Consider the following 125631-nt stretch of genomic DNA (forward strand, 5'->3'; position numbering starts at 1 on the left):
TCGCTAGGTTGGTTGGTGGGTGGGTGGGGAGGGTTCGCTAGGTTGGTGGGTGGGGAGGGTTCGCTAGGTTGGTGGGTGGGTGGGTGGGTGGGGAGGGTTCGCTAGGTTGGTGGGTGGGTGGGTGGGTGGGGAGGGTTCGCTAGGTTGGTGGGTGGGTGGGTGGGGAGGGTTCGCTAGGTTGGTGGGTGGGTGGGTGGGGAGGGTTCGCTAGGTTGGTGGGTGGGTGGGTGGGTGGGGAGGGTTCGTTAGGTTGGTGGGTGGGTGGGGAGGGTTCGCTAGGTTGGTGGGTGGGTGGGGAGGGTTCGCTAGGTGGGTGGGTGGGTAAGCTTCGCTAGGTGGGTGGGTAGGGTTTGGTGTGGGTAGGGTTCACTACAGGGTTCGCTAGGTTGGTAGGGTTTGGTGTGGGTAGGGTGCACTACAGGGTTCACTAGGTTGGCATGTAATGCTCAGTTTTTCGGGGTAGGGTTCGCTAGGTTGGTGGGTGGGTAGGGTTCGGTGGGTGGGGAGGGTTCGGTAGGGTTCGGTGGGTGGGGAGGGTTCGCTAGGTTGGTGGGTGGGGAGGGTTCGCTAGGTTGGTGGGTGGGGAGGGTTCGCTAGGTTGGTGGGTGGGGAGGGTTCGCTAGGTTGGTGGGTGGGGAGGGTTCGCTAGGTTGGTGGGTGGGGAGGGTTCGCTAGGTGGGTGGGTGGGGAGGGTTCGCTAGGTGGGTGGGTGGGGAGGGTTCGCTAGGTGGGTGGGTGGGTGGGGAGGGTTCGCTAGGTGGGTGGGTGGGTGGGGAGGGTTCGCTAGGTGGGTGGGTGGGTGGGGAGGGTTCGCTAGGTGGGTGGGTGGGTGGGGAGGGTTCGCTAGGTTGGGTGGGTAAGGTTCGCTAGGTGGGTGGGTAAGGTTCGCTAGGTGGGTGGGTGGGTGGGTAAGCTTCGCTAGGTGGGTGGGTAGGGTTTGGTGTGGGTAGGGTTCACTACAGGGTTCGCTAGGTTGGTAGGGTTTGGTGTGGGTAGGGTGCACTACAGGGTTCACTAGGTTGGCATGTAATGCTCAGTTTTTAGGGGTAGGGTTCGCTAGGTTGGTGGGTGGGTAGGGTTCACTAGGTTGGTGGGTGGGGAGGGTTCGCTAGGTTGGTTGGTGGGTGGGGAGGGTTCGCTAGGTTGGTTGGTGGGTGGGGAGGGTTCGCTAGGTTGGTTGGTGGGTGGGGAGGGTTTGCTAGGTTGGTTGGTGGGTGGGGAGGGTTCGCTAGGTTGGTTGGTGGGTGGGGAGGGTTCGCTAGGTGGGTGGGTAAGGTTCGCTAGGTGGGTGGGTAAGGTTCGCTAGGTGGGTGGGTAAGGTTCGCTGGGTGGGTGGGTAAGGTTCGCTGGGTGGGTGGGTAAGGTTCGCTAGGTGGGTGGGTGGGTAAGGTTCGCTAGGTGGGTGGGTGGGTAAGGTTCGCTAGGTGGGTGGGTGGGTAAGGTTCGCTAGGTGGGTGGGTGGGTAAGGTTCGCTAGGTGGGTGGGTGGGTAAGGTTCGCTAGGTGGGTGGGTAAGGTTCGCTAGGTGGGTGGGTGGGTAAGCTTCGCTAGGTGGGTGGGTTTGGTGTGGGTAGGGTTCACTACAGGGTTCACTAGGTTGGCATGTAATGCTCAGTTTTTCGGGGTAGGGTTCGCTAGGTTGGTGGGTGGGTAGGGTTCGCTAAGTTGGTGGGTGGGGAGGGTTCGCTAGGTTGGTTGGTGGGTGGGGAGGGTTCGCTAGGTTGGTTGGTGGGTGGGGAGGGTTCGCTAGGTTGGTTGGTGGGTGGGGAGGGTTCGCTAGGTTGGTTGGTGGGTGGGGAGGGTTCGCTAGGTTGGTTGGTGGGTGGGGAGGGTTCGCTAGGTTGGTTGGTGGGTGGGGAGGGTTCGCTAGGTTGGTTGGTGGGTGGGGAGGGTTCGCTAGGTTGGTTGGTGGGTGGGGAGGGTTCGCTAGGTTGGTTGGTGGGTGGGGAGGGTTCGCTAGGTTGGTTGGTGGGTGGGGAGGGTTCGCTAGGTTGGTTGGTGGGTGGGGAGGGTTCGCTAGGTTGGTTGGTGGGTGGGGAGGGTTCGCTAGGTTGGTTGGTGGGTGGGGAGGGTTCGCTAGGTTGGTTGGTGGGTGGGGAGGGTTCGCTAGGTTGGTTGGTGGGTGGGGAGGGTTCGCTAGGTTGGTTGGTGGGTGGGTAGGGTTCGCTAGGTTGGTTGGTGGGTGGGTAGGGTTCGCTAGGTTGGTTGGTGGGTGGGTAGGGTTCGCTAGGTTGGTTGGTGGGTGGGGAGGGTTCGCTAGGTTGGTTGGTGGGTGGGGAGGGTTCGCTAGGTTGGTTGGTGGGTGGGGAGGGTTCGCTAGGTTGGTTGGTGGGTGGGGAGGGTTCGCTAGGTTGGTTGGTGGGTGGGGAGGGTTCGCTAGGTTGGTTGGTGGGTGGGGAGGGTTCGCTAGGTTGGTTGGTGGGTGGGGAGGGTTCGCTAGGTTGGTTGGTGGGTGGGTAGGGTTCGCTAGGTTGGTTGGTGGGTGGGTGGGTAGGGTTCGCTAGGTTGGTTGGTGGGTGGGTGGGGAGGGTTCGCTAGGTTGGTGGGTGGGGAGGGTTCGCTAGGTTGGTGGGTGGGTGGGTGGGTGGGGAGGGTTCGCTAGGTTGGTGGGTGGGTGGGGAGGGTTCGCTAGGTTGGTGGGTGGGTGGGTGGGTGGGGAGGGTTCGCTAGGTTGGTGGGTGGGTGGGTGGGGAGGGTTCGCTAGGTTGGTGGGTGGGTGGGTGGGTGGGGAGGGTTCGTTAGGTTGGTGGGTGGGTGGGGAGGGTTCGCTAGGTTGGTGGGTGGGTGGGGAGGGTTCGCTAGGTGGGTGGGTGGGTAAGCTTCGCTAGGTGGGTGGGTAGGGTTTGGTGTGGGTAGGGTTCACTACAGGGTTCGCTAGGTTGGTAGGGTTTGGTGTGGGTAGGGTGCACTACAGGGTTCACTAGGTTGGCATGTAATGCTCAGTTTTTCGGGGTAGGGTTCGCTAGGTTGGTGGGTGGGTAGGGTTCGCTAGGTTGGTGGGTGGGGAGGGTTCGCTAGGTTGGTTGGTGGGTGGGGAGGGTTTGCTAGGTTGGTTGGTGGGTGGGGAGGGTTCGCTAGGTTGGTTGGTGGGTGGGGAGGGTTCGCTAGGTTGGTTGGTGGGTGGGGAGGGTTCGCTAGGTTGGTTGGTGGGTGGGTAGGGTTCGCTAGGTTGGTTGGTGGGGGGGTAGGGTTCGCTAGGTTGGTTGGTGGGTGGGTAGGGTTCGCTAGGTTGGTTGGTGGGTGGGTAGGGTTCGCTAGGTTGGTTGGTGGGTGGGGAGGGTTCGCTAGGTTGGTTGGTGGGTGGGGAGGGTTCGCTAGGTTGGTTGGTGGGTGGGGAGGGTTCGCTAGGTTGGTTGGTGGGTGGGGAGGGTTCGCTAGGTTGGTTGGTGGGTGGGGAGGGTTCGCTAGGTTGGTTGGTGGGTGGGGAGGGTTCGCTAGGTTGGTTGGTGGGTGGGGAGGGTTCGCTAGGTTGGTTGGTGGGTGGGGAGGGTTCGCTAGGTTGGTTGGCGGGTGGGGAGGGTTCGCTAGGTTGGATGGCGGGTGGGGAGGGTTCGCTAGGTTGGTTGGCGGGTGGGGAGGGTTCTCTAGGTTGGTTGGCGGGTGGGGAGGGTTCGCTAGGTTGGTTGGCGGGTGGGGAGGGTTCGCTAGGTTGGTTGGCGGGTGGGGAGGGTTCGCTAGGTTGGTTGGCGGGTGGGGAGGGTTCGCTAGGTTGGTTGGCGGGTGGGGAGGGTTCGCTAGGTTGGTTGGCGGGTGGGTAGGGTTCGCTAGGTTGGTTGGCGGGTGGGGAGGGTTCGCTAGGTTGGTTGGCGGGTGGGGAGGGTTCGCTAGGTTGGTTGGCGGGTGGGGAGGGTTCGCTAGGTTGGTTGGCGGGTGGGGAGGGTTCGCTAGGTTGGTTGGCGGGTGGGGAGGGTTCGCTAGGTTGGTTGGCGGGTGGGGAGGGTTCGCTAGGTTGGTTGGCGGGTGGGGAGGGTTCGCTAGGTTGGTTGGCGGGTGGGGAGGGTTCGCTAGGTTGGTTGGCGGGTGGGGAGGGTTCGCTAGGTTGGTTGGCGGGTGGGGAGGGTTCGCTAGGTTGGTTGGCGGGTGGGGAGGGTTCGCTAGGTTGGTTGGCGGGTGGGGAGGGTTCGCTAGGTTGGTTGGCGGGTGGGGAGGGTTCGCTAGGTTGGTAGGGTTTGGTGTGGGTAGGGTGCACTACAGGGTTCACTAGGTTGGCATGTAATGCTCAGTTTTTCTTAAGTCGCATGCTCAGGAAAACCCTATAGGTTACAGGAATACACACGTGATGTGGAAAATGCTGATTGTAGCTGTGCTCTACACTAACCCTAGATACTAGCAAATATCACCAAGGACAGGCTTGTTAGTTGTCATTGCGCAATGTGTTCTTTATTGTACTCTCATGCTATCCTGTGTTAGATGTCTTTTCAGCACATGTGGCATGTTTCAAGTGTTTGGTAAAAGGTAGTGTGATGGCCAGATCAAAGGGACCTGATTTTTTTTTTTTTTTGAAAAGACCAATGCATTTTGAAATTGTGAGGACCAGTTTGTTCCTAGAGGTAGCTGTTTTAAAGAGCAGTGTATTACCCAAACCCCCCAGACAATCTGATCACATGACGTCAGCAGACTAGTTGAGCTGCATGTGGCGTGGTTGATCCAGAACGAATCCTTTCCAAGATCGACAACTCTGGTCTGTCAAATCGGAACTGTTCAAGTCCTATGCTCTAGTCCAGTCCTCTTTTTTGCACTAGACCTTCAGACTGTGGACTGTATTGAACACACACATGACATTGGCTGCAGTGCTGTGATTATTACAATTGTACGTGAGCTTTTCAGTGTCTTGAAACGTTTTGATGTTTTTGAGCACTGCCAGTTAATGGCTAAATGCATGAGGTCTGTTTTAAGAGCTTAGTAGTTCTTACTACTTTTACAATATTTTCAGAATTGATGCAACATGATAGGTTGTAATAGAAATTCTATAACCAACAAGAACTCATGACCTCATACCAGTGTTCCAAACCCATGATCTAACCTTGTCTCCAGGCTATTGTGCACATAATAAGCCTGGTACGTCAACTATTCAAAGTTGGTCTGTGGGAATGACCATTTAGAATTCTATGGGAGTGACCTTAATGAGTGAAATATTTTTAATTTTAGCGAAACACACTACTGAGGCGTGGCTCTGCTTGTGGTGTGCTATTGTACGGGAGGGTTAGGGGGAAGGTGTTGTGGGGAAATTATTGGTTGGTAAAATAAGCTGATGTCTCTGCGCCCGGGAGTTTCTCCCGGGCTTTCTGCTAACGAAGGTCAAGTTTGCCGCGTTTGTCCACCAGACTCTTCGTGCAAGTGTTTTGGAAAGAGATTACCCATGACCTGACCTGTGTTCATGCTTATTACAAATGTCCTGGGCAGTTTTTATATCTTTTTTTCTCTCCAGTAATTAAAAATGTTGTCAAATTATTGAAGTTGGTCAAGTGAGATGGATAGCGTTAGTTTTTTCTTTTCTTTTTTCTTGCAGGTTTGTGTTATTCCTGCTGTCCCAGTTTCTGTGTCTGTAAAGCACACTCATTGGTTTCACAAATCTTAGGAATGCATTCAGTGGGGTGAGTGGACGGGTCATCTTGGTCAACCACAGTGCGCACACAGCCCTCAGGAGACGCAGCAATTTATCGCCATCTCGCACTATTACACAACGCCTGTAGTGCTGTATCACAGTCTCAGATGTGCATCTCAATGTCATTGGGAAATCAGCACATCTAACCTGCGGTTGTCTGTGGAGTAGCACAGTGTTGTAGTACTAGGCTAAGGGGGAGGGAGAAACTGGGTGAAAGGTTGTTTAACAAAACCCAGTTTACGCAAGGAAAGGCTTACAAGGAAATGAGAGGTATTTTTTGGATGGATGAGTGCAGTGCACACTGCAGTTCTGTATTTGTGGGGTCATTTCAATTTCGTGTTAAATCAATAAGCCAGTGTTTCTTGCATTGTTGTAGTTTGTGAGCGGACAACCCGGTCTCTAACTGTGTACTATATGTAGAAATGGGAAGTTGTTTATGTAATAATACCTCAAACTAATAGTTCAATGCCACCAGGAGTAGCACGTCAGTCGTCACTTGCTGTCATAAACCACGCCTATTATTACAATTTCTCATCTTAAAATAACATTTTAAACAACCTTAACCACACAGCTAACCTTATGCCTAACCTTAAATTTAAAACCAAAAAGACACCTTTTTTTTTAACAATCTAGCCAATTGACTTTTTGCTTGCAGTAACTAGTGGAAATCCAGATCACCCCATTGCCTGCTAGGATGTGTTGGGTCTTTCAGAGGAGTAATTCATTAGTTTAGTCACGTAGCAGCAGCCTGTGAAGACTGGCCTCTTTGTTCACATGTTAGCATCTTGTATAATGTTTCTGGTTCAGCCTCTCACCAAGCTTACTCTATGGTGATGACACTATCTGGGATTTACATCATTTCACACTGATTGAATGTTGCTCTGTTTGACAAATTCATTCTACTTTTTGCAAGTGTTTAATTCCTGCTGCATTTGAAACAGGAAGGTTTTGTTTACTGGGTCCTGTGCTGATTGCTACAGTGTGGCTCTGTTAGACCTGATAGAGTAGGGAACTCCCTGATGAGGTGGTGTCGTGGTAATTTCCTGTATTACTCAATAAAGAGAGAGAGAGCCAACCACACAAGTCAGAGTTATATTATAATGTACATCTTTAATATATATATATGCTTCACCAAAGCCCTTTTTTGACTCTCAGATCAATTCAGTGTCTATAAATGAATTCTCTGAGTGCTTACAAAACAATTCTTAGTTTCATTTATAGCCAAGATACACCCCTCTCAACTTACAAAAAATCCTTTACCCGAAAGAGGAGTATCCTATCGCTAGACAGCATCAGATATAAATCATCGTTCAGTTTGATTTCCCAAGACAAGGTTTAAATCTCATGCTTGATACTTCACTGTCTACAAAACATTACCTCATCCAATGGCATATATCAATTGTCATTTCCTAGATACTCCCAAACCTGGACAAACTCACTGAAGACAGTGAGCCTCTTGGGTCATATACAAAATCAAGATAAGGGCAACCTCAGAGGGGACATACAATGGTTCCAAACACGGCCAAACTCCTTCCCCCTATGAGAAAAGTAGGGAGTGACTGGCGTACAGACATTGTATGAGAACTAACTGGTTCCCCATTTAATAACGCCATCCCGTCACATGGTTTAGGAATAGTTACAGACACATTCATAAGAAAACAACGTTCCACTCTGTCCTCCTCCCCTTCTGATATTCTACATAGCACCACATGGTTTAACAGATACATTGACTTATGAAGACAAGCCTGACCTCTCCCCTCTCTGGCCCCAAGTGACTAAGTCCTATCACAGTAGGGGAAAATGCACTGCCAACCCTATAGTCCAAAGGGCCCTATTCTAATGACAAGTATCTCACAAGCATATGATGACAATAACATTTTATCTATGTTACCTAGCTAAATCTGATTCTGCCACGACAGTGGTTCAGTCATCAGAGGTAGGCTTTGCATCAGGAATCCCCACTGACTTCATTATAGAAGGCTAAATGACATCAAACAAAAACACACAGTAAATGTATTAAACTTTATTCTGATAGAAACATATTAACTTTAATTGGTTTCACAGGCCCACATACTTTTCATAGCATTTGTCCTCCCATGAACCCTAAAGGTAACAATTATCCTCCTCCCTGCTGCTCATCTGCCCTTCCCTCAGCTACGACCTGGGCATGGAGAACCGCGATGCCACGGACGACAAGGTGACGGTTGAGGCGGCGGAGGCGACGCGGCGCTACAACGTGGGCATTAAGTGTGCCACCATCACGCCGGATGAAAACCGGGTGGAGGAGTTCCAGCTAAAACAGATGTGGCGCTCGCCCAACGGGACCATCCGTAACATCCTGGGAGGCACCGTGTTCAGGGAGGCCATCATCTGTAAGAACATCCCCCGCCTGGTGCCCGGCTGGGTCAAACCCATCATCATCGGCAGGCACGCCCACGGAGACCAGGTAACCTTTTACCACCCCTTCAGCAGTAGAACCCTTACTAACCATTCATCAAAATGTCTTTATACCATGCCCCCCCCCCTAATGATTGGCTCTCTAGGTTTCTCTCTAGGCCCTTCCTCACTTCCTTGAATCTGATTTACCTCGAGAGACAGAGGATGGATGCTATGCCCTAGGTAAATGAAGCAATGTGTTAGTGGTACCCCGTCTCTGTTAACACGTTTTTATTTAAGGGAGATATTGTACAGTCTCCAGGTGACAATATGTTAACTTCATGCCGACTAGAGGTGTGGTGGTCAGGCCCGCTCACAGAGAGACAAATGGACTGGTGTTGTCACTGAACGCTCAGTTAGTCACTGATTAAATGGCTTTGTTGCCCTTTAGACCATGATGTTGCCACACTGGCTCCACGTCTCAAAGTGCTACATCATTCATACTGTACTGCAGCTAGAGAATAATCTAACCTCTACATGGCACCATGCCGTAGTCAATACGCTTCAACTCCATTGAGAAATGAGGTGGGAACTTGACCTTTTGGTTGGTTACTGTATTTGAGAATCACGTCACGGTATGGGCTGGATTTTTTTATATTGCAATACAGTGCTATTTCAAATTGCTCTTTCGGTTGCATCCACACTACTGATTGGTTAAAGCCAACCATAACAATGTTTCATTTTGGCCAGACACATCTGTTTTTTCAGCTCTCCAACAGCAATGTAACCTGTCATCTATTCTGAGATTACAGGTTACTGTCATCTACCCAGTGAACAGTAGTCCAGTGCCTGGTTGCCCCAGACAGGGGTTGCACTTCTATTTTTCTCCACTAGATGGCGCCCTTGTCTGTTACATCTATGACCTCTCCTTGCTCTCTCTCCCCCTTTGCAGTATAAGGCCACAGACTTTGTGGTACCTGGACCTGGGAGACTGGAGATGAAATTCACACCCAAGATTGGGGAGCCAATGAACTTTGTCGTCCATGACTTTGAAGGTAAAACCACAAGTTTACTTGTCAATGAAAATCCATCTTAAAATGTAACCTTTGCTTGTAAGCGAAAATAATGTCCAGAATAGATTTTGTCCGTTATTTAATATTGTGTTAGCCTATGGTGCCAGCCTGTCTATGTCAATATGACAATCTTTACATATGTTTGCAGTGTAAATATTACAATATGAGAACGGCATTATCTGATTTAACTCTGAATGAGAAATCATCTGTGTACCTCCCTCTCCTGCACATACTGTAGACAAACATTGAATTTTGATTAACTAGAGGGTGTGATTAAGTTTGGCTCCATTGCTCTGTTTACAAAAGGGGGGGCGCTGTCTTAGTGTGTGTGTCGTGTATTCATGTGAGTGTACAGTATCTTCATGAAACTGATGTGTCTCTGTCCTCCAGGTTCAGGTGGCGTGGCTCTGGGGATGTACAACACAGACAGCTCCATCAGGGACTTTGCCCACAGCTCCTTCCAGATGGGGCTGCAAAAAGCCTGGCCTCTGTACCTCAGCACCAAGAACACCATCCTCAAGAAGTACGACGGACGCTTCAAAGACATCTTCCAGGAGATCTATGAAAAGTAAGTCTGCCTGGCCTCAGACATTTAATTGTCGAGTAAATCTTTATTTTCCCTATTGACAATATATATATATTTTCAGCATGTAGACGATACCCATGAGTCACATACAATGTATGGTTGACGATAAAGGGTAATTGGCCGACAACCCCCCCCACCTACTATGCATATTTTCAAAGGACACTACGAGGTTTAGGTGTGTAAACCCTGTTCTCAGACCTGTTCCTGTGTGTCCCAGGCAGTACCGCTCTAAGTTTGAGCAGAAGGGGATCTGGTATGAGCATCGTCTGATTGATGACATGGTGGCTCAGGCTATGAAGTCTGATGGAGGATTCATCTGGGCCTGCAAGAACTACGACGGAGACGTCCAGTCTGACTCTGTAGCCCAAGGTAAGACCAGCTAGTTAAGTCCAGTCCAGTCTAGTGTACTATGATGTAGTCCAGACGCTAGTCCATTTTTGAATTTGTCACCTTTAAATTAGTGTTTTTCAAGGAATATTCTAAGACACTGTCTCAATAGAATGACTTTTAGTTCTAGAACACTGAGGAGAATGCTGATGTATATAGTTTGTTGTCTTGGCACTACTGTCCCTGAGCGTTTATATCCAGTTAGCTGTTAAGTACTTTGTGACAGATGTATTTAATATCTCTGTGTGTACCCCAGGTTATGGGTCCCTTGGTATGATGACCAGTGTGCTCATCTGTCCTGACGGTCGTACGGTCGAGTCAGAGGCGGCCCACGGCACGGTAACACGCCACTACAGACAGCACCAGCAGGGCAAGGAGACATCCACCAACCCCATCGGTAAATTAGACACGGATACAATGTATGTTTGATTTCATTCAGTCTCCGATTGATAATGCCTGCTCTAAAAACCATTCAGCCCAGCTCATTCCCCTTCTGGATGTAGATCTGCATGTAGCAGGGGTGTATTCGTTACGCTGATTATGTTGCAAAATGTTTCTTAAACTAAACCAAACTGGGAGTGACCTACCTGAATTACAGCACAGAGAAACACAGGCAACACGAGGACCTAGGAAAAGAGCTCAACGTTTTGAAATGTCCCTAACGTGTTGTGGTTGTGTGTGGGAGTGTAGCGTCCATCTTTGCTTGGTCGCGGGGGCTGCTGCACCGGGCGAAGCTGGATGACAATGCAGAGCTGCGTGTGTTTGCTGAGGCACTGGAGGTCGTCTGCGTGGAGACCATCGAGGCTGGCTTCATGACCAAGGATCTGGCTATCTGTATCAAAGGCATGGCAGAGTGAGTAGCATGCATACATACGCACAGTAAACCTGACTATGACACTAGACTGACTCCAACGGTCTTTCTTTCATCTTCTCTTCCTTCTTAGTATCAAACGCTCAGACTACCTGAACACCTTTGAGTTCCTGGATAAACTGTCAGAGAACCTGAAGACCAAGATGTCCAACCAACCCAAACTGTGATCACCTCATCTCCCAACTTTAAACACACACACTATTGACAGCAGGGACTATGGGTCCCGGCCAACACTGAACCAATGACAGGGGAATGTCTGCCCAGAACCCAACCAGAGCTTCTAGAAGACCTAGGACCCTCGACTTAATCATTCCCTCCACCAACAGTCTGTCTGCTTCAAGGAGGTGTCTTGTCCAGGGGGATGTCCCCCCAAAGCTAATGAATCATTCCTATCTGAACTACTTGCCATTTCTGTCCCACTCTCCCCATGCTTGCTGAATATTCATGTGGAGTCATTAAACTCAACTTGCCTCTGATTTCATTGCTTTTCTGGACTGTTTCAATGTTACCCAACAATACAGACCATCTCCTTCTGCATCATAAAAGCTGTTGACCCCCTCCAACTCTCTAATTCCATCTGCTCTGCCCCTTGACCACACCCCCAACTCACCTGATGAACTAGCTGCCCAAGTCAACACCGCTCTGTCTCCCTCAATTCTCTGCCCCCCCCCCCTCCAAACTAAACCTGTGTCCTTCTCCCCCTGGTTGACCCCTGAGGTCCATGCCCTGAAGCAAGCTGCCTGGAGCGCCTGAGCAGGAAGTCTGGTCTCACTGTCCACACTGAGGCCTACAAACTCCACCTACAGAGATGGCCTCAGTGCTGCCATGTTCACCAACAGCTCCAATAAGAACTCCTGGACTCTGTTCTCCACTGTCAGCAAACTACTTCAGCCTCGTGACGACGCCTTCTCTACTCCCTCCACTGAACTCTGCAACTCCTTCCTTCAGCTATTTTCCAGGATAAGCTCACCAAAATACACTTCACTGACTGATCAATCTCTCTTAGCCGCCCCTCCCCCCGTCAACCTCCAAACCGTCACCCCTGAAACCCGGCTCTATGAATTTGCACTCATTATTGACTCTCCCTATATCTCAAAATTCATGTCATCAACACCACAACTTACTCATCAAAGCCTGCCTGCTCTCTGTCCATCCCTGGATCCTCTCCCTACTGTTCTCATCAAAGCCTGCCTGCTCTCTGTCCATCCCTGGATCCTCTCCCTACTGTTCTCATCAAAGCCTGCCTGCTCTCTGTCCATCCCTGGATCCTCTTCCTACTGTTCTCATCAAAGCCTGCCTGCTCTCTGTCCATCCCTGGATCCTCTCCCTACTGTTCTCATCAAAGCCTGCCTGCTCTCTGTCCATCCCTGGATCCTCTCCCTACTGTTCTCATCAAAGCCTGCCTGCTCTCTGTCCATCCCTGGATCCTCTCCCTACTGTTCTCATCAAAGCCTGCCTGCTCTCTGTCCATCCCTGGATCCTTTCCCTACTTTTCTCATCAAAGCCTGCCTGCTCTCTGTCCATCCCTGGATCCTTTCCCTACTGTTCTCATCAAAGCCTGCCTGCTCTCTGTCCATCCCTGGATCCTCTCCCTACTGTTCTCATCAAAGCCTGCCTGCTCTCTGTCCATCCCTGGATCCTCTCCCTACTGTTCTCATCAAAGCCTGCCTGCTCTCTGTCCATCCCTGGATCCTTTCCCTACTGTTCTCATCAAAGCCTGCCTGCTCTCTGTCCATATCACACACCATCAACCTCTCCCTTGCCCATGGATCTCACCTCTCCAACTACAGAACCATACAAATGCCAGGAACGGACACCAACATCTTTCTGCCCAATTTTAAACCTTCCTTTCCAAGACTCTTGAACAGACTGTTGCCTCCCAATTACAAACCCACCTGCTGGTCTAATTCAAGCCCCTCCAGTCTGGTTTCCACCACAGTACTGAAACCGCACTCAAAGTTGTGAATGACCTCACCTCTGCTGATTCTGGTGCCCTTAACATCCTGATTCTCCTTGACCAGAGTGCAGCTTTTAACACTGAGCCATCAGATTGAGGGTACAGCACTCTCCTGGCTACAATCATACCTCATAAACCAGACCCACTACATCTCCCTCAATGGCCATACCTCAGACACGCCACTGCAGTTACACAGGGTGTCCCCCAAGGTACTGTGCTGGGCCCCTTGGTTAGGTGACACCCAGATCACCTCGGCACCAAATCCCTATTCGACCCACATTGAATTTCCTTTCTCGGCAAAAAAGACATGGCTGCAACAACACTTCCTCAAGCTAAACATTTATAAAACGGAACTCCTACTCATAGGCACGAAATCCACCTTCACCAAAGCTGGCAATCTTGCGATTGACACCACTGTCTCCCCCCACGCACGCAACCTTGGCGTTACCCTCTCCTTTGACCACCACAAGACAGACGGACTGGCAAATTGTCATTCCTCCACCTCCGCTACATTGCCAAAGTCAGGTCCTCCCTCTCCTGTCCTGCCGTTGAAACACATTAATCTCCTCCTGTCTTGACTACTGCAACTCACTACTCTCCAGTGTCAACTCAGCTCCCTCCATAAGCTCCAAATGGTTCATAACTCTGCAGCCCGACCCCCTCACCCACACTAAGTACTGGCAGCACATCACCCCTGTCCTCTGATCTTCACTAGCTCCTTGTCTCCCAACGCATTGATTACAAGCTCTTCTTTCTGGCCTACAAAGCCCTTCACCACCTTGCCCCCCCCCCCCCCCCCCCCACCTCTGACATTCTTGTCCCCTGTCAACCCACATGCCCCTTACCCTAAGCCAGATTCGTATCCTAACCCCAACCCTCCCCATACACTGATACATCTCTCTTATTTCAGCCCACCCCGCTCTTTATTCATGTTTTTGTCAACTTTCTTCTTCCTTTTAACTTTTTTTTTTACAATTGTGAAGAGACTTTGGTCCTTAAAGCGCTATATTAATCCCATGTTGTATTACTATATGTAGGGTTCAGATGTAGGTGGAGTTTATTTGTATTTTTACAGGGACAGTGCACATTAATCAACGTTTCAGTAAAAGTGCTGGTTTTAGCCAGCCGGCTAATTTTCAACCGCAGTCCCTGGGCAGGTTGTTGATGTGAGGCCCTCTTCTCCATTGATCACTTACCACTATAGTCTAGCCATATCTTTTGGTAACACTCAGCCAATCTAAGTGGCCTGAAGCCTAATTTGTGATCCACGGGCATAACTTTTGATTTTAAGCAATCGCCGAGTGAAGTATGTGTTTAGGATTCTGCCAAGTATGACCATTTTTAATGAATGATGGACACCGAAATAACCAATGTTCTTTATGCTAATTGCACTAAGGTCCCCCTATGGCTGTGTTTTTGTGTGTGTTGTCGGTCAGTGAGCAGTGATCGCCAGTCCTGCCTGAGGGTGATCTTACCCTTCTGTTGCCTTGTCTTATGTAAAGGGACTTCAGTCTGTCACACCATATATATATATATATATATATATATATATATATATATATATATATATATATATATATATATATATATATAGCCATGGCAACTACTGTAGCCTGTTTAGATTTGGACTCTTGACTTGATGATGTCATTGATTCACAAAGCTATACTAGCATCACTCACTCCTTGTTTGTGGTTATGGAAGAGGTTGTAAGATATTAAAAACACACTTAACACCTTACCCCCTCAGAATATCAACTCAATAAATGGGTTTTGGAGAAAATTGTCTAGTGCTTTCAGTATTTATTTTCTATTACCACGTAAAACTGTTTATCTAGCACCATGGTCTTACAAAAAACACTTTGGAAGATTTTAAAGTCTCTTAGTTTACCACCAGATGGTACCATTGTAATTCGAGTGACATTGTTCATCCGGTGTAATAGCTTCTTCCATTTCATGCAGAGAAGTTGTATGACAATGGACTGTATCCAACATTACATTTACATTTAAGTCATTTAGCAGACGCTCTTATCCAGAGCGACTTACAAATTGGTGCATTCACCTTATGACAACATATTATCAGTTACAGCACAACATCCCTCAAATCATTCTAAAGCACTGTATGACTATGGTATGTCCACATGGAGTATAGGCCTACTGCGATGCACCTTCCACATGTACACAGTCAGGAGCACGCTTGGTATGATTAGTTTTTTGCACCAGATGGAATCCACACGGTTAATCCTGGCGCAAGCGGCGATGGGTGGATAGACCCAGAGGAAAAGAAACGGAGGCACTCGGACTTCCGATGGCGAGAACCAAGGCTTCCAAAAAGGTATCAAAGCCTGTAGGGCTGCTACTATTGTCCCAACGTAATTGGATTTTGTCTGGGAGAAGGAAGTCTCATTTACCAGTCTGAGGCGCCACATGGATGGCTTTGCCAGTGAAAGAGCAGGATTGTTAGCTGCGAATGGGAACAGTGGTTATTATTTTTAAAACCTGGCTGGATGGATGGGACAACATAGCTTATGTGGGGTTTCTTGATCTCTCAACTCTGAGGTAGTAAACACATTAGCTGGTATTGAACCAAAACTAATTTGGCAGTCTTAAAGAAAGCTTCCAGCAAAACCTATCTAAAAAGGTCAATATATTCACAAGGCCCACACGAGGAAGAGACTACCATAGATGGCCATCTCTGCGCTGTAGAGAGGCTGATGTTCTGAGACATTCGGCATCACTACGTCAAAGTAAATATACACTGCTCAAAAAAATAAAGGGAACACTTAAACACAATGTAACTCCAAGTCAATCACACTTCTGTGAAATCAAACTGTCCACTTAGGAAGCAACACTGACAATAAATTTCACATGCTGTTGTGCAAATGGAATAGACAAAAGGTGGAAATTATTGGCAATTAGCAAGACACCCCCAATAAAGGAATGGTTCTGCAGGTGGTGACCACAGTCCACTTCTCAGTTCCTATGCTTCCTGGCTGATGTTTTGGTCACTTTTGAATGCTGGCGGTGCTTTCACTCTAGTGGTAGCATGAGACGGAGTCTACAACCCACACAAGTGGCTCAGGTAGTGCAGTTCATCCAGGATGGCACATCAATGCGAGCTGTGGCAAAAAGGTTTGCTGTGTCTGTCAGCGTAGTGTCCAGAGCATGGAGGTGCTATCAGGAGACAGGCCAGTACATCAGGAGACGTGGAGGAGGCCGTAGGAGGGCAACAACCCAGCAGCAGGACCGCTACCTCCGCCTTTGTGCAAGGAGGTGCACTGCCAGAGCCCTGCAAAATGACCTCCAGCAGCCACAAATGTGTATGTGTCAGCATATGGTCTCACAAGGGGTCTGAGGATCTCATCTCGGTACCTAATGGCAGTCAGGCTACCTCTGGCGAGCACATGGAGGGCTGTGCGGCCCCACAAAGAAATGCCACCCCACACCATGACTGACCCACTGCCAAACCGGTCATGCTGGAGGATGTTGCAGACAGCAGAACGTTCTCCACGGCGTCTCCAGACTCTGTCACATGTGCTCCGTGTGAACCTGCTTTCATCTGTGAAGAGCACAGGGCGCCAGTGGCGAATTTGCCAATCTTGGTGTTCTCTGGCAAATGCCAAACGTCCTGCGCGGTGTTGGGCTGTAAGCACAACCCCCACCTGTGGACGTCAGGCCCTCATACCACCCTCATGGAGTCTGTTTTCTGACCGTTTGAGCAGACACATGCACATTTGTGGCCTGCTGGAGGTCATTTTGCAGGGCGCTGGCAGTGCACCTCCTTGCACAAAGGCAGAGGTAGCGGTCCTGCTGCTGGGTTGTTGCCCTCCTACGGCCTCCTCCACGTCTCCTGATGTACTGGCCTGTCTCCTGATAGCGCCTCCATGCTCTGGACACTACGCTGACAGACACAGCAAACCTTTTTGCCACAGCTCGCATTGATGTGCCATCCTGGATGAACTGCACTACCTGAGCCACTTGTGTGGGTTGTAGACTCCGTCTCATGCTACCACTAGAGTGAAAGCACCGCCAGCATTCAAAAGTGACCAAAACATCAGCCAGGAAGCATAGGAACTGAGAAGTGGTCTGTGGTCACCACCTGCAGAACCATTCCTTTATTGGGGGTGTCTTGCTAATTGCCAATAATTTCCACCTTTTGTCTATTCCATTTGCACAACAGCATGTGAAATTTGTCAATCAGTGTTGCTTCCTAAGAGGACAGTTTGATTTCACAGAAGTGTGATTGACTTGGAGTTACATTGTGTTTAAGTGTTCCCTTTATTTTTTTGAGCAGTGTAGTATGCTTTCTAACAAATATATCTACATGTATTTCAGGATGTGTATCCCTGGAAACAATCATAATTCATGTACACAAGTTTTGAAAACAATGCTTGTTCAAAAAAAAGTGGCCTCTTGGCACAACTTATGTAAATTGAGGTAAGTGGGTGCTGGTAGGTCAAAGTTTAATTCATGGAAAAGGGGTGTGGTATACTGTATCTTAAATGTATGCCTACATTCAGATAAAGATCTCTCAGTTCAATATCACTTACCCTTCCATTTGTTGACCAGCTGTCTGGGTTGTTTCGATGTTCCAATTTGTAGGCAAGTTCTCTGCATTTGAGGTTACAGCCCATGAAACTGGTCTGAAGATTCTTGATATGTTTAGCTAACTTTTTTTTGTCAATGAACCCCTTCAATGTCATTGTCTGTTTTCATCACTTGTTGCTGCTCGAATGGATATCTTCCCTTCATGGGGAATGATGATGATGATGTCTGCTTTGAAACAATAAAAATGCACTATCTGGAGTTCATATGCATGACACGTTGCAAAAATACTGCATAAAACGGACTAAATTATAGTAATTTGTATGGGGGTATGGTGGCCATTGGCTCAACTTACCCCAAGGCAAACAAGTTGACTATATCACCCACACAGAAATAGTTTATCAAGATTGGTGTGGAATAATTTGACTGGCCTGCACAGAGCACTGACCTCAACCTCATCGAACTCCTTTGGGATGAATTGGAACGCCAACTGCGAGCTGGGCCTAATCGCCCAACATCAGTGCCCGACCTTACTAATGCTCTTGTGACTGAATGGAAGCAAGTTCCCACAGCAATGTTCCAACATCTAGTGGAAAGCCTTCCCAGAAGAGTGGAGGCTGTTATAGCAGCAAAGGGGGGACCAACCCCATATTAATGCCCATGAGTTTGTAATGAGATGTTTGATGAGCAGGTGTCCACATACTTTTGGTCATGTAGTGTATGTTGACACCGTGTTGGTTTAGTCTGTGCTTTGGACACATTCAGGATCTCTAGTTTTGTGGTCCTAAATGTTTATTGCTACACATTGGGCTGCCTTTCAATGCAGTCTTTGGCAATCCTCACTATGATATCCTATATGAATGATATTTAAGAAATAAGGCACAAGGGTGTGTGGTATATGGCCAATATAGCACTGCTAAGGGCTGTTCTTAATCACGACGCCTAAGAACAGTGGTGGTTCGAGCCCTGAATGCTGATTAGCTGACAGCCGTGGTATATCAGACTGAATACCACGGGTATGACAAAACATGTCTTGTTACTGCTCTAATTATGTTGGTAATCAGTTTATAATAGAAATAAGGCACCTTGAGGGTTTGTGGTATATGGCCAATATACCACTGCTAAGGGCTGTATCCAGGCACTCCGCATTGCGTTGTGCATAAGAACAGCCCTTAGGCATGGTATATTGGCCATATACCACACTCCCACATGCCTTATTGCTTAATTATAACATACTATGCCCTTTACAGGCGCTATAGTACAGCACCTATAATGGCAACATAATGGTACATGATTGTTCTGTTTGACCTTTTTACCTAGGATTGAAATGTACTGGATGTCTAAGGGACTTAGCATTACCTATCAAAAAGACATTCTGGCCAAAAAAATGCCATTCCAGCATAAAGAAAACTGATCATAATACAAAGACAAATTGTACCTATTTCTCTTGAAATCACTTCCTTTCCAAAGATTTAGAAGATAAGAGCTGTGTTTTTCTTTGTCTGTCTGTCTGTCTGTGTTTAAACTTTGTCTCTGTTCTGATATGAGAACACCTTGCTCCGGTAGGTAGGACATAAGAGGCCTCCTCGCTGCAGTTTCCATGGGGACCCAACAGCCACTCTACTCTTCAAAAGCGGGCGAGCAGAGCAGAGGTAGCGGGCCCTTTGTGTTGGAGAGGGAGAGAGCAGAACAACACTGGCCAGATGAAAGCATTGCCATCCTTAAACCCAATCATAATTTAGTCATCAGTACAGGAGGATATAGTCAAAATAAAGAGGTAGATGGATGGGAGAGATAGACAGAGAGAAAGGAGAAATAGAGGGAGGGAGAGTGGAGTTCGTAGGTCAAGGAACGAGAGAGGGAGAGAGTGCTGTTAGATGCAAAAAAATTGAGGGGATATGGATAGACATGGTCTTGTTCTTAACGTTGACAGTACCTTATTTGCAATGTCAATCTCGTATCCACTTAGATTGAAAGGTTTGTTGTGTCTTTCCTGGAGGAAGATGACAAATAATATTACAACGTCACTAACCAGGACATTGTACTCCACAAATATATGTAATCAATATGGGACAAATTAGCATTTCTACTTTATTTGGAAAATTAACATGTATTTTGAGTATCCGATTGAAGCAACAAATACCATTCAATGTTAGTAGTGTTCGTGCTACATGTTATATAATTGTGTTAAATGCCATGGTGTCCTTGAGGTTATCATACTATATTTATCTATTTGTATATCCCATTTGAGAAGGCATTTATACATTATGGTATTACAGCTATAAAACGTGTCCAACTATAAGTCCCTCTCTGCTTCCTCCTGCATCTCTACCAAAGGCAGCTAGGCCCAATTGCTGACTGCCATAATTGACTCTCCTCTCAGAACAAAATAAAAGAGAGGAGAGTTTGCTGGGACAAATAGCATTTAGCAAGAGTTCACATGCAGCTCTATGTAGGTCATACACAATATGGCGTCTGCAAGTTTACAGCTGGGGCTCATAGAGCCATTATCCCACAACAATGCTCCGGAGAGGAACATATTTTAGCCCATTAGCCCGGGCAGGGCCCCCTCCTCCTTCATTAGAGAAGGATTTTTTAAAAACAAGCCTAGACAATAAGCACATAGAAAGGGTACAGGGGGGCTCTGAGTGACCGAGGGAGGGGAGGTTGCATGTTTAGGCGAGAGAGCCCACGATAATTACTGTGTTTCTCTCTCTGGCCTGAAAGAGACTAATGTTTCTCTTTCTGTAGGGTCAGCACAATGGACGCTGGGTAGCTTCAAGCACCGCTAGCTTTGCCCCATTAGGGAAAAAAATATGCTCCGTTCTCTCCCTGCTCATCCCCCTTTCCCCCACCCCTCCACTCAGATTTGTCATTAGAGAAATGTCTTTATGACCTTTGTTGGAGGATTTTCAGTTTGATATGTGACCCCTGCTGCTGTCACCTGCCTTCGTCATTAAATTAGTATTATATTGGTTTTGCCGCAACTGTAGGTTAATTTGTGTGATGTTGGGGAATGGGTATGAAACAGGGTTGGAGTAATTTAAAAGGACTTTAAATGTTCAGTTACAAAAAAGCTATGTTATTTTCATGCAAAACACAGTGGGACAATGAGACATAGGGATGCAGAATAAATTAGGCACAGATGTAGTAACTGAAAGGTTTGTCAACTCACCAAAAGTTTCTCAATAATTATTACTACACACACTTGTGTAATATCATGTTGTTTCCATCCATGTTGAGATTATAATTACACCAGAATTATCATGTTGGTAGTATCATACTATTGTATTATTACTTATAGAATCAATTATAAATCCCATGTTATTGCAAAATTGACAACTCTCTACAGTAATTTCTCTGAACTGATCTGGGGGAAATGAATGGTTGAGAATCAGGACACCCTTTCTCCAGAATGCATGGCCAACTCACACAAGTTGGAAGAAACGGAACATTTAATGAAGGAACTATCAGTTCTATCCGGTGAACGTTTTCTCTGACGGACCAGAAAATTATATATTTGTGAACAGAATCAGGTGAGTCAAGACTTATTAATTATTCTTTCGACACCGAGTTTGTGGGTATTTATCTTCTTTTTTTTCCGAACAATGATATTAACAAATATAGATAAATATTTGCGCGTGTAGCTAGATGGTTTTACCGCTAGAATCGAAATTACATTGTTCAAGGATGGGAGGCTAGTTGACGTTGTTAGCTAGCTTGCTAACTAGATGATGGACATTCACAACTGCTAGCCGTTTATCTCGCTAGTTTGGTAGGAAAGCTTTACTAAGTATTATGTCAAAGACTAATGTTAGAAGTGAACCAATATTCGGTGTTAGCTTGGAACTAGCTAGCTAACTATGTTAGTGAATCACTGAACCAGGATGTAGCTGGTCTGGATGTATATGTAAAACGATAACTAACTAAGCAGCTTGCTAGGATAGCTGCATTGCATGCTGCACTGTTGTCAGAAGTTATAAGCAAGGCACCTGTCTTGACAGCGCTGTCCCCTTGTATTGATCAAGGAATTGTTAATTACACCAGAGCCACTCCTTCAGTTAGTTACCTCATTCATGTCAAATGAATAGATAATATACAAATGTGTAGACTACATGCACACACACACACACCTGTCCTAGCTACTGCAATGAGGGAAGTTATGATGCCTGCTGTGTGAGAGGGCTATAAATAGACAGTCAGTGAGGAGGGACAGTGTGCTTCTGTGTCACACCTGCTAGTCTGCTGAGTAAGGTGAGGACACACAGTCGTGACTGCTGCTCCTTGCTGCTGGTGGTGCTGCTTGACTCAGACAGTCATGCACTAGGTCACTCAGACATTCATGCACTAGGTGGCTGCCCTCCTTGATCCATCCACCTCATCCCTCCCTCCACCTCCACCTCATCCCCTCTTCACCACACCCCCTCACATAGGGCTGGGTGACATGGCCTAAAAAGAATATCTAGATTTTTTCCCCCAGACTTATGGGGGATTCCGGATAGTATACACTACCTGACCATATGTCCGATTCTCTTCGACCAAGCCTCAAATGCAAATAGCGAGTTGAAACCGCTTGTCAGAGAGGAAGAAGTGATCTCTCATCTTTGTTGTGAGTGGCAGGAGGCGTGGCTTGGTGTGTGTGTGTGTGTGTGTGTGTGTGTGTGTGTGTGTGTGTGTGTGTGTGTGTGTGTGTGTGTAAATGGGAAGCTGCACAGCACAGAAGGCGCGAAGTAGACAAGACCAAAAAGATATGAAAACAAGCAGACAATCACATTTTTTAAATTAAACTTGATTGTTGCGCTACAGGCATTTGGAATATCGTGCTAAAACATTAATTTTATATATGGCCCGGCACTTATCTCACCCCCTTACCTCACCCCCACCTCAGCCCCTCACCTCCCTCCAACTCACCCCTCTCCTCTCCTAACCGCCTCTCCTCACATCACCCCCCTTTCCCAGTGAAGTGCTGCCTGTATGCCATCCAGGGATAGGCTAGTGGTGATGTTCTCTAAATAATTCATGTCTGGAAGAAAGTGAAAGACCCAGAGCTGGGAGGGAGCAATGGGCCTGTCAGTGACAAAGAGAGAGAGATAGCGAGGGATGAGGAAGAGAACAATTGCAACAAACCCTGGAAGTGAGAGGCTAAACTGTCTGGCCAGAAGGAAGGGAACCCCGCCCCAACCAGGTTAGTCCAAGCCTGAGGCACAGGTTAGCTGTCTGTGTGTTAGACTAGGCTATTCCATTTACTCCCTCTACCCGGGTTGATCCGAACAGCCGAGGGTCTGTGTGTTAGACTAGGCTATTCCATTTACTCCCTCTACCCGGGTTGATCCAAACAGCCGAGGGTCTATGTGTTAGACTAGGCTATTCCATTTACTCCCTCTACCCGGGTTGATCCGAACAGCCGAGGGGGCATCCGGTGGTTGAGAGTAGCTGATTGATTGTAGGTAATTGTCTTTGATTTACAAAAGGTTTATGAGCTAAGATTGTTGGAAGTGTTTGTAAACTGTTATCTGTCAACTGGATAATGGCTATGTTGTTTGATGAGATCAGGAAATGTTAAGCTTGCTAAGCCTTGTTCATTGCTAAACATATCTGATCTTCACCCTGTTCAGTGTTTTCTTACGTTCTAGTAATCAACCCTGACATGCTTCCTTTTTCTGTTCCCTTTTCTGTCCCATGACACAGTGAAACCTCACATTGTGCCCTTTTGATGGCATCATCATCATCCAATGTGGAGGAGGAGCATTCTTCTTTGTTACACACATCCTCATGTGGATTCATGTGAGAGCTGACTCACACAGACACAGAGAGAGAGCCATCAGCCTGTGTAAGAAAAGCAGTGCCACCCCAAAACTCTGTCATAAACTCAATAAGAGTTTCTCTAGCTAGTGGATTAACAGAGCTGTGTTAACGAGGAATTGTTTTCCTGGAAGAAGCCTACTGCCCTCGAGGAACACGGCTTCCCTCTGGGGCTCAGACTGCAGATGCTTCAGCTGCGAGGTCCAGAGCCGCTTGGATCGTCCCCTGCCCAGAGAACCACCCAGCCCCATAGAGAACCACCCAGCCCCATAGAGAACCACCCAGCCCCATAGAGAACCACCCAGCCCCATAGAGAACCACCACCCCGCCTGCCCTAACAGCCTCCACACGGGGCCAAGCCGAGGAGCACCATGGAGGAGGTGGAGGACATTAGCCCTGCCCTGGAGGCCACCGAGGACTTTCTACACTGCCTGGACGGAGGTAGAGGCCAGGGAGGGGAGGGGGTCCGGCAGCCCAGGCAGCACCACCCCAAGCTGCAGGAGATGTCTGTAGCCCTGGGGAAGCTGAGCTCTAGCGGGGTGTGGGGCCTGCTGGCTGGGGAGCAGGGGACCGAGGTGTCCCCGCGTAACGTGGCCTGGGCTGACCAGCCCTCAGCCTTCAGCGTGCTGGCTCTGAGGCAGGGGAAAAGGAGCCGTGCTCGTTCCACTAATGACCTGGCCGCCCACACCAAAGACACCAACAACACCTCCTCTAACGCCGCCTTTAAGAAAGGCCACAACCGCTCGCGGTCTGATGTTAATTACCGGCCGTCCTACACGGACAACGCTAACGGCCTGCCTGCTGTGGACAAGAACACGCTGAAGAACATGGCTCTCAACGACCAGAGAGAAGAAGGTAAGGCAGGAAGGAGACAGTGTGTCCTTCTTTGGTTAGCTGATAAGGACATACTGCCTATTTATTATTGGTTGATACTCAAATCAATGTCAGTGTCTATGAGCTTCAAACAAATCTTCAAAATGTTTGCTAAATAGGCTATCATGACATGTACTTAGTAGAGCTGGGACGATAAACCGGAAATTATGGACGCCGACCATGCCGATAATTTATCGCATTTTACTGATAATGTTTATTACGATAAGTAGCCTAGACTAGAGAAAGGTGAAGTTTTAAATGGAATAAGTGTGCTAATACGGGTGATTGTTAAAGAGACAATTGATGGCTACAACCCTCAAACTAGTAGGAGTAGTTTAAAGGATAATTAAACACAAACTGTAGTTCACATTGTTGAGTTTGAGTTTATTTTTACAGGGACAGTGCACATTAATCAACGTTTCAGTAAAAGTGCCGGTTTTAGCCAGCCGGCTAATTTTCAACCGCAGTCCCTGGGCAGGTTATTAAAAACAATTACAATATAGACATAAGCAACATAGAACAAGACATAGCATACTGACATAGCAACATAGGACAAGCAAGACGTAGCATACAGACAGAGCAACATAGAACAAAAAGCAGTAAGACAAAATTCATAAAAGCAACGAAGTGTTTCCACACCTCACAAGTTACAGACAACAGACATGGAAAGCGGCAACACACAGCTAGGGATTATGTTCACAAATCTGATTGACCTTTAGCCATGTCTTCAAGCATTTTGTGAAAGTGTGATATGTGGTGCAGTTATGTGTGTCTGATGGCAGTGTATTCCAGACATGGGAAGCTCTCACAGAGAAAGCGGATTTACTAAAGGTGCTTTTCCTTAGGGGAACTATACAGTCACCTCTCATGGCAGACCTTGTAGATCTGCTGCCATATGTTTGGGTTTTCTGTTTAACAAAAATACTGAGTGGAGGGGGAGCCAGGCCATTTGGGATCTTGAATACAAGACATGCGTCGGTGTATTGCACAAGATTTTCCCAACTCAGGAGCTCATGCTTTCTGAGGATGTGACAGTGATGATGGCTATTGGGCTTCCTATCAAGCACTTTGAGAGCCTGTTTGTAGACAGACTGAATAGGTCTTACTGTTGTACAGCAAGCTTGGGCCCAACTAGTCAAGCAGTATGTTAAGTGGAGGAGCATCATAGATTTGAAGTACAGTTTTGCTACCTCTGTAGTCAAACAATTTCGTATAAATCGGAAATTAGCTAGGTTGAATTTGGTTATTTGAATTACCCTTTTCACATGCTTTTTAAAAGAGAGGTTGGAATCAAGTATGATGCCAAGGTACTTAAAATCAGATACCACCTGGAGCTTCTCCCCTGACACATAGACATCTGGCTCAGTAGCATCTGTTGCCCTCTTTGTGAAGAACATGCAAACAGTTTTTTTCACATTGAGATGCAAACACGAGTCACTGAGCCACTTTGTAACCTGGACCATTACAGTAGTGAGTTCTTGTGCAGCTTGTTGTTTGCTCTTTGCATGCACATATATCACTGTATCATCTGCATACATTTGAACTTCAGACCCAGTACAGACAGAAGGCAGATCATTAATGTACAGGCTGAACAGGAGGGGCCCCAGTATTGACCCTTGGGGCACACCCACATCATAGCTAAGAGTGGGCGACAGCTCATTGCTCACTCTGACACACTGAGTTCTGCCTTCAAGGTATGATTTCATCCATCTCAAGGCATCGGGGGAAAAGTTGAACTTGGACAATTTTGTGATGAGAATCTCATGGTTAACAGTATCAAAAGCCTTCCTTAGGTCCAGAAACACAGCCCCAACAACGCCCCCTTTGTCCATCTTGGACTTCACATTTTCCAGAAGAAAGCAGTTGGCCGTTTCTGTGGAGTGTTTCGCTCTGAAGCCAAACTGCATGGAATGTAATGTGAAGGGGCTGTTGTTGAGGTGGGCAATCAGTTGTTCTGCTACACACTTTTCAACAACCTTTGACACCACAGGTAGTATACTAATGGGCCTGTAGTTACTCACGTCAGCAGGGTCGCCTGATTTAAAGATGGCCGTTATTATGGCCGACTTCCATACCCTTGGAAACACCCCGAGACCAATAGATGTGTTGGTGACCTTAGTAATGGGGCCAATGAGTGACTCTTTGTAGTTTTTAAGAAAGGTAGAGTCCATCCCAAACACATCTTTGGCTTTAGAGTTCTTTAGTGAGCTAATCACCTTGTCCACCTTTGACTCAGAAACCTCCCTTATGATGAAGACAGGTTGAGCATCATTTACTAGCACTGAGCCCAAGAAACCAGTGGAAGGGTTCTGTGTCAGTACCCTGACAGAGTCAATAAAGTAGGAATTGAAGGCTATTGCTATTTCGACTGCATCCTGTGTTAGATTGTTATTCACCATGATTTCTAGTCTTTTTGCAGTGTTACTATGGTCTTTCCCTGTTAACTTTTTTAGATTCTCCCAGATCAGTTTAGAATTTCCCTTTGCTTCACCAATTATGTTAATAAAAAAGTTTGCCTTGGCCTGTCTGATTTCTTTCATCACCTTATTTCTCAACATGGTAAACCTACGTCTGTCATGCTCTAATTTGGATCTTAGGGCTATTTTTAGATTATAATCTCGTTCCTTCATCAATTTCCAGATTTCTCCATTTAGCCAAGGAAGAGTGCTCTTTTGGCCAGGTTTGGATTTGATTTTCTTTAGGAAACCATTTAATGTAGTCTGGATTGTGGATAGAAAAACTTGACTATCAGCTTCCACGTCTGCATAGGACAAGAGATCATTCCAGTTAATTCCCTTAATTGCGTTTTCAAAATAGCTTAATTCACTCTTAGGTATTCTTAGTTGATCAGGCTTTCTAACAGTAGAGAGGTTAAACCTGCTCTTAGACAGCTTTCTGGCTATGAGTGTCAGATTATGATCAGATAGCCCAGTAACCATATTGAATGATTTAGTCACTCTCTCTGGTTTATTACTGAACACCAAATCAATCTGTGTTTTAGAGCAACAAGTCACCCTGGTTGGCCCTTTAACTAGCTGTGTAAGGTCAAAGGTATTAGTGATCCGTTTGAGGGTTTTCCTACAACACTTGTCTTCATAATTAATGTTAAAATCTCCCATTAAGATGACCTCTTTCCCAAAATCACATTCCCTAAGCATGTTATTAAACTGATCAAAAAACACACTTTTGTGGAAGGTGGCCTATACATTCCAATGAGGGTAAAAGACATTTGGGGAGACAGTGTAATGTTTAGGCCAATACATTCTAGTTCATTATCACATGACCACTCAATTTGTTTACATCGGATATGTTCTTTAATGTAAATCATCACACCCCCTCCTCTTCCTTCAGTCCTGTCTCTCCTGAAAACATTGTAGCCAGGCACAATCAAAGCAGCAGATGGAGAGTTTTTATGGAGCCATGTCTCTGAGAGGCAGAGAAAGTCAAGGTTGGAGTCTGTGAGTAGATGTTGAATTTGATCACTTTTTGGAATGACACTACGAATGTTCAAGTGCCCCCCTAGTAGTCCCTTGGGCTTAGCTCGTGGGTCCCAGATGACTCGAGAGTGATTGACACATTGAAAAAAGTTAAATTTTCTGTGTTTTCTGACGGCTGGGTTTAGGCCGTTTTGTTTCGTTTTGATTAGGGACAGTTCGGTAGCGCAATTAACAACCCCTCCCGCCTGCACTGGAAGCGGGGAACTAATTAAAACAGCTTGCGTACCAGAAGCAGAGTCAGGGATCGCATATAGCGACTTTGGTATGTTTGAAGAGTCAAAATCTATCCTGGAGCCGGGTGAGTCGAGAGAAACCATAGGACCATAGCACTCACCCACTTCCACAGCGGCGACGATCAGTGGACGAGGCCATCCACCGCTTTCCACTCCGGTGCGTATCGCTGGCTCGGTGATGTTGGGCCCAGGATTGAGTTGCACATCCCCGGAGAGCAGGAGGGTAGTGAACAGGTAGTTTAACAGTTTCCGATAAATGTTGGACTTGTGTTTGTTGCGCCAAAGCGGTTCAGTAGAATAAGGAGCGAGGTAGACTTGGCCATTATTCAGAACATTATGGTATGCTGTGTACTGTCCGCTCCCGTGGAACGGTGAACCAATGTGTTTGGTGTTAATATTCTCCGGTAGTAGACTGATTGTGTCATCCCAGCAAGGACACACTGAGATTATCAGTAGAGCAGCTACATAACTGACAGTCATGGCAACGTACTGGAGATAAAACACATAATTGCGCTTTAACTCTTTGCATGAGTTACTTAGCTGGGGTCGGTGTACACCTGATGGTTTAGATAAAATTACAGCATTCGAATGAGAAGTTATAAACATATAGTTCTATTCATAGTTTTCACATCAACTCAGGTAATTTATCGCCCAGTTTTAGTACTTAGGTTATCATGACACTTAGATTAAGCCTGGGACTAGCTTCCACTTCCACGTTATGAAGATGATTTCAGTGTCCTACAGAAAACAATTGTGCCTAGGCTGTACTGCCGCGGCCAGCATTTTATTCTGATGGAACTGAGCTTCCACTGCAGTGGCCAGTCAGGATGTGGTGAATAATACCAACCTCCCTGACGCATTGTTTAGTCTGCCTGTTTGTGTTTGTTTAGGGATGTGAATGTGAAAGATCTTCACCAAAGACCATAATAGGATGTCATTCTGTCACCAAACAGACCCAAATAAGGAGAAAGAGAGTGTCCCAATTATCCCTCATATTAGGAAGGATTAGCATTTGACTGAAAAGGCCTTAGTTGGCTCTGGGCAGGGAGGAGGGATGGATAGTTATGCTACACAAGAGGACAGTAAAAGCATGGGCTGCATTCAACAGCACTTTGCATCAGAATACATACTGCTCTTTGCCAGTCGTTATGGTTGGCAATGCTTTTATACACTGTAGCCTAGTTGAATCCTCTCATGCCCTGTAACATATTTCCATGACATTTGATGACGTGTGTAGGTAGGCCTAGGCTAGGGCCCATCTCTTCTTAGGACAAACCTCAGCATATCTGTTTAATTGCTAAGAGAGTGAACCATGACATCCCCACTACCTTGAATAACATGGGGGTCCACTGCAGTTAATGTTTTCACATTGGATGCAACAGGGAAAGGAGGCTTTGGAGCTACTGGCATGCAAGAATGCTTTCACTCTGTCTCACTGGTAGCTGTTCCCCCATAACGAGCCCAGCCCACACACTGCTGCTGAGTCCCGGTGGGGTGACATATACTGATTTCCTCAGCAACACACATGCTAATGTTGATGGATCAGTTGATTTCGGCATGCGAGAGCGAGCGGGCGTCACTGAGCCTTCAGCTGTCAGTGTTCTAGTGCTGTAGAGGTTTTACTTCATTTACCACTCTACTCAGTAAGGTTTTATATTGTCCTCTTAAGACATTTGACCAGACATGTACCTCAGGGATTTGAATGTATAGCCTAGCTTTATTAGCTGTTAATTGGTCTTTCCATTGGTTCATTCATCTAATGAATCTCTGTTATTTTGGCTTTTGATTTAATTAGGGACGCCACAGAATTAAATACAACACTTAATATATGTATCTTTAAAATATATATATATATATATATATATATATTTCACCTTTATTTAACCAGGTAAGCTAGTTGAGAACAAGTTCTCCTTCACAACTGCGTCCTGGCCCAAGATGAAGCAAAGCAGTGCGACAAAAAAACAACACAGAGTTACACATGAGATAAACAAAAGTACAGTCAATAACACAATAGAAAAGTCTATATACAGTGTGTGCAAATTGAGTAAGGAGGTAAGGCAATAAATAGGCCATAGTAGCGAGGTAATTACAATTGAGCAAATTAACATTGAAGTGATAGATGTGCAGATGATGGTGTGCAAGTAGAAATACTGTGTTAACATAGTTAGTTAACTAACTCTATGTTAGGGATGTTTACTTTATTCCTGACCTCTTTGGGTCTGTCTGTCATGGTGTCCAGGAATCACCAGGGGGTCCAACATCTGCTTCTTTAAAGGCCAAAGTTATAAAATGGCACTTGTTGTTATGATTGGCTGTCCCAGTCGTTGGTCTGTCTGGGTGTGGCAGTCAGTCAGTACAGTAAGATAATTGCTAGAGCAGTCCCTATCTGCCCTTTATGTCTTTGGCAGGTTTAGCTAAGTGAGCTGACCTAACCAGTTCTCCCTATTCCCGGTACAAACCTCCCCCCAAATTACACCCTGGCCCCTGCTACAGTGTTTATCGTCACATCCCTGTTTAAGCCCTACACTGAACTGTTTAAGCCTTTCACGTGCATACATTTATTTTGTCCCCCTACACCAAACACGATCACGACACACAGGTTAAAATATCAAAACAAACTCTGAACCAATTACATTAATTTGGGGACAGGAAGGAAAAGCATTAAACATGTATGGCAATTTAGCTAGTTGCTAGCTAATTTGTCCTATTTAGCTAGCTTGCTGTTGCTAGTTAATTTGTCCTGGGATATAAATCATAATATTCCATCCCTAACTATAACATTTTCCGACAAGATAAAACGGCCAAAGGGGGGCGGTGTTGCAATCTACTGCAGAGATAGCCTGCAGAGTTCTGTCTTACTATCCAGGTCTGTACCCAAACAATTCGAGCTTCTACTTTTAAAAATCCACCTTTCCAGAAACAAGTCTCTCACTGTTGCCGCTTGCTATAGACCACCCTCTGCCCCCAGCTGTGCTCTGAACACCATATGTGAACTGATTGCCCCCCCATCTATCTTCAGAGCTCGTGCTGCTAGGTGACCTAAACTGGGACATGCTTAACACCCCGGCCATCCTACAATCTAAGCTTGATGCCCTCAATCTCACACAAATTATCAATGAACCTACCAGGTACAGCCCCAAAGCCGTAAACACTGGCACCCTCATAGATATCATCCTAACCAACTTGCCCTCCAAATACACCTCTGCTATTTTCAACCAAGATCTCAGCAATCACTGCCTCATTGCCTGCATCCGTAATGGGTCTGCGGTCAAACGACCACCCCTCATCACTGTCAAACGCTCCCTAAAACACTTCAGTGAGCAGGCCTTTCTAATCAACCTGGCCCGGGTATCCTGGAAGGATATTGACCTCATTCCGTCAGTAGAGGATGCCTGGTTATTCTTCAAAAGTGCCTTCCTCACCATCTTAAATAAGCATGCCCCATTCAAAAAATGTAGCTCTTGGTTCTCTCCAGACCTGACTGCCCTAGACCAGCACAAAAACATCCTGTGACGTTCTGCATTATCATCGAATAGCCCTCGTGATATGCAACTTTTCAGGGAAGTTAGGAACCAATATACACAGGCAGTTAGGAAAGCTAAGGCTAGCTTTTTCAAGCAGAAATTTGCATCCTGTAGCACAAACTCAAAAAAGTTCTGGGACACTGTGAAGTCCAAGGAGAGTGAGAGCACCACCTCCCAGTTGCCCATGGCACTGAGGCTAGGAAATACTGTCACCACCGATAAATCCACTATAATTCAGAATTTCAATAAGCATTTTTCTACGGCTGGCCATGCTTTCCACCTGGCTACCCCTACCCCGATCAACAGCCCTGTACCCCACACAGCAACTCGCCCAAGCCTCCCCCATTTCTCCTTCTCCCAAATCCAGATAGCTGATGTTCTGAAAGAGCGGCAAAATCTGGACCCCTACAAATCAGCCAGGCTAGACAATCTGGACCCTCTCTTTCTAAAATGATCTGCCGAAATTGTTACAACCCCTATTACTAGCCTGTTCAACCTCTCTTTCGTGTCGTCTGAGATTCCCAAAGATTGGAAAGCTGCCGCGGTCATCCCCCTCTTCAAAGGGGGAGACACTCTAGACCCAAACTGCTACAGACCTATATCTATTCTACCCTGCCTTTCTAAGGTCTTCGAAAGCCAAGTTAACAAACAGATTACCGACCATTTCGAATCCAACCGCACCTTCTCCGCTATGCAATCTGGTTTCAGAGCTGGTCATGGGTACACCCCAGCCATGCTCAAGGTCCTAAACGATATCATAACTGCCATCGATAAGAGACAGTACTGTGCAGCCGTATTCATCGTCCTGGCCAATGCTTTCGACTCTGTCAATCACCATATTCTTATCGGCAGACTCAACAGGCTTGGTTTCTCAAATGATTGCCTCGCCTGGTTCACCAACTACTTCTCTGATAGAGTTCAGTGTGTCAAATCGGAGGGCCTGTTGTCTGGACTTCTGGCAGTCTCTATGGGGGTGCCACAGGGTTCAATTCTCGGGCTGACTCTCTTCTCTGTGTACATCAATGATGTCGCTCTTGCTAGTGATGATTCTCTGATCCACCTCTACGCAGACGACACCATTCTGTATACTTCTGGCCCTTCTTTGGACACTGTGTTAACAACCCTCCAGATGAGCTTCGATGCCATACAACTCTCCTTCCGTGGCCTCCAACTGCTCTTAAATGCAAGTAAAACTAAATGCATGCTCTTCAACCGATCGCTGCCCGCACCTGCTCGCCCGTCCAGCATCACTACTCTGGACGGTTCTGACTTAGAATATGTGGACAACTACAAATACCTAGGTGTCTGGTTAGACTGTAAACTCCTTCCAGACTCACGTTAACCTCTACCGAGTACCTAACCCGGATTCGGGAGCACCCCCCCCCCCCCCCCCCCCCACACACTGATTAGCATCGCTAGCATAGCGTCACAATTAAATAGTAGCATCTAAATATCATTAAATCACAAGTCCAAGACACCCAATGAAAGACACAGATCTTGTGAATAAAGCCACCATTTCAGATTTTTAAAATGTTTTACAGGGAAGACACAATATGTAAATCTATAGCTAAACACGTTAGCAAAAGACACCATTTTTTTACTCCAACAGTTTTTTCCTGCGTCAGTAGCTATCACTAATTCGACTAAATGAAAATATATATAGCCACTAACCAACAAACAAATTCATAAGATGACAGTCTGATAACATATTTATGGTATAGCATAGTTTTTTTTTTTAAATGTGCATTTTTCAGGTATAAATCACAGTTCTACATTGCAGCTGCAATCTGATATAGTGCTGATGCAGCCAGAACAATTACAGAGACCAACTTCATATAACTAATTACTTGTCTTAAAACATTTCAGAAAAAATACACAGCGTACAGATATTGAAAGCCCAACATCTGGTGAATCCAAACAATATTTCAGATTTATTAAATGTTTTATAGCGAAAACAAAATGTAGCGCTAAATTAGCATAGCCACGCCAGCCAGAACCAGCTGTGCGCGCCCGACCAGTTCACATGCACGACAGATATATGAAATAACATCGTAAATTGGGTCTTACTATTGCTGATCTTTCATCAGAATGTTGATAAAGGTGTCCTTAGTCCTGATGAGTCGTTCAATCCATTCACAATGGCAACTTTCCCTCTTCATTTAGCATAGGTACTGGTCGACTAGCACGGTTCTGTCCAAAGTTAAAAAACTCACAGAACGGAACACGGCAAAACTCCCGAAAAAATTCAAATAATCTGATTAAACTATATTGAAAAAACATACATTAAGATGATATGGTCACATGTATCAAACAAACTTCGAGACGGAGATAGTTTTCATCCGTAACGGCAGCATAACAAAAGACAATTGCACCTCTAAAACGCGCGTTTCAGAAAACCGGAAGTTGTCGGTCACGCTAAAGAAATAGGTCTTATTTCACGTCAGTACAAGATAAACAAAAAATTTCTCCTCTGACGTCTTCCTGACACCCAGAGGAAGACGAATGAAGTGTGTTTCGGGTCATAGGTGGCGTGACCATATATAGGCAGAGCGTTGAAGCGAGCATACACATCTTGCAATCTTCTTCTTGCTCAGGGAAAGTGCTGTCAAATGACTTGTGTTTCACTCAGAGACAAAATTGAAACGGTTTTAGAAACCATAGCTTGTTTTCTATCCAATGGTATATGGTTATATGCATATAGTAACAGCAATAATTGAATAAGAGGCAGTTTAATCTGTAGAGGAAATTATGCTAATGCGAAAACAGCACCCCCTGTATTCTCAAGAAGTTAAGCATCTCCAATAGAGGTCGACCGATTATGATTTTTCAACACGATACCAATTATTGGAGGACAAAAAAAGCCAAAACCGATTAATCGGCCGATTTTAAAATAAAAGTATTTGTAATAATGACAATTACAACAATACTGAATGGACACTTATTTTAACTTAATCAATGTAGCCTCAAATAAATAATGAAACATGTTCAATTTGGTTTAAATAATAAGGCATAAACAAAGTGTTGGAGAAGAAAGTAAAAGTGCAATATGTGCCATGTAAGAAAGCTAATGTTTAAGTTCCTTGCTCGAACATGAGAACATATGAAAGCTGGTGGTTCCTTTTAACATGAGTCTTCAATATTCCCAGGTAAGAAGTTTTAGGTTGTAGTTATTACAGGAATTATAGGACTATTTCTCTCTATACCATTTGTATTTCATATACCTTTGACTATTGGATGTTCTTATAGGCACTTTAGTATTGCCAGTGTAACAGTATAGCTTCCGTACCTCTCCTCGCCCCTACCTGGGCTCGAACAAGGAACACATCGACAACAGCCACCCTCGAAGCAGCGTTACCCATGCAGAGCAAGGGGAACAACTACTCCAAGTCTCAGAGCGAGTGAAGTTTGAAATGCTATTAGCGCGCACCCCGCTAACTAGCTAGCCATTTCACATCGTTACACCAGCCTAATCTCGGGAGTTGATAGGCTTGAAGTCATTCAAACAGCAGAGCTGCTGGCAAAACGCAAGAAAGTGCTGTTTGAATGAATGCTTATGAGCCTGCTGGTGCCTACCATCGCTCAGTCAGACTGCTCTATCAAATCATAGACTTATTTATAACATAATAACACACAGAAATGTGAGCCTTAGGTCATTAATATGGTCGAATCCGGAAACTATCATCTCGAAAACAAGATGTTTATCCTTTCAGTATTTTATCTAACGGGTGGCATCCATCAGTCTAAATATTTCTGTTACATTGCACAACCTTCAATGTTATGTCATGATTACGTAAAATTCTGGCAAATTGGTTCGCAACGAGCCAGGCGGCCCAAACTGACTCTGCGTGCAATGAACGCAAGAGAAGTGAAACAATTTCACCTGGTTAATATTTCCTGCTAACCTGGATTTCTTTTAGCTAAGTTTAATGCTAGCTAGCAACTTACCTTGGCTTCGTACTGCATTCGCGTAACAGGCAGGCTCCTCGTGAGGCAGGTGGTTAGAGCGTTGGACTAGTTAATCGTAAGGTTGCAAGATTGAATCCCTGAGCTGACAAGGTAAAAATCTGTCGTTCTGTCCCTGAACAAGGCAGTTAACCCACCTTTCCTAGGCCGTCATTGAAAATAGGAATGTGTTCTTAACTGACTTGCCTAGTTAAATAAAGATTAAATAAAGTTGTAAAAAATATATATATATATATTATAATTATAATCGGCAAAATCGGCTTCCAAAATTACCAATTTCCGATTGTTATGAAAACTTGAAATCGGCCCTAATTAATCGTCCATTCCGATTAATCGGTCGACCTCTAATCTCCAATCCAAAATTTAAATCTAGAATCGGCTTCCTATTTCGCAACAAAGCATCCTTCACTCATGCTGCCAAACATACCCTGGTAAAACTGACCATCCTACCAATCCTCGACTTCGGCGATGTCATTTACAAAATAGCCTCCAACACTCTACTCAACAAATTGGATGCAGTCTATCACAGTGCCATCCGTTTTGTCACCAAAGCCTCATATACTACCCACCACTACGACTGTATGCTCTCGTTGGCTGGCCCTCGCTTCATACTCGTCGCTAAACCCACTGGCTCCAGGTCATCTACAAGTCTTTGCTAGGTAAAGCCCCGCCTTATCTCAGCTCACTGGTCACCATAGCAGCACCCACCCATAGTACACGCTCCAGCAGGTATATCTCACTGGTCACCCCCAAAGCCAATTCCTACTTTGGCTGCCTTCCAGTCTTCTGCTGCCATGGAACGACTGGAACGAACTGCAAAAATCACTGAAGCTGGAGACGCATATCTCCCTCACTAGCTTTAAGCACCAGCTGTCAGAGCAGCTCACAGATCACTGCACCTGTACATAGCCCATCTGTAAATAGCCCATCCAACTACCTCATCCCCATACTGTGTTAATTTATTTATCTTGCTCCTTTAAACCCCAGTATCTCTACTTGCACATTCATCTTCTGCTCATCTACCATTCCAGTGTTTAATTGCTATATTGTAATTACTTCGCCACCATGGCCTATTTATTGCCTTACCTCCCTTTTTACCTCATTTGCACACACTGTATATAGACTTTTTCTACTGTATTATTGACTGTATGTTTGTTTTATTCCATGTGTAACTCTGTGTTGTTGTATGTGTCGAACTGCTTTGCTTTATCTTGGTCGGGTCGCAGTTGTAAAGAAGAACTTGTTCTCAACTAGCCTACCTGGTTAAATAAAGGTGAAATTAAAAAATGTATAAAAATAAAACATTGAGTTGTTATTTTACATGAAATGCACAAGGTCTTCTACTCCGCCAATTAATCCACACATAAAACGGTCAACCGAATCATTTCTAGTCATCTCTCCTCCTTCCAGGCTTTTTCATCTTTGAACTTATATGGTGATTGGCATCTTAACTTTCATAGTATTACCATGATGACCGGCAACACAGTTCGTCTTTCAATCACCCATTGGTATAACCAATGAAGAGAAGGCACGTTCGCGAGAAGTGTTTGTGCAATAATTGAATAACATGGATTTCTACACGCGAGCGGTGTAGTCAGGGTATTGCGCGCGAGCGTTGCAAAATAAATTTAGAAATCCATGTTATTCAATTATTGCACCCACACTGCGCGCGAGCGTCTGTGATGCCAAGGGCTAAAATAGAAGTCCTTTCTATATCTGACGCAGATCGCGCTGCAAGTCCTGCCTCTCCCATCTCCCCATCTCCTCAAGGTCAGTGGCGGTAAAAGGTAGCTGCTTCCCGGCTGAAACAGTTCGGAAGAGTTCGTGCATATATTATGATGACATTGTGTGACGTTTTTGTGCCTTTTGGACTTCGATGAGGGTTGTTCGGGCACACAATGTGAGGCAATTTCGGAGGCAATTTCGGAGCCAAACTCTACTCCCCTTCGTCGGTGATTGGGCAACAGTAGGGATTCTTCCATCGTCTTTTTTTGTCATTCAACGAGAGACAACTCGTTTTAATGCACATTTTTCATTGAGAAATACTGCACCAAACATCTTACTTAGATGTAAAATTCCACGACTAAGATCTCTGCAAAAATGTCTGAATTTTGAGGAAGCTTATAATAGCTACGGCGTCTCAAAATGGACAAACAGTACTATTAGTGCTTTTTTCTTCTTGTTTTTCATGCAAAGGTCTTTTAAGGGAGTATGCGAGCACACTCGTTCGGTTCACCTAGCCGAGTTGGGCTAGCCGCCAGCTGAACTGAAGCATGCTGACGCCTTTAGTGGGATTACATCTCTGGGTGGACTGATATCCTAGTTCTGCGTTTTGACAGCAGGGTTGAGGCAATTGGGGCTGAGGCTGTGTGGCGTAACGTTAGCTTGTTTATGTCTCACAGCGTTACCGGAGCATGATGTCACGACACACGGCGGAGGTGTAATTGAACAGAGCCGCATACACACACACACACACACACACACACACACACACACACACACACACACACACACACACACACACGCTGACACACTAATTCTGCTCCAAACTCCCCTGAGCGCGTTGACTGCCGATCGGAGGCTGAATACCAATTGAGTTTCCACTGCATCTACATATTTATTAGTCCCTAAAGAGAGTTTAGTTTAGCATGCAAGTGTAAAACTCAGTGACACCTTGTCTGTCAATGATTTTGTGCAGTAAGATGGATGGGACTCATGGTTCTCCCCAGGATTTTTTTTAACAAGGTGGTTCTGCTGAGTACGCTGGAGGGGGGAGTCCTGGAGGGGGGGTTTGACACCTCTAACAGCCTTATATGATACCAAATTAATAAAAGAAAATGATTTGGGGAGAACCCTGGAACACCCCACCACCCTTATTTACCTCCGTTATTAAAAAAGCAGGAAGGAAAAGGAACTAGGGGGGGCAGGGGACCGTTGTCCATTTAACCACATTTAGCCTTGTTTTTACAAGCGTTTTAAAAAGTATATTAGGCTAGGTCATTTGGTGAAGCTATTAAGCTATCACTAGGGGACAAGGCACCATTGTAAGTTGAGTATAATATGAAGTGACGGCTCAGACACCAACAACAATTTCATAAGATGTCCTCTCCTCACCTGCATCTGGGCCAGACCATTCACATCACGTTAATGTTAAGACCCTGTAACGTTTCAGCAATGCTATCGCATCAGGTGGCCAGGACAGGCCAGGACAGCCAGTTCAATTCAGTGGAAGTGTAGGACATTGTAGGGCTAGACCGCTTCTGGTTGACCAAGCCCAGCAAAGCAGAGCAAAGCGCAGACTGCTAATTGAGTCATGTCCGTGTGCCTTGCTTCCTCTGTAGCGTGAAATGAACAGTGACCTGCTCTGCACCCACATGCTCACGGGAGCCTTTGAAGCCCAGGGGGACAGGCGAGCCCCCTAGCACCCGCCACCGTCGCCTGAGTGGCTCCTGAAAGCCAAAGCACAGCGGTCCGGCCGTCTGGTCGTCTGCCCTGGGCTTTGCTCTTGGCATCTGCTCCTCTCACCCTGACAAACTTAGACAAATTAGCCCACAACCTCAATTGCCATCGGCCTCGATTGATGGCGTTGAAGGGAGGAGGTTGGGTCAGACAGACAGCCCGCTGAAGGGGAGTAACAGTGGTTAGTAACAGTAAATGCTGCTACACGCTTCATGTAAACAGAGCGACAGAGCGTCGTATAAAGTCCCATTCCAAAATTTGAGCCACACAAAAGTACGTAGAACTATGTGTGAAAACGACTTTCCTTCGCTGCGTTTGTGTGAAGTGTGTAGCGGACTTAACACTAAAGCTTAGCATAGGGATGCACTGAAATTAACTGTCTTAATCCCTGCCAATTGATTATCAGTTATTATCATTGATTGGTCAAGGACTCCCCCCACCTGTTAACCCGGGTGTACAGTGGGTCAAAAAAGTATTTAGTCAGCCACCAATTGTGCAAGTTCTCCCACTTAAAAAGATGAGGGAGGCCTGTAATTTTCATCATAGGTACACTTCAACTATGACAGACAAAATGAGGGGAAAAAATCCAGAAAATCACATTGTAGGATTTTTATTGAATTTATTTGCAAATTATGGTGGAAAATAAGTTTTTGGTCAATAACAAAAGTTTATCTCAATACTTTGTTATATACCCTGTGTGGGCACAGCGTTCTGAGTAACAATGCTGTTTCTTTCTGCTGACCACCGAGGAAGCACTTTTACAGCTAGCCCTGCTGACCTGGACATTCTGACCTGAACTTTCTGCCCTGGACATTCTGCCTTGGACATTCTGCCCTGGACATAATGACCTGGACATTCGGATCTGGACATGCTCTGGTAGATGGCACTTTTGACACGTTATTTACCAGAGCATGTCCAGGTCCGAATGTCCAGGTCTGAATGTCTAGGTTAGCGTCACTACAGACCCGGGTTCGATCCCAGGCTGTGTCACAACCGTCCATGACCTGGAGTTCCATAGGGCGGTGCACAATTGGCCCAGCGTCATCCAGGTTAGGGGAGAGTTTGGCCAGCGTGGACTTTACTTGGCTCATCGTTCTGTAGCAATTCCTTGTGGCGGGTCGGGTGCCTGCAGGCTGACTACTGTCGTCAGTTGAACGGCGTTTCCTCCGACACATTGTTGCAGCTGGCATCCGGGTTAAGTGGGCAGGTGTTAAGAAGAGCAGTTTGGCGGGTCATGTTTCAGAGGAAGCATGACTCGACCTTCTCCTCTCCCGAGCCCGTTGGGGAGTTGCAGCGATGAGACAAGATCGCATTTGAAATTGGGAGAAAAGGGTAAAAATACCCCAAAAAGTATATATATATATATATATATATATATATATATATATATATATATATATATATATATATATATATATGTACGTACGTACGTACGTACGTACGTACGTACGTACGTACGTATGTATGTATGTACATACATACATACATACATACATACATACATACATACATACAGTACCAGTCAAAAGTTTGGACACACCTCATTCCACTTTATTCTACTTTGTAGAATAGTAGTGAAGACATCAAAACTATGAAATACCACTTATGGAATCATGTATTAACCAAAAAAAGTGTTAAACAAATTTGAGATTCTTCAAAGTAGCCACCCTTTGCCTTGATGACATCTTTGCACACTCTTGGCATTCTCTCAACCAGCTTCAACTGGATTGCTTTTCCAACAGTCTTATGTGTTATTTCATAGTTTTGATGTATTCACTATTATTCTACAATGTAGAAAACAGTAAAAATAAAGAAAAATGAGTAGGTACAGTTGAAGTCGGAAGTTTACATACACCTTAGCCAAATACATTTAAACTCAGTTTTTCACAATTCCTGACATTTAATCCTAGTAAAAATTCCCTGTCTTAGGTCAGTTAGGATCAACATTTTATTTTAAGAATGTGAAATTTTTTATTTTTATTTATTTTTTATTTCACCTTTATTTAACCAGGTAGGCTAGTTGAGAACAAGTTCTCATTTGCAACTGCGACCTGGCCAAGATATAGCATAGCAGTGTGAACAGACAACAACACAGAGTTACACATGGAGTAAACAATAGACAAGTCAATAACATGGTAGAAAAAAGAGAATCTATATACAATGTGTGCAAAAGGCATGAGGTAGGCAATAAATCGAATAATTACAATTTAGCAGATTAACACTGGAGTGATAAATCATCAGATGATCATGTGCAAGAAGAGATACTGGTGTGCAAAAGAGCAGAAAAGTAAATAAATAAAAGCAGTATGGGGGTGAGGTAGGTAAATTGGGTGGGTAGTTTACAGATGGACTATGTACAGCTGCAGCGATCGGTTAGCTGCTCGGATAGCAGATTTTTAAAGTTGTTGAGGGAGATAAAAGTCTCCAACTTCAGAGATTTTTGCAATTCGTTCCAGTCGCAGGCAGCAGAGAACTGGAAGGAAAGGCGTCCAAATGAGGTTTTGGCTTTAGGGATGATCAGTGAGATACACCTGCTGGAGCGCGTGCTGCGGGTGGGTGTAGCCATCGTGACCAGTGAACTGAGATAAGGCGGGACTTTGCCTAGCATAGCCTTGTAGATGACCTGGAGCCAGTGGGTCTGACGACGAACATGTAGCGAGGGCCAGCCGACTAGGGCATACAGGTCGCAGTGGTGGGTCGTATAAGGTGCTTTAGTAACAAAACGGATGGCACTGTGATAAACTGCATCCAGTTTGCTGAGTAGAGTATTGGAAGCTATTTTGTAGATGACATCGCCGAAGTCGAGGATCGGTAGGATAGTCAGTTTTACTAGGGTAAGTTTGGCGGCGTGAGTGAAGGAGGCTTTGTTCCGGAATAGAAAGCCGACTCTAGATTTGATTTTGGATTGGAGATGTTTGATATGAGTCTGGAAGGAGAGTTTGCAGTCTAGCCAGACACCTAAGTACTTATAGATGTCCACATATTCTAGGTCGGAACCGTCCAGGGTGGTGATGCTAGTCGGGCGTGCGGGTGCAGGCAGCGAACGGTTGAAAGCATGCATTTGGTTTTACTAGCGTTTAAGAGCAGTTGGAGGCCACGGAAGGAGTGTTGTATGGCATTGAAGCTCGTTTGGAGGTTAGATAGCACAGTGTCCAGGGAAGGGCCGGAAGTATACAGAATGGTGTCATCTGCGTAGAGGTGGATCAGGGAATCGCCCGCAGCAAGAGCAACATCATTGATATATACAGAGAAAAGAGTCGGCCCGAGAATTGAACCCTGTGGTACCCCCATAGAGACTGCCAGAGGACCGGACAACATGCCCTCCGATTTGACACACTGAACTCTGTCTGCAAAGTAGTTGGTGAACCAGGCAAGGCAGTCATTAGAAAAACCGAGGCTATTGAGTCTGCCGATAAGAATATGGTGATTGACAGAGTCGAAAGCCTTGACCAGGTCGATGAAGACGGCTGCACAGTAATGTCTTTTATCGATGGCGGTTATGATATCGTTTAGTACCTTGAGCGTGGCTGAGGTGCACCCGTGACCGGCTCGGAAACCGGATTGCACAGCGGAGAAGGTACGGTGGGATTCGAGATGGTCAGTGATCTGTTTGTTGACTTGGCTTTCGAAGACCTTAGCTAGGCAGGGCAGGATGGATATAGGTCTGTAACAGTTTGGGTCCAGGGTGTCTCCCCCTTTGAAGAGGGGGATGACAGCGGCAGCTTTCCAATCCTTGCTTTCCAATCCATCTCAGATGATACGAAGGAGAGGTTGAACAGGCTGGTAATAGGGGGTGCGACAATGGCGGCGGACAGTTTCAGAAATAGGGGGCCCAGATTGTCAAGCCCAGCTGATTTGTATGGGTCCAGGTTTTCCAGCTCTTTCAGAACATCTGCTATCTGGATATGGGTAAAGGAGAAGCTGGGGAGGCTTGGGCGAGTAGCAGCGGGGGGGGGGCGGGGCTGTTGGCCAAGGTTGGAGTCGCCAGGTGGGAGGCATGGCCAGCCATTGAGAAATGTTTGTTGAAGTTTTCGATTATCACGGACTTATCAGTGGTGACCGTGTTATCTAGCCTCAGTGCAGTGGGCAGCTGGGAGGAGGTGCTCTTGTTTTCCATGGACTTTACAGTATCCCAGAACTTTTTGGAGTTAGAGCTACAGGATGCAAATTTCTGCTTGAAAAAGCTGGCCTTTGCTTTCCTGACTGACTGCGTGTATTGGTTCCTGACTTCCCTGAACAGTTGCATATCACGGGGGCTCTTCGATGCTATTGCAGTTCACCACAGGATGTTTTTGTGCTGGTCGAGGGCAGTCAGGTCTGGAGTGAACCAAGGGCTATATCTGTTCTTGGTTCTGCATTTTTTGAACGGAGCATGCTTGTCTAATATGGTGAGGAAGTAACTTTTAAAGAATGACCAGGCATCCTCAACTGACGGGATGAGGTCAATATCCTTCCAGGGTACCCGGGCCAGGTCGATTAGAAAGGTCTGCTCGCAGAAGTGTTTCAGGGAGCGTTTGACAGTGATGAGGGGTGGTCGTTTGACCGTGGACCCGTGGCGGATACAGGCAATGAGGCAGTGATCGCTGAGATCTTGATTGAAGACAGCAGAGGTGTATTTGGAGGGCAAGTTGGTCAGGATAATGTCTATTAGGGTGCCCATGTTTACGGATTTAGGGTTGTACCTGGTGGGTTCCTTGATGATTTGTGTGAGATTGAGGGCATCAAGCTTAGATTGTAGGACTGCCGGGGTGTTAAGCATATCCCAGTTTAGGTCACCTAACAGAACAAACTCTGAAGCTAGATGGGGAGCGATCAATTCACAGATGGTGTCCAGGGCACAGCTTGGAGCTGAGGGGGGTCGGTAGCAGGCGGCAACAGTGAGAGACTTATTTCTGGAGAGATTAATTTTTAAAATTAGAAGTTCGAACTGTTTGGGCATAGACTTGGAAAGTATGACAGAACTTTGCAGGCTATCTCTGCAGTAGATTGCAACTCCTCCCCCTTTGGCGGTTCTATCTTGACGGAAAGTGTTATAGTTGGGTATGGAAATCTCAGAGTTTTTGGTGGCCTTCCTAAGCCAGGATTCAGACACGGCAAGGACATCAGGGTTGGCAGAGTGTGCTAAAGCGGTGAGTAAGGCAAACTTAGGGAGGAGGCTTCTGATGTTGACATGCATGAGGCCAAGGCTTTTTCGATCACAGAAGTCAACAAATGAGGGTGACTGGGGACATGCAGGGCCTGGGTTTACCTCCACATCACCCGAGGAACAGAGGAGTAGTAGGATGAGGGTGCGGCTAAAGGCTATCAAAACTGGTCGCCTAGAGCGTTGGGGACAAGGAATAAAAGGAGCAGATTTATGGGCGTGGTAGAATAGATTCTGGGCATAATGTGCAGACCAGGGTATGGTGGGGCACGGGTACAGCGGAGGCAAGCCCAGGCACTGGGTGATGATAAGAGAGGTTGTATCTCTGGACATGCTGGTCTCAATGGGTGAGGTCACCGCATGTGTGGGGGGTGGGACAAAGGAGGTATCAGAGGTACGGAGAGTGGAACTACGGGGTCCATTGCAAACCAAAACAATGATAACTAGCCTGAACAACAGTATGCAAGGCATATTGATATTTGAGAGAGACATACAATAAGGCATAAAGTGATTGCAGGTCATGATTGGGAGAGCTAGCTAAAACAGCAGGTGAGATAACAGCACCTAGTCAGCTAACACAGCAACAGAAGGTAAAAATGGCGACGACTGGGCAGAGAGGGTCGGATTAACTACACACAGATCCTGAGTTAAGGCACAGAGCCGACAGATAAAACACAAATAAACAGAATGGAGTACCGTGAATTAATGGACAGTCAAGCAGGCATCAGCTATGTAGCCAAGTGATCATAGTGTCCAGGGGGCAGCCGTAGATGGAGTAGTGAGGCCTCCACTAAGCTAGCACGCGTTTAAAGTTAGTAGCCCGGGGGGGTGGTCTGCTCAGACGGAGGGGGTCTGCTCAGACGGAGGCCGGTTGAGGGCACCGGTTGAGGGCACGTCTGCAAACCAGACGTGGTCGTGTCGACAGAGAATCCAAGCCGGATAGCGATGGCGAAAGAGAGGTTGTGAATTGTAGAATTGTGTTTGCTAACTGGTGCTAGCTTCCTGGCTGCACTAGCTGCAAGATAAGCTAGCAGTTAGCAGACCGGGGCAGGCAAGTTAGCCTTTGGGGGACGTCGCAATGGGGGGGGAAGTCTGTTTTTGCCTCTTCGTGCGGTGACGTCGATAGACCAGTCGTGGAATTAGTAGGGTTCCAGGTAGCTCTAGGTAGCTAACAGGCCTAGTAGGTTAGCAGAATGGGCCTTCAGCGGGCGTCACGCCTGAGGGGCCTGTTGGAGTCCCCGGGCAGATTATGTCGGTATTCCAGTCGTAGAGGATAGGCGGGGTTCCGTGCTCCATACCGGCAGTAAATGGGTCCGGGTCTTGTAGCCCAGGAGTGGGCTTCAGTGGTAGCACAGGAGCCCTAGCCGATTAGCTTCAGGCTAATTGGTGCCTGCTCCGGTGCCTGCTCCGGGATGGAAACGCTAGCCAGGAGTGGTCACCCGGGATTGTGGTTAGCTAGTTGCGAAGATCCAGATGAAAATGTTCAGAGTTTGCGGTAGGAATCCGGAGATATGGAGAGAAATAGGTCCGTTATGCTCTGGTTTTAGTCACTTTGTTCGAACTAGCGAGAGCTTTCCGAGCTAAAGGTTAGCTGATGACCGCTAGCAATGGTTTGCTAACTGATAGCTGGTAGGCAGTTAGCTGGCTATCTTCAGTAGATGGATTCCAGATCAGAAGTAAATAGAAATACTTTAGAAAAAAGCAGATCCACGCCACATTGGGTGAGGCGGGTTGCAGGAGAGTATTTAGAAGTTGAGGTTTAAGAAAGTATTTTTAAAAGATATGCGAAGAAAAAGATGTAAAAAGATATATACAAGGGACACGGGACACGACAGGACAAAGACGTCTACACTGCTACGCCGTCTTGGAAGAATGTCAGAATAATAGTAGAGAAGGATTTATTTTACCTTTTATTTCTTTCATCACATTCCCAGTGGGTCAGAAGTTTACATACACTCAATTAGTATTTGGTAGCTTTGTCTTTAAATTGTTTAACTTGGGTCAAATGTTTCAGATAGCCTTCCACAAGCTTCCCACAATAAATTGGGTGAATTTTGGCCCATTCCTCCTGACAGTTGGTGTAACTGAGTCAGGTTTGTAGGCCTCCTTGCTCACACACCCTTTTTCAGTTTTGCCCATACATTTTCTATAGGATTGAGGTCCGGGCTTTGTGATGGCCACTCCAATACCTTGACTTTGTTGTCCTTAAGCCATTTTTCCACAACTTTGGAAGTATGCTTGGGGTCATTGTCCATTTGGAACACTCATTTGCGACCAAGCTTTAACTTCCTGACTGATGTCTTGAGATGCTGCTTCAATATATCCACATAATTTTCCTGCCTCATGATGCCATCTATTTTGTGAAGTGCACCAGTCCCTCCTGCCGCAAAGCACAACATGATGCTGCCACCCTCGTGCTTCACAGTTGTGATGGTGTTCTTCGGCTTGCAAGCCTCCGTCTTTTCCCTCCGAACATAACGATGGTCATTATGGCCAAACAGTTCTATTTTTGCTTCATCAGACCCAAGGACATTTCTCAAAATTATGATCTTTGTCCTCATGTGCAGTTGCAAACCATAGTCTGGCTTTTTTTATGGCGGTTTTGGAGCAGTGGCTTCTTCCTTGCTGAGCGGCCTTTCAGGTTATGTCGATATAGGACTCGTTTTACTGTGGATATAGATACTTTTGTACATGTTTCCTCCAGCATCTTCACAAGGTCCTTCTGTTCTGGAAGGGATTTGCACTTTTCGCACTTTTACGTTCCATTCTAGGAGACAGAATGCGTCTCCTTCCTGAGCGGTATGACGGCTGCGTGGTCCCATGGTGTTTATACTTGCGTACTAATGTTTTTACAGATGAACGTGGTACCTTCAGGCATTTGGAAATTGCTCCCAAGGATGAACCAGACTTGTGGAGGTCTACAATTTTTTTCCTGCGGTCTTGATTTCTTTTGATTTTCCCATGATGTCAAGCAAAGAGGCACTGAGTTTGAAGGTAGGCCTTGAAATACATCCACAGGTACATCTCCACTTGACTCAAATTATGTCAATTAGCCTATCAGAAGCTTCTGAAGCCATGACATAATTTTCTGGAATTTTCCAAGATGTTTAAAGGCACAGTCAACTTAGTGTATGTAAACTTCTGACTAGAGGTCGACCGATTAATCGGAATGGCTGATTAATTAGGGCCGATTTCATGTCAATCGGAAATCGGTATTTTTGGACGCCGATTTTGCCGAATGTTTTTATTTTTTTTACAACTTTATTTAACGAGGCAAATCAGTTAAGAACACTTTCTTATTTTCAATGACGGCCTAGGAACGGTGGGTTAACTGCCTTGTTCAGGGGCAGAACGACAGATTTTTATCTTGTCAGCTCAGGGATTCAATCTTGCAACCTTACGGTTAACTAGTCCAACGGTCTAACCACCTGCCTCTCCTTGCACTCCACGAGGAGTTACGTAAATGCAGTAAGAAGTCAAGGTAAGTTGCTAGCGAGCATTAAACTTATCTTATAAAAAACAATCAATCAATCATAATCACTAGTTAACTACACATGGTTGATGATATTACTAGTTTATCTAGCGTGTCCTGCATTGCATATAATCGATGCAGTGCGCATTCGCGAAAAAGGACTGTCCTTGCTCCAATGTGTACCTAACCATAAACATCAATGCCTTTCTTAAAATCAATACACAGAAGTATATATTTTTCACTTGCATATTTAGCTAAAAGAAAGGTTAGCAGGAAATATTAACCAGGTGAAATTGTGTCACTTCTCTTGTGTTCATTGCACGCAGAGTCAGGGTATATGCAACAGTTTGGGCTGCCTGGCTCGTTGCGAACTAATTTGCCAGAATTTTACGACATAACATTGAAGGTTGTGCAATGTAACAGAAATATTTAGACTTAGGGATGCCATCCGTTAGATAAAATACCGAACAGTTCCGTATTTCACTGAAATAATAAACGTTTCGTTTTCGAGGTTATAGTTTCCGGATTCAACCATATTAATGACCTAAGGCTCGTATTTCTGTGTGTTATTATGTTATAATTAAGTCTATGATTTGATAGAGCAGTCTGACTGAGCGATGATAGGCACCAGCTGGCTCGTAAGCATTCATTCAAACAGCACTTTCGTGCGTTTTGCCAGCAGCTCTTCGCAATGCTTCAAGCATTGAGCTGTTTATGACTTCAAGCCTATCAACTCCCGAGATTAGGCTGGTGTAACCGATGTGAAATAGCTAGCTAGTTAGCGGGGTGCGCACTAATAGCGTTTCAAACGTCACTCGCTCTGAGACTTGGAGTAGTTGTTCCCCTTGCTCTGCATGGGTAACGATGCTTCGAGGGTGGCTGTTGTCGATGTGTTCCTGGTTCGAGCCCAGGTAGGGGCGAGGAGGTGTACGGAAGCTATACTGTTACACTGGCAATACTAAAGTGCCTATAAGAACATCCAATAGTCAAAGGTATATGAAATCCAAATGGTATAGAGAGAATTAGTCCTATAATAACTACAACCTTAAACTTCTCACCTGGGAATATTGAAGACTCATGTTAAAAGGAACCACCAGCTTTCATATGTTCTCATGTTCTGAGCAAGGAACTTAAACGTTAGCTTTCTTACATGGCACATATTGCACTTTTACTTTCTTCTCCAACACTTTGTTTTTGCATTATTTAAACCAAATTGAACATGTTTCATTATTTATTTGAGGCTACATTGATTTTATTGATTTATTGTATTAAGTTAAAATAAGTGTTCATTCAGTATTGTTGTAATTGTCATTATTACAAATAAAGCTAAAAAAATTGGCCGACTAATCGGTATCGGCTTTTTTGGTCCTCCAATAATCGGTATCGGCGTTGAAAAATCGTAATCGGTCGTCCTCTACTTCTGACCCAATGGAATTGTGATACAGTGATACAGATAAGTGAAATAATCTGTGTGTAAACAATTGTTGGAAAAATGACTTGTGTCATGCACAAAGTAGATGTCTTAACCGACTTGCCAAAACTATAGTTTGTTAACAAGAAATTTGTGGAGTGGTTGAAAAACGAGTTTTAATGACCCCAACCTAAGTGTATGTAAACTTCCGACTTCAACTTTATGTCCAAACTTTTGGCTGGTACTGTATATAAAAGTGCTATCAGATTTGTGGCTGGCTAAGCAAGCTGAACCTGAATAGGCTAGACAGCTCCAAGTTTGCCCCTGCTCTTAGTGATGTGTTGCATTTGATTTGTGTTTTTTAATAAGCTGTGACTTTATGTGACTTTATTGAGTGGAGAATGAATGTCCTATGTGGTATATTAGCTAACAGAACACTGCTGAGTGCTTACTGACAAATGGAGGCCAAGGTTATTGATCCAATGAGCAGATAATAAGATTAAATTGTTGCAGAGACATTCTGTGAGTGGTAGTAGTGTGTGGGGCCATTTGAATGGACTGCCGCCCCCCATCAGATAATCTCTGTTATTTTATCCTCCCTCTGAATCTGGCTTCTACTTGTAACCTGTTCCAGTAGGCTATATGGTAGTAAATAAAAGTTAGGCCGAATAAATTTAGTCCTATAGACGATGTGTTTAGTTAGTATATTAAATAGTGTCATCCGCAGATGATCCTTTTGCTGAATATACTGTGTTTTTTGCAGGCCGTAAGGGCAGCAGCAGCAACGGTAGTGTGGTGAAACAGGGTACCCTGGAGCATCGTGAGGGTCAGAAGGGTCGTTGGAGCGTCTGTCACGTAGAGCTTACCCCATGTGAGCTGCGCGTCTACAGCCGCGGTAACCGGCAGCTCTGCACTGCCTACTCCCTGTCCCACTGCCACAGGGTCAGCCAGCCCCAGCCGCCCCAGGACGGGCGAGTCCTCCAGGCCCTCTTCTTCAACAGGTAAAGGAAGAAAACCATGGTTCTCAACTCTTATCCTCTTGCTAGGTCTCCCTTGTAAAATGAGTCTCCTGACCTCAACAGGACTTCCTGGATAAATATAAATTTAATGTTTATGTCAATCCCATAAACATAAAAAAAATGGCCTGCACTCACTTGAAAATAAGTTGTAATTGAAGCTTTGTTGCAATGTTATTTATCTCATAGCAACTTGTTAAAAGATCACTCACTGACCCTCTTCTTCAACAGCTCCACCTGCCTGCAGTTACGTGCCGCCTGCCAGTGGGAGGTGCTAGACTGGAGGAGGCTGATCTGGGAGAGAGTACTGGCTGCCCAGCCCGCCCACAACAATGCAGAGTGTCTTTCAGCCTTATCCCCGTCGGCATCCGTTACCTCTGGAGGTCTCGACACCAGACCAGATCCCCGTGGTCCTGCTGAGGCTGCCCTGGCACCTGGTTGCTCACATCTCCTCCCAGCCCGGCCCACGGCCCTGCCCCTGTTCACCCAGTGCTGTACGGATGTCCTCAAGGCTGGGCTCCTCCACCAGCTGACTGACCAGAACAACTGGAGGGCTTTCACCTTCGTACTGAGTCACTCCACGCTGCAGGCCTTTCCCACCGAGGGCCGGGGGCCCGTGTCCGAGCCTGTCCTCCACTACCCGCTGGCCTCCTGCCTGGCCGTGCAGAGGTACGAGGCCAAGGGGGTGAGCGCTGGCTGCTTCCAAGGCGTCTTCCCCAGCGGGGTGCTCCGTCTGCGGGCTGAGAGCCAACTCAAGGCCCAGGACTGGGTGGAGGCCCTGCGGACGGCCGTGGCAGCCCAGAGGCCCCAGGGTGAGGAGGGACAGGGTTCCGGCCAGGCCCAGCTGGGTGCAGTGTCGACGGGGATTCTGCTGAGGAGCAAGCCCTCCAGGGAGAGGAGGCAGAGGGACACCCAGAGGGCCAAGAGACAGTCAGTCACAACCAGCTTCCTCAGTATTCTCACCTGCCTGGCTGTGGAGAAGGGCCTGACCACCCAGAGCTTCCGGTGTGCAGGTAGAGACCTCCACCTCTTACCAACCACACACACACACACACTGATAAAGTGACACATTCTTCACTAGAAGAATATCCTGTCACTTCACACCCCACACACTGGTTCACATACATATCTCTGTTTATGGAAAGATGCATGCCAAATGGCTACCCGGACTATTTGCATTGTGTGTGTGTGTGTATTTGTGTCCCCCAACCCCTCTTTTACGCTGCTGTTACTCAATGTTTATCATCTATGCATAGTCACTTTAACTATACCTCCATCTACATATTACCTCAATTAGCCCAACTAACCGGTGCCTGTATATAGCCTCGCTACTGTTATAGCCTCTCTACTGAATATAGCCTCGCTACTGTATATAGCCTCGCTACTGTTATAGCCTCTCTACTGAATATAGCCTCTCTACTGAATATAGCCTCTCTACTGTATATAGCCTCGCTACTGTTATAGCCTCTACTGTATATAGCCTCTCTACTGTATATAGCCTCTCTACTGTATACAGCCTCTCTACTGTATACAGCCTCTCTACTGAATATAGCCTCGCTACTGTATATAGCCTCGCTACTGTATATAGCCTCTCTACTGTATATAGCCTCTCTACTGTTTATAGCCTCTCTACTGTAAATAGCCTCGCTACTGTATATAGCCTCGCTACTGTATATAGCCTCGCTACTGTATATAGCCTCGCTACTGTATATAGCCTCGCTACTGTTATAACCTCTCGACTGAATATAGTCTCGCTACTGTTATAGCCTCTCTACTGTATATAGCCTCGCTACTGTTATAGCCTCTCTACTGTATATAGCCTCTCTACTGTATATAGCCTCGCTACTGTATATAGCCTCGCTACTGTATATAGCCTCGCTACTGTATATAGCCTCTCTACTGTATATAGCCTCGCTACTGTTATAGCCTCGCTACTGTTATAGCCTCTCTACTGTATATAGCCTCGCTACTCTATATAGCCTCGTTACTGTATATAGCCTCGCTACTGTATATAGCCTCGCCTCTGTTATAGCCTCTGTTATAGCCTCGCTACTGTATATAGCCTCTCTACTGTTAATAGCCTCTCTACTGTTAATAGCCTCTCTACTGTTAATAGCCTCTCTACTGTATATAGCCTCTCTACTGTTAATAGCCTCTCTACTGTATATAGCCTCTCTACTGTATATAGCCTCTCTACTGTATATAGCCTCTCTACTGTTAATAGCCTCTCTACTGTATATAGCCTCTCTACTGTATATAGCCTCTCTACTGTATATAGCCTCGCTACTCTATATAGCCTCGTTACTGTATATAGCCTCTCTACTGTTAATAGCCTCTCTACTGTTAATAGCCTCTCTACTGTATATAGCCTCGCTACTGTATATAGCCTCGCTACTGTATATAGCCTCGCCTCTGTTATAGCCTTGCTACTGTATATAGCCTCGCTACTGTTATTTTCACTGTCTTTTCTTTACTCATCCATTGTTCACCTACTACGTATTCTTTACTTAAAAATTGCACTGTTGGTTAAGGCCTGTAAGTAAGCATTTCACTGCGCACGTGACAAATAAACTTTGATTTGATTTTTACAACATAATCCATCAAAACCATGGCTAAATATTGACCCAAGGGGTAACCACTGTCATTAGTCAAAAATCTACTGATATACACTATATATACAAAAGTTTGTGAACACCCCTTCAAATTAGTGGTTTCGGCTACATCCGTTTCTGACAGGTGTATAAAATCGAGCACACAGCCATGCAATCTCTATAGACAAATATTGGCAGTAGAATGGCCTTTCTGAAGAGCTCAGTGACTTTCAACGTGGCACTGTCATAGGATTCCTTTCCAACAAGTCATTTTGTCAAATTTCTTCCCTGCCAGAGCTGCCCCGGTTAACTGTAAGTGCTGTTATAGAGAAGTGGAAACATCTAGGATCAACAACTGCTCAGCTGCAAAGTGGTAGGCCACACAAGCTCACAGAATGGGACCACTGAGTGTTGTAGCACGTAAAAATCATCTGTCCTCGTTTGCAACACTCACTACCGAGTTCCAAACTGCCTCTGGAAGCAACGTCAGCACAAGAACGGTTCGTCAGGAGCTTCATGAAATGGGTTTCCATGGCCGAGCAGCCGCACACAAGCCTAAGATCACCATGCGCAATGCCACGCGTCGGGTGGAGTGGTGTAAAGCGTGAAGAGGAGGTGGAGAAAAAGGGGCCAGGGGGCAGGCTGCCTTCTGAGAATTCGTAGGCGATCGAATAAATCCCCACTTCCTTCTATTCTGCTAGCAAACGTGAAAACTTTGAACAATAAAATAGATGACCTACGCGGAAGATTAAACTACCAACGGGACATTCAAAACTGTAATATCTTATGCTTCACGGAGTCGTGGCTAAACGACGACACTATCAACATACAGCTGGCTGGTTATACGCTGCACTGGCAGGATAGAATAGTGGCGTCTGGTAAGATAAGGGGCGGCGGACTATTTATTTTTGTAAATAACAGCTGGTGCACGATATCTAAGGAAGTCTCGAGCTATTGCTCGCCTGAGGTAGAGTATCTCATGATAAACTGTAGACCACACTACCTACCTAGTTTTCATCTGTATTTTTCGTGGCTGTTTACTACATACCACCACAGTCAGAGGCTGGCACTAAGACGGCATTGAATGAGCTGTATTCCGCCATAAGAAAACGCTCACCCAGAGGCGGCGCTCATAGTAGCCAGGGATTTTAATGCAGGGAAACTTAAGTCCGTTTTACCAAATTTCTATCAGCATGTTAAATGTGCAACCAGAGGAGAAACAAAACTCTGGACCACCTTTATTTACTCCACACACAGAGATGCATACAAAGCTCTCCCTCGCCCTCCATTTGGCAAATCTGACCATAATTATACCCTCCTGATTCCTGCTTACAAGCAAAAATGAAGCAGGAAGCACCAGTAACTAGATCAATAAAAAAGTGGTCAGATGAACCAGATGCTAAGCTACAGGACAGTTTTGCTAGCACAGACTGGAATATGTTCTGGGATTCCTCCGATGGCATTGAGGAGTACACCACATCAGTCATTGGCTTCATAAATAAGTGCATCAATGACGTCGTCCCCACAGTGACTGTATGTACATACCCCAACCAGAAGCCATGGATTACAGGCAACACTGAGCTAAAGGCTAGACCTGCCGTTTCAAGGAGCGGGACTCTAACCTGGAAGCTTATAAGAAAACGTCAATACAGGACTAAGATCGAATCGTACTTCACCAGCTCTAACGCTCATCTGATGTGGCAGTGCTAGCAAACCATTACAGACTACAAAGGGAAGTACAGCCGAGAGCTGCCCAGTGACATGAGCCTACCAGACAAGCTGAACTACTTCTATGCTCGCTTCGAGGCAAATACCACTGAAACATGCATGAGAGCACCAGCTGTTCTGGAAGACTGTGTGATCACGCTCTCTGCAGCCGATGTGAGTAAGACCTTTAAACAAGTCAACATTCACAAGGTGGCAGGGCCAGACTGATTACCAGGACGTGTACTGCGAGCATGCGCTGACCAACTGGCAAGTGTCTCCACTGACATTTTCAACCTCTCCCAGTCCGAGTCTGTAATACCAACTTGTTTTAAGCAGACCACCATAGTGCCTGTGCCCAAAAAACACTAAGGTAACCTGCCTAAATGACTACCGACCCGTAGCACTCACGCCTGTAGCCATGAAGTGCTTTAAAAGGCTGGTCATGGCTCACATCAACACCATTATCCCAGAAACCCTACACCCACTCCAATTTGCATACCGCCCCAAAAGATCCACAGATGATGCAATCTCTATTGCACTCCACACTTCCCTTTCCCACCTGGACAAAAGGAACACCTACGAGAGAATGCTATTCATTGACTACAGCTCAGCGTTCAACACCATAGTGCCCTCAAAGCCCATCAATAAGCTAAGGACCCTGGGACTAAACACCTCCCTCTGCAACTGGATCCTGGACTTCCTGATGGGCGGTGATAAGGGTAGGTAACAACACCAGGTGATAAGGGTAGGTAACAACACATCCACAACGCTGATCCTCAACACTGGGGCCCCTCAGGGGTGCATGCTCAGTCCCCTCCTGTACTCCCTGTTCACTCATGACTGCATGACTCCAACACCATCATTACGTTTGCCGATGACACAACGATGGTAGGCCTGATTACCGACAACGACGAGACAGCCTATAGGGAGGAAGTCAGAGACCTGGCCATGTGGTGTCAGGACAACAACCTCTCCCTCAACGTGATCAAGACAAAGGAGATGATTGTGGACTACAGGAAAAAGAGGACCGAGCACGCCCCCATTCTCATCAACAGGGCTGTAGTGGAGCAGGTTGAGAGCTTCAAGTTCCTTGGTGTCCACATCACCAACAAACTAAAATGGTCCAAGCACACCAAGACAGTCGTGAAGAGGGCACAACAAAACCTATTCCCCCTCAGGAAACTAAAAAGATTTGGCATGGGTCCTCAGATCTTCAAAAGGTTCTACAGCTGCACCAATCATCCCCAGCTTACAATTGGCTCATTCATCCCCCCTCCTCTCCCCTGTAACTATTCGCCAGGTTGTTGCTGTAAATGAGAATGTGTTCTCAGTCAACTTACCTGGTAAAATAAGGGTTAAATAAAATAAATAAACGCTACAGCATACAATGACATTCCAGATGATTCTGTGCTTCCGACTTTTTGGCAACAGTTTGTGGAAGGCCCTTTCCTGTTTCAGCTCCCGTGCACAAAGCGAAGGTCCATACAGAAATGGTTTGTGGAGATTGTTATGGAAGAACTTTACTGGCCTGCACAAAGCCCTGACCTCAACCCCATCGAACACCTTTGGGATGAATTGGAACGCCGACTACAAGCCAGGTCTAATTGCCCAACATCAGTGCCCGAACTCACTAACGCTCCTGTGGCTGAATGGAAGCAAGTCCCTGCAGCAATGTTCCAACATCTATTGGAACGCCTTCCTAGAAGAGTGAATGGAGGCTGTTATAGCAGCAAAGGGGGGTCCCATTATTAATGCCCATGAATGAGATGTTCGATGAGCATGTGTCCACATACTTATGTTCACTACCGGAGGGTTAGTAGTGGTCTGGAAACATGTCCTGAGGTTTGTATACGTTTTTCTTTATTTATTTAACTAGGCAAGTCAGTTAAGAACAAATTCTTATTTACAATGACGGCCGAACCTGGACTACGCTGGGCCAAATGTGCGCTGCCCTATGGTACTCCCAATCACGTCCGGTTGTGATACAGCCTGGAATCGAACCAGGGTCTGTAGTGACGCCTCTTGAACAAAGATGCAGTACCATAGAACGCTGTACTGTGTTCAGTAGGCATTTTTGTCATCTCTGTCTATAATTCAGTGGAGGTTAGGAGGTCAGCTATCTAAGGACTGTCAGATGGTGCAATGCAGGTCTTGTGTCTCTCAGTCCAATGTAAGTAGAACACACAAACAGAGATAAGCATAGGCCCTGTTGAAGAAGTCCAGTGTGACATTAGCCAATGGGGGCATAATATCCTAAACCCTATCAGAAGGACTCGCCCCTTATCCTCTTCGTCAACCTTGACCTTTGACCTCTTAACCCCTTTGAGGTTACACAAGGAAGTGTGCGGGTGGGTGCGGCTTATCTATTCGTCAACCCACATTTCACCACGTTTAATGACGCCAACTTGAACAGCATGTCCAGACCTAAGACCAGTGTCCTTGAATCCTTCGCCGTTCCTCTTTCCCTCCAAACAAACAATCAAACAAACACAGACAAGCGGACAGCAGCTCTTCAAAGTAACACATGATAGAACGTCAGATTTTTTTTTAGTCTGTAATTTATATGAACCTCAAACCAAACACAGCCCCTTTTTAGTTTGTCTTCATTTTCCATGTTAGTCCTGTACGGTGACAAAGCAGCTTTGTTGTGGTTCGCTTCAAAACGGCGGCTGGGGGGTCATGGTTTCTGGGTCTCTCACCCACCACCATCAGTCCTTTTGAGCTCAGACCAGTCATCTGTTACACTACTGGGGGTCACAGACCCCTCCCCAAAATTAACACTTTACATACATACATACATACATACATACATACATACATACATACATACATACATACATACATACATATTGGGCATTGTCTGGTGGTAGATGTTTTAGTATTCACTATGGCCTATCTGTAATATATGAGTTCCATTATTATGCAATTGAAATGCAATTACTCAAGTACTATCTATGTAACAACATGTTATTACAATGGTGATAGTAGTGTAAATAGTACCCAGTTAGAAGAGCAACTTAATGTAAATTGTAACCTAGAGAAAAAGCTACAGTTCATAATTCCCCCTAGAGATGTCCTACTCCCCACTATGTCTGTTTGCGTCGTCAGCCTCTGGACCCTAACTGATATCTCACTACCAGATAGAGAGCGACTTCACAAGCTGACTGACAGACAGCTCAGTAAATGGAGCCATGGCGGCGCTGCGTTTGGTCTCTCTGGGTGTGAAATGTGTGCCCACTAAAAGGGGATGAATGAGGTGCTTTCCTCCTTCTCTTCTGTAACCACTCCTCTATTAATACATGCCATCTGAAAGGTCCTCTGAACAAGGAGAGCGGGCACCTGACAATAATTGGCCGGCATAAAGCGGAGGGGGAAAAAATCCCTTTTTAGAATCAAAGACAGGCACCCGGGCGGCCGGGATGCTGTGGTCAATGCGGAAGCTAATTGTTTGATTCAGGGGCTCTGTTCTGTTCGCTTTGGCTGCAGAGGTGTTTGAATGAGGCGTGTCGAGACCCAAGCTTAGAATAACAGCTGGATACAGCTTTTTCCGTGCTCTGTTCACAAACCTCTTTTATTACGCTCTCTTTCTCTCCCCATTTATCCTTTTTCCTTTCTCTCTCGTTCATTCAGACTCGCTCGTCTCTCATGCTCTCACTGTGTTCACTGAACTCTATCTCTCTCTCTGTCCCGCTCTGTCTCTCGCTCTCTCTGTCTTTCTCTCGCTCTCTTTCTCTGTTCCCTCTTTCTGTCCAACTCTCTCTCTCTGTCCCGCTCTGTCTCTCGCTCTCTCTGTCTTTCTCTCGCTCTCTTTCTCTGTTCCCTCTTTCTGTCCAACTCTCTCTCTGTCCCGCTCTGTCTCTCGCTCTCTCTGTCTTTCTCTCTCTCTCTTTCTCTGTTCCCTTTTTCTGTCCAACTCTCTCTCTGTCCCTGCCTGGCTCCTTGGTAGAGTGCCAGTTTCCTTTTGACTGCTTGGTCTTGTCAGTCACTTATCTTAGGACAGAGAGTCAGGGGCCAGTCTGTTGTATTACACTTTAATCACTTTTCCCTAAACAAATATCCCTGGCCACCAGGGCTCTGTTAGGGGGATTAGGGGGCGTGAGGACAGCAGGCAAAGGCAGGGAGAGAGTACGAGAGAGCTAGTGGAAGAGAGAGATAATGGAAGTTAGAGAGAGGGGGGGGGGGGGGCAGAGAGGTGAAGTTACCCTTGTGGGGTCTGCCGGAGGGGGGAAGTTACCCTTGTGGGGTCTGCCGGAGGGGGGAAGTTACCATTGTGGGGTCTGCCGGAGGGGGGAAGTTACCATTGTGGGGTCTGACGGAGGGGGGAAGTTACCATTGTGGGGTCTGACGGAGGGGGGAAGTTACCATTGTGGGGTCTGACAGAGAGCACAATGTCCAGGGAGTGTAGGAGGGGGTTCAGGGGTCCCCATTACAGTAGCTTTTGCCCCTCGCGTCTCTGTCTATTTGGGGTCTGTGATTGAGCACCCTGTGCCTCTTCTATCCCCCCCAACGCCCCACCGCCCAACACCCCCCATGTCCCAATTTGTTTCCCCCCCCACAAAGGATGGATGGTGGATTGGCCCCCCTCCTGTGCCTGTGTGAGGGGCTCTGGGGGGGGAGCATGTGCACCCTCCTTTCAGCTGGGCTCTGATGTCTCCTAATTACCCATCAGGCCTCAGCAACTTAGTGGACTAGGAATTTGTAGAAGAGGCCAGAGCACAATGGATAGAAAAATGTAACAACAAAATTAACCAAAAACAATCGTTGTGTTGAATCTTCCTGTCTGCCTTCCCCCCTGCCTTGTCCTGTCCTTTTCCCTAATAGCTTCCCCCCTGCCTTGCCCTGTCCTTTTTCCCTGATAGCTTCCCCCCTGCCTTGCCCTGTCCTTTTCCCTGATAGCTTCCCCCCTGCCTTGCCCTGTCCTTTTCCCTGATAGCTTCCCCCCTGCCTTGCCCTGTCCTTTTAACAGAAAGAAGTCAGAATATACATTGTTAGAGCAGCGGTTTGTCATGAGGAATTTTGGCCTGGCGTCTCAAAGCTACTTACTCACATGAACCACAAACAACGTTCTCAAAAATGTTCTGGGCCTGGCTGAACACATTCAATGTATCAGTTCTTGATGAATATTGAACTTAAGACCTGTATGCATCTGTTATATTAACTTACCAGATGAGTACTACTATTTGAATGCACCACAGTGAATTCGGGAAAGTATTCAGACCCCTTGACTTTTCTCCTAATTTTCTTACGTTACAGCCTTATTCTAAAATAGATTAAATTGTTTTATTCCCCTCATCAATCTACACACAATACCCCATAATGACAAAGCAAAAAACTGTTTCTTAGACATTTTTGCAAATGTATTAAAAATAAAATATCACATTTACATAAGTATTCAGACCCTTTACTCAGTACTTTTTTGAAGCACCTTTGGCAGAGATTAGAGCCTAGAGCCTGTATTTGGGAGTTTCTTCCATTCTTCTCTGCAGATTCTCTCAAGCTCTGTCAGGTTGGATGGGGAGCGTCACTGCACAGCTATTTTCAGGTGTCTCGAGATGTTCAAGTCCGGTCTCTGGCTGGGCCACTCAAGGACATTCATAAACGTTTCCCGAAGCCACTCCTGTGTGCTCTTGGCTGTGTGCTTAGGGTCGTTGTCCTGTTGGAAGGTGAACCTTCGCCCCAGTCTGAGGTCCTGAGCACTCTGGAACAGGTTTTCATCGAGGATCTCTCTGTACTTTGCTCGATTCATCTTTCCCTTGATCCTGACTGGTCTCCCAGTCCCTGCCGCTGAAAAACATCCCCACAGCATGATGCTGTCACCACCGTGCTTCACCGTAGGGATGGTGCCAGGTTTCCTCCAGACGTGACACTTGGCTTTCAGGCCAAAGAGTTCAATTTTGGTTTCATCAGACCAAATAATATTTTTTCTTATGTTCTGAGAGTCCTTTACTTGCCTTTGTGGCAAAGTCCAAGCGGGCTGTCATGTGCCTTTTACCAGGGAGTGGCTTCCGTCTGGCCACTTTTGACTTCCGACAGAGATGGCCGCCTTGCTTCACGTTCTTAGGAAACTATGCAGTATTTTGTTTTTTTACATGTTATTTCTTACATTGGTACCCCAGGTAATTTTAGGTTTCATTACATACAGTCGGGAGGAACTACTGAATATAAGAGCAACGTCAACTCACCATCATTACAACCAGGAATATGACTCTCCCGAAGCAGATCCTGTGTTTTGCCTTCCACCCAGGACAATGGATCGGATCCCAGCTGGCGACCCTAATCAACGACGCCGTAAAAGGGGCAAACAAAGCGGTCTTCTGGTCAGGCTCCGGAGACGGGCACATCGCGCACCACTCCCTAGCATACTACTCACCAATGTCCAGTCTCTTGACAACAAGGTTGATGAAATCCGAGTAAGGGTTACCTTCCAGAGAGACGTCAGAGACTGTGTAATGTTCTTTGCTTCACGGAAACATGGCTCACTCGAGAGACGCTAACGGAGTCGGTGCAGCAAGCTGGTTTCTTCATGCATCGCTCCGACAGAAACAAGCATCTTTCTGGTAAGAAGAGGGTTGGGGGGGGGGGGGTATGCCTTATGATTAACGAGACGTGGTGTGATCATAACAACATACAGGAACTCAAGTCCTTCTGTTCCCCTGACTTATAATTCCTCACAATCAAATGTCGACCGCATTATCTACGAAGGGAATTCTCTTCGATTATAATCACAGCCGAGCAGACGCATCGATGGCCCTGAACAAACTTTATTTGACTCTATGTAAACTGGAAACCACATATCTTGAGGCTGCATTCATTGTAGCTGGGGATTTTAACAAGGCTAATCTGAAAACAAGACTCCCTAAATTCTATCAGCATATCGATTGTTTTACCAGGGCTGGTAAAACCCTGGATCATTGTTATTCTAACGTCCGCGACGCAAATAAGGCCCTCCCCTGCCCTCCTTTCGGAAAAGCTGACCACGACTCCATTTTGTTGCTTCCAGCCTACAGACAGAAACTAAAACAAGAAGCTCCCGCGCTCAGGTCTGTTCAACGCTGGTCCGACCAATCTGATTCCATGCTTCAAGACTGCTTCGATCACGTGGATTGGGATATGTTCCGCATTGCGTCCAACAACAACATTGACGAATACGCTGATTCGGTGAGCGAGTTCATTAGAAAGTGCATCGGCGACGTTATACACACAGCAATGATTAAAACATTCCCAAACCAGAAACCGTAGATTGATGGCAGCATTCGCGCGAAACTGAAAGTGCGAACCACTGCTTTTAACCAGGGCAAGGTGACCGGAAACATTACCGAATACAAACAGTGTAGCTATTCCCTCCGTAAGGCAATCAAACAAGCTAAGTGTCAGTATAGAGACAAAGTAGAGTCGCAATTCAACGGCTCAGACACGAGGTATGTGGCAGGGTCTACAGTCAATCACGGATTACAAAAAGAAAACCAGCCCCGTCGCGGACCAGGATGTCTTGCTCCCAGACAGACTAAATAACTTCTTTGCTCGCTTTGAGGACAATACAGTGCCACTGACACGGCCCGCTACCAAAACCTGCGGGCTCTCCTTCACTGCAGCCGAGGTGAGTAAAACATTTAAACGTGTTAACCCTCGCAAGGCTGCAGGCCCAGACGGCATTCCCAGCCGAGTCCTCAGAGCATGCGCAGACCAGCTGGCTGGTGTGTTTACGGACATATTTTTTGCTTTGAGAGACTAGTCAAGGACCATATCACCTCCACCCTACCTGACACCCTAGATCCACTGCAATTTGCTTACCGCCCCAATAGGTCCACAGACGACGCAATCACAACCACACTGCACACTGCCCTAACCCATCTGGACAAGAGGATTACCTATGTCAGAATGCTGTTCATCAACTACAGCTCAGCATTTAACACCATAGTACCCTCAAAACTCGTCATCAACCTCGAGACCCTGGGTCTCGACCCCGCCCTGTGCAACTGGGTACTGGACTTCCTGACGGGCCGCCCCCCAGGTGGTGAGGGTAGGTAACAACATCTTCACCCCGCTGATCCTCAACACTGGGGCCCCACAAGGGTGCGTTCTGAGCCCTCCTGTACTCCGTGTTCACCCACGACTGCGGGGCCATGCTTGATTACCAACAACGACGAGACGGCCTACAGGGAGGAGGTGAGGGCCCTCGGAGTGTGGTGTCAGGAAGATAACCTCACACTCAACGTCAACAAAACAAAGGAGATGATTGTGGACTTCAGGAAACAGCAGAGGGAGCACCCCCCTATCCACATTGACAGGACAGTAGTGGAGTGGGTAGTAAGTTTTAAGTTCCTTGGCGTACACATCACGGACAAACTGAATTGGTCCACCCACACAGACAGTGTTGTGAAGAATTCGGCTTGTCACCAAAAGCACTCACAAACTTCTACAGATGCACAATCGAGAGCATCCTTTCGGGCTGTATCACCGCCTGGTACGGCAACTGCTCCGCCCACAACCGTAAGACTCTCCAGAGGGTAGTGAGGTCTGCACAATGCATCACCGGGGGCAAACTACCTGCACTCCAGGACAAACGGCCTCGTACTCAATTCTTGCTCGTACAATATGCATATTATTATTACTATTGGATAGAAAACACTCTCTAGTTTCTAAAACCGTTTGAATTATATCTGTGAGTAAAACAGAACTCCTTTTGCAGCAAACTTCCTGACAGGAAGTGGAAAATCTGAAATCGATGAACTCTTCTAGGGGCTGCCTATTAAAGTCCTTGTTATTTATTAGTTTAGATGCACTTCATACGTCTTCCACTAGATGTCGACAAGCAGTGAGAGAAGAAATTGAGTGTGTAACTTGATCTGGACTCGAATTATAGCTCTTGGCATGATGTGTCACCAGTTTCCTGTTTTCTGGAGAGCGCGAGGAGGGACCTGGATTTGCCTTCTGATAAGCTGCCGTTATGGACGATGTTAGTAAAACGTTTACTGTTGACAGGAGAACAAGAGGAGACAATAGGACGAGGTGGATAATTTTATAATAAGGCCGTTTAATCACATGTAAAGATATCTTAGTAAAATCTTGCAGCAAGGCTCTTTCTGTCTGATTCTTATTGAACCGTCTGGAAAAGAGGTAGTTTCAACAATTGTACAGTATTATATAGACAACAAGCAAAGTAGGTAGATCTGCGAGTCTGGCCTTCCGATTGGTCGATCTGGGTCTTGGGTAGTCCTGAACAGGCCTGGTGTCCACGTTCCATTGGTTCCTGAGATAGTTCTTTGTCTTGAGCTCCAACCATGTGTTGGGTGTGTTCTGTGGTTATTATGGGGGAGGGGAATTATGTGTGTCTGTAGTTGGTGTCTTAATAAGTCCAGCATATGTCCAAGAGAAATGAGGAGTATGTGTATTTTTGTATAAAATATGGCTTATGTTGAAATGTAGTTATTACTAGTTTCCAGTCTCTATTACAATTTCTTACAACGACTAATATCTCCGGCTTTTATTTTATTTGATACATGTGACAATATCATCGTAAAGTATGTTTTTTTCAATATAGTTTAATCAGATTACTGAAATTTTTTCGGGAGTTTTGCCGTGTTCCGTTCTCTTCCGTTTGTTGACATGGAGAGATTCGGGCCACTTGGCAAGTGTGCTTGCTAAATCGAGAGGGAAAAAGGCCGTTCTAAATCCAAACAACGATTGTTTCCGACAAAGGACCCCTTGTACAACATTCTGATGAAAGATCAGCAAAAGTAGGACCCATTTTATGATGCAATTTCATATATCTGTCAAACATGTTGTGCTAGTCGTTTGCGCCCAGCTTTTGGGTACTCTCTCGCTACACCTAAGCTGGATGTCGTAATGAAGTTATTTTTAGAATTCTAACACGCCGATTGCATTAAGAACTAGTGTATCATTTCCTATACAACATGTATTTTTTAGTTATGTTTATGAAGAGTCATTTGGTCAGAATATGTGTGTCAGAAGAAGTGTCAGAAAAATACCCGGACGTTGTGGGAAAAAGATGCTACGTTAGCACAATGTATAACCACTGATTTCAGCTCTAAATATGCACATTTTCAAACAAAACATAAATGTATGTATAACCTGATGTTATAGGACTGTCATCTGATGCAGCTTATCAAGGTTAGTCAAAAATTATATATCTTTTGCTGGTTTGTTACGATCGCTAACATTTGCTACTGGGTAATGGCTTGTGTTTCTGGCTATTGTGGTAAGCAAATATAACGCTATATTGTGTTTTCGCTGTAAAACACTTAAGAAATCGGAAATATTGGCTGGAATCACAAGATGCCTGTCTTTCATTTGCTGTACACCATGTATTTTTCAGAAATGTTTTATGATGAGTATTTAGGTATTTGACGTTGGTGTCTGTAATTATTATGGCTGCTTTCGGTGCAATTTCTGATTGTAGCTGCAATGTAAACTATGATTTATACCTGAAATATGCACATTTTTCGAACAAAACATAGATTTATTGAATAACATGTTATAAGACTGTCATCTGATGAAGTTGTTTGTTGGTTAGTTTGGTTGGTTCTTGGTTAGTTAGGTTGGCTTTGTGCATGTTACCTGTGCTGTGAAAAATGTCTGTCCTTTTTTGTATTTGGTGGTGAGCTAACATAAATATACGTGCTGTTTTTGCTGTAAAACATTTAAAAAATCGGACATGTTGGCTGGATTCACAAGATGTGTACCTTTCATTTGCTGTATTGGACTTGTTAATGTGTGAAAGTTAAATATTTCAAAAAAATATATTTTGAATTTCGCGTTCTGCCTTTTCAGTGGAATGTGGGAGGAGTTCCGCTAGCGGAACGCCAGAGTCAAACAGGTTAATAATGGAAATTGATGGAAAAATGTATCACTAGCCACTTTAAACAATGCCTCTTAATATAATGTTTACATACCCTACATTACTCATCTCATATGTATATGTATATACTGTACTCTATCATCTACTGCATCTTGCCATCTTTATGTAATACATGTATCACTAGCCACTTTAAACTATGCCACTTTATGTTTATATACCCTACATTACTCATCTCATATGTATATACTGTACTCTATACCATCTACTGCATCTTGCCAATGCCGTTCTGTACCATCACTCATTCATATATCTTTATGTATATATTCTTTATCCCTTTACACTTGTGTGTGTGTGTGTGTATAAGGTAGTAGTTGTGGAAGTGTCTTAGTGACATAAGGTTGACCAAGGCCCTTCTCCCCTGATTGCTCAGTTTGGCCGGGCGACCAGCTCTAGGAAGAGTCTTAGTGGTTCCAAACTTCTTCCATTTAAGAATGATGGAGGTCGCTGTGTTCTTGGGGACCTTCAGGGCTGCAGAACTGGTTTTGTACCCTTCCCCAGATCTGTGCCTCAACACAATCCTGTCTCGGAGCTCTACGGACAATTGCTTTGACCTCATGACTTGGTTTTTGCTCTGACGTGCACTGTCAACTGCGGGACCTTTTCTATAGACAATTGCCTTTCCAATTCATGTGCAATCAATTGAATTTAACACAGGTGGACTCCAATCAAGTTGTAGAAACATCTCAAGGATGATCAGTGGAAACAGGAAGCACCTGAGCTCAATTTCGAGTCTAATGGCAAAGGGTTTGAATACTTATGTAAGTAACGTATTTCTGTTTTTAAGTTTGTAAACATTTCTGTAGATTTCTGTGGAAAATGTCTCATTTAATCCTTTTAGAATAAGGTTATAACGTAACAGTATGCTTTCAGAATGCGCTGTATATTAGCCAATCTATACAATCATCTACACTGGTCTATATCTTGTTGGCCAGTCATGTTGACCAGTGCCCTTCCACCCATGTGTTGTCTTCGTCAATTTGTTTCAACTCAATAGAATTGCACCGCATATGCATATGCGAGCCCCACCCCCGTCCACGGCAAGTGATTGTTCACATCAAACCCATACTGAACCAGTCATCAAAAAGAAAGGAGGACCAAGGCACTCTTCATATAATTAATTAAAATGCCTTTATTAGTATGGCATGTTCAATAGAAACAAAGTTTTTTTTAAACCGACGCATTTCGGCTGCATGGCCTTCGTCAGAGAGTACCAGTATTTAATTAGCAAGATTTATTCAGCTAATTACACATGGAGGAACACAGGGTTGTTCTTTTGTGGCCGGTGTTCGTTTGAAGCCTGAGACCCCCCAATACCACCATTAGCCATCTTAGGGGGGTTGAATGTACCCCAGGTTCCTCTCAAAGTTTGCTTGACCCTGGTCATTCAGCTTGTGTGGATTCACAGGGTCTGCAGAGGAGAGGGCTTTGTAGGGACAAGGAGGAGAGGAGAACTGAGGAGAGAACTGCACTGTCCATGCTCTCACTGTGTTCACTGCATTCTCTACTCTTCTGCTCTTTCTCTCTCAGTGTTTCTGTCTCTCTGTCTCTGTGTTTCTGTCTCTCTCTCTTTCTGTCTCTCTGTGTTTCTGTCTCTCTCTCTCTCTCTGTCTCTCTCTGTCTTTGTGTTTCTGTCTCTCTTTCTCTCTCTCTCTCTCTCTCTCTCTCTCTCTCTCTCTCTCTCTCTCTCTGTCTCTCTCTGTGTTTCTGTCTCTCTCTCTTTCTCTCTCTCTCTCTCTCTCTCTCTCTCTGTGTTTCTGTCTCTCTCTCTTTCTCTCTCTGTCTCTCTTTGCACACATTTTAATTTGAGTGTTGAATGAGACACATCAAAGAAGAGGCCTCTTGTCTTTGCCCCCTGTGCGCACACACACACACACACACACACACACACACACACACACACACACACACACACACACACACACACACACACACACACACACACACACACACACACACACACACACACACACAGAGGTGTAAACCGTCAGACAGTTGAAAGCGTGGCTGAGTGGGAGCCCCTTTCTGTGGACGACAGAGCAGAAAGACCCTCTCTAGCTATGGGACTGGGGCACAGGGGGGGGGTCATGGTTTGATACCTCTTCTTCTTTCCCACTTCCCACACTGGTGGACACAGGATTTCCAAGAGGGCATGTTGTTCCCATGAGCACCACTGCTCTGTCCCTCTGCCTTCTACACTCTACCTTAGAAGGCTTCTAGAATGCACCCAGCTGTGTTAGTGAGCTGTGGTTCTTTGGGGAGGACATGTACCCATGAAGTAGCTCCACATGCGTTTGTGATTATAATTTTTTTGTGCAAGGGTTTTTCTTGTTTGTTTTCTTTACTGACCGTATCAGCAGTGCTGTCCACAAGACCCAGCAGCTAGCTGGGTCACAGCGTTTGGCCACTGGCACTAACCATCCTCTCCTCTCCGCTGGCTGGACATTCTCCCTGGAGGCCTTGGCATCCATCTCACTCTCACTAAGGGAATCCACATCATTAGTATAGGAGCCGCACCATCCAACACAAGTTACGGTCTAGATTTAGAGATGCTGGTCTATTTCAGAGAATATAGACCATACAGAAGCCAAGGTGTAGTTGTGTAAACGACGATGTTAGCGATTTGGTAACTTAACAATCATCAATAATTTCTGAGGAACCATTTTGAGAAAAACCCCATCCATCCGCTGTGAGTTGAGTGGATGGGTAGCAGAGCAAGCTGCTTTCTGGGGGAGTGGATGTATTTATGGAGCAGGGGTGGTTAGTGTGGGTTTGTGCTGCGCTCCTACGCTGATGACAGGGCAGCCTCGACACACAACACCCCGCTGCGTGGTCTGTGGTACGCTCTGGAGGACCTGTGTGTGTGTCTGTGTGTGTGTGTGTGTGTGTGTGTGTGTGTGTGTGTGTGTGTGTGTGTGTGTGTGTGGGGGGGGGGGGGGGTTGGATGGTAGAGAGGGGACTAGAGTTGAGGGGGGAAGACACCAACTCTGTCTTTTTATAGCTTGGGGTCCCTGCCCCAAAAACCTCAAGTTGACATTAGCTCCAGTGTGCCTGATGGTGGCTGGCTGGTGCGTGGTTAGCTCCTAACCTTAGCCAGTGGCAGGGCAGCCCCTGTATTTATGCCATATTGGTTTGGGTTTAGGAAGGCATAAGGAGGAGATGGTCTCTCTCTCCAAGAGAAACAGGGCCACAGCACATCAGTCCCTGCTTAGTCATTTATCATACTCATTTATAATGGGGCCTCTGTTATATTGCGTTGGGTTGAGTTCTAAGTTTTTCCTTCTGACCGAATAATAAAGTAGAAACTAATGGCCTCAAAGTTTGTCCCCAGAGTCTGAGGGGACCTTAAGGAAGACATTACTCTAATTAAGATGTCGGCTGGGGAGCTTTTGTGGTTTATGTATTCTTTGAGGTCTGTAAGGTTTTTTACATTGACTTCTCTTTTGTCCACAGTGGGGAATGGAAAACCAACTCCCAGATTCATTTTACACTTAGCCCTCCATTAAAAGTGCAAGGCTTCATCTGGGTCCAGGAATACTCTTGAACCGGCCCTGTATGTGTTTTAGATGAGACCTATTAACCTTTGTTTTCTCTCTGTATCCCTAGAGCAGTAGAGCCAGTCTCACTTCCTCTAGGTCTTCATTGACAGAGCTTCAACAACAGATAGCCTCCGCAGATAAATAGCAGAAAACAGAGACTTGTAATGTAGTTCACAAAAGTTCAATCAGGAAGGCTGATCTGAATGTTCAATCAGGGAAGGCTGATCTGAATGTTCAATCGGGGAAGGCTGATCTGAATGTTCAATCGGGGAAGGCTGATCTGAATGTTCAACCGGGGAAGGCTGATCTGAATGTTCAACCGGGGAAGGCTGATCTGAATGTTCAACCGGGGAAGGCTGATCTGAATGTTCCATCGGGGAAGGCTGATCTGAATGTTCCATCGGGGAAGGCTGATCTGAATGTTCCATCGGGGAAGGCTGATCTGAATGTTCCATCGGGGAAGGCTGATCTGAATGTTCCATCGGGGAAGGCTGATCTGAATGTTCCATCGGGGAAGGCTGATCTGAATGTTCCATCGGGGAAGGCTGATCTGAATGTTCCATCGGGGAAGGCTGATCTGAATGCTTGTTTAACTTCATCAAGCAGTATTACCTAATTCACTCTGTTTCCTGTTCTACGGTCGTAGTCAACTTGCCCATGTTCTCTCACTTCCTGTTTTTCAGCAACAGTCTTGGACAACGCTCCACCTCCCCACCACCACCAGCCATAATAACCTTAAGGCCCGGCACTGGAACTCCTTTCCCCCAGCGGGGGGGTTTCCATGCCAGCTGCCCAGCAAAGGGCTACCTGTCATCAGCATCTGGCTCCAAGGAGACGAGGCCATACCCCAAACTATTTAATAAAATTCCACATTGCGTTCTCTCTCTGTTGTCCATTCAGTTAATTAAGCCTGTACTCGATTGAATAAGGTTCGTTCTGAACCTCCCCCCGGTCCAGATCGGCTGTTCTGATAGCCGCTGTTGGTGTGGTATCCTCTGTTTTTTCTCTCCTCCGTCTCTTTCCTTCTTTCTCTCTATCCACGTCTGATCTTTTCCTCCTCTCGTCTCTGTGAAGTACAGAGGCAGGCGCTACGCTCCACCGAAAAAGACAAAGAGCGTGCAAGTCCGTATCCGTCTGCGCTCCTTCCCCCTCTTCCTCCATTACCTTCTCCATCTCCTTCTTCCCTTGTTCCTTTCTTCCTCTGTGGCGTCCTGGGCCCCGTCCCTCCCAGATCGTCCTGGGGATAAGGGACACCTGCCGTTGCCGCGGTCACCTGTTTGGGTTCTGAGCGTGGCCCATGGCGTGGGCCCAGAGTGTTTGGGAGAGCGCAGACAGAAACAACAAAGGGACCAAGACAAAGCAGATAGTTTTCAGAGGATAGCAGCACTACTGAAGTACATCAATAGAAGCCTAGGATCTTTCCTTTCTACTGAATTCCCCTCTTATTGTGTCTACAGGGAGGAGTGGGGAAACCTTCTTCTAATCTGTGCCTCAGCTTCAACTGGGTTGGAGGGATTCACTGAACGGGATGTTTTGGAAGTCCTTGTAGTTCTAGATGTTGGTTTACTTGGTTGCAAGTGGTTAGTGTGGCATTGAGAGAGAGGTACATATCAAGTCTTTCAGACTGGGACTCTAATCATTAACCATGGCAAATCTGTTTTTCTGTCTCGACCTTTGACCTGTAGAGGTCAGCAGACCCTCAATCGTTGACCTGCATGGCTGTTGCAACGTGTAATAACAGCTAATAAATTAGGGATTTCATCACTCACCTTTTTAAATTCTAGATACAGAGAGTGTTTGGTGGTTTAGTTTATCTGTAGACCCATACACTCATTCAGATATGGGCACACACACACACACACACTCCCTCACCCAGTATCTCCCCTCTCTCTGTGCAGGGTGTCAGAAGCAAGTAGGGTTGTCGCGGGGCAAGGCCAAGGTGTGTTGCTACAGTGGCTGGTACTACTGCCAGAGCTGTCATCAAGACAACCTGTTCCTCATCCCTGCCCGCCTGCTGCACAACTGGGACACCAACAGACACAAGGTGAGAATGGTGACGTTCTCCACACGTCTGAGTAATTTACCAGAGCGACTTATATGTGCTCATATCCACTCACACGCAACCTATTCAGAAAACTACAGACAAATTCTGAAACACCCACTGAGTGGGAAAGGATTTGACCTTACACACACACACAGCCCACCCCTCCTCTCCCTATTCTGTCCAGGTGTCCAAGCAGGCCAAGGAGTTCCTGGAGTTTGTTTATGAGGAGCCCCTGCTGGATGTGCATCAGTTGAACCCGTGTCTGTATGAACACTGTGAAGGCCTGGCTGCAGTCCTACGCCTGAGACAGCAGCTCCAGTCACTCAGAGCATACCTGTTCAGCTGCCGCGCTGCCGTGGCCGAGGACCTCCGGAGAAGGTGAGAGGGGAAGGGAAGTGTGAGGGGAGTGTAGGGTAGAAGAGGCTATATGGGTATGGAGTGTGAGGGGAGTGTAGAGTAGAAGAGGCTGTATGGGTATGGAGTGTGAGGGGAGTGTAGGGTAGAAGAGGCTGTATGGATAGGAAGTGTGAGGGGAGTGTAGAGTAGAAGAGGCTGTATGGGTATGGAGTGTGAGGGGAGTGTAGAATAGAAGAGGCTGTATGGGTATGAAGTGTGAGGGGAGTGTAGAGTAGAAGAGGCTGTATGGGTATGGAGTGTGAGGGGAGTGTAGAGTAGAAGAGGCTGTATGGGTATGAAGTGTGAGGGGAGTGTAGAGTAGAAGAGGCTGTATGAAGTGTGAGGGGAGTGTAGAGTAGAAGAGGCTGTATGAAGTGTGAGGGGAGTGTAGAGTAGAAGAGGCTGTATGGGTATGGAGTGTGAGGGGAGTGTAGAGTAGAAGAGGCTGTATGGGTATGGAGTGTGAGGGGAGTGTAGAGTAGAAGAGGCTGTATGAAGTGTGAGGGGAGTGTAGAGTAGAAGAGGCTGTATGGGTATGAAGTGTGAGGGGAGTGTAGAGTAGAAGAGGCTGTATGAAGTGTGAGGGGAGTGTAGGGTAGAAGAGGCTGTATGGGTATGGAGTGTGAGGGGAGTGTAGAGTAGAAGAGGCTGTATGGGTATGAAGTGTGAGGGGAGTGTAGAGTAGAAGAGGCTGTATGGAGTGTGAGGGGAGTGTAGGGTAGAAGAGGCTGTATGGTATGGAGTGTGAGGGGAGTGTAGAGTAGAAGAGGCTGTATGGGTATGGAGTGTGAGGGGAGTGTAGGGTAGAAGAGGCTGTATGGGTATGGAGTGTGAGGGGAGTGTAGGGTAGAAGAGGCTGTATGAAGTGTGAGGGGAGTGTAGGGTAGAAGAGGCTGTATGGGTATGAAGTGTGAGGGGAGTGTAGGGTAGAAGAGGCTGTATGGGTATGAAGTGTGAGGGGAGTGTAGGGTAGAAGAGGCTGTATGAAGTGTGAGGGGAGTGTAGGGTAGAAGAGGCTGTATGGGTATGAAGTGTGAGGGGAGTGTAGAGTAGAAGAGGCTGTATGGGTATGGAGTGTGAGGGGAGTGTAGAGTAGAAGAGGCTGTATGGTATGGAGTGTGAGGGGAGTGTAGAGTAGAAGAGGCTGTATGGGTATGAAGTGTGAGGGGAGTGTAGGGTAGAAGAGGCTGTATGAAGTGTGAGGGGAGTGTAGAGTAGAAGAGGCTGTATGGGTATGAAGTGTGAGGGGAGTGTAGGGTAGAAGAGGCTGTATGGGTATGGAGTGTGAGGGGAGTGTAGGGTAGAAGAGGCTGTATGGGTATGGAGTGTGAGGGGAGTGTAGGGTAGAAGAGGCTGTATGAAGTGTGAGGGGAGTGTAGAGTAGAAGAGGCTGTATGGGTATGAAGTGTGAGGGGAGTGTAGGGTAGAAGAGGCTGTATGGGTATGAAGTGTGAGGGGAGTGTAGGGTAGAAGAGGCTGTATGGGTATGGAGTGTGAGGGGAGTGTAGAATAGAAGAGGCTGTATGAAGTGTGAGGGGAGTGTAGAGTAGAAGAGGCTGTATGGTATGGAGTGTGAGGGGAGTGTAGGGTAGAAGAGGCTGTATGAAGTGTGAGGGGAGTGTAGAGTAGAAGAGGCTGTATGGGTATGAAGTGTGAGGGGAGTGTAGAGTAGAAGAGGCTGTATGGGTATGGAGTGTGAGGGGAGTGTAGAATAGAAGAGGCTGTATGGAGTGTGAGGGGAGTGTAGGGTAGAAGAGGCTGTATGGGTATGGAGTGTGAGGGGAGTGTAGAATAGAAGAGGCTGTATGGAGTGTGAGGGGAGTGTAGGGTAGAAGAGGCTGTATGGGTATGGAGTGTGAGGGGAGTGTAGAATAGAAGAGGCTGTATGGAGTGTGAGGGGAGTGTAGAGTAGAAGAGGCTGTATGGGTATGGAGTGTGAGGGGAGTGTAGAGTAGAAGAGGCTGTATGGTATGGAGTGTGAGGGGAGTGTAGAGTAGAAGAGGCTGTATGGGTATGGAGTGTGAGGGGAGTGTAGGGTAGAAGAGGCTGTATGGTATGGAGTGTGAGGGGAGTGTAGGGTAGAAGAGGCTGTATGGATAGGAAGTGTGAGGGGAGTGTAGAGTAGAAGAGGCTGTATGGGTATGAAGTGTGAGGGGAGTGTAGGGTAGAAGAGGCTGTATGGGTATGGAGTGTGAGGGGAGTGTAGGGTAGAAGAGGCTGTATGGGTATGGAGTGTGAGGGGAGTGTAGGGTAGAAGAGGCTGTATGGGGGGGTAGACGCTCCAGTCCTTCAGAGCATACTTGTTCAGCAGCCTCGCTGATATCACGGAGGACCTCTGTAGAAGGGGAGGGCTGGACAGGGGAGGGTTAAGGACGAGGGCTGGACAGGGGAGGGGTAAGGACGAGGGCTGGACAGGGGGAGGGGTAAGGATGAGGGCTGGACAGGGGAAGGGTAAGGACGAGGGCTGGACAGGGAAGGGGTAAGGACGAGGGCTGGACAGGGGAAGGGTAAGGACGAGGGCTGGACAGGGGGAGGGGTAAGGATGAGGGCTGGACAGGGGAGGGTTAAGAACGAGGGCTGGACAGGGGAGGGGTAAGGGAGAGGGATGGACAGGGGGAGGGGTAAGGACGAGGGCTGGACAGGGGGAGGGGTAAGGACGCGGGCTGGACAGGGGGAGGGGTAAGGACGAGGGCTGGACAGGGGAAGGTTAAGGACGAGGGCTGGACAGGGGAGGGGTAAGGATGAGGGCTGGACAGGGGGAGGGGTAAGGATGAGGGCTGGACAGGGGGAGGGTTAAGGACGAGGGCTGGACAGGGGAAGGGTAAGGACGAGGGCTGGACAGGGGGAGGGGTAAGGACGAGGGCTGGACAGGGGAGGGTTAAAGACGAGGCCTGGACAGGGGGAGGGTTAAGGACGAGGGCTGGACAGGGGGAGGGTTAAGGACGAGGGCTGGACAGGGGGAGGGTTAAGGACGAGGGCTGGACAGGGGGAGGGTTAAGGACGAGGGCTGGACAGGGGGAGGGTTAAGGACGAGGGCTGGACAGGGGGAGGGTTAAGGACGAGGGCTGGACAGGGGGAGGGTTAAGGACGAGGGCTGGACAGGGGGAGGGTTAAGGACGAGGGCTGGACAGGGGGAGGGTTAAGGACGAGGGCTGGACAGGGGGAGGGTTAAGGACGAGGGCTGGACAGGGGGAGGGGTAAGGACGACGGCTGGACAGGGGGAGGGGTAAGGAGAGGGCTGGACAGGGGAAGGTTAAGAACGAGGGCTGGACAGGGGAGGGCTGGACAGTGGGAGAGGTAAGGACGAGGGCTGGACAATGGGAGAGGTAAGGACGAGGGCTGGACAGGGGGAGGGGTAAGGACGAGGGCTGGACAGGGGGAGGGGTAAGGGGGAGGGCTGAACAGGGGGAGGGGTAAGGACAAGTGCTGGACAGGGGAAGGGTAAGGATGAGGGTTGGACAGGGGAGGGGTAAGGACGGGGGCTGGACAGGGGAGGGTTAAGGGCGAGGGCTGGACAGGGGAGGGGTAAGGACGAGGGCTGGACAGGGGAGGGGTAAGGACGAGGGCTGGACAGGGGAGGGGTAAGGATGAGGGAGGGATGGGCAGGGGAGGGGGAGGGATGGACGAGAGGGGGATGAGGTATGATTCATTGATTGTCTTGATTGTTAATTAAATACATTTTGACTAGATATGTAAATGGTTGGCAATGGGCAAGATTGTTGGGGGATGAGACAGTGAAAGGATGACGCAGGACCACAGTAGGAAGATGAAGGAGGAACAGAGAGAATGGATTTATGAGACTGGAAACATCAAAGTAGGCTTTCATAAAGCACAGGAACATAATGAAGAAGTATGGAATGGTAATTGTATGTCTGATGTCCATTGAAAGCCCCTTTGTTGACTTGATTCCTAGTCCATGTTAAGCATGAATATGTGAAGTGTAGCCTGAAGGCTCCTCTGAGGCCAGTATGTGAGTGTATGATGGGAATGTGTTTATGTGAGGGTGTCCAGACTAAAAGGCCTGTCTCTGGGGTGATGGACGCTCTCTGACACTCCCTAACCCCCTCCTCAACCTCCACACACACTAGCTCTGTTTGATACATCACTGCTCAACATGTCTGTGAAAACAGTGTTCTCTGGTCAGTCAATTTGTAATTGAGAAGCTAATTTTCCCCAATTCCTGGCATTCAAAAAGATATATACCGTTGTAGTCAGAAGTTTACATACATCTTAGCCAAATACATTTAAACTCAGTTTTTCACAATTTCTGACATTTAATCCTAGTAAAAATTCCCTATCTTAGGTCAGTTAGGATCACCACTTTATTTTAAGAATGTGAAATGTCAGAATAATAATAGAGAGAATTATCTTTTTTCAGCGTTTATTTCTTTCATCACATTCCCAGTGGGTCAGAAGTTTACATACACTCAATTAGTATTTGGTAGCATTGTTTAACTTGGGTCAAACATTTCAGGTGGCCTTCCACAAGCTTCCCACAATAAGTTGGGTGAATTTTGGCCCATTCCTCCTGACAGAGCTGGTGTAACTGAGTCAGGTTTGTAGGCCTCCTTGCTCGCACAGGCTTTTTCAGTTCTGCCCACAAATGTTCTATAGGATTGAGGTCAGGGCTTTGTGATGGCCACTTCAATACCTTGACTTTGTTGTTCTTAAGCCATTTTGCCACAACTTTGGAAGTATGCTTGGGGTCATTGTCCATTTGGAAGACCCATTTGCGACCAAGCTTTAACTTCCTGACTGTTGTCTTGAGATGTTGCTTCCATATATCCACATAATTTTCCTGCCTCATGATGCCATCTATTTTGTGCAGTGCACCAGTCCCTCCTGCAGCAAAGCACCCCCACAATATGATGCTGCCACCCCCGTGCTTCACAGTTGGGATGGTGTTCTTCGGCTTGCAAGCCTCCCCCATTTTCCTCCAATTATAACGGTGGTCATTATGGCCAAACAGTTCTATTTTTGTTTCATCAGACCAGAGGACATTTCTCCAAAAAGTATGATCTTTGTTCCCATGTGCAGTTGCAAACCGTAGTCTGGCTTTTTTTATGGCGGTTTTGGAGCAGTGGCTTCTTCCTTGCTGAGCGGCCTTTCAGGTTATGTCGATAAAAGACTCGTTTTACTGTGGATATAGATACTTTTGTACCTGTTCCCTCCAGCATCTTCACAAGGTCCTTTGCTGTTGTTCTGTGATTGATTTGCACTTTTCGCACCAAAGTATGTTCATCTCTAGGAGACAGAATGCGTCTCCTTCCTGAGTGGTATGACAGCTGCGTGGTGTTTATACTTGTGTACTATTGTTTGCACAGATGAACGTGTTACGTTCAGGCGTTTGGATTTCTTTTTTGCTGATGTCTTGGCTGATTTCTTTTGATTTTCCAATGATGTCAAGCAAAGAGGCACTGAGTTTGAAGGTAGGCCTTGAAATACATCCACAGGTACACATCCAATTGACTCAAATGATGTCAATTAGCCTGTCAATTAGCCTATCAAATCATTTTCTGGAATATTCAACTTAGTGTATGTAAACTTCCAACCTACTGGAATTGTGATACAGTGAATTATAAGTGGAAGAATCTGTCTGTAAACAATTGTTGGAAAAATGTTGGAAAAATGAATCATGTTGGAATGTTGGAAAATGTTGGAAAAATGAAATGTTGGAAAAATGAAATGTTGGAAAAATGAATCATGCACAAAGTAGATGTCCGAACCAACTTGCTAAAACTATTTATGGAGTGGTTGAAAAACCGGTTTTAATGACTCCAACCTAAGTGTATGTAAACTTCAACTGTATTTTCAACCAGATGACTTGTATTGAGCTAAAATGTTTTTGTTTTTTAAGTGAGGCATGGTCCATGTGTGGGGTCTTTATGCATTTAAGGAGTCCTGTCCATCCTGGAATGGCAGGCTTATATCGTGTGTGTGTACTGTAGTCTACTGTTGACCATGACAGGTTCCCCTGTTCTTTTGTCTCAATCTCTCTGCTGTGCTGTTGCAGTATGTTTGAAGCCCGAGACGAACAGAGAGAGTGGGGCTCTGAGGCGCTCCTACTCCACACACACCCTGAGCTACAGAGTTATCCCAGCTGGTTGTCGGAAAGGGAAGAAGGCCGTGGTGTTTACGGCAGTGGTGGCGACCCCGGAGTGCTCTTCTCTCACTAGAGACCTCGTTTACCACTACACCATTAGCGCTCGGCGACTAACGCCCTGCCCTTCAAAACACTGCAGGATTAATGAGGCCGGTGGTGCTAAAAGCTTGCCCTGGCCATCTATGGGCCTACCATCGGACCCTCTATGGGCCTACCATCGGGCCATCCATGGACCCTTTCGGCCTACCATCGGGCCATCCATGGACCCTCTATGGGCCTATCATCGGGCCATCCATTGACCCTTTCGGCCTACCATTGGCCATCCATTGACCCTTTGGGCCTGCTGTCGGCCATCCATGGACCCTTTGGGCCTACCATCAGGCCATCCATGGACCCTCTATGGGCCTACCATCGGGCCATCCATGGACCCTCTGGGCCTACCATTGGCCATCCATTGACCCTTTGGGCCTACCATCGGGCCATCCATGGACACTTTCGGCCTACCATTGGCCATCCATTGACCCTTTGGGCCTACCATCGGGCCATCCATTGACCCTTTGGGCCTACCATCGGGCCATCCATGGACCCTTTGGGCCTACCATCGGGCCATCCATGGACCCTCTGGGCCTACCGTTGGCCATCCATTGACCCTTTGGGCCTACTGTCGGGCCATCCATTGACCCTTTGGGCCTACTGTCGGGCCATCCATAGACCCTCTGGGGTTACCGTCTGGCCATCCATGGACCCTCTGGGTCTACCGTCGGGCCATCCATGGACCCTTTCGGCCTACCATCGGCCATCCATGGACCCTCTCGGCCTACCATCGGCCATCCATTGACCCTCTGGGCCTACCACCGGGCCATCCATGGACCCTCTCGGCCTACCATCGGGCCATCCATTGACCCTCTGGGCCTACCATCGGGCCATCCATGGACCCTCTCGGCCTACCATCGGGCCATCCATGGACCCTCTGGGCCTACCATCGGGCCATCCATGGACCCTCTGGTGAAGGGTTGTGAACTGCAATAACTCTTCTGTGTGGTTGCCAGTACAAACAATATTACTCTCAGTACATGTCGCAAGTGTACCTCAGTTTATATTTTGTTTTTATTGCTACTATGGTGTGTTTCGTGTGTATGCTTTGAAAGTAAATGTGTATATCTACATGTTACCTCTTGGTGGGTTGGGGGAGAAAAGATAAGCCATTCTAGTTAAATTTGTCTTTTGTTTCTGTTAGTCTTTAGTGACATGGATAGAAGTACAGTCTGCTGTCATTCTGATCTAAGAATATTACTCCTGCTTATTAGGAAGAAAAAATACATCTGTTTAACTTTAAACTAAAGGTGTGTTTAGAATGATTTTTGTTGTATTAATGCTATTTAATCTCTCCTCAGACTAATATTATTCTGTTTGTCCTGTGGGTACCTTTGCCACTGTTCCACCCCTTGTGTATTGCGCTGTCATGGTGTATTCTGTTGAACCCTGTAGCAGTTAGATCAGTCTTCTGTTGAACCCTGTAGCAGTTAGATCAGTCTTCTGTTGAACCCTACAGCAGTTAGATCAGTCTTCTGTTGAACCCTACAGCAGTTAGATCAGTCTTCTGTTGAACCCTACAGCAGTTAGATCAGTCTTCTGTTGAACCCTACAGCAGTTAGATTAGTCTTCTGTTGAACCCTGTAGCAGTTAGATCAGTCTTCTGTTGAACCCTACAGCAGCTAGATTAGTCTTCTGTTGAACCCTACAGCAGCTAGATTAGTCTTCTGTTGAACCCTACAGCAGTTAGATGAGTCTTCTGTTGAACCCTACAGCAGTTAGATGAGTCTTCTGTTGAACCCTACAGCAGTTAGATGAGTCTTCTGTTGAACCCTACAGCAGTTAGATCAGTCTTCTGTTGAACCCTACAGCAGTTAGATCAGTCTTCTGTTGAACCCTACAGCAGTTAGATTAGTCTTCTGTTGAACCCTGTAGCAGTTAGATCAGTCTTCTGTTGAACCCTACAGCAGCTAGATTAGTCTTCTGTTGAACCCTACAGCAGTTAGATGAGTCTTCTGTTGAACCCTACAGCAGTTAGATGAGTCTTCTGTTGAACCCTACAGCAGCTAGATGAGTCTTCTGTTGAACCCTAGAGCAGTTAGATGAGTCTTCTGTTGAACCCTGTAGCAGTTAGATCAGTCTTCTGTTGAACCCTGTAGCAGTTAGATCAGTCTTCTGTTGAACCCTGTAGCAGTTAGATCAGTCTTCTGTTGAACCCTGTAGCAGTTAGATCAGTCTTCTGTTGAACCCTGTAGCAGTTAGATCAGTCTTCTGTTGAACCCTGTAGCAGTTAGATCAGTCTTCTGTTGAACCCTGTAGCAGTTAGATCAGTCTTCTGTTGAACCCTGTAGCAGTTAGATCAGTCTTCTGTTGAACCCTGTAGCAGTTAGATCAGTCTTCTGTTGAACCCTGTAGCAGTTAGATCAGTCTTCTGTTGAACCCTGTAGCAGTTAGATCAGTCTTCTGTTGAACCCTGTAGCAGTTAGATCAGTCTTCTGTTGAACCCTGTAGCAGTTAGATCAGTCTTCTGTTGAACCCTACAGCAGTTAGATTAGTCTTCTGTTGAACCCTACAGCAGTTAGATTAGTCTTCTGTTGAACCCTGTAGCAGTTAGATCAGTCTTCTGTTGAACCCTACAGCAGCTAGATGAGTCTTCTGTTGAACCCTACAGCAGTTAGATGAGTCTTCTGTTGAACCCTACAGCAGTTAGATCAGTCTTTTGTTGAACCCTACAGCAGTTAGATCAGTCTTCTGTTGAACCCTGTAGCAGTTAGATCAGTCTTCTGTTGAACCCTGTAGCAGTTAGATCAGTCTTCTGTTGAACCCTACAGCAGTTAGATCAGTCTTCTGTTGAACCCTGTAGCAGTTAGATCAGTCTTCTGTTGAACCCTACAGCAGTTAGATCAGTCTGCTGTTGAACCCTACAGCAGTTAGATCAGTCTTCTGTTGAACCCTACAGCAGCTAGATTAGTCTTCTGTTGAACCCTACAGCAGTTAGATGAGTCTTCTGTTGAACCCTACAGCAGTTAGATGAGTCTTCTGTTGAACCCTACAGCAGTTAGATCAGTCTTCTGTTGAACCCTACAGCAGTTAGATCAGTCTTCTGTTGAACCCTGTAGCAGTTAGATCAGTCTTCTGTTGAACCCTGTAGCAGTTAGATTAGTCTTCTGTTGAACCCTACAGCAGTTAGATTAGTCTTCTGTTGAACCCTACAGCAGTTAGATTAGTCTTCTGTTGAACCCTACAGCAGTTAGATTAGTCTTCTGTTGAACCCTACAGCAGTTAGATGAGTCTTCTGTTGAACCCTACAGCAGCTAGATCAGTCTTCTGTTGAACCCTGTAGCAGTTAGATTAGTCTTCTGTTGAACCATGTAGCAGTTAGATCAGTCTTCTGTTGAACCATGTAGCAGTTAGATCAGTCTTCTGTTGAACCCTACAGCAGTTAGATTAGTCTTCTGTTGAACCATGTAGCAGTTAGATCAGTCTTCTGTTGAACCCTACAGCAGTTAGATTAGTCTTCTGTTGAACCCTACAGCAGTTAGATTAGTCTTCTGTTGAACCATGTAGCAGTTAGATCAGTCTTCTGTTGAACCATGTAGCAGTTAGATCAGTCTTCTGTTGAACCCTGTAGCAGTTAGATTAGTCTTCTGTTGAACCCTGTAGCAGTTAGATGAGTCTTCTGTTGAACCCTACAGCAGTTAGATCAGTCTTCTGTTGAACCCTACAGCAGTTAGATCAGTCTTCTGTTGAACCCTGTAGCAGTTAGATCAGTCTTCTGTTGAACCCTGTAGCAGTTAGATCAGTCTTCTGTTGAACCCTGTAGTAGTTAGATCAGTCTTCTGTTGAACCCTGTAGCAGTTAGATCAGTCTTCTGTTGAACCCTGCAGCAGTTAGATCAGTCTTCTGTTGAACCCTACAGCAGTTAGATCAGTCTTCTGTTGAACCCTACAGCAGTTATATTAGTCTTCTGTTGAGCCCTGTAGCAGTTAGATGAGTCTTCTGTTGAACCCTGTAGCAGTTAGATGAGTCTTCTGTTGAACCCTGTAGCAGTTAGATGAGTCTTCTGTTGAACCCTGTAGCAGTTAGATGAGTCTTCTGTTGAACCCTGTAGGAGTTAGATGAGTCTTCTGTTGAACCCTGTAGCAGTTAGATGAGTCTTCTGTTGAACCCTGTAGCAGTTAGATCAGTCTTCTGTTGAACCCTACAGCAGTTAGATGAGTCTTCTGTTGAACCCTACAGCAGTTAGATCAGTCTTCTGTTGAACCCTACAGCAGTTAGATCAGTCTTCTGTTGAACCCTGTAGCAGTTAGATCAGTCTGCTGTTGAACCCTACAGCAGTTAGATGAGTCTTCTGTTGAACCCTACAGCAGCTAGATGAGTCTTCTGTTGAACCCTACAGCAGTTAGATGAGTCTTCTGTTGAACCCTACTGCAGTTAGATCAGTCTTCTGTTGAACACTGTAGCAGTTAGATCAGTCTTCTGTTGAACCCTGTAGCAGTTAGATCAGTCTTCTGTTGAACCCTACAGCAGTTAGATCAGTCTTCTGTTGAACCCTGTTGCAGTTAGATCAGTCTTCTGTTGAACCCTGTAGCGGTTAGATCAGTCTTCTGTTGAACCCTACAGCGGTTAGATTAGTCTTCTGTTGAACCCTACAGCGGTTAGATTAGTCTTCTGTTGAACCCTGTAGCAGTTAGATCAGTCTTCTGTTGAACCCTGTAGCAGTTAGATTAGTCTTCTGTTGAACCCTACAGCAGTTAGATTAGTCTTCTGTTGAACCCTACAGCAGTTAGATGAGTCTTCTGTTGAACCCTACAGCAGTTAGATGAGTCTTCTGTTGAACCCTACAGCAGTTAGATCAGTCTTCTGTTGAACCCTGTAGCAGTTAGATGAGTCTTCTGTTGAACCATGTAGCAGTTAGATCAGTCTTCTGTTGAACCCTACAGTAGTTAGATGAGTCTTCTGTTGAACCATGTAGCAGTTAGATCAGTCTTCTGTTGAACCATGTAGCAGTTAGATCAGTCTTCTGTTGAACCCTACAGCAGTTAGATTAGTCTTCTGTTGAACCCTACAGCAGTTAGATTAGTCTTCTGTTGAACCATGTAGCAGTTAGATCAGTCTTCTGTTGAACCCTACAGCAGTTAGATCAGTCTTCTGTTGAACCCTACAGCAGTTAGATCAGTCTTCTGTTGAACCCTACAGCAGTTAGATTAGTCTTCTGTTGAACCCTACAGCAGTTAGATCAGTCTTCTGTTGAACCATGTAGCAGTTAGATCAGTCTTCTGTTGAACCCTACAGCAGTTAGATCAGTCTTCTGTTGAACCCTACAGCAGTTAGAACAGTCTTCTGTTGAACCCTACAGCAGTTAGATCAGTCTTCTGTTGAACCCTGTAGCAGTTAGATCAGTCTTCTGTTGAACCCTGTAGTAGTTAGATCAGTCTTCTGTTGAACCCTGTAGCAGTTAGATCAGTCTTCTGTTGAACCCTACAGCAGTTAGATCAGTCTTCTGTTGAACCCTACAGCAGTTATATTAGTCTTCTGTTGAGCCCTGTAGCAGTTAGATGAGTCTTCTGTTGAACCCTGTAGCAGTTAGATCAGTCTTCTGTTGAACCCTGTAGCAGTTAGATGAGTCTTCTGTTGAACCCTGTAGCAGTTAGATCAGTCTTCTGTTGAACCCTGTAGCAGTTAGATCAGTCTTCTGTTGAACCCTGTAGCAGTTAGATCAGTCTTCTGTTGAACCCTGTAGCAGTTAGATCAGTCTTCTGTTGAACCCTACAGCAGTTAGATCAGTCTTCTGTTGAACCCTACAGCAGTTATATTAGTCTTCTGTTGAGCCCTGTAGCAGTTAGATGAGTCTTCTGTTGAACCCTGTAGCAGTTAGATCAGTCTTCTGTTGAACCCTGTAGCAGTTAGATGAGTCTTCTGTTGAACCCTGTAGCAGTTAGATCAGTCTTCTGTTGAACCCTGTAGCAGTTAGATCAGTCTTCTGTTGAACCCTGTAGCAGTTAGATCAGTCTTCTGTTGAACCCTGTAGCAGTTAGATCAGTCTTCTGTTGAACCCTGTAGCAGTTAGATCAGTCTTCTGTTGAACCCTGTAGCAGTTAGATCAGTCTTCTGTTGAACCCTGTAGCAGTTAGATTAGTCTTCTCAGTTGCATCATGGACTGTACATTCCGTCTGTCTGGTATTGGTGCTCTGTTCTGATCTTGGTTTCGTTCCAGATGGCAACAGGACCCTAAACAGCTTCCACCACCAAGCCATAAGACTGCTAAACAAGACTGCTAAATAGCTAATCAAACGGCTACCCAGACTACCTGCATTGACCCCGTTTTGTACTAACTCTCTTTCACTGACTCTATGCAAACACACTGTAGTCTACCCACACACTCACACATACTTACACTGACACCCAACACACACACACACGCACTACATACGCCGACACACACACAACATGCACACACATGCATACTGACGCCACACACACACACACACACACACACACACACACACACACACACACACACACACACACACACACACACACACACACACACACACACACACGTTCACACTCACCACATACAGTACGCTGCTGCTACTGTCTATTATCTATGCTGTTGTCTAGTCACTTTACCCCTACCTACAGTATACTGCTGCTACTGTCTATTATCTATCCTGTTGTGTAGTCACTTTACCCCTACCTACAGTATACAGTACTGCTGCTACTGTCTATTATCTATCCTGTTGTCTAGTCACTTTAACCCTACCTACAGTATACTGCTGCTAGTGTCTATTATCTATCCTGTTGTCTAGTCACTTTACCCCTACCTACAGTATACAGTACTGCTGCTACTGTCTATTATCTATCCTGTTGTCTAGTCACTTTAACCCTACCTACAGTATACTGCTGCTACTGTCTATTATCTATCCTGTTGTGTAGTCACTTTACCCCTACCTACAGTATACTGCTGCTACTGTCTATTATCTATCCTTTTGTCTAGTCACTTTAACCCTACCTACAGTATACTGCTGCTACTGTCTATTATCTATCCTGTTGTCTAGTCACTTTACCCCTACCTACAGTATACTGCTGCTACTGTCTATTATCTATCCTGTTGTCTAGTCACTTTACCCCTACCTACAGTATACTGCTGCTACTGTCTATTATCTATCCTGTTGTCTAGTCACTTTACCCCTACCTACAGTATACTGCTGCTACTGTCTATTATCTATCCTGTTGTGTAGTCACTTTACCCCTACCTACAGTATACTGCTGCTACTGTCTATTATCTATCCTGTTGTCTAGTCACTTTAACCCTACCTACAGTATACTGCTGCTAGTGTCTATTATCTATCCTGTTGTCTAGTCACTTTACCCCTACCTACAGTATACAGTACTGCTGCTACTGTCTATTATCTATCCTGTTGTCTAGTCACTTTAACCCTACCTACAGTATACTGCTGCTACTGTCTATTATCTATCCTGTTGTGTAGTCACTTTACCCCTACCTACAGTATACTGCTGCTACTGTCTATTATCTATCCTTTTGTCTAGTCACTTTAACCCTACCTACAGTATACTGCTGCTACTGTCTATTATCTATCCTGTTGTCTAGTCACTTTACCCCTACCTACAGTATACTGCTGCTACTGTCTATTATCTATCCTGTTGTCTAGTCACTTTACCCCTACCTACAGTATACTGCTGCTACTGTCTATTATCTATCCTGTTGTCTAGTCACTTTACCCCTACCTACAGTATACTGCTGCTACTGTCTATTATCTATCCTGTTGTGTAGTCACTTTACCCCTACCTACAGTATACTGCTGCTACTGTCTATTATCTATCCTGTTGCCTAGTCACTTTACCCCTACCTATATCTACATAGCTACCTAAATTACCTCGTACTCCTGCACTCCCTGTATATAGCCGTGTTATTACCTCGTACTCCTGCTCATCGACGCGGTACTGGTACTCCCTGTATATAGCCATGTTATTACCTCGTACCCCTGCTCATCGACTCGGTACTGGTACTCCCTGTATATAGCCATGTTTTTACCTCGTACCCCTGCTCATCGACTCAGTAGTGGTTCCCACATATGCTGTGCATTTGGCTACTTTTCCTAAGGTCCAACTCATCCCAAACAATCTCAATTGGGTTGATGCCAGGTCATCTGATGCAGCACTCCATCACTCTCCTTCTTGGTAAAATAGCCCTTAAACAGCCTGGAGGTGTGTTGGGTCATTGTCCTGTTGAAAAACAAATGATAGTCCCACTAAGCACAAGCCCGATGGCGTATCGCTGCAGAATTCTCTCAGTAGGAGCTACTCTCTCTGACTGCTGGCTTCACTCTCTCAGTAGAAGCTACTCTCTCTGACTGCCGGCTTCACTCTCTCAGTAGGAGCTACTCTCTCTGACTGCTGGCTTCACTCTCTCAGTAGGAGCTACTCTCTCTGACTGCCGGCTTCACTCTCTCAGTAGGAGCTACTCTCTCTGACTGCCGGCTTCACTCTCTCAGTAGGAGCTACTCTCTCTGACTGCCAGCTTCACTCTCTCAGTAGGAGCTACTCTCTCTGACTGCCGGCTTCACTCTCTCAGTAGGAGCTACTCTCTCTGACTGCCGGCTTCACTCTCTCAGTAGAAGCTACTCTCTCTGACTGGCGGCTTCACTCTCTCAGTAGAAGCTACTCTCTCTGACTGCCGGCTTCACTCTCAGTAGGAGCTACTCTCTCTGACTGCCAGCTTCACTCTCTCAGTAGGAGCTACTCTCTCTGACTGCCGGCTTCACTCTCTCAGTAGGAGCTACTCTCACAGACCGCCGGCTTCACTCTCTCAGTAGGAGCTACTCTCTCTGACTGCCGGCTTCACTCTCTCAGTAGGAGCTACTCTCTCTGACTGCCGGCTTCACTCTCTCAGTAGGAGCTACTCTCTCTGACTGCCGGCTTCACTCTCTCAGTAGGAGCTACTCTCTCTGACTGCCGGCTTCACTCTCTCAGTAGGAGCTACTCTCACAGACCGCCGGCTTCACTCTCTCAGTAGGAGCTACTCTCTCTGACTGCCGGCTTCACTCTCAGTAGGAGCTACTCTCTCTGACTGCCGGCTTCACTCTCTCAGTAGGAGCTACTCTCTCTGACTGCCGGCTTCACTCTCAGTAGGAGCTACTCTCTCTGACTGCCGGCTTCACTCTCAGTAGGAGCTACTCTCTCTGACCGCCGGCTTCACTCTCTCAGTAGGAGCTACTCTCTCTGACTGCCAGCTTCACTCTCTCAGTAGGAGCTACTCTCTCTGACCGCCGGCTTCACTCTCTCAGTAGGAGCTACTCTCTCTGACTGCTGGCTTCACTCTCTCAGTAGGAGCTACTCTCTCTGACCGCCGGCTTCACTCTCTCAGTAGGAGCTACTCTCTCTGACTGCCAGCTTCACTCTCTCAGTAGGAGCTACTCTCTCTGACAGATTAGCACTAATGAAAGTCCACCAACCTCTTTGTCTATCTCTTAATGACTGCAAAGCCACACTTACATGTACACACACACCTCCCTGTCTATCTCTCAATGGTTGTAAAGCTTCCCATAAACACATGAAAAGGGAATTTATCCTCAGCTGAACAAATTGCCCGCCCTCTGAGTCTGAGCCTGTGTGCGTTTGCGTGTGCGTGCGTGCGTGCGTGCGTGCGTGCGTGCGTGTGTCAGATTAGAGCTGTAATGAAGCCAGTCTAATGAGGCCTGGGGCTGATGTGTGAATGAGGCTCTGCTCTGACTGGACCTCTGCCATCCCTCCTCCTCTCACAATCGCTACATAAACACTATCTGTCTATAGAGAGGCAGAGAGAGTGTGTGTTTCCCTATCTGCAGAACACACTCCTGCACACACACACACACACTCACGCTCATGTTGTTACGCGGGGTGGAGCAGGTGAACCCAAGTGCAGACTCAGATGAGGAGACAGGGATAAGGTAACCAAGGTATTTATTGAAAAGTGTGGGAAGGTGCAGGCCAGGGGGAGGCTGGGGCTGAGGCAAGGGAAGTAGGGGCAGGGTAAATGGGTCCGGAGTGGAATTCAAGGAAGCAGTAGAGTGGGGGTCCAGGGCTGGGAAGCTAGACTGGCGAGACGGACCAGAGTCAGAGCGGACAGAACTGTAGCGGAGAGAAAAGCAGCGTCAGGCTAGGGAAAACAGGCACCACAGGATAATAAGGTCTATTGCAGGAACAAACGGCTTGAAATGCAGACTGACTGAGCAGAGGTTACGATCTGGCAGCGTGCAAGTGGCAGGGCTGAGGATTTGTAGAGGTCTTGATTATGGAACAGGTTGCAGCTGGTGGGGATCTGCTCTGCCTCCAGCACACCTGTCTCCACTCACACAATCAGAAACACCCACACAGAGAGGGAGAGAGCACTGGGGGAGTGGTGGCAGGTTAGGGAGACACAGATGAGAAGTAGAGGGGGTGGAAGGGACAGATGTAACTCACATATACAGTATGTGCACTCAAATTCACATAATTCATATAGATACTACTACAGCTTCCCACAAAGGTTTCCATGGTACCTACATAGAGCTGTGTGTGTGTTTCTCTCTAATCCCAGGAGAGGCATTGGAAGTGTATGTCCCTTCAGTGTTAGTGCAGAGAGAGACAGTGCCGTGTTATTAGTGCAGAGAGAGACAGTGTTGTGTTATTAGTGCAGAGAGAGTCAGTGTCGTGTTATTAGTGCAGAGAGAGACAGTGTCGTGTTATTAGTGCAGAGAGAGACAGTGTCGTGTTATTAGTGCAGAGAGAGACAGTGTCGTGTTATTAGTGCAGAGAGAGACAGTGTCGTGTTATTAGTGCAGAGAGAGACAGTGTCGTGTTATTAGTGCAGAGAGAGACAGTGTCGTGTTATTAGTGCAGAGAGAGAGTGTCGTGTTATTAGTGCAGAGAGAGACAGTGTCGTGTTATTAGTGCAGAGAGAGACAGTGTCGTGTTATTAGTGCAGAGAGAGACAGTGTCGTGTTATTAGTGCAGAGAGAGACAGTGTCGTGTTATTAGTGCAGAGAGAGACAGTGTCGTGTTATTAGTGCAGAGAGAGACAGTGTCGTGTTATTAGTGCAGAGAGAGACAGTGTCGTGTTATTAGTGCAGAGAGAGACAGTGTCGTGTTATTAGTGCAGAGAGAGACAGTGTCGTGTTATTAGTGCAGAGAGAGACAGTGTCGTGTTATTAGTGCAGAGAGAGACAGTGTCGTGTTATTAGTGCAGAGAGAGACAGTGTCGTGTTATTAGTGCAGAGAGACAGTGTCGTGTTATTAGTGCAGAGAGAGACAGTGTCGTGTTATTAGTGCAGAGAGAGACAGTGTCGTGTTATTAGTGCAGAGAGAGACAGTGTCGTGTTATTAGTGCAGAGAGAGACAGTGTCGTGTTATTAGTGCAGAGAGAGACAGTGTCGTGTTATTAGTGCAGAGAGAGACAGTGTCGTGTTATTAGTGCAGAGAGAGACAGCTGGATGTTATTAGTGCAGAGAGGGACAACGCAGCGTTATTAGTGCAGAGAGAGACAGCGTGGTCTTATTAGTGCAGAGAGACAGCTTGATGTTATTAGTGCAGAGAGGGGCAGCGTGGCGTTATTGGTGCAGAGAGAGACAGCGTGGCGTTATTAGTGCAGAGAGAGACAGCGTGGCGTTATTGGTGCAGAGAGAGACAGCGTGGCGTTATTGGTGCAGAGAGAGACAGCGCGGGGTTATTGGTGCAGAGAGAGACAACGTGGGGTTATTAGTGCAGAGAGAGACAGCTTGACGTTATTAGTGCAGAGAGAGACAGCGCGGCGTTATTAGTGCAGAGAGACGGCGCAGGGTTATTAGTGCAGAGTGAGACGGCGTGGCATTATTAGTGCAGAGTGACAGCGTGGCGTTATTAGTGCAGAGTGAGACAGCGCGGGGTTTTTGGTGCAGAGTGAGACAGCGCGGGGTTTTTGGTGCAGAGAGAGACAGCGCGGGGTTTTTGGTGCAGAGAGAGACAGCGCGGGGGTTTTGGTGCAGAGTGAGACAGCGCGGGGTTTTTGGTGCAGAGAGAGACAGCGCGGGGTTTTTGGTGCAGAGAGAGACAGCGCGGGGGGTTTTTGGTGCAGAGAGAGACAGCGCGGGGGGTTTTTGGTATAGAGAGAGACAGCGCGGGGGGTTTTTGGTGCAGAGAGAGACAGCGCGGGGGGTTTTTGGTGCAGAGAGAGACAGCGCGGGGGGTTTTTGGTGCAGAGAGAGACAGCGCGGGGGGTTTTTGGTGCAGAGAGAGACAGCGCGGGGGGTTTTTGGTGCAGAGAGAGACAGCGCGGGGGGTTTTTGGTGCAGAGAGAGACAGCGCGGGGGGTTTTTGGTGCAGAGAGAGACAGCGCGGGGGGTTTTTGGTGCAGAGAGAGACAGCGCGGGGGGTTTTTGGTGCAGAGAGAGACAGCGCGGGGGGTTTTTGGTGCAGAGAGAGACAGCGCGGGGGGTTTTTGGTGCAGAGAGAGACAGCGCGGGGGGTTTTTGGTGCAGAGAGAGACAGCGCGGGGGGTTTTTGGTGCAGAGAGAGACAGCGTGGGGGGTTTTTGGTGCAGAGAGAGACAGCGCGGGGGGTTTTTGGTGCAGAGAGTCTATATGATCCCATCTCTCGCCCTCTCCATCTTTCACTCCAACTCCCACCTCTCTGTCTCTTTTTATGTCACTTTGTGGATCCTTGAGCTGTAATGTGAGCTGGTGTGGGTGAGTGTGTGTGAATTACTGTGTGTGTAGGTTTGGCAGAGAGTGTTGTGCAGAGGGCTATAATAGCGAGCCTGATGAGACGGAGAGAGACCTCCACTTCGCTCCATTATAAGGCAGAGAGCTTTTAAACACCCATTCCCCTTCTGCCCCAGCCTGACTCTCATTCTATTGAATTAACCCCCATTTTCTCAGCAATTTGGCCCCGCCGTTACCATGGTTACACAGGCACTATTATGGTCCTGTGTGTATGTGTGACATGACTCATCGTGTACATTCTGTTATCGTCCTATATGAATCTCAACATGAACCTCACATCTCCTTCCTGTCATGTTTTAATATATGATTAACCATTTCACCAGCTTTGCTGTTACAGGTCAGTACAGTGAGAGACAATGACACACAGCATTGAATTCTACTTTTTATTGGTGGGGCCACCCATACACACAGTGCTGTAAGTCTGCTAAATGGCATATAATATTACATAGGATCTGACTTACATAAGGATCTGACTTATGGTTCTAAGAAAATTGCATAACTAAAATTGTCAAAATGTTGGTCTTTTTCTCTCCCCCAAAGGATCTTCCCCAGAGAATACCTACTGCAACATATCCACCTGTACTCACTGGCTGACCTGCAACAGGTAATACACACACTACACACATATAGTGTACACACTCACTTTCAAACATCAGACCGTTACAGACACACTAATACACACTCATATATATATATATATATATATATATATATATATATATATATATATATATATATATATATATATATATATATATATATATGTATATGTGTTATATTTAAGCAATCAGGTGTGGTATATGATCATATTATATATTGGCCATAAACCACAAACCCCCGAGGTGCCTTATTTCTATTATAAACTGGTTACCAACATAATTAGAGAGCTAACAAGAATTGTTTTGTCATACCCGTGGCATATGGTCTGATATACCACGGCTGTTAGCCAATCAGCATTCAGGGTTTGAACATTAAGTTTACACGTGTCAGGACAATGCATGGCTGCTAGGACCAGCGTCTGTCTCTGCTCGGACTCAGACAGGTGGAGCTAAAGCAGTCCCTCCCAGTGAAGAGGTGCTCTGTCTCTGCTCGGACTCAGACAGGTGGAGCTAAAGCAGTCCCTCCCAGTGAAGAGGTGCTCTGTCTCTGCTCGGACTCAGACACGTGGAGCTAAAGCAGTCCCTCCCAGTGAAGAGGTGCTCTGTCTCTGCTCGGACTCAGACAGGTGGAGCTAAAGCAGTCCCTCCCAGTGAAGAGGTGCTCTGTCTCTACTCGGACTCAGACACGTGGAGCTAAAGCAGTCCCTCCCAGTGAAGAGGTGCTCTGTCTCTGCTCGGACTCAGACAGGTGGAGCTAAAGCAGTCCCTCCCAGTGAAGAGGTGCTCTGTCTCTGCTCGGACTCAGACAGGTGGAGCTAAAGCAGTCCCTCCCAGTGAAGAGGTGCTCTGTCTCTGCTCGGACTCAGACAGGTGGAGCTAAAGCAGTCCCTCCCAGTGAAGAGGTGCTCTGTCTCTGCTCGGACTCAGACAGGTGGAGCTAAAGCAGTCCCTCCCAGTGAAGAGGTGCTCTGTCTCTGCTCGGACTCAGACAGGTGGAGCTAAAGCAGTCCCTCCCAGTGAAGAGGTGCTCTGTCTCTGACACCTCAACCTGCTAGCAGCACCAGGCACTGGGACGAGCTCACAGTCGGGGGACAAATTCTCCTTTGCCAGTTACAGTGGGGACAGTTTCCCTCAGCCCTCTCACTAGCAGTTTCTTGGCTGTGTTATGAAGGCATGAATAATTGTTATTGGGATGAGGGTTACTTTGGTTTGGTGTAATCTCTTGCCTCTCTCTCTCACCCCCTCTCTCTGATCCCCCCCCCCCCCCAACCTGGAGTTCTTCCACACTACTACTCTCCCATATCTTCCACCTTCCCCACCCAGCCCCCTCTGCACCACCCAACCTCTCTCCCTCTCCCCTTCATGTTCCCCTCACCCTGGCCCGCTCACTAATTACAGACATTCAGAATCAACAAGCAGAAACACGAGTGTGTTAAAGTCCACCATTCTTCCCTACATCCCCTGGCCTGACACTCTTCTCCCCCTCTCGCTCTCGCGCTCGCTCTCTTTCTCTCTTTCCCTCGCTCTCTTTCTCTCACTCTATTCATCTCTCTCTATCATCGCTTACTCTCTCTCTCTGTGTCTTTCTCTCCCCCTCCCCTTTCGCTCTGTGTGTCTTTCTCTCCCCTCCCCTTTCTCTCTGTGTGTCTTTCTCTCCCCTCCCCTTTCTCTCTGTGTGTCTTTCTCTCCCCTCCCCTTTCTCTCTGTGTGTCTTTCTCTCCCCCTCCCCTTTCTCTCTGTGTGTCTTTCTCTCCCCCTCCCCTTTCTCTCTGTGTGTCTTTCTCTCCCCCTCCCCTTTCTCTCTGTGTGTCTTTCTCTCCCCCTCCCCTTTCTCCCTGTGTGTCTTTCTCTCCCCCTCCACTTTCTCTCTGTGTGTCTTTCTCTTCCCACCCCTTTCTCTCTGTGTGTCTTTCTCTTCCCACCCCTTTCTCTCTGTGTGTCTTTCTCTTCCCACCCCTTTCTCTCTGTGTCTTTCTCTTCCCACCCCTTTCTCTCTTTACAGCTAATTGGCTTTCCATATTAACAAGCTGTTTCTTTTATTTCTCCTGAATAATCAAAGCTCGTTCATCAAGCCTGGCTTTTATTGTTTCACAGTGAGGTTCAATAAAGTCTCCCTGGCTAGTTATAGAGTAGACGCAGTCCTTCATGGAAAGCAGTAGTGCACTTGGCTCTCTTTGCTATTGAAATCCCAACAAACACCTCCTATTAGGAGCAGCCTTTCCAACTTTAAAGCAGTGTACTGTTTGCCCAGGGCCTGCCCAGAGGCTGGACTAGTTTGGCTACTGGCCCTTCTTTTGCTGCAATAAAACGTTTGTTTTTCCAGTTGTGGGGTAGTGGAAAGGCGGGCTTGTTGTGAAGTAGCGGAGAGGCGGGCTTGTTGTAAAGTAGCGGAGAGGCGGGCTTGTTGTAAAGTAGCGGAGAGGCGGGCTTGTTGTAAAGTAGCGGAGAGGCGGGCTTGTTGTAAAGTAGCGGAGAGGCGGGCTTGTTGTAAAGTAGCGGAGAGGCGGGCTTGTTGTAAAGTAGCGGAGAGGCGGGCTTGTTGTAAAGTAGCGGAGAGGCGGGCTTGTTGTAAAGTAGCGGAGAGGCGGGCTTGTTGTAAAGTAGCGGAGAGGCGGGCTTGTTGTAAAGTAGCGGAGAGGCGGGCTTGTTGTAAAGTAGCGGAGAGGTGGGCTTGTTGTAAAGTAGCGGAGAGGCGGGCTTGTTGTAAAGTAGCGGAGAGGCGGGCTTGTTGTAAAGTAGCGGAGAGGCGGGCTTGTTGTAAAGTAGCGGAGAGGCGGGCTTGTTGTAAAGTAGTGGAGAGGTAGAGAGGTGGGCTTGTTGTAAAGTAGTGGAGAGGTAGAGAGTTGGGCTTGTTGTAAAGTAGTGTGGTAGTGGAGAGTTGGGCTTGTTGTAAAGTAGTGTGGTAGTGGAGAGGTGGGCTTGTTGTAAAGTAGTGTGGTAGTGGAGAGTTGGGCTTGTTGTAAAGTAGTGTGGTAGTGGAGAGTTGGGCTTGTTGTAAAGTAGTGTGGTAGTGGAGAGGTGGGCTTGTTGTAAAGTAGTAGAGAGGTGGGCTTGTTGTAAAGTAGTGGAGAGGTGGGCTTGTGGTAAAGTAGTGGGGTGGTGGAGAGTTGGGCTTGTTGTAAAGTAGTGGGGTGGTGGAGAGTTGGGCTTGTTGTAAAGTAGTGGGTAGGTGGAGAGGTGGGCTTGTTGTAAAGTAGTGGAGAGGTGGGCTTGTGGTAAAGTAGTGGGTTGGTGGAGAGGGGGGCTTGTTGTAAAGTAGTGGGGTGGTGGAGAGGTGGGCTTGTTGTAAAGTAGTGGAGAGGTGGAGAGGTGGGCTTGTGGTAAAGTAGTGGAGAGGTGGGCTTGTGGTAAAGTAGTGGAGAGGTGGGCTTGTGGTAAAGTAGTGGGGTGGTGGAAAGGTGGGCTTGTTATAAAGTAGTGGAGAGATGGGGTTGTTGTAAAGTAGTGGGGTGGTGGAGAGGTGGGCTTGTTGTAAAGTAGTGGAGAGGTGGGCTTGTTGTAAAGTAGTGGGGTAGTGGGGAGGGGGGCTTGTTGTAAAGTATTGGGGTAGTGGGGAGGTGGGCTTGTTGTAAAGTAGTGGGTAGGTGGAGAGGTGGGCTTGTTGTAAAGTAGTGGAGAGGTGGGCTTGTTGTAAAGTAGTGGGGTGGTGGAGAGGGGGGCTTGTTGTAAAGTAGTGGGGTGGTGGAGAGGTGGGCTTGTTGTAAAGTAGTGGGGTGGTGGAAAGGTGGGCTTGTTGTAAAGTAGTGGAGAGATGGGGTTGTTGTAAAGTAGTGGGGTGGTGGAGAGGTGGGCTTGTTGTAAAGTAGTAGAGAGGTGGGCTTGTTGTAAAGTAGTGGAGAGGTGGGCTTGTGGTAAAGTAGTGGGGTGGTGGAGAGATGGGCTTGTTGTAAAGTAGTGGGGTGGTGGAGAGGTGGGCTTGTTGTAAAGTAGTGGGGAGGTGGGCTTGTTGTAAAGTAGTGGGGTAGTGGGGAGATGGGCTTGTTGTAAAGTAGTGTGGTAGTGGTGTGGTAGTGGAGAGGTGGGCTTGTTGTAAAGTAGTGGGTAGGTGGAGAGGTGGGCTTGTGGTAAGGTGGTGGAAAGGTGGGCTTGTGGTAAAGTAGTGGGGTGATGGAGAGGTGGGCTTGTTGTAAAGTAGTGGAGAGGTGGGCTTGTTGTAAAGTAGTGGAGAGTTGGGCTTGTGGTAAAGTAGTGGGGTGGTGGAGAGGTGGGCTTGTTGTAAAGTAGTGGGGTAGTGGTGAGGTGGGCTTGTTGTAAAGTAGTGGAGAGGTGGGCTTGTTGTAAAGTAGTGGAGAGGTGGGCTTGTTGTAAAGTAGTGGAGAGGTGGGCTTGTTGTAAAGTAGTGGAGAGGTGGGCTTGTTGTAAAGTAGTGGAGAGGTGGGCTTGTTGTAAAGTAGTGGAGAGGTGGGCTTGTTGTAAAGTAGTGGAGAGGTGGGCTTGTGGTAAAGTAGTGGGGTGGTGGAGATGGGCTTGTTGTAAAGTAGTGGGTAGGTGGAGAGGTGGGCTTGTTGTAAAGTAGTGGAGAGATGGGCTTGTTGTAAAGTAGTGGGGTAGTGGGGAGGGGGGCTTGTTGTAAAGTAGTGGAGAGGTGGGCTTGTGGTAAAGTAGTGGGGTGATGGAGAGGGGGGCTTGTTGTAAAGTAGTGGGGTGGTGGAGAGGTGGGCTTGTTGTAAAGTAGTGGGGTGATGGAGAGGTGGGCTTGTTGTAAAGTAGTGGAGAGGTGGAGAGGTGGGCTTGTTGTAAAGTAGTGGAGAGGTGGGCTTGTTGTAAAGTAGTGGAGAGTTGGGCTTGTGGTAAAGTAGTGGGTTGGTGGAGAGGGGGGCTTGTTGTAAAGTAGTGGGGTGGTGTAGAGGTGGGCTTGTTGTAAAGTAGTGGAGAGGTGGAGAGGTGGGCTTGTTGTAAAGTAGTGGAGAGGTGGAGAGGTGGGCTTGTTGTAAAGTAGTGGAGAGGTGGGCTTGTTGTAAAGTAGTGGAGAGGTGGGCTTGTGGTAAAGTAGTGGAGAGGTGGGCTTGTGGTAAAGTAGTGGGGTGGTGGAAAGGTGGGCTTGTTATAAAGTAGTGGAGAGATGGGGTTGTTGTAAAGTAGTGGGGTGGTGGAGAGGTGGGCTTGTTGTAAAGTAGTGGAGAGGTGGGCTTGTGGTAAAGTAGTGGGGTGGTGGAGAGGTGGGCTTGTTGTAAAGTAGTGGGGTAGTGGGGAGGTGGGCTTGTTGTAAAGTAGTGGGGTAGTGGGGAGGTGGGCTTGTTGTAAAGTAGTGGGGTAGTGGGGAGGTGGGCTTGTTGTAAAGTAGTGTGGTAGTGGAGAGGTGGGCTTGTTGTAAAGTAGTGGGTAGGTGGAGAGGTGGGCTTGTTGTAAAGTAGTGGAGAGGTGGGCTTGTTGTAAAGTAGTGTGGTAGTGGAGAGGTGGGCTTGTTGTAAAGTAGTGGGTAGGTGGAGAGGTGGGCTTGTTGTAAAGTAGTGGTGAGGTGGGCTTGTTGTAAAGTAGTGGAGAGGTGGGCTTGTGGTAAGGTGGTGGAAAGGTGGGCTTGTGGTAAAGTAGTGGGGTGAAGGAGAGGTGGGCTTGTTGTAAAATAGTGGAGAGGTGGGCTTGTTGTAAAGTAGTGGAGAGGTGGGCTTGTGGTAAAGTAGTGGGGTGGTGGAGAGGTGGGCTTGTTGTAAAGTATTGGGGTAGTGGAGAGGTGGGCTTGTTGTAAAGTAGTGGAGAGGTGGGCTTGTTGTAAAGTAGTGGAGAGGTGGGCTTGTTGTAAAGTAGTGGAGAGGTGGGCTTGTTGTAAAGTAGTGGAGAGGTGGGCTTGTTGTAAAGTAGTGGGGTGGTGGAGAGGTGGGCTTGTTGTGGAGGACTGAGCACTGCCATGTAGATGCTAATTGTATTGTGTGCCATGGCAGCAGGGCTGGTCCTGCCAACAACCTACAAACAACTGGAGGGGACAAAAAGGCATTGAGGGACCCGGCCTGACTGGCTCAGCGGCCACGGTGACACGCACTTACGTGCAGGGAGGCAGATTCCCACATTGACACCCTGGCATGCAGCATATGCAGGCCACAAACTATGTAGTAGCCACCCTGACGTAGCCACAAGGACTCTCTAGTATAGACACCAACACTTTCACATAGACATCCTGCAGGCATAGACACAGGCAGTATGCCCATGTATGCCCTTACACTGTCACTGGGTTAAGGGCATGTTGGTCACATTGAGAACTGTTGGTAAATTATACTTATGCTGTTTTTCCCTAAGTGAAAGATATTGCAAGTATTTCTTTCTGTATTAAAGAAAGAACTCAAACACGACTGCCTTTCTTTGCCACGCCACACACAGGCATTCTCACACTATCTCTCACACGTTAGTCCATAATCACTATACACGTCTTCCGTAATCACTCTATACGTCTTCCGTAATCACTCTATACGTCTTCTGTAATCACTCTATACGTCTTCTGTAATCACTCTGTACGTCTTCTGTAATCACTCTATACATTTTCTGTAATCACTCTATACGTCTTCTGTAATCACTCTATACGTCTTCTGTAATCACTCTGTACGTCTTCTGTAATCACTCTGTACGTCTTCTGTAATCACTCTGTACGTCTTCTGTAATACGTCTTCCGTAATCACACAGTACGTCTTCCGTAATCAAAGTCTGTCACTCACTAGTAGACAGACTCTCCTCTCTACACACCGGGGGCTGGTGGTAATCCTGTTTGGTGAGTGGGGTGGCAGGGAGCGTGTTATCCAAACAGAGCTCACCATGTCTTTATGTGTGTAATCCGGGTGGCTTTCTTAGCATCACTAATGGAGGTTCCAGGCCTTCATCAGGGGAACACTAGAGTGGGATAACGTAGCGGGTGTTAAATAGAGGTTTTAGGGGATTAAGCCGTTTGGACCACAAAGCCCCCTGCACGGGACAAGGCTAGAGGGGTGTGACTTTATGGGATGTGAGGGATGAGGAGGATTTGGGGAGGGTGGAAGAAGTTGGGGGTGGTTTGTTCCAGGAACAGTCACAATGACACTGCAGCGAAGGAAGGCAGCTGTAGGCAGGACAAACAAACGGTGGCCCCTCTCCCCTCTGCACCCCTTCTTCAGACCAGCTCTGGGTGGAGGGTCACTTCTCTGTGGAGAATGTATCCACCTGGTTGGCAAAGACGGGGAGCCCTAGTGCTACTGCCATCCAAAGCATCCCCCTGTTCATTCATACCTCTCCCGTCATTTATTTTCCTTCCTTTAATTCCACTCGCTCCCTCCTCTCCCTCCCTCACTTTCCCTTAATCTCCCTCTCTCCATGTCCACTGAGCATCAGTCACAGTCAGAACCCAGAGTGGTGTGGTGCCAGTCGTTTCATTCAGCTTAGCTAAATGATGGAGTGTCTTAATTACCCCTGGTGTCAGCGTTGATCAAGGGGGGCATATATCATCTGGACTAGGCTAGGGGATGAGGGACACGCTGGCTGCTCTGCCTGGCTGGCTGTTCTGCCTGGCTGGCTGCTCTGCCTGGCTGGCTGCTCTGCCTGGCTGGCTAGCTGCTCTGCCTGGCTGGCTTGCTGCTCGGCCTGGCTGGCTGGCTTGCTGCTCGTCCTGGCTGGCTAGCTGCTCGGCCTGGCTGGCTGGCTAGCTGCTCGGCCTGGCTGGCTGGCTAGCTGCTCGGCCTGGCTGGCTAGCTAGCTGCTCGGTCTGGCTGGCTAGCTGCTCGGCCTGGCTGGCTGGCTAGCTGCTCGGCCTGGCTGGCTGGCTAGCTGCTCGGCCTGGCTGGCTGGCTTGCTGCTCGGCCTGGCTGGCTGGCTAGCTGCTCGGCCTGGCTGGCTGGCTTGCTGCTCGGCCTGGCTGGCTGGCTTGCTGCTCGGCCTGGCTGGCTGGCTTGCTGCTCGTCCTGGCTGGCTAGCTGCTCGGCCTGGCTGGCTGGCTAGCTGCTCGGCCTGGCTGGCTGGCTAGCTGCTCGGCCTGGCTGGCTGGCTAGCTGCTCGGCCTGGCTGGCTGGCTAGCTGCTCGGCCTGGCTGGCTGGCTTGCTGCTCGGCCTGGCTGGCTGGCTGGCTGACTCCCTACATGCTCCACACTACACACAGCCTTTGATTGGTGGGCAGCAGCATGACGCATGTCACCATTCTAAACAGCATTATTCACAGTGTTGTATGTCTCCCAGAATGGAGGGAACACAGCCTCTGGGATGGAGGGGTGGGGGGTGGCTGTGTTTTCAGCCACTGCTTGAGGTGTTACTGTATAAGGACTGTTCCTGGTTGTCGCCCATTCTTTAGGTCAGGGGTCATCGACTAGATTCAGCCGTGGGAGTGGATTGAGTTTGTGAGTGGACGGTCAGGGGGCCAGAACATAATGACAAATCATTTGTCGACTGCAAATTTACCGCAAGAAGCACATACAGATATAATATTTGACTTAAACGTACTCATTTCAAACTTTGCTTACATTTGTATGCAATCACATACAGTACCAGTCAAAAGTTTGGACACACCTACTCATTCCAAGGTTTTTCTTTATTTTTACTATTTTCTACATTGAAGTCATCAAAACTATGAAATAACACATATGGAATCATGTCGAAACCCAAAAAGTGTTAAACAAATCAAAATATATTTCATGTACATGACATTTGACATGATGTATTATCTTTCTCTGTCCAAACCATCCAGACATAACCTCCCCCTCCCCTGCAGAGCATCCATCTTCAGTAGGAGTGGGGGTTGGGGTGGTCTCCTTTCTCCTTCCCTCTGCCCCTCTCTCTCTTTCTCCTCGTTCCTCCTTCTCTTCTCTCCCCCAGGCTGAAGAATGCCTGGCAGACCCTTTAATTGGTGCAGCCGGGGCGCTGCCAGGTGTAGCCACTTGTCTCAGCCTCCCTCAGTGTTCTCTGGAGGTCCACTCAGGCCCGGGCCCCTTCCCCAGACCCATTCAAAGGGGCCACAATGCTCTCTCTACCAGGCCCCCAAGATTCAAAGGCCCTGCTGGTTTTTAACTACGCACCCCCCAGTCCAGTAAATGGCGTTCACATATATATATTTTTTGCTAAACCGGCCCCTCAAAAAAAGGACTTCCCCCTCGGTTACCCCCCACCCCCCAACACCTCCTTCCCAGGCCACTCCAGCCTCCAGTTCTTTCTCCCAGGGCCTTTATTAGTTTTGTGAATTCCTGACGAACTCTTGTCCATCTCTTTGCAGTGGCTCCCGTTGGGACCTGTATCAACAGTGTTTGTCCTCCCAGGGAAAATCCTGTCTCCTGTCTTGTTTTCTCTCTATAGTAGAATATATGACTGCGGGGAATTATTGTAGATGGGAAATATAATGGTTGATTTAGAATGAGAATTTAGAAAATGTTTCTATTTTATTCAATAATATGTCATAATATGCCTCCCTACAGGTGATAGATGGGAAACTTGCTCCCTTCCTCTCCAAGGTGATTAAGTTTGCCAGTTCCCACGTCTACAGCTGCAGCCAGTGCAGAGACAAGGGCTTCATCTGTGAGATGTGTCAGAATGGACAGGTCATCTACCCCTTCCAGGAGAGTGCTACTAAGAGGTGAGCTGGAAGGGGCACGGGTGATAGGGACATGGCACCGTGCTGGAGAGGAGCAGTTAATCCTCCTTGCTCTGCCCCTGTCACTGTCCTCGTCTCCTTCTGCGTGAGCCTTATGACTACTGAGAAGGAATGGCCCTCTCTCACCTCAGGGAGGTTTGATGTTTCACTGATAAGGAATGAGGATCAGGAAGAGGAGAGGAGAGGACAGAGAGGTCAGGAAGAGGAGAGGAGAGGTCAGGAAGAGGAGAGGTCAGGAAGAGGAGAGGAGAGGACAGAGGGGGTCAGGAAGAGGAGAGGAGAGGACAGAGAGGTCAGGAAGAGGATAGGAGAGGACAGAGAGGTCAGGAAGAGGAGCGGACAGAGAGGTCAGGAAGAGGAGCGGACAGAGAGGTCAGGAAGAGGAGAGGTCAGGAAGAGGAGAGGAGAGGACAGAGGAGGTCAGGAAGAGGAGAGGTGAGGACAGAGGAGGTCAGGAAGAGGAGAGGTGAGGACAGAGGAGGTCAGGAAGAGGAGAGGTGAGGATAGAGGAGGTCAGGAAGAGGAGAGGACAGAGGAGGTCAGGAAGAGGAGAGGAGAGGACAGAGGAGGTCAGGAAGAGGAGAGGAGAGGAGAGGACAGAGGAGGTCAGGAAGAGGAGAGGAGAGGACAGAGGAGGTCAGGAAGAGGGGAGGAGAGGACAGAGAGGTCAGGGAGAGGAGAGGAGAGGACAGAGAGGTCAGGAAGAGGAGAGGAGAGGACAGAGAGGTCAGGAAGAGGAGAGGAGAGGTCAGGAAGAGGAGAGGAGAGGTCAGGAAGAGGAGAGGAGAGGTCAGGAAGAGGAGAGGAGAGGTCAGGAAGAGGAGAGGACAGAGAGGTCAGGAAGAGGAGAGGAGAGGAGAGGACAGAGGAGGTCAGGAAGAGGAGAGGACAGAGGAGGTCAGGAAGAGGAGAGGAGAGGACAGAGGAGGTCAGGAAGAGGAGAGGAGAGGACAGAGGAGGTCAGGAAGAGGAGAGGAGAGGACAGAGAGGTCAGGAAGAGGAGAGGACAGAGAGGTCAGGAAGAGGAGAGGACAGAGAGGTCAGGAAGAGGAGAGGACAGAGAGGTCAGGAAGAGGAGAGGACAGAGAGGTCAGGAAGAGGAGAGGCCAGAGAGGTCAGGAAGAGGAGAGGCCAGAGAGGTCAGGAAGAGGAGAGGCCAGAGAGGTCAGGAAGAGGAGAGGCCAGAGAGGTCAGGAAGAGGAGAGGCCAGAGAGGTCAGGAAGAGGAGAGGCCAGAGAGGTCAGGAAGAGGAGAGGCCAGAGAGGTCAGGAAGAGGAGAGGCCAGAGAGGTCAGGAAGAGGAGAGGCCAGAGAGGTCAGGAAGAGGAGAGGCCAGAGAGGTCAGGAAGAGGAGAGGCCAGAGAGGTCAGGAAGAGGAGAGGCCAGAGAGGTCAGGAAGAGGAGAGGCCAGAGAGGTCAGGAAGAGGAGAGGCCAGAGAGGTCAGGAAGAGGAGAGGCCAGAGAGGTCAGGAAGAGGAGAGGACAGAGAGGTCAGGAAGAGGAGAGGAGAGGACAGAGGAGGTCAGGAAGAGGAGAGGACAGAGGAGGTCAGGAAGAGGAGAGGACAGAGGAGGTCAGGAAGAGGAGAGGACAGAGGAGGTCAGGAAGAGGAGAGGACAGAGGAGGTCAGGAAGAGGAGAGGACAGAGGAGGTCAGGAAGAGGAGAGGTCAGGAAGAGGAGAGGAGAGGACAGAGAGGTCAGGAAGAGGAGAGGAGAGGACAGAGAGGTCAGGAAGAGGAGAGGACAGAGGAGGTCAGGAAGAGGAGAGGAGAGGACAGAGGAGGTCAGGAAGAGGAGAGGAGAGGACAGAGGAGGTCAGGAAGAGGAGAGGAGAGGACAGAGAGGTCAGGAAGAGGAGAGGAGAGGTCAGGAAGAGGAGAGGAGAGGTCAGGAAGAGGAGAGGAGAGGTCAGGAAGAGGAGAGGAGAGGTCAGGAAGAGGAGAGGACAGAGAGGTCAGGAAGAGGAGAGGAGAGGACAGAGGAGGTCAGGAAGAGGAGAGGAGAGGACAAAGGAGGTCAGGAAGAGGAGAGGAGAGGACAGAGAGGTCAGGAAGAGGAGAGGACAGAGAGGTCAGGAAGAGGAGCGGAGAGGACAGAGAGGTCAGGAAGAGGAGAGCACAGACAGGGTCAGGAAGAGGAGAGGTCAGGAAGAGGAGAGGAGAGGACAGAGAGGTCAGGAAGAGGAGAGGAGAGGACAGAGGAGGTCAGGAAGAGGAGAGGAGAGGACAGAGGAGGTCAGGAAGAGGAGAGGAGAGGACAGAGAGGTCAGGAAGAGGAGAGGACAGAGAGGTCAGGAAGAGGAGAGGACAGAGGAGGTCAGGAAGAGAAGAGGAGAGGACAGAGGAGGTCAGGAAGAGAAGAGGAGAGGACAGAGGAGGTCAGGAAGAGGAGAGGAGAGGACAGAGGAGGTCAGGAAGAGGAGAGGAGAGGACAGAGGAGGTCAGGAAGAGGAGAGGAGAGGACAGAGGAGGTCAGGAAGAGGAGAGGAGAGGACAGAGAGGTCAGGAAGAGGAGAGGAGAGGTCAGGAAGAGGAGAGGACAGAGAGGTCAGGAAGAGGAGAGGAGAGGACAGAGGAGGTCAGGAAGAGGAGAGGAGAGGACAGAGGAGGTCAGGAAGAGGAGAGGAGAGGACAGAGGAGGTCAGGAAGAGGAGAGGAGAGGACTGAGGAGGTCAGGAAGAGGAGAGGAGAGGACAGAGAGGTCAGGAAGAGGAGAGGACAGAGAGGTCAGGAAGAGGAGAGGAGAGGTCAGGAAGAGGAGAGGACAGAGGTCAGGAAGAGGAGAGGACAGAGGTCAGGAAGAGGAGAGGACAGAGAGGTCAGGAAGAGGAGAGGAGAGGACAGAGGAGGTCAGGAAGAGGAGAGGAGAGGACAGAGGAGGTCAGGAAGAGGAGAGGAGAGGACAGAGGAGGTCAGGAAGAGGAGAGGAGAGGACAGAGAGGTCAGGAAGAGGAGAGGACAGAGAGGTCAGGAAGAGAAGAGGACAGAGAGGTCAGGAAGAGGAGAGGTCAGGAAGAGGAGAGGAGAGGACAGAGAGGTCAGGAAGAGGAGAGGACAGAGAGGTCAGGAAGAGGAGAGGACAGAGAGGTCAGGAAGAGGAGAGGACAGAGAGGTCAGGAAGAGGAGAGGACAGAGAGGTCAGGAAGAGGAGAGGACAGAGAGGTCAGGAAGAGGAGAGGGGAGGTCAGGAAGAGGAGAGGACAGAGAGGTCAGGAAGAGGAGAGGAGAGGACAGAGGAGGTCAGGAAGAGGAGAGGAGAGGACAGAGGAGGTCAGGAAGAGGAGAGGAGAGGACAGAGAGGTCAGGAAGAGGAGAGGACAGAGAGGTAGGAAGAGGAGCGGAGAGGACAGAGAGGTCAGGAAGAGGAGAGCACAGAGAGGTCAGGAAGAGGAGAGGTCAGGAAGAGGAGAGGAGAGGACAGAGAGGTCAGGAAGAGGAGAGGAGAGGACAGAGGAGGTCAGGAAGAGGAGAGGAGAGGACAGAGGAGGTCAGGAAGAGGAGAGGAGAGGACAGAGAGGTCAGGAAGAGGAGAGGAGAGGTCAGGAAGAGGAGAGGAGAGGTCAGGAAGAGGAGAGGTCAGGAAGAGGAGAGGAGAGGTCAGGAAGAGGAGAGGACAGAGGTCAGGAAGAGGAGAGGTCAGGAAGAGGAGAGGAGAGGACAGAGGAGGTCAGGAAGAGGAGAGGACAGAGGAGGTCAGGAAGAGGAGAGGACAGAGGAGGTCAGGAAGAGGAGAGGACAGAGGAGGTCAGGAAGAGGAGAGGACAGAGGAGGTCAGGAAGAGGAGAGGACAGAGAGGTCAGGAAGAGGAGAGGACAGAGAGGTCAGGAAGAGGAGAGGTCAGGAAGAGGAGAGGAGAGGACAGAGAGGTCAGGAAGAGGAGAGGAGAGGACAGAGAGGTCAGGAAGAGGAGAGGACAGAGGAGGTCAGGAAGAGGAGAGGAGAGGACAGAGGAGGTCAGGAAGAGGAGAGGAGAGGACAGAGAGGTCAGGAAGAGGAGAGGAGAGGTCAGGAAGAGGAGAGGAGAGGTCAGGAAGAGGAGAGGAGAGGTCAGGAAGAGGAGAGGACAGAGAGGTCAGGAAGAGGAGAGGAGAGGACAGAGGAGGTCAGGAAGAGGAGAGGAGAGGACAGAGGAGGTCAGGAAGAGGAGAGGAGAGGACAGAGGAGGTCAGGAAGAGGAGAGGAGAGGACAGAGAGGTCAGGAAGAGGAGAGGACAGAGAGGTCAGGAAGAGGAGAGGACAGAGAGGTCAGGAAGAGGAGCGGAGAGGACAGAGAGGTCAGGAAGAGGAGAGCACAGAGAGGTCAGGTAGAGGAGAGGTCAGGAAGAGGAGAGGTCAGGAAGAGGAGAGGAGAGGACAGAGAGGTCAGGAAGAGGAGAGGAGAGGACAGAGGAGGTCAGGAAGAGGAGAGGAGAGGACAGAGAGGTCAGGAAGAGGAGAGGACAGAGAGGTCAGGAAGAGGAGAGGAGAGGTCAGGAAGAGGAGAGGACAGAGGTCAGGAAGAGGAGAGGACAGAGGTCAGGAAGAGGAGAGGACAGAGAGGTCAGGAAGAGGAGAGGAGAGGACAGAGGAGGTCAGGAAGAGGAGAGGAGAGAGGAGGTCAGGAAGAGGAGAGGAGAGGACAGAGGAGGTCAGGAAGAGGAGAGGAGAGGACAGAGAGGTCAGGAAGAGGAGAGGACAGAGAGGTCAGGAAGAGGAGCGGAGAGGACAGAGAGGTCAGGAAGAGGAGAGGACAGAGAGGTCAGGAAGAGGAGAGGACAGAGGAGGTCAGGAAGAGGAGAGGAGAGGACAGAGGAGGTCAGGAAGAGGAGCGGAGAGGACAGAGGTCAGGAAGAGAAGAGGACAGAGAGGTCAGGAAGAGGAGAGGACAGAGGAGGTCAGGAAGAGGAGAGGACAGAGGAGGTCAGGAAGAGGAGAGGACAGAGAGGTCAGGAAGAGGAGCGGAGAGGACAGAGAGGTCAGGAAGAGGAGAGGACAGAGAGGTCAGGAAGAGGCGCGGAGAGGACAGAGTGGTCAGGAAGAGGAGCGGAGAGGACAGAGAGGTCAGGAAGAGGAGAGGACAGAGAGGTCAGGAAGAGGAGCGGAGAGGACAGAGGTCAGGAAGAGAAGAGGAGAGGACAGAGGAGGTCAGGAAGAGGAGAGGACAGAGGAGGTCAGGAAGAGGAGAGGAGAGGACAGAGGAGGTCAGGAAGAGGAGAGGAGAGGACAGAGGAGGTCAGGAAGAGGAGCGGAGAGGACAGAGGTCAGGAAGAGAAGAGGACAGAGAGGTCAGGAAGAGGAGCGGAGAGGACAGAGAGGTCAGGAAGAGGAGAGAACAGAGGTCAGGAAGAGGAGAGGAGAGGACAGAGAGGTCAGGAAGAGGAGAGGAGAGGACAGAGAGATCAGGAAGAGGAGAGGAGAGGACAGAGGAGGTCAGGAAGAGGAGAGGAGAGGACAGAGGAGGTCAGGAAGAGGAGAGGAGAGGACAGAGGAGGTCAGGAAGAGGAGAGGAGAGGACAGAGGAGGTCAGGAAGAGGAAAGGAGAGGACAGAGGAGGTCAGGAAGAGGAGAGGAGAGGACAGAGAGATCAGGAAGAGGAGAGGACAGAGAGATCAGGAAGAGGAGAGGACAGAGGAGGTCAGGAAGAGGAGAGGACAGAGAGGAGGTCAGGAAGGTAGAGGAGAGCACAGAGAGGAGGTCAGGAAGAGGAGAGGACAGAGAAGAGATCAGGAAGAGGAGAGCACAGAGAGGAGGTCAGGAAGAGGAGAGCACAGAGAGGAGGTCAGGAAGAGGAGAGCACAGAGAGGAGGTCAGGAAGAGGAGAGCATAGAGAGGAGATCAGGGAGAGGAGAGGAGAGAGAGGAGGTCAGGAAGGGGAGAGGACAGAGAGGAGGTCAGGAAGGGGAGAGGACAGAGAGGAGGTCAGGAAGGGGAGAGGACAGAGAGGAGGTCAGGAAGGGGAGAGGACAGAGAGGAGGTCAGGAAGGGGAGAGGACAGAGAGGAGGTCAGGAAGGGGAGAGGACAGAGAGGAGGTCAGGAAGGGGAGAGGACAGAGAGGAGGTCAGGAAGGGGAGAGGACAGAGAGGAGGTCAGGAAGGGGAGAGGACACAGAGGAGGTCAGGAAGGGGAGAGGACAGAGAGGAGGTCAGGATGGGGAGAGGACAGAGAGGAGGTCAGGAAGAGGAGAGGACAGAGGAGGTCAGGAAGAGGAGAGGACAGAGAGGAGGTCAGGATGGGGAGAGGACAGAGAGGAGGTCTGGAAGGGGAGAGGACAGAGAGGAGGTCTGGAAGGGGAGAGGACAGAGAGGAGGTCAGGAAGAGGAGAGGACAGAGAGGAGGTCAGGAAGAGGAGAGGACAGAGAGGAGGTCAGGAAGGTAGAGGAGAGGACAGAGAGGAGGTCAGGAAGAGGAGAGGACAGAGAGGAGGTCAGGATGGGGAGAGGACAGAGAGGAGGTCTGGAAGGGGAGAGGACAGAGAGGAGGTCAGGAAGAGGAGAGGACAGAGAGGAGGTCAGGAAGGGGAGAGGACAGAGAGGAGGTCAGGAAGAGGAGAGGACAGAGAGGAGGTCAGGAAGAGGAGAGGACAGAGAGGAGGTCAGGATGGGGAGAGGACAGAGAGGAGGTCTGGAAGGGGAGAGGACAGAGAGGAGGTCAGGAAGAGGAGAGGACAGAGAGGAGGTCAGGAAGAGGAGAGGACAGAGGAGGTCAGGAAGAGGAGAGGACAGAGAGGAGGTCAGGAAGGTAGAGGAGAGGACAGAGAGGAGGTCAGGAAGAGGAGAGGACAGAGAGGAGGTCAGGATGGGGAGAGGACAGAGAGGAGGTCTGGAAGGGGAGAGGACAGAGAGGAGGTCAGGAAGAGGAGAGGACAGAGAGGAGGTCAGGAAGGTAGAGGAGAGCACAGAGAGGAGGTCAGGATGAATGTTCCTGAGTGGCCGCGTTAAAGTTGTCTTAAATCAGCGTGAAAATCTATGGCAAGACTTCAAAATGGCTGTCTAGCAATGATCTACAACCAACTTGACAGAGTTTGAAGAGTTTAAAAAATAATAATGTGCAAATATTGTACAATCCAGGTGTGTAAATCTCTTAGAGACTTACCCAGAAAGACTCACAGGTGTAATCACTGCCAAAGGTAATTCTAACATGTATTGACTCAGGGGTGTGAATACTTATGTAAATTAGATATTTCTGTATTTCATTTTCAATAAATGTGCACTTTGCCATTATGGGGTATTGTTTTTAGATGGGGGAGAAAGAAGTCCATTTAATCTATTTTGAATTCAGGCTGTAACACAACAAAATGTGGAACAAGTCAAGGGGTATGAATACTTTCTGAAGTAAAGTAGTAAAGATACATATGTATTGCTCAGCGGATGGATGGATGGAATCATGGATGGAATGATGGAATGATTGATGGATGGATGGAATTATTGATGGTTGGATGGGATGGATGGATGGATGGATGGAATGATGGAATGATTGATGGATGAAATGATGGATGGATGGCTGGAATGATGGACGGATGGAATGATTGATGGATGGATGGAATGATTGATGGATGGATGGAATGATTGATGGATGGATGGAATGATTGATGGATGGATGGATGGAATGATGGATGGATGGATGGAATGATGGATGGATGGATGGAATGATTGATGGATGGATGGAATGATGGATGGACTGATGGAATGATGGATGGATGGATGGAATGATTGATGGATGGATGGAATGATTGATGGATGGATGGAATGATTGATGGATGGATGGAATGATTGGATGGATGGATGGAATGATTGATGGATGGATGGAATGATTGATGGACTGATGGAATGATGGATGGAATGATGGAATGATAGATGGATGGACTAATGGTTGGATGGATGGAATGATAGATGGAATGATAGATGGAATGATGGATGGATGAAACGGTGGATGGCTAGATGGAATGGTGGATGGCTAGATGGAATGGTGGATGGCTAGATGGAATGGTGGATGGCTAGATGGAATGGTGGATAGAATGATGGATGGAGAGACAGCCACCTGTGTAGTATGCTGTCCTGTCCTATAGATACCTGGCAGGATGGCAACAGGTGGTACATCTTAGACAGACAGGGCTGAACTGAACAGGGCCATTAAAACGACATTTTATCCACATTTTTACTATAGTGATGTTTTCCCTCTGATTTACCATACAGTTCTGACATTGGTGAAATCGACCAACCTACAATCACCACAGATTGTTGTTGTATTTTGGTGTGTGTGTGATCCAGATGTGATGTCTGCGGAGCGATGTTCCATACAGAGTGTCGTCAGAAGGCCCAGCCATGTCCACGCTGCGTCCGCAGGGAGCTCCACCACACGAGACCCTCGTCCTTCTGGAGCCCTAACGACGATACACCAGGCTGCTTCACAATGCCCTACCAGGACACCTGATCACACACAATATACTTCCAGAGATACACACACACACACAGAGAGAAACAGCGGACCCACTCCACAGAGCTGCTCTTACCAAAGTGTGTGTGTGTGTGTGTGTGTGTGTGTGTGTGTGTGTGTGTGTGTGTGTGTGTGTGTGTGTGTGTGTGTGAGAGAGTCGGCCAGGATACACAGTAACAGAAGTGTCGATGACTAATCAAGTGCTCTCTGACACACCAGCTTTTTGATGTGACATCACTCTCACCTGGGAGAGATGAACACTAACCGGAAAGGAACTACTCTGCATTTGAGCCTCTCTGCTTCCTGCATGAAAAACACTCTTTTCACACCACTTTAAGCAGCTATGACCGGAAGCAGGGGTTCTGAACAGAACCATTTGTTTTATCGTTCCATTCCACTATTCTGATCTGCAAAATAAAGTTCCAAAAAGTACTGGTTTATATGGTTCTTTTGTTCCTTTTTAAACCTCCAAAATATATAGAGTACCAATCAAAAAGTTGGACACACCTACTCATTCCAGGGTTTTTCTTTATTTTGACTATTTCCTACATTTTAGGATAATAGTGAAGACATCAACACTATGAAATAACTCATATGGAATCATGTAGTAACCAAAAAAGTGTTAAACAACCAACTTATTTTGGTTACTACATGATTCCATATGTGTTATTTCATAGTGTTGATGTCTTCACTATTATTATACAATGTAGAAAATAGTCAAAATAAAGAAAAACCCTGGAATGAGTAGATGTGTCCGAACTTTTGACTGGTACTGTATATTTTTTTACATTTAGCTCGACATTAAATGACTTCACCAATCAGTGCAGATAGAGCAGCTTGCTGTGGAGCGGGAAAGCGATTTAATCTGCATAGGAAAGTCGTTAAGAGCAAATTGTATTTTGCCATAAGAGCATGGTTTAATCAGGAAGAGAGAGGATTGAGGAAGCTTGCTTTGAAGCACTGGGCATCTTGTTATGACATGCATGATCTGAATTAGGCCCACAGAATTATACCTACAGAGGAGCTCGTCTTTGGATCAACTTTGAATGTCTTTCAACTTCCGAGTTGGTTTAACGTTGGACCGGAGCAAACGTTAGCTAGCTAGTGGTGTCAAAAGAGTGTGTCCCCTATCATCATAGTGCTACACACACACACACACACACACACACACACACACACACACACACACACACACACACACACACACACACACAAATAAAGGAAGACAGACTATGATGACTGAACAGCAGTGATGCGTACTTTTGAGTGTCTGGGCTCACAAACATACCACCTGAAGGTTTTACGGGATGACCTTTCCACACAGACACACACACCAGGTGACTCAACAGCTGGTTATGAGAAAGACAGCTGGTGCCAGTTGGTGTGATGTCACTATATGCAGTGTGTATGGACTATATGTGGTCTCAGTTGGTTGTGATGTCACTATATGCAGTGTGTATGAACTATATGTGGTCTCAGTTGGTGTGATGTCACTATATGCAGTGTGTATGGACTATATGTGGTCTCAGTTGGTTGTGATGTCACTATATGCAGTGTGTATGGACTATATGTGGTCTCAGTTGGTGTGATGTCACTATATGCAGTGTGTATGGACTGTATGTTGTCTCAGTTGGTGTGATGTCACTATATGCAGTGTGTATGGACTATATGTGGTCTCAGTTGGTTGTGATGTCACTATATGCAGTGTGTATGGACTATATGTGGTCTCAGTTGGTGTGATGTCACTATATGCAGTGTGTATGGACTATATGTGGTCTCAGTTGGTGTGATGTCACTATATGCAGTGTGTATGGACTGTATGTTGTCTCAGTTGGTGTGATGTCACTATATGCAGTGTGTATGAACTATATGTGGTCTCAGTTGGTGTGATGTCACTATATGCAGTGTGTATGGACTATATGTGGTCTCAGTTGGTTGTGATGTCACTATATGCAGTGTGTATGGACTATATGTGGTCTCAGTTGGTGTGATGTCACTATATGCAGTGTGTATGGACTGTATGTTGTCTCAGTTGGTGTGATGTCACTATATGCAGTGTGTATGGACTATATGTGGTCTCAGTTGGTGTGATGTCACTATATGCAGTGTGTATGGACTATATGTGGTCTCAGTTGGTGTGATGTCACTATATGCAGTGTGTATGGACTGTATGTTGTCTCAGTTGGTGTGATGTCACTATATGCAGTGTGTATGGACTGTATGTTGTCTCAGTTGGTGTGATGTCACTATATGCAGTGTGTATGGACTATATGTGGTCTCAGTTGGTGTGATGTCACTATATGCAGTGTGTATGGACTATATGTGGTCTCAGTTGGTGTGATGTCACTATATGCAGTGTGTATGGACTATATGTGGTCTCAGTTGGTGTGATGTCACTATATGCAGTGTGTATGGACTATATGTGGTCTCAGTTGGTGTGATGTCACTATATGCAGTGTGTATGGACTGTATGTTGTCTCAGTTGGTGTGATGTCACTATATGCAGTGTGTATGGACTATATGTGGTCTCAGTTGGTGTGATGTCACTATATGCAGTGTGTATGGACTATATGTGGTCTCAGTTGGTTGTGATGTCACTATATGCAGTGTGTATGGACTATATGTGGTCTCAGTTGGTGTGATGTCACTATATGCAGTGTGTATGGACTATATGTGGTCTCAGTTGGTGTGATGTCACTATATGCAGTGTGTATGGACTATATGTGGTCTCAGTTGGTGTGATGTCACTATATACAGTGTGTATGGACTGTATGTGGACTCAGTTGGTGTGATATCACTATATGCAGTGTGTATGGACTATATGTGGTCTCAGTTGGTTGTGATGTCACTATATGCAGTGTGTATGGACTGTATGTGGTCTCAGTTGGTGTGATGTCACTATATGCAGTGTGTATGGACTATATGTGGTCTCAGTTGGTGTGATATCACTATATGCAGTGTGTATGGACTATATGTGGTCTCAGTTGGTGTGATGTCACTATATGCAGTGTGTATGGACTATATGTGGTCTCAGTTGGTGTGATGTCACTATATGCAGTGTGTATGGACTATATGTGGTCTCAGTTAGTGTGATGTCACTATATGCAGTGTGTATGGACTGTATGTGGACTCAGTTGGTGTGATATCACTATATGCAGTGTGTATGGACTATATGTGGACTCAGTTGGTGTGATGTCACTATATGCAGTGTGTATGGACTATATGTGGTCTCAGTTGGTGTGATGTCACTATATGCAGTGTGTATGGACTGTATGTGGACTCAGTTGGTGTGATGTCACTATATGCAGTGTGTATGGACTATATGTGGATTCAGTTGGTGTGATGTCACTATATGCAGTGTGTATGGACTATATGTGGTCTGTTGGTGTGATGTCACTATATGCAGTGTGTATGGACTATATGTGGACTCAGTTGGTGTGATGTGGCAACTCGCTATATATCTGAAGTCTACATTAGGATACTGTCCCCCCCCGTCCCCAGCCTTTCCCCACACTGTCTCTCTGGACGTCATTCTCTTTCCCTCCCTCTCCTTCACATGTTTTTGCACTATTAATGCATGTTAATTCAGATGTCAAGCCACAGATTGGGCTAGTAGCCACAGTATTGAAGGATGTGTTTGCTTATTTAACTTGCCTGTTACCCTTTGGAGCCCCTCTAACCCAGGGTTTCCCCAACTCGGTCCTGCCCCCCCGGGGTACACATTGTTAGTTTTTTGCCCTAGAACTACCCAGAAAATAATTCAAGTTTGATGCTGAGTTGGTTATTTTTTTCTTTATTTTTTACCTTATTTCACTAGGCAAGTCAGTTATGAACAGATTCTTATTTACAATGACGGCCTACCCCGGCCAAACCCAGACGACGCTGGGCCAATTGTGCGCCCTGCTCTAACCTGTCAAACCTTTATCTGGACATATTTAATAGAAGGGTCCAAGCCTGACATGAAGCTAGAATGAGATTGAGTCATAGTCATTTCACATATCATGTATACTTAATCCTGGTTCAATAAGGGCAACTAGTCCTGTCCTCTGGTGGAGTTATTGACTGTCCAGTATATTCAGCAGGAAAAGCTCTTTCAGGTCAGCCCTACATCTCCAGGTCTCAGCCACAGGAGGCCCAAATTACAGTCCAGGGAAAACACCATGCATGGCTTAGTTCTGTTACACAAGCCAAGCCATCACAAACCCACGGGAGCTGGGACTGTGATGGCTCAGTGCTCTCACTCTGGAGCCATATCAAGTGTGTGTGTGTGTGTGTGTGTGTGTGTGTGTGTGTGTGTGTGTGTGTGTGTGTGTGTGTGTGTGTGTGTGTGTGTGTGTGTGTGTGTGAGTGAGATTCCATTACCGGAACTATACGTGGGGCAATAATATACATTTTTCTTTTCATTGTTGCCTTTTTCTCTCCTCTGTTTCCTGTCCTTTTTGAGGTACTGTTCTTTAATCGTGCAAAACTTACAAAGACTGGAGCTTTACCTTGAGTTGAGTGTCTTCCCTATGCAACTAGGTCTTTATAGTCATACTCTGCTTTCTCTAGAATACATTTGTCTGGTTATCACTGTCCTCTCTTCTTCCCATGTCGTCCCATCTCTCCTGGAAGGGCCCTTAATCTGGTCATCCAAGTTCTGGTAGTTTATTTTTTCCATGTATTTGGATGTAAGTGTGTTAGTTTTCTTGTGGTTTACATTTGAAGTAACAAGTCATATCATTTCTGGAAATGTCTTGCATTGATTGAAAACCGGATAATGGCTAGCTCTAATCCAGGGTGTTAGTGTGGCTGACACTGAGCCAGCGATACCAAGCTGCACTAATGCCCCGGACAAGGTCCAGTCAACAGCTAGCTAAGTGGGTGTGCTTGTTTAAATGCAGCTACATTATCGTTTTGCCATGTTGCACTATCAATTATTTTGCTAGTATTGTTTTTTGTGTTGCGTAATAAATCACCTTTTTGTGTGTGAATGCATAATGAGTACATGCTTTTGAACATTTCATTAATGGTTTTTATTGAGTGTCTGTACGTTCGCCTGCCCTAACAGCCTGTTGACATGTTCCTTACAGCGATAATGTAGTTTGTGCGAGACTGACCTGTGGGCTTCTATCTTTAATCATGTCACCATGCCTCAGATTCCCATTTAGTATTCAACCATGCTTCTGTTTCTTCATTGTATAGACCGAGGTCCAAAAACGACGGTCACTGTTGCTTGAATAAGGGTGCCTACTCGAATCTGGAAAGCAAAGGAGAAAATATCTTAAATGTGATGATTACTTTTAATTGGCTTCTAGCAAAGCTCCTCAATGTACTACTAGTAATGTGCTGAGAGGACAGGGAGGGCATATAACCTCTGTTCCTTGAGGTAAAACGCTGTACATAAATGCAGTAAAATGTACATAAGTAAAGTGTGAGTGCAGACTCTTACACTACTAACGTTAGCTCTGTGATGTCACGGCTTCTCTTAATGTGTGCTGAGCTGTAGATGGTGAACAATATTGTCACTACGGAGGGACTGATGAGGGCATTGAACCAAAGGGAATAATCCTCCTGGGCATGTTTTCCTGTTTGGACTCGGGAGTACCAAATAGGGATTTATTTACTTCCATGTACCTTCGCACCATGAGCACTTGGTTTCTGAATTAATGAATGCACCCTGCTTTTCATTACTGTGTTTTTATTCAGTTCAGTGTTTTAATCTGCCTTTGTTACATTTTGTTACTTTGGCCCAATATTTATTGTATTTATGTTGTGCACCAACCACCATCATGTCTGTCTGGACTTCAGCACTGTTTCAGTTTTATCTACCGTTCTGCCTTGGTTTCAGTCTGTATCACAGTCAACAGACAACCTCTGTACCTGACCGTTCTGCCTTGGTTTCAGTCTGTATCACAGCCAACAGACAACCTCTGTACCCGACCGTTCTGCCTTGGTTTCAGTCTGTATCACAGCCAACAGACAACCTCTGTACCCGACCGTTCTGCCTTGGTTTCAGTCTGTATCACAGCCAACAGACAACCTCTGTACCCGACCGTTCTGCCTTGGTTTCAGTCTGTATCACAGCCAACAGACAACCTCTGTACCCGACCGTTCTGCCTTGGTTTCAGTCTGTATCACAGCCAACAGACAACCTCTGTACCCGACCGTTCTGCCTTGGTTTCAGTCTGTATCACAGCCAACAGACAACCTCTGTACCCGACCGTTCTGCCTTGGTTTCAGTCTGTATCACAGCCAACAGACAACCTCTGTACCCGACCGTTCTGCCTTGGTTTCAGTCTGTATCACAGCCAACAGACAACCTCTGTACCCGACCGTTCTGCCTTGGTTTCAGTCTGTATCACAGCCAACAGACAACCTCTGTACCCGACCGTTCTGCCTTGGTTTCAGTCTGTATCACAGCCAACAGACAACCTCTGTACCCGACCGTTCTGCCTTGGTTTCAGTCTGTATCACAGCCAACAGACAACCTCTGTACCCGACCGTTCTGCCTTGGTTTCAGTCTGTATCACAGCCAACAGACAACCTCTGTACCCGACCGTTCTGCCTTGGTTTCAGTCTGTATCACAGCCAACAGACAACCTCTGTACCCGACCGTTCTGCCTTGGTTTCAGTCTGTATCACAGCCAACAGACAACCTCTGTACCCGACCGTTCTGCCTTGGTTTCAGTCTGTATCACAGCCAACAGACAACCTCTGTACCCGACCGTTCTGCCTTGGTTTCAGTCTGTATCACAGCCAACAGACAACCTCTGTACCCGACCCCTCGTTCCTCCTGCTGTTTTTACTACTGATGCCAATAAAACAAACTACTACAGCGTGGTGTGGGCTGTGATGTTGTGATCTGGCTTGTCATTTCACATCAGAGACATGATATACTATAGGGACAGAAGATGTTCCTGAGCAGGAGAAGTAAACCAGTTAAAAAGCATTGCCTACTCAGAGATTGTCCTTCTCTGGTCACACATGGTCTGGAAAAACCCATGGCCCTAGTTAAACAATACATTATGCACTATATATGAAATACATAATTATTCTCTGGTTATGAGTCAGAACAAACCTAAGAATGGTTACAGAGTGGAACAACTGATTCAGTTCTGTCTATTTCTACCCCTATAGTTCTGTTAATGGTCCTGATGGTTCCTATTGGGCTTGGTTGGTCTTGGTTTGGTTTAGGGCCAGAGAAGGTCCAAACATTAACTCTTGACTCGCACCAATCCCAAATTACAAGCTAACTTCCAGATGGATCAGGTTTCCTGGAGGAGAACCAAGAGCCAGAGGACCTGTCATAAACCATACTATGCTACCAGCCTTGTAATGTCATGTAAGATGATGCACCAAGGATCTGATTGAGTTCTACCACTCGCTTTGTGTCCTTTTTTAATACTGAATTGTATTATATTGCTTACGCTGGCACGTTATCTCGTTCTATCCTTTTCAAAGGTTAAGAACTGAAAAGAACCCTAAAGACATTGGGTTAATTCATTGGCATGCCCTCATGGGTGAGACAACATCCACCTGGTATCACATTCTACCAACTCTCCAGCCTGGCATAGGAGTAGGTAGAAGTTGCCCCTAACCACTAATACAGGTTCAGATATTATTTAATCCAACCCAATGGTTAATGGTAGGATTATCATTTGATCCTAGATCTGTGGTTAGGGCATACAGCAGCCAATGGGATCCCTGTTCCATCTGTCAGGGCAAACCACTGAGTCCACAAAGCTTGAGAAACCCACTCCTACCACCCCACTGCTCTGGTGGCCTCTTCCCCAATCCCCATGTAGTTTACTTTGTCAACGCTCCACTTTTCCTCCCTGCCTTTTTTCCTGTCCTGCGGCAGGCAGCAGCCATTTCTCCAGGTCTGGTCTGGGAGAGAGCGAGAGATGAAGCACTAAAGCTGACAGGCCGTAATCCACAGGCATCTGAGGACCCATTTGAGACCCGACGATGGGCTGGAGCACGCCCGCCTGTCGTGGATGTGTGTTTGTGCGTGTGTGCCCGCCACATGTATTTTTTCTTCATGAAGTGGCAGAGAGATCTGAAAGGTTTGGGTTGTTTTTAGAGAGTCCTTGAGCCTTGCCGCTCTGTTGATTCCAAACCCCATTAAGATCTTAATGTTGGACAGGTCAGAGTCTCACCTCTCTGTCCTCTCTCTTCTAAATGGAGCCTCACACATTTCTTTCCCTGGGGGACACACAGGTTACAGGCTTTGTAACCATTTAAGATTTAAAACAGAGGTTGTTTTAACTACACCAAGTATGTGAGTGTTTTCTCTCTGTAAATATATGAAATGAGTGAGTGGCAGGGTTGAACCATTCCATCTCTTTTATTGGAAATGCATATACTGTAGTTACCAGAGGAATGAAAGCCCTGTAAAATGTCAATGGACTTTGAAACTATGAACTCTGCTTGCAGTTTGCTGACATGACAAAATGTGGTTGAAAGAAAATGAGCTCAGCCTTTAGATCCTGTCCCTGTTCCATCTGCAGGCTTCCCAAACAGTCCCAAACGAAGCAAGAGTCTGCAGGCTTCCCAAACAGTCCCAAACGAGGCAAGAGTCTGCAGGCTTCCCAAACAGTCCCAAATGAGGCAAAAGTTTGCAGGCTTGCCAACCAGTCCCAAACTAGCCAAGAGTCTGCAGGCTTTCCAACCAGTCCCAAACGAGGCAAGAGTCTGCAGGCTTCCCAAACAGTCCCAAACGAGGCAAGAGTCTGCAGGCTTCCCAAACAGTCCCAAACGAGGCAAGAGTCTGCAGGCTTCCCAAACAGTCCCAAACGAGGCAAGAGTCTGCAGGCTTCCCAAACAGTCCCAAACGAGGCAAGAGTCTGCAGGCTTCCCAAACAGTCCCAAATGAAGCAAGAGTCTGCAGGCTTCCCAAACAGTCCCAAACGAGGCAAGAGTCTGCAGGCTTCCCAAACAGTCCCAAATGAGGCAAAAGTTTGCAGGCTTGCCAACCAGTCCCAAACTAGCCAAGAGTCTGCAGGCTTTCCAACCAGTCCCAAACGAGGCAAGAGTCTGCAGGCTTCCCAAACAGTCCCAAACGAGGCAAGAGTCTGCAGGCTTCCCAAACAGTCCCAAACGAGGCAAGAGTCTGCAGGCTTCCCAAACAGTCCCAAACGAGGCAAGAGTCTGCAGGCTTCCCAAACAGTCCCAAACGAGGCAAGAGTCTGCAGGCTTCCCAAACAGTCCCAAACGAGGCAAGAGTCTGCAGGCTTCCCAGACAGTCCCAAAGGAGGCAAGAGTCTGCAGGCTTCCCAAACAGTCCCAAACGAGGCAAGAGTCTGCAGGCTTCCCAAACAGTCCCAAACGAGGCAAGAGTCTGCAGGCTTCCCAGACAGTCCCAAACGAGGCAAGAGTCTGCAGGCTTCCCAGACAGTCCCAAACCAGGCAAGAGTCTGCAGGCTTCCCAAACAGTCCAAAACGAGGCAAGAGTCTGCAGGCTTCCCAAACAGTCCCAAACGAGGCAAGAGTCTGCAGGCTTCCCAAACAGTCCCAAACGAGGCAAGAGTCTGCAGGCTTCCCAGACAGTCCCAAACGAGGCAAGAGTCTGCAGGCTTCCCAGACAGTCCCAAACGAGGCAAGAGTCTGCAGGCTTCCCAAACAGTCCCAAACGAGGCAAGAGTCTGCAGGCTTCCCAAACAGTCCCAAACGAGGCAAGAGTCTGCAGGCTTCCCAAACAGTCCCAAACGAGGCAAGAGTCTGCAGGCTTCCCAAACAGTCCCAAACGAGGCAAGAGTCTGCAGGCTTCCCATAAAGTCCCAAACGAGGCAAGAGTCTGCAGGCTTCCCAAACAGTCCCAAACGGGGCAAGAGTCTGCAGGCTTCCCAAACAGTCCCAAACGGGGCAAGAGTCTGCAGGCTTCCCAAACAGTCCCAAACGAGGCAAGAGTCTGCAGGCTTCCCAAACAGTCCCAAACGAGGCAAGAGTCTGCAGGCTTCCCAAACAGTCCCAAACGAGGCAAGAGTCTGCAGGCTTCCCAAACAGTCCCAAACGAGGCAAGAGTCTGCAGACTTCCCAAACAGTCCCAAAGGAGGCAAGAGTCTGCAGGCTTCCCAAACAGTCCCAAACGAGGCAAGAGTCTACAGGCTTTCCAACCAGTCCCAAACGAGGCAAGAGTCTGCAGGCTTCCCAACCAGTCCCAAACGAGGCAAGAGTCTGCAGGCTTGCCAACCAGTCCCAAACGAGGCAAGAGTCTGCAGGCTTGCCAACCAGTCCCAAACGAGGCAAGAGTCTGCAGGCTTCCCAACCAGTCCCAAACGAGGCAAGAGTCTGCAGGCTTCCCCGCCAGTCCCAAACGAGGCAAGAGTGTGCAGGCTTCCCAAATGAGGCAAGAGTCTACAGGCTTCCCAACCAGTCCCAAACGAGGCAAAAGTCTGCAGGCTTCCCAAACGAGGCAAAAGTCTGCAGGCTTCCCAACCAGTCCCAAATGAGGCAAAAGTTTGCAGGCTTGCCAACCAGTCCCAAACTAGCCAAGAGTCTGCAGGCTTTCCAACCAGTCCCAAACGAGGCAAGAGTGTGCAGGCTTCTCAAATGAGGCAAGAGTCTGCAGGCTTCCCAACCAGTCCCAAACGAGGCAAGAGAAAACTGTAACGAAACAATGTCTGTGTGTTCAAACTGTGTATCGCCTGACTCATTTGCCTGTGATTTGTATTGAGGAGCAGGCAAATTGAACCTGAGTGTCGACCGCGCTTAATTGTCATTGCCAATTAGTGCGTTGTCAGCGGCCACAATGGCTCAACTGTAGCGAGCGGAACACGATCCTTTGTGCTTCTCCAGTGGCCCGGGGGCCGGTCAAGACTCATTTAGGGCCTTGACAACAAGAGAGGAGAAATGCCATCAGAAAAAGAAAACAAAAGATGGTTTAAGGAGAAAAAGACGATGGGAGAGAGGATGGGTGCAAAGGGGAGAGGGAGAAGGGGGTAACATGGGATGGAACGCGAGGGGTGAGGGTCGGTGCTTGTGAAAGGAGGAAAATAGTGGCTTTGAAACCCCCCCCTCCACCATCCCCCCGTTCTCTGACACACACACACACACTGGCCCCCTGACGTAGAGCAGCCATACAAAGCCACACTGGACCCTGCTGTTCCGGGTGATCTGTATCAGAGAGAAAGAGAGTAGCTAGTACTGCTGCTCTGTAGAATTACAACTGTTGCCTCATGGTATATTCAGACTGGGGCCTCAAGTTTGGACTTATGTCCTTGTGTGAAAGCCTATGAATCAAATTTTTAGATAGCTGGTCTGCTCAGAAAAACCGTGCTTTACTTAAGTTAGTAGATCGGTTGGGGTCAGTTCCATTTTATTAAAATTAAAGAATTTAAGAGGCCGTTTATTTTCAAAGAGGATTTTTTTATTCATTAAGTGGAATTCCAATGAACTTCCTTAGTTGACTGAATAAAGATGGAGTTGACCTATAATCTGTCACAACACAACCCAATCCCCTCTCTAACCCGTCACAAACCAACCCAACCCACTCTATAACCTGTCATAACCCAAACCAATCCGCTCTCTAACCTGTCACAACCCACCCCAACCCCCTCTATAACCTGTCACAAACCAATCCAACCCCATCTCTAACCTGTCACAACCCAACTCCCTCTCTAACCTGTCCCAACCCAACCCCCTCTCTAACCTGTCACAACCCAACCCCCTCTCTAACCTGTCATAACCCAACCCCCTCTATAACCTGTCACAACCCAACTCCCTCTCTAACCTGTCATAACCCAACCCCCTCTATAACCTGTCATAACCCAACCCCCTCTATAACCTGTCACAACCCAACCCCCTCTCTAACCTGTCACAACCCAACCCCCTCTATAACCTGTCATAACCCAACCCCCTCTATAACCTGTCATAACCCAACCCCCTCTCTAACCTGTCATAACCCAACTCCCTCTCTAACCTGTCCCAACCCAACCCCCTCTCTAACCTGTCACAACCCAACTCCCTCTCTAACCTGTCACAACCCAGCCCAACTCCCTCTCTAACCTGTCCCAACCCAACTCCCTCTCTAACCTGTCCCAACCCAACCCCCTCTCTAACCTGTCACAACCCAACTCCCTCTCTAACCTGTCACAACCCAGCCCAACCCCCTCTCTAACCTGTCATAACCCAACCCCCTCTATAACCTGTCATAACCCAACTCCCTCTCTAACCTGTCACAACCCAACCCCCTCTATAACCTGTCATAACCCAACCCAACCCCCTCTCTAACCTGTCACAACCCAACCCCCTCTATAACCTGTCATAACCCAACCCCCTCTCTAACCTGTCACAACCCAACTCCCTCTCTAACCTGTCACAACCCAACCCCCTCTATAACCTGTCATAACCCAACCCAACCCCCTCTCTAACCTGTCACAACCCAACCCAACCCCCTCTATAACCTGTCATAACCCAACCCCCTCTCTAACCTGTCACAACCCAACTCCCTCTCTAACCTGTCACAACCCAACCCCCTCTATAACCTGTCACAACCCAACCCAACCCCCTCTCTAACCTGTCACAACCCAACCCCCTCTCTAACCTGTCACAACCCAACCCCCTCTCTAACCTGTCACAACCCAACCCCCTCTATAACCTGTCACAACCCAACCCCCTCTCTAACCTGTCACAACCCAACCCCCTCTATAACCTGTCACAACCCAACCCAAACCCCTCTCTAACCTGTCATAACCCAACCCCCTCTATAACCTGTCACAACCCAACCCAAACCCCTCTCTAACCTGTCATAACCCAACCCCCTCTATAACCTGTCACAACCCAACCCAACCCCCTCTCTAACCTGTCACAACCCAACCCCCTCTATAACCTGTCACAACCCAACCCAAACCCCTCTCTAACCTGTCACAACCCAACCCCCTCTATAACCTGTCATAACCCAACCCCCTCTATAACCTGTCACAACCCAACCCAACTCACTCTCTAACCTGTCCCAACCCAACCCCCTCTCTAACCTGTCACAACCCAACCCCCTCTATAACCTGTCACAACCCAACCCAAACCCCTCTCTAACCTGTCACAACCCAACCCCCTCTATAACCTGTCATAACCCAACCCCCTCTCTAACCTGTCATAACCCAACCCCCTCTCTAACCTGTCACAACCCAACCCCCTCTATAACCTGTCACAACCCAACCCCCTCTCTAACCTGTCACAACCCAACCCAACCCCTTTCTAACCTGTCATAACCCAACCCCCTCTATAACCTGTCATAACCCAACCCCCTCTCTAACCTGTCATAACCCAACCCCCTCTATAACCTGTCATAACCCAACCCCCTCTATAACCTGTCACAACCTAACCCACCCCTGTACAAACTGTCACAGCCCACCCCAACCCCATCTATGTCACAACCCAATACCCTCTCTAACCTGTTCCAACCCAATACCCTCTCTAACCTGTTCCAACCCAATCCCCTGTATAACCTGTTCCAACCCAACCCCCTGTATAACCTGTTACAACACATTCCAAACCAACCCCCTGTATAACCTGTCACAACCCACCCCAACCCAACCCCCTCTATAACCTGTCACAACCCACCCCAACTCAACCACCTGTATAACCTGTCACAACCCAACCCAACCCTCTCTATAACCTGTTACAACCCAACCCTCTCTATAACCTGTTACAACCCAACCCAACCCTCTCTATAACCTGTTACAACCCAACCCTCTCTATAACCTGTTACAACCCACCCCAACCCCATCTATAACCTGTCACAACCTACCCCAACCCCCTCTATAACCTGTCATAACCCACCCCATCCCAACCACCTCTATAACCTGTTACAACACAACCCATCCCCCTGTATAACCTGTTACAACCCACCCCAACTCAACCACCTGTATAACCTGTCACAACCCAACCCAACCCTCTCTATAACCTGTTACAACCCAACCCAACCCTCTCTATAACCTGTTACAACCCAACCCAACCCTCTCTATAACCTGTTACAACCCAACCCAACCCTCTCTATAACCTGTTACAACCCAACCCTCTCTATAACCTGTTACAACCCACCCCAACCCCATCTATAACCTGTCACAACCTACCCCAACCCCCTCTATAACCTGTCATAACCCACCCCATCCCAACCCCCTCTATAACCTGTCACAACCCAACGCAACCCAACCCCTATAACCTGTTATACCCCAACCCAACCCCCTCTATAACCTGTTACAACCCAACCCATCCCCCTGTATCACCTGTTACAACACAACCCCCTCTATCACCTGTTACAACCCACCCCATCCCCCTGTATCACCTGTTACAACCCAACCCATCCCCCTGTATCACCTGTTACAACACAACCCCCTGTATCACCTGTTACAACCCACCCCATCCCCCTGTATCACCTGTTACAACCCAACCCATCCCCCTGTATCACCTGTTACAACACAACCCCCTCTATCACCTGTTACAACCCAACCCATCCCCCTGTATCACCTGTTACAACACAACCCCCTCTATCACCTGTTACAACCCAACCCATCCCCATGTATCACCTGTTACAACCCACCCCATCCCCCTGTATCACCTGTTACAACCCACCCCATCCCCCTGTATCACCTGTTACATCCCAACCCCCTCTTTAACCTGTTACAACCCAACCCATCCCCATGTATCACCTGTTACAACCCAACCCATCCCCATGTATCACCTGTTACATCCCAACCCCCTCTTTAACCTGTTACAACCCAACCCATCCCCATGTATCACCTGTTACAACCCAACCCCCTCTATCACCTGTTACAACCCACCCCATCCCCCTGTATCACCTGTTACAACACAACCCCCTCTTTAACCTGTTACAACCCAACCCATCCCCCTGTATCACCTGTTACAACCCAACCCAACCCCTCTATAACCTGTTACAACCCAACCCATCCCCCTGTATCACCTGTTACAACCCACCCCATCCCCCTGTATCACCTGTTACAACACAACCCCCTCTTTAACCTGTTACAACCCAACCCATCCCCCTGTATCACCTGTTACAACCCACCCCATCCCCCTGTATCACCTGTTACAACCCACCCCATCCCCCTGTATCACCTGTTACAACCCACCCCATCCCCCTGTATCACCTGTTACAACCCAACCCATCCCCCTGTATCACCTGTTACAACCCACCCCATCCCCCTGTATCACCTGTTACAACCCACCCCATCCCCCTGTATCACCTGTTACAACCCACCCCATCCCCATGTATCACCTGTTACAACCCAACCCCCTCTATCACCTGTTACAACCCAACCCAACCCCCTCTATAACCTGTTACAACCCACCCCATCCCCATGTATCACCTGTTACAACACAACCCCCTCTTTAACCTGTTACAACCCAACCCATCCCCCTGTGTCACCTGTTACAACCCAACCCATCCCCCTGTATCACCTGTTACAACCCAACCCATCCCCCTGTATCACCTGTTACAACCCAACCCCCTCTTTAACCTGTTACAACCCAACCCCCTCTATCACCTGTTACAACCCACCCCATCCCCATGTATCACCTGTTACAACCCAACCCCCTCTTTAACCTGTTACAACCCACCCCATCCCCATGTATCACCTGTTACAACCCAACCCAACCCCTCTATAACCTGTTACAACCCAACCCAACCCCCTCTATAACCTGTTACAACCCAACCCCCTCTATAACCTGTTACAACCCAACCCCCTCTATAACCTGTCACAGCCCTCTCAGTCTACTGATGCTCTCTTTGCCCTCTGACTAAAAGTCTGAACATGTTATTGAGTCGCTTGCAGGGCCCAGGCCCATGGATAGAGACATTTAGTCAGGGTATAATCCTGGCCCTAGTTATGTTTTATAAATAGGCTCAGGTTTTTTTCTACATTTTACCATGTCAACTAACCAGGAAAAACTCTGGCCCTACTTATAGGCTGAGGCTCCTCACTGTGTGACAACACTGTATAAAGAAAATATGTGTCACGCCCTGACCATAGAGAGCCTTGTTATTCTCTCTTTTGGTTAGGTCGGGGTGTGACTTGGGGGTGGGGGGGGGTCCTATCTAGGTTAATATTTTCTATGTTGGCCTGGTATGGTTCCCAATCAGGGGCAGCTATTTATCGTTGTCTCTAATTGGGGATCATATTTAGGCAGCCCTTTCCCCACTGGTTTTTGTGGGATCTTGTTTCTGTGTAGTTGCCTGTGAGCACTGCCTGAGCTTCACGTTTTCATTTATTCTTCTTTGTTGTTTTTGTGAGTTTTATTTGATTAAACATGTGGAACTGTACGTACGCTGCGCCTTGGTCCGTTAATTCATTAGACGAACGTGACAATATGACTGTTATGCGAAATACTGCTATTATAAAGATGAGATTGGGTTTACATCATTTTATCACACAAAATGTGGGATTTACACATGGTTGTTGGTCCCTAAATGTGGGATTAGGGGTGTTTATGAGTAATTGTGTCTGGTATTGTGTAACCCTGACCTCATGTCTCTGTACATAAAGGATAAACCAGAGAGAGGAAGGAAGAGTGGAGACAGGGAAATGAGAATGCATTTACAAACGTGAACATTTATAACATTGTGTCATCAGCCTTTTGTGTGTGTGTGTGTGTATGTGTGTGTGTTTCTATGGAGGAGGCTGAATGAGGAGTAGGATAAAGGCTTTTGTGTAGACACCTGTACGGGCACGCAGGCTCATCCCTGGCCCTGGAAGGAGGGAGGTGGTGAGAGGGGGGGAGAGAGGAGTGTGGACAGAAGAGCCAGGTTGGGGATCAATGTGCCACAGCACTCCATTTCATTCACATACCCAAGCTAACTGAAATGGGGTCCACAATCATTACCGTGTGTTTTTTGTAGGTGAGTTCAGGTGGTTGTTTTGATTCCAGAGAAAGAAGAAATGACAATCAAGTGATTGGTTGTTGTGTCACTGTCCAATCACAGAGCAACACTGCCTGTGTGGGCAGTTGATGACAAGGTGTGCCTAGCTGTCAGATCTGTTGATATGCTGTGCTCTGTAACCATTGGTTAGCAGATTGGTCAATGATGCAGGTCAGGGTTGGTTTGAATGTGTTCCTTCAGTGTCAAGTCTTAGTCAAACATCTTAGGCACCAGGGACATTTACCAAGAGTGACCCAGCGTGTGTGGACTTTAGTGTGTGAGTGTATATGTGTCACTGTCTTTGATTGTTACCACAGAGGCTTTCAGGAATGTGGACCTTTCTATCGACTCATGTATCTTGGTAACTTGCAGTCTGGCCAATGGAATCTGGGTGGTATCAAGCAATAGAAAT

At 47.5% G+C, this 125631-nt stretch overlaps 2 protein-coding genes across 3 annotated transcripts in view; both read left to right on the top strand.

Moving 5' to 3' along the window:
- LOC129816633 (isocitrate dehydrogenase [NADP] cytoplasmic-like) overlaps window positions 1–14637 on the top strand; it is a 20660-nt gene extending 6023 nt beyond the window's left edge. For both annotated transcript variants that reach the window (XM_055871359.1, XM_055871360.1), the window contains exons 3-9: window positions 7759–8050; window positions 8933–9035; window positions 9444–9621; window positions 9857–10008; window positions 10283–10423; window positions 10717–10879; window positions 10971–14637. In XM_055871359.1, the coding sequence (XP_055727334.1) occupies window positions 7759–8050; window positions 8933–9035; window positions 9444–9621; window positions 9857–10008; window positions 10283–10423; window positions 10717–10879; window positions 10971–11064 (1123 nt within the window). In that variant the 3' untranslated portion in view covers window positions 11065–14637. The remainder of the gene's footprint in view (window positions 1–7758; window positions 8051–8932; window positions 9036–9443; window positions 9622–9856; window positions 10009–10282; window positions 10424–10716; window positions 10880–10970) is intronic.
- A 6159-nt stretch (window positions 14638–20796) lies between these two features.
- Window positions 20797–108793, top strand: LOC129816634 (pleckstrin homology domain-containing family M member 3-like). Its single transcript, XM_055871362.1, has 9 exons — window positions 20797–20932; window positions 23085–24053; window positions 49540–49777; window positions 50024–50805; window positions 70404–70549; window positions 70734–70927; window positions 90362–90425; window positions 99774–99931; window positions 108196–108793. The coding sequence occupies exons 2-9, from the start codon at window positions 23570–23572 to the stop codon at window positions 108356–108358; spliced, it is 2229 nt and encodes a 742-aa protein (XP_055727337.1). The 5' UTR covers window positions 20797–20932; window positions 23085–23569; the 3' UTR covers window positions 108359–108793.
- Window positions 108794–125631: the final 16838 nt, after the last annotated feature.

Source organism: Salvelinus fontinalis, chromosome 19 (genome assembly GCF_029448725.1).
Source record: "Salvelinus fontinalis isolate EN_2023a chromosome 19, ASM2944872v1, whole genome shotgun sequence".
In the NCBI taxonomy this organism is placed as follows: domain Eukaryota; kingdom Metazoa; phylum Chordata; class Actinopteri; order Salmoniformes; family Salmonidae; genus Salvelinus; species Salvelinus fontinalis.

Coding starts and splice junctions, on each gene's coding strand:
- LOC129816634 (XM_055871362.1), top strand. CDS start 23,570: ATGGAGGAGGTGGAGGACATTAGCCCTGCCCTGGAGGCCACCGAGGAC. Junction 24,054..49,539: donor CAACGACCAGAGAGAAGAAG/GTAAGGCAGGAA, acceptor TGTTTTTTGCAG/GCCGTAAGGGCAGCAGCAGC. Junction 70,550..70,733: donor GGGACACCAACAGACACAAG/GTGAGAATGGTG, acceptor TATTCTGTCCAG/GTGTCCAAGCAGGCCAAGGA.